The following is a 144,179-nucleotide window of genomic DNA, read 5'->3' on the forward strand; positions in this document are numbered from 1 at the left end:
CTAGTGTGAAGGTTGATGATGATCTTGTATGGCTTAAAACAGGCTCTAAGACAATGGTATCTAAAATTTGATAGGTTTATGTCTTAACAAGGTTATACTAGATGTCACTCTGATCATTGTGCTTATCTTGAAAGGAAAAATGATGGTAGCTATATTATATTGTTATTGTATGTAGATGATATGCTTTTTGTAGAGTCTAACATTTAAGAAATAAATGTGCTCAAAATAAAATTGGAAAATTCATTTGCAATGAAAGATTTGGGTGATGCAAAACAAATCCTTGGTATGAGAATAACTAGAGACGGGAAAATTGCAAACTAACATTACTACACCTTTGGCTAGCCATTTCAAACTAAGGAGATGTGTCCCAAGACTCAGGAAGAGATGGATTATATGTCTAAATTTCCATATGCATCAGTAGTTGGAAGCTTAATGAATGCAATGATCTGCACAAGGCTTGATATTTCACATGGAGTGGGAGTTGTAAACAGGTACATGAACAATCCAGGAAAAGAACATTGGATGGCAGTGAAGTGGATTCTTAGGTATTTGAGAGATACCTCATATCAAGAATATGCTTTGGTGGTTCAAACATTACTCTACAGGGATATGTTGATGCAGATATGGCAGGTGATAAAGAAAATAGGAGGAGCACCACAGGGTATGTGTTTATTGTAGGTGGAAAAACTGTCAATTGGGTTTCAAAAATGCAAAGTGTTGCTACACTCTCAATGGCATAATAAGAGTATGTTGCTGCTATAGAGGCTGGTAAAGAAATGATTTGGTTACGAAGGTTTCTAGATGAATTGGGTAAGAAGTAGGAGTTGGGCAGGTTATACAGTGACATCCAAAGTGCCATTTATCTTGAAAAGAACTACGCATTTCATTCCAAGACTAAACATATACAGCTCAAGTACCATTTCATACAGTTAGTGTTGGAAGATGGAAAGTTGAAGGTGGAAAAGATACACGCTAGCCAGAATCTTGGAGATATGTTAATAAAATTTGTAACCAGGGAGAAACTGAGATTCTGCTTGGTTTCGATTGGTCTTCAAGTATGATGATGAAGATGAAAAACAACCAGGTCCAAAGTGGAGTCATTGTGCAACAAATAAAACAACAATGGAGTTGCTATAATTAGTCTCTAAGTGGGAGATTGTTGGGTGTGGAGCCTCATTATCTTGTTTTTTTAGAGGTATTGCCACATTGGACCCCAGTTCATAATGAAGTGGAAACACTACGAGGGGGGTCCATGGGGGAGACAATAATTTTTATGATCCCCTTGCCCCTGAAGCTAAAAATAGATGTAAAATTTCCTTGTAAAATATTGTAATTTCGTAGTCAGTCTGAGTTGTTCATTAGGAGGATTATCTGATGCTATAATTTATGTTTAATTTAAGGTTTTTCTCCTTAGAAGGCAACCCCTCGCTATATATGAGGGAATTGTATTGCAGCTATGCATATGGGTATTTTGAGCAAGAAAGAGAGAGGAGATTGTGTGAGAGAAAAGAGGAAATTATAGTGGATTTGTTGTAGGTTGTATCACTTCATTTTTCTCAATAATATAAAGGAAGGACTGGTTGTTTCTCTGTGGACATAGCCCAAATTGGGTGAACCACGTATATTTGTGTCTCTCTTGTTTTATATGTTTTCTATTTTTATGTTTCTGCAATATTTTATGTGTTCCATTACTCTGTAATATATAATTTTCTAACAATGGCTATGGGTCTGCTGCAGACCTCAGAAAAATGTCATTTAGGGTCAAAACTGCTATGGATGTTCAAGACCAAAAAACAATAGTAAATGCTACTATAAACAAGGAAACTGATGAAACCGACTAGAGGTCCAGGTGGAATAGGTGGGTGGCCACCAATATCCACCTAGATCAAAACTGGAAGGTATGCATGTGTATTGGATTACTATGTAGAATTTCAGTGTAGATTCACAAGCTCATGCAATGTATTAAAGCAAAAGACAAGAATCTACTTCTACTTTCAACCAATGGAAGCCAATAGATCGATGAAAACAATATGAACAAGAAGAAGATAAATCAATGGCACATAACACAATAAGTTTCTCTGGGGAAAGCCACCACTCAAAACCCTGACTATGTGTATTGCATTAATTAGAAATATGAGTGAATCTACAAATATTGTTCTCAAAAGAACAAGTCCAATCAAGTATGCTCAACTCTCTGTCTCACAAGCCCACTCTTAGAAAATTTCCACTACCTACCAAACCCCTTTTTCCTTTCACAATTCCTAGGATGAATAGCCCGTATTTAAAGGGAAGTCATGCTTCCAAAACTACTCAATCCTAATTAGGTCATTTTCCTAATTGCATGCATGATATTTACAACTTAGTAAATCATACAACTGATAGTACACTATCCCTGTACTCTTGTCTCAACTGGGTCTTTCTCAAAACTGGCATGCATGAGTTTCTCATGAGGGAATATTCAGTTAATTGGAGTAACACTTGTGGATGCAACAATGCACCAACTTATTGTTAATCCTCTACTAGTTCCACAAACAGTTAAAACTAGTTTTAAATGTCCATAACTTAGTCAAACTGAGTCATCTAATTACAACTCAAATAAACTGATCCTAGACCCCTAAAACTTAGAGAGAACATATACATGACTACAAAAAGACTTCCAACTTTAAATTCCTTAGCTAATTAAGTTAATTAAACTTAATTAACTATTTACAAGTTGTTATGATAATAGATTTCGATTTTAATTCTCAGTTTGATTCAAGGACAAATTAAACCTGAATTTATTTTTTCATTTTGGTTTCTATTTCTACATTTTTTATGTTTATGAGACCATGTTTTTTTTTATATGATTAGATCTTGTTTATAATTTAACTTTTCTTCTTATAAGGGCAAAGCATATATTATTTGTTTGGTTGTACATGTGTCCATGTTTTGAGACCAAGGAGTTGTAGTAGGATATCTGATTGGGAGAAAAGCTTCGAACTACCAAAGCAAGTTTGTTATGTTCCTTATCAAGTGTGGATCTAAAAGTGTTTCTTTACTCCAACCATTTCCTTCCATGAAAAGGATAGGTTTCTATAAGATCTAGGAATCATTTGTATTCATCTTCTCCATTATTTGATACATCCTAACGTGGAATTTGTGGGAAAATAGCCCCTCTATTCCTTGGAAAAATTAGACAAATAAAATTGGTGACTCCACTGGGGAGAAATCCCTAGTGTTTTAATTCTTCCCCCTTTTTCCATATCTATTGTTTTCATTTGTTTTTTAGTTTTTTTTACTAATTATGATCTCCTCTAGGTTTGTTTCAACCTATATCCATATCCTAAGGCTCATATCTTAGCCTTACTCCTCTTAAATATTCAATCTCAACACTTGGTCACTCCCAGTGAGTGGGTTGTAGGGTGAATTTAACCTATGGTCTCTCTCTTTCAGTGTCCTTGGGGACGACCAATATACACCCTTCCTTCTTTATGGGGGTGATGGAGCCTGTAGGGCACACAAAAAAGTGTTGCAAAGTGCAAAAAAACACTAATTTTTTGTGAAAATTTTTCTTGCCTTTTTCTTGTGAACCCTAGGGAGTCCATTCCTTGTAAAGAGACACTTAGGAACTTCTTTTTTGATGGAATTTTTCAATATTATTTTCATGTTATAAAGAAGAAAAAGGAAAAACTACATTTTGTGATGATTACTATTGGAGACCTCTTTCAGTGAGATCTGATCTAATTTTTTCTAGTTTAAGCTTGGTCCTTACTTGGGCATGCAAGGGTTAGATATATTTGAGATGAAACCTTTTCTATCAAGAGATATAATTTCATCTTGTACTTGGTCGTAGTTTCTGTGATATGTTTTACATTGATTAGCTTGTTTGATGGTATATATCTTGATCATTTTTCTAACATTTTGAGCCTGATACGATCTGTCTAGGAAGTATTTGTGTCCTTCTTATCTAAAGTATCATAAAGAACATTAAGTTTGTGGTATGTTAGGTCTTTCTCCCTTGTCTAGGGTTTGGGATTATTTTCTCTTGTCAAACATTGTAGGTTTAGTTTGTTTCCTGGCTACATTGAGTTACAGATTGGAACTTTCTTTGTGTTGTGTGTGAGCTTGTTGTTTATCTATTTTGATAGGACATCTGTCACATCTCTTTCATTCAAAGCCATATTTTGGTTCTTTTTAGTTATTTTTTAGTGATCTTGAATTTTTATATTAGAGTGATTGACTTGTTTGGTGAGTTGTTTTTTGAATTGGTTTCTTGTGAGAATTTTGTGTATATAGATATATTATTGAGAGAGGTTGTGATTTTTTTTTTTGTCAATTGTAGAAAGAAAAATATCTTTACCCATATCTAGTTATTTTTCATCGTATTGAAAAAGAGATTGCATTATTCATATATTTGGCATATTGGATTTGTTTTAAGTCTCACATACACCATCTTAGTTGTATGTGTACCCTTGATTAAACAACAACTGTAAAATAAAGCACTATAAAATCAATTTAGACTTTTTGGTTATAGCATGTAACACCCTCCTCCCTCATCTACCCAAGTAACTGACCAACTGGGGTAAACATGTGTCAAGAGGCTACTATGGTTTGATTTGACCTCCTATGTAACCTTAAGGAAATGGAATCGATGGAAACACAACACACAAACCTTCTGCATCAGCTACAAGACCCTTGAGAACCATGCCAACACTTTAGGCAACTTGCCCTTGGGTCCCATTGAAACTTCTAATCACTTACCCTCTGGAAGCTCTCACTCTATGGGCATGCCGACATCTAGGGACCTTTGGATGCTCTCATAGACCTGCATGCCAGTGATCAGGGACCAATTTTTCCAGTTTTGCGCCAGCATCCCATGATTTGAGCCACTTATTTCGGTGCAAAGCCTATGTCACTACCCAAAATGGAATGATATCTTAAGAGAAGTAAAATAACAGGGAAACAATGTGGTAGAAGCAATTAGCTAAACAAGTCCTTAACCAGAACCCTACTAGCCATGACAACCATTTCGTCAAACATATCGCAAACATGTGACCTACATGTGTAAACAACATAATTAAGCATAGGTATCTCATACTTATTTGAGAGTAGCTAAGAACCATTTTTCCATCATGTCATTTGCTGCATTATCATCTATTAGGTCATAGATACATTTTCTATTCATTTACAAGTAAAAACATAGTCAGAGCCATACATAGCTACTATCATAAAACATACATGTAACCAACATAGTAAAAACATAAATACCATAAATATATCAGCCAAAAATCCACATATAAACCAATACATTTACACATGAAAACCAAGGGAATGAATTTCTCATTAATGAATGCAAAAACCAACCGGAGATGGGACTACCACATTCCACCCAACCATAGATTGGTTGAGCCAAGTCTCTCTTTAGCCAATCACCCTCGTGCCATATTCCAAGCATGAATGTGGGACTCAAACCAAAAGAACCAACCATGGAATACCGAGGCTAAACCACCTCACCCTCATCAATAGAAACCAGGCATTATCGTAATCCATGCTAGATCACTAGGCCAACACAATAAAAATATCATAACAGGATTTACCGTGATCTCCAACCAATCACTCCGCTAAACAAGCATGGATGCCACCGGATTTTGCCACCTACACCATGAGGAAATCTCCACTTAGTATTTACCGCAATCCAAACCTGGATCACTAGGCCATAAACCGAGACCCACTCTCCATGCTTTACCGCATATCCAAAAACCGAGATTACTAGGCCGAATGGAGAGAGAACCACCTCTTTGCTTTACCATATATTCTACCATTCACTTGCAAGAATTCCTAGGCCCACCGAGGCAACACAATCATGGCATTGCAATAACCCACAGTCTAGCTTAGGGTCCACTAACTCAGTGGATTTACTGTGATCCACAGTTCGGTTCAAGGACCACTAGGCTATGTGCTCTGTCATTTAGAGATCCGCCTCAATTAGCTTCGAATCCATTCGACAATCCAACTCAACCAAAACATGAGAACCCCATCACACCATGGATATCTGAAAATGGAAATGTTAGGCTCAAAACATTGTTACACATAGAAAAACCCATGCCATAACAACAAAAGAACCACATGCATGCCAAATCTAGCAAGGAATATACGTATGAAAATCGATATCTACAAAGAATCTTGTTGTAGATGCTTGATCCTTCCTTTCCCTTCCTTATCTTTGCATCATCTTGCCTTCTTTTCCCTTCTTACTTCAATGCCAAAGTGCTCCAAGAAAACTCTAAGTGTCCAAGAGAGAGAGAGGGAGAGAGAGAATAATGAGATATCTCCAAAACTATACTGACAAAATGTTTCCAACTGATCCTCATAAGCCTTTTTATCAATGAGGCCTTTATTTTATTCATTTTCCATTATTTTCCTTCATTTTACTCCTCACGTGCAACCTATAACCTTTGACCTTCCTTTTCTCCTAATTTCATTTATTGTCATAAATAATATGCCAATTAATGCCTCATGCCTTTCAAAGCCTTTTCCATAGCATTTGTAAATTTCATTAGCCATAATAAACTGAATCAACACCCATACTAGGATGCCTTGCCCACCATTTAGCTTGGAATACATGTCCCATCAGTGTGGTCTACTAGTCTTATATATTTTTGCATGGAATTTTCACCAGGGTTGTTACAGAACCCTCCCCCTTGGGGGAACACTGCCCTCAGTGTTTGATGACACCTATAACCAGCAAGACTGTTGAAAACAAAACATACTACCCATGGAGCTTTATAATACATCTCATTGCAGTATTTACAATGACCACTGCTGAAGCATGACAATCATACAGTTTACTGAAACTTTATAACATAACTCATTCTGGTATTTACTATAACCACATATACACATACACATTTTCTTCAACCAGAAAATAACCATACTATCTATGGAGCTTTATAAATTCAGCTTAATAGTATTTACAATAATACACACATATACATAGTTTCTCAACTAACATATAAAATGATACAATGATTGTATCAATGAACAAGGGAATCCAAAGGCTCACACCTCCACCCTCAAAGAAATACCAGGATTCACCTCCTTCCCAGGAAGTCTAGAATCCACTATAAAGTCAAATCGACATCCAATGTCTAGTGCTATAATCCCGTTGCGCTTGTCCTCTTAGTGAATAGTTATCGGCTCATTATTCCAGGGCGCACTCCCAATGTGCATATGATTCCATCTGGAATTGCTTGTGACCAAAACAAATATACCTCCGACCTTCCCTTCTCTGCTACATAGTCCCTTAGGTAATCTGGTCACCCCTTTCATGCAGTCACTCACCTTCCAAGTTCCTCGACATCCTCTATCCTAGGCAATCCATCCCTTTGCAAGGTTTCCTCGCATTAGAAGGTCAAAAAACCAAGGAACATCCAAGCCTTAAAACCACCATACCGGTCATAGCACTCTCATGGAAATCAATGGGCACTATTGGGTACCAATGTCCCACAATGGACCTGCTCCTGAAGTGCTTTAGCAGCATATTATTGCCTGTTCCAATTCCTTTCATTTCTGCTACTAATTGTTGCAGTCGATTTCAACCACCCAACTAGGAATTTTCGTGCTTACTATACCAAGCACATACCTTCCATTAGATTTAAAATAAATTGAAGTAAATCCACATCATACCTCATTGGTATCTCATCAATAAGGTAAAGTTGCAATCATGTTTACTTCCTATCACAACAAGTCAAACTAGATTTTTTTACCAACTCATCATGTATAAAAATATCACATTAGGTTAGCTCAAAACACAACCATCATAGATCAAAATCATAAATCACATGTAACCATCATAAACCAGAATCAGAGATCACATGTAATCATCATAGACTAAAATCATAAATCATATGCATAATAAAACTAAAATAAAATATTGATACTTATCCTTTAATCAACCCTTAGCTTCTACCTTTGTTCTTATTCCGTACGCACACCAGATCAGTTGCCACACTAGAAAAACACCCAGTGTCATCTCCTAAACCATGTGCACATACACATAGTGTGCATCACACACATAGAACCACACATGACATACAACACCATGCATTAAATGCACCTACACCTGACATACGACACATACATCTACACCTAGTGTACAACGCAACACAATACATATGCCTACATTCGGTGCACAACACAACACAATACATACGCCTACACCCGGTGTACACCACAACAAAATAAATTAATACGGTGTACAACACAATACATATACATACATAAAGTACAACACAATGAATGCATATGTCATGATACCACGACTACATAATACACATACATAGTATCACATGCCCACAACACAACATGTATGACATGTGCACAATACCACATGTACATCAGTACCATAATTACAACATGTACATAATACCATCTGTACAAAGCAACACCTACACAATGTGTACACAACATCACATGTATACCCCCTGCACAATGTGTACACAACACCACATGTACATCGTACCACTTGTACAATGTGTACACAATACCATATGTACACATTACCACATGCATGACATGTACACGACACCACATGTACACAACATCACATGCACGACATGTACATGACACCACATGTACACAACATCACATGCATGACATGTACACAACACCACATGTACAACATGTACATGACACCACATGCTCACAACACCACTTGTACAATAATGCACACAACACCATATGTACAACATGCACACCATAGCATATGTACATAACACTGCATATACAACATGTACATAGCACCCTATGTACATAACACTGGGTATCCAACATGCACACAACATCGCATATCCATCATGCGCGTAGTACAATATGTACACAACAAAGCATATCCAACATGTACCTAGCACTGTCTATACCCAAGACCGCATGCAACATTCACACAACACTATCTGTACCACCTTATACATAATCATTTCATAAGCAACATGTACATACACTATATACACACAACATGACAGATGCCACATGTACACCATATTCACTGTCAGACCAGGAGGTAACTCCTCAATGTAATCATATTATTCATTCGAGTTGTTTATTATTATATACAAGAGGGAGTGATTGTTCAATTCATCTCCCTATGACTCTCCATTTCCTCTGTTATTTATTTACACTAATTACAGTTGTTCACCCAATGCCTATGATTAGGTGTCAACATTCCCCCCCCTTAATCTGAAGGGATGTTCGTGAGTCCAAGCATCATTCTGAATCTTTCAAGCTTTTCTCTTCCAAGCGATTTGGTGAAGATGTCTACAATCTGCTCATTAGTGGAACAATGGCGAAGATGGATTGTTTTGGCCTCAACATGATGTCGAATCAGATGATATTTTGTATTGATGTGCTTCGTTCGATCATGGAACTTTGGGTTCTTGGCCAACTTTATTGCTGAGTGTCACATGGAATAAGTCGATCTTGCAGACATGATAGACCTTCCTAGAATCTAAAAAAGGCCTAATGACAAGCAAACCAACCAGACACTATCTTTCTCTAAATACGCTTTTATAAACAAAGGAAAACAAGTGTTTTAGGGCCTACCTTAGGTCCAACGTGAGTTTGTGGAAGCCTTCGCTCCTTCGATCCAAATGAGCTCCTTTGTCATGAATCTGCAAACACAAACAAGCAAACAAATTAAATAGCACCTGAAAAGCCAATATCATAAAACATATTTAACATGAAAGTCAAGGAGTTCATGAAACAAATAACATGAGATACTTGTTGAGAAAAATGAGTTTGATTGTATTAATTCAAAAGAAGAAGAACTTTACAACCTGTGCCTTGACGCTGTACAAGCTCCTCCCAGGGTCCAGCAAGAAGTCTCCTCTACTTTGACAAGTTTCACTCTCTTCCCAATGAAGCCAAAAAGGTATGTGATCTCTCCTCTCAAGCTCAACTAGGAAGTATTAATTTCACCAGCATTTACCCTAAAAAATGTTCAGCTTCTAACCTCCTTAGCAACCAGCCCAATGCCTGAATTTATAGTGCAACGGAGGGAAGTTACTAGGTCCTCCTTCAAAGGGATAAAGCCCTCCTTCAAAGGGATAGCTCCTCTCATCAAGGGATTAGCTCCTTCTCTTTTGGGATGCATGAACCACCTAAGAGCGGAAAATCCACGTCAAAATTCCTTCTAGAATCATCTAGAATTAACCCAAAGTGAGTTTTTTAGAATAAACTTGCGTCGTTTTGACTTTCACAGGGGTCCGCACCCACACCTTTAGGGACAGAGCGGGCAAGTCCGCAGTTTTTGTAAACAGAGGGTGCGGGACCGCAGGTAACAGTGAGAGAAAGTGCGGAACCAGAGTTTTATTGATTTTCAATGTCTTTCTCTCATTTTCAAAGCTTGACTTGGAGAGCTGAGGTCTGAGACTTGCTTAGGAGGACAGTACAAGTGATGATAGACCCATACTGACTGCAAATAATCATGGTGACGATATTTTTGTGTAACAGATTTCCCCCTAAAGTGTGAAGTCTGTAGTAGATGAGGATTTCATTTATCATTTAGGAAGAGTGAAGTACTTTATCATTTCAAGGATCATCTTGTGGAGATCCTGGTTGGAACCTGTAAAAACATTCAATGCAAGATATATATATGAGATCATATCATCGTTGAGGTAGGCATTCCCATACTCAGATCAAAACTGACTTAGAAAACTAACTACTGCTCTGATACAGGAATGATCTTGTAATACATCACAAGTATGGACTCATGTGGACACAGTATGGACGCAGCCATCTGTTTATGAATAGTCCATTATATAATGAATACAAAATTCCTCGCAGCCTGGATTGTGGAAACTAGATCCAGGGTCTTCATTTCTACTTCTCGAAACAGTACGATTCCATCCATGTGAATAAATGTGTTGAAGTCGAACATGGTAGAAACCACTTGATTACCAGTCAATGATGTAAACTGTTAGCAAGTGTGAGAGAAACCACCAGTGATGTCAATGGCTCTCAAAGTACCCAGTACAATCCATGAGATGTGAATAAATGTGTTGATGTCGAACATGTCACGGAATCCTTTGATCAAAGGTCAATGATGCAACCTGTCGTCAAAGGCAAGAAACCTGCCATTGAGGCATGCAGATCCCAAGGTATTGACGATTTCTAGATAATGAGCTGAAGTCGATAGAAAGTGATCCGTCGTAGGCAAGCCCACAACACGAAATCATAGGTCAAGTTGAAGAAATTTAGTTGCAAGGACTGACTCAGGGATGGTCAAGATGGATGACAGATATTTTGCAGATGAATGGCTTATTGGCAGTGACCTCTTGAACACATAACGACATGATAGATGGCTTCGTGACAATTGACCCAAAGTTAATACCCAGAAACTGGCTGAAGACTTTCAATGTGGTTTGATCAACTGTTAGGCAAAGGATTTCCCAACCCAGGTGAATAAAAGTGTCGTGTTCAAGAGTGGTTACAAAGTATGACAAACAGGCTCATTTTTCTCTCTTTTCCCCCACCATTTCTGGCAAGTACCTCTTTATTTTTGACAAGCTTGAGGAGGATAACATTTGCTTGGTTATAAGCTCATCCTTCGGATTAGTCCAACTTAGTTTAAATTTGAACCTTAAGAAGGAGTGGTTTGTTCCTGTTTGTAATTGAACAGGTCCTTTACTGTGAAATTTTAACGAGTCCAGTATAGGAGAAACTCGGCGTTTTTCAATTTTAGAGAGTTTGAAAAAACTTAAGAAAACTCCAGGGTTGACCTTTTTCGTAAATTTGTGTCTCTCAAGCTCGAAAAAGTATAAAATAATACTTGAGAGAACCGCTTGATCTTTTACGACCAAGGAGTACTTTTTGTAATTAGTGCCCTTGATCTGAAAAAGTAAAAAAGCGATCAACGACACGTCGTTTTATAACCAATATCGAATTTGAAACGACAAAAATCTGGCAATCTTTTCATGTTTTTATGGTTAGAAAAGAGCTGTAAGTGGACTGTCTTTTAATTCCATTTTAACGAGTCTAAAAGAAAAACTCAACGATCTTTTCATGTTTTAGGAGTTAGAAAAGAGCTTAAAGATGACTCTAAATGTTTTTTCGTCGAAAATGATAGATTTCGCCTGAATAATCCGTTATCCTAAAAAAAAACGCAAACATTACTCATACATGTTTGAAATGGATAAAAATGTTGCAAAAATACCTTTCCAAAGTGAAACATAAACAAATTTGCAATTTATTTACTCAAAAAACTTATAAAAAGGGCCTTCATCAATTCATTTTTACCGCTTGAGTTTTGGGTGAGAAAATAGTGCTTTTGTCCAGAAAACTTCCCGTGATGATTGCGGAAAATCCAACTGTCGGAATCGAACGCCGTCTTCTTCAGGTAATCCACATCATCCTACTCTTCATTTTTAACTGTTTCATTTCTTTTTTTAGGCTTTCATTTCATTTTTTGGAGGGTTTTTAGGCTTAAAACCCGCGCGCGGGGGCCCGCAAGTGTACCACTGCTGACCCGCGGACCCTGACTTTTTCTCCATTGGGAAAAAGTCAGGGGTCCGCACCTTCCATGTAGACAAGGTGCGGTCCCACGCACTGTGTCTAGCCCGGAGGGTGCGGTCCCCGCCGCAAGGGTTTTTAACCCAAAATTTCTCAAAATTGGCCCAAACAAAATAATTTCTAACATTCTAATTTATCTTTTTACTTGATGCAAAGAGTACATCATGCTAGATTGGTGTGAACGAGAGCATGAGGACGTGGATGCTGCTGCATGGAATCATCAACATTCGCTTGATGCTTTGAAGGCGTGCGACCTGTACAAATTCTGCGCCATTCCTGGCATGAGGGCTCAGGTGGATTTCTTACAGTGGCTGGTTGACAGATGGAGCATACAGGACCAGTGCTTCTTCATTGGTGGCCACCAGCTCGAAATCAAGCCGGCGGACATATATTTCTTGACTGGTTTGCCTAAGAGAGGCGAAGACTTGACTCTATTCGGGGCTAGGCCAGGTGGCCAGTCTGTCGATAGCCTCCGGCTAGAGTTCTGCAACAGCCAGGCTAGAGACAAAGGGATAGACATAAAAACCATATCCCGTCCTGAACTCATGGTGATCGCGTTTACTATCACCAGACTTTGCGGGAGTGCTGCATTACATATTGCCACCGGATCCCAGATGCGTATGGCAGTTGATTGCTTTCAAGGCACCATCTTCAACTAGTGCGATGTTGTGTTGGCCAATGTGAAAGGCCAACTAACCAGGGCCAAGAACGGACAACTAAAGACCTTTGGTTATGGGGCTTTGGTTGTGAGTTTTGGTCTGGAGAGGGTTCCCATGTTGATCCCGTAGCACCTTACTGTTGGAGCTGGGCTTCCTCGAGAGCCCAAACTGATGCGATGGGTCGCAGTTAAGGCCCGTCATCCAGACGAGAGGACAGAGGTTGCTCGATTCAAACCTGAGTATTTCCAATGGTTGGAAAACCAGGTCTTTTCTATTCAGGACTTCCCTTACGCTGGGGTAGATTTTCGTGGTGACCCAGACATGGCTCTTCCACCAGGAGAGCAGTGGGATGACTCAGGTAAAATCATTTTCAACACTTTTCCTATTTTAATTTCTTTTTATTATTTTTCCATCGTCCCAAAACTGATAGCAAAAGTTTCAAATGTAGATGTGGGTCCACACCGACCAGCCGCTCTCTGGCCTTACGAGAGGAAACAACCAGTTGTAGCCACGCCAGCCCCACAGGACGAATCAACAAAGGTTTTGGCCGAGTTGGAGGGTCATCTCAAGCGCTTGATAGGAGATATTCCGAAGACCACCATAGATGACATTCCTCATCGACTTCAGTGCTATGTGATTGGGGTCCCAGGACCTTTTAGGAGGTTCCTTTGCAAGGTGGCCTGTGCAGTGGTTTCTTATCGAGATCATCACCAGTGATAGGATGATCGCCTATTGTGGGCCTATGTGACATTTTTGTTTTTTCTACTTATCATTTTTGCTGATCATAAGGTGTTTTTCAACCTATGATCAAGGACGATGTATTTTTTGACACACTCCTATATATATATATATATCATTATTACCGACTTATCTTGTAAATCATGTTATGGAATGGTTTTAAATTTACATTTATGATTATTGCAAATGTCTACTTAACATTCGAGAAGCAATTGCATCTGCTAATGTATTTAAAGATCTTGGAATATGTTGATATTCAATATAATCAAATTCACGTTCCAAGAGACGCACTCTCAAAAATAATCTTAATAACACTGGATTTCTAATGGCATACACTCTATTAAGCTGTGATACAACGAGTTCAGAATCTAACCTCACTATCAAACTCTGAATCCCAAATGAAATAGATTCAGATAATATCTCAATCACTGCACTATACTCGACAATGTTGTTCGTTGTTTGACCGAGGCTTACCCCATGCATAGATACTAACTCGTCAGAGGGCAAATAGATAACCCAAGCTGCGGAAGAAATGTTCCGTGTATTATGACAAGCACCATCAGCGAAACCAATGTATGTTTGGAGAGGCATCGACATCTGCAATATCAAGAGTAAAACCAAGATAAGCAAGAATAATGACAAAACAACACTCTCTAAGCTAAGCACACTGTTTAAACTAAAACACACCAGCTATAAAGAAAAGCTATCCTATCTAAAAATCTCCATACCCATTCTTTAAGCATAATACCTCTTCAAGTAAAGACCATTTCTGGGTTTACCTAAAGAGTCCCGATCAAAGTCTACCAATTTATAGGCCCCTTTTGCTAGCTTTCGCTTGACAACATAGGGACCATGCCACATGGGAACGAATTTTCCAGTGCCTAATTTATCATTAGCTTGATTGTAAACTAAGACTAGATCCCCTTCCGAAAAATTTCGAGGGGTCACATTTAGATCATACTGAGCTTTCATACGTTTTGCGTGAGTTTCGATCGCCAATGCAACATCACGTCGATTCTCATATAATTGCGCCAAGTATAACAAATGCTTTTCCTCTTCGGAAGTGGCTGGAAGTAACTCGATGGCCATTTGCAGTGACGGGATTTCGCATTCAATGGGTAACACAACTTCCAGACCATAGACTAGTTGAAAAGGAGTGAACCCTGTTGATGTTTTTACTGAAGTTCGGTACGCCCAAAGCGCTGAAAATAGCATGTTATGCCAATTCAACCGATGAATCCCAATGATTCATTGGATCATGATGACTAAAACTTTGTTGATGGATTCAACCAGACCATTAGCTTATGGATAATAAGGGGTTGAACTATGGTGACGCAAACCAAGCTGGCCTGTAAGTTCGGTCATCATAACGTTTCGAAAATGACGACCATGATCAGTGATTATCGCTTGTGGGACACCAAACCTAGCAATTATATGATTGAACATGAAAATTGCAGCTGTCTTACCGTCTGCCTCAAATGTAGGCATCGCCTCGGCCCACTTGGTAAAATAATCTACCGCAAGGATGATATACGCATGCCCCCCGACCGAGTGAGGGTTACATGTAATAAAATCGATACCCCATTTGGCAAAAGGACCAACGGAAATTATAGGGTGGAGAGGAGCAGGTGGAGTGCGCATCTTTCGATCAAAAATTTGGCAGTTGTGGCATTTTCGGACCGCAGTAATACAATCTTTAAACAAAGACGGTCAGAAGTAGCCAGCGCGCAATATCTTTTGGGCTATGGCATACCCAGACATATGACCGCCACACGCTCTAGAGTGATAGTCATTTAGAACCCTTTCAGCTTCTTCGTGAGTTAAGCAACATTGAAAAACAGAGTCTGCCCCACGGCGATAAAGAGTATCTCCAATAATCCTGAATTGTTGGGACTAGAATCGTATTTTCCGACGTTCTGACCTTGAAATTTATGGCTGAAAGGATTGGGTCTGGAGATAAACGATGATATCCCCATACCATGGATCTAAAGTGCTGATTAGAAACAAGGATTCATCCGCAATGGGCTCCTCCGCCACAGTTTCCATGTCAGCACGCGGGAAATCACACATTAATTCCACAAAAACTAAATATTTCTTAGACTTAGATTTCTCAAATTCCAAGTCGAACTCCTGCAGGATGACAATCCATTTAGAGTACTTGCCCCCTAGCAATTGCTTGGTCAAAATGTAGATCATAGGGTTGCAATCCGAAATCACTGTAGTTTTACGTAGTAAAATGTAGTGACGAAAACGTTGGACAGCTTGAACAGCTGCGAATGCAAATTTCTCCACATGTGAGTATTTTAACTCAGTTGGATTTAAAGTTCGACTAAGGTAATATATCACATGTTCAGTTCCGAATTCATCTTGCTGAACTAAGACCATTCCAATGGTGGAATGAGAGGTGGCGAGATACAAGAAGTAATCCTGGTTGTAGTTGGGAGGATGCAATAACGGTGGATGGGTCAACGCGTGTTTAAGTGCATCAAAAGATTTATGAGCTATCTCATCCCAATAGAATGGAGTATTCTATTTCAACAACCGGGTAAAACCCTTTGTAACGTCAGTGTAGTTACGAATTAATCGTCGTAAAAAATTTGCTTTCCCTTGCAAACTTTGGAGTTGGTGAAGACTCGAAGGAGGAGGCAATTTGACAATAGCTTCAACCTTCGAGGGATCAACACGAATGCCGGCTTTCGAAACTACAAACCCCAGCAATCGACCCGTTTCTATACAGAAGATACATTTGTGTGGGTTCAACCGAATCCGATAATGCCTACACCTCATAAAGATTGCTCGTAAATGGACGAGGTGATCTGCTCGCTGTAATGAATGAGTAGGCAAGTCATCGAGATAGGGTTGCACAATGTGCTTGATGTCATGAAACGCATAAGACATGGCCCTTTGAAAAGTTGCTCCGACATTCTTGAGCCCAAAAGGTAACTTGCAGTAAGAAAATGTCCCCCATGGACAAATGAAAGCCGTTTTTGGTTGATCGGCAGGTAGAATATTGATTTGATTGTATTCGGAAAAACCATCCATGAAGGAGAATGTTTCACTGCCGGCACAATCATCAGTGATTTGATCGATATAGGGAGTTGGGTAATTGTCCTTTGGACAGGCTCGATTGATGTCCCTATAATTGATACATATTCTTATTGTTCCCTGCTTTTTGTTAACTGGAACAATATTCGATACCCAATCCGTTAACGGGATCAGATAAATGAAACCTGCTTTGAGTAATTTTTCAACTTCTGCTTTAATTGCAGTAGCTTTTCTTGGGTGAATCTGACGCAAACGTTGCCGAACGGGTTTAGCGTCCGGGTAAGTCTTGATCTCATGAACAACAATCGCGGGATCAATTCCTGGCATTTCCTCATAGGACCAGGCAAACACGTCGCGGAATTCTTGAAATAGGGCCTTATATATTTGAATTTCTTCATCTCTACACGAGGCACCTATATGAATGTTCTCAACAATTCCAGGCTTAACTGGAATGTCAATAGGAATAGTTCGAGAGATGTTCCCCAAATTTAACTCGGAATCAGGATGTTTCATTGGATTCTGAGGTTCCTTGACATATTCAGTCGTAAAAATTGATGAAAAATCATTTTCGAAACAATCATTCTCGGGTAAAAACGAAGATCTGTGATGGAGATCTTCCCATGGTAAATCATATACACATAGGATTTCACGAATTTTCTCATCAGAGTGAACAAGTTCAGAAAATGCGATCGAATCTGAGCTTGATGTGAAAAGTGATTCTTCACAGACCACATTCATTAGGTCAATTTCGGTTGAAAATGGGTCGGTAAACGATTGCACGGCCTCATACACAATTTCATATGGACTCAAAGGCATGACATCACCAAATGAGTCTATCTCAGATTCAGAAGGAATGATCCAAGGACCATCATAAACAATGGTGTCTGACGTAATCATATGAATGGTTGCAAATGAAGACGATGCGTTGATCGGACGAAAAGGAAAAGTTCCCAGTAAACCGGCATCTTTAACTATTCCTACTCCAACATCCTTATACGGGATAGTCGTTTTACCGACATGCTGAATACTTTCAGAAGAGGCTGGGTTGGATGAAAAGTAAGCCAGCTGGTCTATTGTTACAATCTTTCCATTATGAGGAAACTTTATAACCCGAAAGACCAATGAAACGACCGTGTCATAGCGTAAGACGAACTTCGACCCAAGAGAAGGTTGTAATCTAGAGGGGCATCAACCACCTCCACATCTAGATTAACGGTTTTTCCTTCAACCCCTATAGGCAAATCCTGTAGAATGCCAAAAGGATGAAACCCACGGCCATCAAAGGCCTTTAGAATCATTGGGGATTGATTTAGCGAAGGAGAACCAAGTGATCTCCAACACTGTATCGACATAATACACGTTGAGGCTCCCTCATCAATCACAGTCCGATGAATAGGCCTGTTTTTGACTATCACTGGGATTTGGAAAGCCATTTGATGAGGCAAACGCGGTGTACTATTTTCTAGATCGAAAATTACTAGGTTCAAGTCCTAAACGTCAATAGCTCCTATAGCTGACAAAAGTAATTTACGCTGTGCTGGACATGATTGCAGCACCTCCAAAGCCGACATTGCTGAGGTTGAAACAGCTAAATCCTCAACAATGTTATAGTTCTGAGCCACTCTCGCATGTGGATTGAAAGCTGACTTTCGAAGTATACCCTTGGCGGGCGGTTTGATTACCAAGTCTGGATTAGGTTTCTCGATCTGTAGTGGATCGGAACCGGGAGCTGAGGTTGATCGATTAGAATGAGAAGATTCTGCTTCTTTACCATCAACAGGACTTTTACTACCATAATCTTGCGATCGAGTTGCAATCCTAACATGGGACATCATCAGTATGGGTTCTTCATTGGCACTCGAGGAAGAACCTATCATCTTACTGTCTTGAGCTGGAAAAGGATCCTTCAAAACAGCAGGCGTTTGGGAACCTTTGACAATCTTCGCAACCTCTACACGATGAGGGCAGTCTCTTGTAAAATGTTCATCGTCACAAATGAGACAAGGATAACGAGGTTTGCATTTTTCATCATTGGATTCCGATTTTTCAGGTTTCTCCTTTGAATTTTTGTCCGTTTTATTCTTCTTCTTTCCTTTCTTCTTCCCACCGGATTTTGATTTGGCTGCAGATGACTCTACAACGTGAATATCGGCAGAAATCTCTGCAGAAGAATCTCCTGTCGGGGAATCAGGCAAGGTTATGATAGGAGAAGAATTCTTGGAAGACTTCTTCTTACTTTTAGTGTTAACCATACCAATCATAGCATCGGCGGCATGAGATCCCGAAGGAGCTGCAGCGATTTGATTTTGGTTGGGAAGATCGGGGATTTTCTCGTGTAATGTACTTGACTGAGTATAGACCAAGTGAAGGTACTGTGCTTGAGAAATTACTTGCTCCTCAGTAGCAACTCCGGCTTTAGCTACATCTTCAGTGATCTTTGGCAACAAAGATTTTACAAACCATTCAGCCAAGATTTGATCTGGAATAAAAACCTTCACTAAACGCCGTCAACGTCTCCACTCATGAATATGATCTGAAATGTAAGTGGATGTCGATTGTTTTAATGAAGTTAACAATTCCGTGCCATTGTCATATTTGACTGGCAACTGGAAATGAGTTAAAAACGAGGTAGCTAACTGACTAAAATTATAAAAAGTGCCTCGCGGTAACTCAATGTACCACTTGGCCGCAAGACCAATTAGAGTGCGTTGGAAAAGTCTTAGATGGATTGAATCATCTGAAATGGAGTTAGACGCACACCAGAGGTGGTAAGTCATCACATGGTTCGACGGGTCCTCTCCTGATTTACCTTCGAACTTAGGAATGTCACTAGGCAACTTATTCGGCATTGGCGGCCAAAACGGAAGATAATTAATGGGATCGTTCGTTAGGCGCGACAAGTCAGGCAAGTCCAAAGTTGCGATAAACGATAACTGACGATTAGTGTCCCTAAAACTCTGGGTCATGAGACCAGCCCCAGGAGGAGGATATCCGGGATAACTAGGAATAGGAATTGCATTTGGGATATTGTATCCTCCCGGAAAACCAGGATTAACTGGACCGTACTGGGGTTGCTGAGGTTGTTGATAAGTGTACCCAGGGTACGGTTGATACTGATAGACTGGCTGCTGCATAGCAGGACCAAATTGGTACTGTCCCTGGTACGGTTGATAAGTAAATTGTGGTTGACTTGTGACAACCGTACTTGAACCAGGTTGTCCTACAGGCATCTGAACCGAAGTTTGAATCGTAGATCTAGACGGTGGTAAAGATGTATGAGGAATAGATACAGGAACAGTAGAAACTGGAGCTATCGATACTCCAGAAGTAGGTGGGGTAGATTGAATAGATGTTGCGGCAGTTGCAGCAGTCGTTTGAGGCGGAGTACAAGGCGTACTAGGCCCAGGCTGAGAAACTACCGAAGGTACATAAGTTTGAATGTTAGACTGGACTGGTTGGTGGGGTGTACCAAAAGCTACGGGTTGTCCAGTTTGAGATGACAACTGTACATTTGGCTGCAACACCTGTTGAGTTTGCGATGGATCCCACACTATATTCATTCCGGGGTACAGACCCATAACAGGTTGAGAATATTGAGGACCATAACCGGGTTGAGGGTAGGATTGATAATTCAAAGGTATATTTCCCGTTCCTTGAACATATGATTGACCGGAGGGTGGTTGGAAACCTTGGTTCAAGTATTGACCTTGGGGTTGATACCCTTGAGGAACGTACTGATACTGGGGTTGACCTTGAGGTATAAATTGATACTGGGGTTGACCTTGGGGTACATATTGAGTCTGGGGTTGACCTTGAGGAACATACTATCCCTTAGGTATGTACTGTCCTTGAGGTTGCCCCCCAGATGCAAATTGGGTACCTTGAGGTTGCCCCCCAGGCGATAATTGAGGCTGCCCCCCAGGCGGTAACTGGCCACCTTGAGGTTGAGGATTGGGAATAGAACCTGACATCATGAGAATATCTTCTACGCTCAATGGCTTAGTACCATTGCTTCCAGTTAATAACCCTTGCTCAATGGATTGAGGAGATGCTCCCGAAAAAGTACCAGAAAGTGACTGATACCCAGAGGGAACAGAAGGACCACCGTACAAAAAGGATCTAGGCGATTGAGTAAACATGGACGACTGTCTTGACATATTTAACGGAGGATAATAACCTCTAGGCGTTGGGTGATAAGGAACACGAGGTGGTGAAAAACTTAACCCTGGGTTTTCTAAGAAATTAGTCAAAGAAAGATACCAAGTACTGTTCCTAGGTGGACTGTAAAAAATTGATTCACGCTCCCTTAGCTCAACAACAGGTTGATTTTCAGGGATAGGGATGCCTACTTCTTCCGGAGTAGCAAGTTCTTCAATAGCTATGAGTCCAAAAGGAAGATCTTGGGTGATTACTCTTTCTAACCTAGGTGAACCAGGACCAATAGAAACTGGAGAAGAAAACCCGATGTCAGAGTAGCAACAAATTCACTTTCAGGTTCAGATATTTCAGGTTCCTCACCTGTATCACTAGTAGATGAGAAGCTACCAGTAACTTCGGAAACAGACACTGACTGCGGATTATAATATGCTACTAACGCTTGAAAATCAGGATGTACCACCAAAGAAGACTCTCCTTCTTCAGGTGACCCAACTCTACTGTCTCTAGGAGTTACGAGGACTTTCAAGCCTTCAAGCTGGCTCGGTGAAAACTCAGGAGGTTGGCCTTGAAGTCTACGGGACTTCCTCGGTAATTCAGCCACAGTTAAAAACTTTTAACTACTTCACATGCAAACAAAGTAAAATCTCAATGAAAACCACCTAAAGCCTCTAAAGAACCAAACAAATTTGAATCACACACCTAAAGAATCTAGGAGATCAAACACACACATACAGTAACTTTCCGTATTGAAAACACTAGTTTGTGATGAAATCCAACGTCGCAGAGTTCAATACAAAAATGGCGGTTGGAACAGTTACCCCGGCAACCTGCTTAATGAATAGACTGGCAAAAGTTCCTCCACTTAACTGTCTTGAGTGAAGAGAACCCCTAAGAAAATCCAAGTGAGTCTAGCCGACGTCTGCTCCAGGTATAGTGGGATCTTCCCACCACTGTCACCTCAATAAGAATCCTAAAGAATATGGTCACTAAGGTTACCAACTGAAACAAATATACCTGGGGGAACAGTCTACGATCCGATACGCACGCAAGGGCAGAGTAGCAAGCTCAATCCCCTTGAAGGCTCCTTGACATAATCCAAGGTTTACCAACAAGTGACCCCAGGCTCCTCGACAATGGTTAATCCGAGGTTTACCGTTTTTAATACGTGAATATTTGGCGTCATTCCCAATGAGGAAGGATTGATTCCCACACTGGTTTGGACACGATCTCTTGCTTCTCCTTTAAGAGGAGCTTTCCCAGAGCATAAATGCAACAATTGGATTTCTTCCCTACCACAAGATATAGCTACTTGTTTGTTTTTACTGTCTTGGAGAGTTAATTACTCTCCTACTCCAAGACACTAGCCTAAGCTAAGTTGGTGTATCAGAGCCCTAGAAATAAAAATGTTGCTAGATGAATTTTACTTTAAGCATTATTTTTTATTGGTTTTTGTTTAAGTCAAAAGGTGCGGAGATGAAACTCGTTGTATGAAGACTCGACTCAAAATCACTAAAAATGCACCTAAGATGATTTAAACAATCTTTTCTCTTCGATGAACTTCTAGCTAAGAAAGAGTTTGAGAATGAAAATACTTTATAAACACAAATCCTTCTTAACAAACAAATTAAAAGAAGAGCTTTTGTACTTTCCAATGCATGCAAAACGAGACAACTAGTTATTTCACAAAAATTTCCCTTTTTCATTTCAAAGCACTCAACCACTACAAAAACAAACTTTTTTCCAAAAGAGATTTTATTTTTTATTTTTTATAAAACACTCAAAACTATGGAAATGATTAACTTTGAGATCTATAAATTATAAAAACCTATTTGAAGTCAAAGCCTACAAATTGTCTTTTTTAAGGATGTTTTACTTAGCTAGATGTAAGCTAAGGACCAATTTATGCAGAATCACAAATCAGTCAAGAACAACCAATTTTGTTTTCTTTTTAAAAATGAAAATCCAAACTTTTAAACACAATCTTTTCGAAGTTTTGTAAAGAGAAAACACAAAGCGGATTCCTCAACAAGGGGAGATTTCATAAATGGTCAGACTCATAAGAAGGTTGGTAGACACCAAGGTGATCTGAGGTCCCTACAGCTTCTAAGCTTAGAGCCACTACAAGACCAAAATGAAAAACAAGCCCAACAAGCAAAACTCCTAGGAATTTCACCTAAAACCCTAACACTAATGAAATCAACCTAAGGAAATCTTCTGATAAGTTATATGCAGGTCTGGGCAGTGGATAATAACTTCTAAACAAAAACTAAGCTGACTAACAGAGGAAATCTTAGGTTTTTCAAAATTTTGACAGGGTCCGCAGGCCCACAGTTAACACAGGTGCGGTCCCGCTCTGTGCTAAAAGCAAAAGTGCGGATAAGTACGCACTGTGTTAAAAGGCTAGGGTGCGGTCCTCTCCCAAAGCTATGAAAAACGAAAAATAACCCTGGATCTACAAACTCTACCCAATTTTACACACAACAAGCCAAAAACAGAAACAAAAACACAGTTTCTCAGGTCAAAGTAAAAACAAGGAAAAAATCAAGTCCCCAGTGGAGTCGCCATTTTGTCACACGGAATAAGTCGATCTTGCGAACAAGATAGACCTTCCTAGAATCTAAAGAAGACCTAATGACAAGCAAACCAACCAGACACTATCTTTCTCTAAATATGCTTTTATAAACAAAGGCAAACAAGTGTTTTAGGGCCTACCTTAGGTCCAACGCGAGTTTGTGGAAGCCTTCGCTCCTTCGATCCAAATGAGTTCCTTTGTCGTGAATCTGCAAACACAAACAAGCAAACAAATTAAATAGCACCTGAAAAGCCAATATCATAAAACATATTTAACATGAAAGTCAAGGAGTTCATGAAACAAATAACATGAGATACTTGTTGAGAAAAATGATTTTGATTGTATTAATTCAAAAGAAGAAGAACTTTACAATCTGTGCCTTGACGCTGTACAAGCTCCTGCCAGGGTCCAGCAAGAAGTCTCCTCTACTTTGACAAGTTTCACTCTCTTCCCAATGAAGCCAAAAAGGTATGTGATGTCTCCTCTCAAGCTCAACTAGGAAGTATTAATTTCACTAGCATTTACCCTCAAAAATGTTCAGCTTCTAACCTCCTTAGCAACCAGCCCAATGCCTAAATTTATAGTGCAATGGAGGGAAGTTACTAGGTCCTCCTTCAAAGGGATAAAGCCCTCGTTCAAAGGGATAGCTCCTCTCATCAAGGGATTAGCTCCTTCTCTTTTGGGATGCATGAACCACCTAAGAGCGGCAAATCCACGTCAAAATTCCTTCTAGAATCATCTAGAATTAACCCAAAGTGAGTTTTTTAGAATAAACTTGCGCCTTTCTGACTTTCACAGGGGTCTGCACCCACACCTTTAGGGACAGAGCAGGCAGGTCCACAGGTTTTGTAAACAGAGGGTGCGGGACCGCAGGTAACAGTGAGAGAAAGTGCGGAACCAGATTTTTATTGATTTTCAATGTCTTTCTCTCATTTCCAAAGCTTGACTTGAAGAGCTGAGGTCTGATACTTGCTTAGGAGGACAGTACAAGTGATGATAGACCCATACTGACTGCAAATAATCATGGTGACGATATTTTTGTGTAACACTGAGGTATTTTCAATCATGAGTGGAGTCAATTGTACTTGTTTTACCTACAAATCTTCAAGAATTTTCTTAAGCCACACAATTTCTTTTGTTGCCTCAGCTGCTGCAACATATTCGGCCTCTATTGTGGAATCTGCTAGAACTGATTGTTTACATGATCTCTAGGAGACAGCTCCTAATCCAAGACTCATATCATAACCCTAGTTTCTTTGTCTCCATCAAATTCTGAATCAGAGTATCCAATCAAGTTGAAGTCGCCCACTTGTGTATACTTGATTCCAAAGTCTTGAGTTCCCTTCAAGTACTTTAGAACTCTTTTGCAGCAAACCAATTTCCCTCACAAGGCTTTTTCATAAACCTGGAGAGGATTCCAACAGCAAACGAAATGTCTGGTTTGGTAGTGGTTAGGTAGTTGAGACTTCCTACAAGTTGTCCATACTTTGTTGCACCCTCAAATTCTTTTCCTTCAATGGATGTAAGCTTTAAGTTTTGTTCCATTAGAGTAGTCAGGTGATTGCATTCAGTCATGCCAAATATGTTCAACAGATCTCTAATGTGCTTATTTTGAGAAAGTAATATGGACTTTGGATGTTGAGTTACTTCAATACCAAAATAGTAATGAACATAGCCCAAATCAGTCATTTCAAAACATTTCCTCAATTCCTTCTTTATGATGCAATGTATCTCTTATTGTTCCCTGTCATCAAAAGATCATCTACATATACCAAGATATACCACTATTTTTCCAACCTTCTTAACAAACAAAGTTGCATCATCAAGATCATAATGTTTGAAATTGAGTTTCAGAAGATGCTCATTTAGTTTTTCATACCAGGCTCATGGTGCTTGTTTGAGGCCATTATTACAGGGATTTCACAAGTTTGCATACTTTATGTTCATGTCCTTTTACAGCAAATCCTTCACGATGGGACATAAAAACATTCTCTTTTAGATCTCCATTCAAGAAAGAATTTTTTACATCCATTTGATGGACTTTCCAACTGTTATAAGTTGCTAGGGTAAAGAGTGTTTAGATGGTAGCCCATTTTGCTGTGGGGGAAAAAGTCTCCTCATAATCAAACCCTTCCTTCTATGCAAAACCTTTTGCCACAAGCCTGGCTTTGTGCTTTTCATGTGAGCCATCAGCTTTACACTTGTTCTTGTAGACTCACTTGTAGCCAATTGGTTTGGTTCCCCATGGAGCATCAACCAGTTTCCAAGTGCCATTTTTTATCAAGGCATCATACTCCTTTTGCATTGCTTCTTTCCATTCATAATGAGAATCAACTTCTTTAAAGGAAGTTGGTTCAAAATATGTAGACAAATTCAATTGACAATCATAAGAAACATCCATATCAATAGGTGAATCAAAGTCATCTATATCACCTCCATTTTGTTGGGTTGAATTTCTAGTTCTTGTCTTTCCAACCTCATCAGGATGAACACTTTCAAGTGTCTTTTTCAACCACTTTGGGGGACCTTTCTGAGATGGTTCAGGCTGCTTCGTTGATTGAGTTGGGACTGAATCAAGATTGAGTCTCCCAATTCTATCAATCACATCACTCAAAGTATCATCCATTGTTGGAGTTTCATGTGGGGGAGAGAGTGCTTCAGAAGAATATTCCACAGGTTGATCTAGTATAGAAACCCCCCCTTCAAGATGTGGAATCCGATTATCAAATTCTTGAAATTATTTTGCATTTGCAAATCTATCCAAGCAATCAAGTTGCCACTCAATGACATTGTCAGTTTTGGATGATTCAAGAAAGATTACATCTCTAGGTACAACAAAATTTTTATTGACTTCATCATAGAGACAGTATACTTTGGAGGTGTTTGAATACTAGGAAGATACACTTATGACTTCTTGTGCCAAGTTTGTTTCTATGTACCTTTGGTATCAAGGCATAACATGTGGAACCAAAGACCCTGAGATGCTTTACCGAAGGAATGTGCCCATACCACATTACATAAGGAGTCTTGTTTCTAATAGCATTAGATGGACATCTACTCTTTACATATACAGCACATAGAACTGCATCATCCCAAAACATCAATTTTACATTTTTGAAAAACATCATGGAGCGCACCATATTTAAGATTGTCCTATTCATTCTTTCAGCTACTTTGTTCTATTGGGGATTATAAGGTACAATTATTTGATGTTTGATCCCATGTTGGCGAAGATAGTTTTCAAATTAATTTGAAGTGTATTCTTTTCCATTATCAGTGTGAATATAGCCAATATGAGATTGTGCATCATTTTCAATCCATGTATGAAAGTTCTTGAATGTTTGAAAAGCATCAGATTTGTTCTTCAATAAATAAACCCAACACATTCTGGTGTAGTCATCAATAAATGTCATGATATATTTATTTCCATTTGTAGAAGGAACAGGCATTGGATCGCATAAATCTGAATGAATGAGTTCAAGTTTTCTATGTGCTCTGGAATGTGAATCATGAAAATATTGTTTGCTATGCTTTCCTAGAATGCAAGCATCACATTGGTTAAGTTTCCTAGGAATTGTAGGCAAACCAATAACACCATTTTTCTTCAAAAAGTAGAGGTTGTCATATTTCAAGTGTCCAAATATAGCATGCCATAATAAACTTGATGGAAATGCACCTTCTTCATAATGAGAATTGTATGAGAAATTTTGTGCACGAGGAGAGGTACCCTGCAGCTTGAGAAGCCTTTCTTCTTCTATCCCCGTCATGACAAGTGAGTGGTCTGATGCTTTTCTCACCTCAATATTTCCATCAAACATATGAATGGAGTGTCCTTGCTGGTGGATGTGGACCAAGGACAACAAGTTTCTCCTCAGCTGTGGGAGATATAAAACATGATGTAGAAGAAAGTCTCGAAGACTAGGCAATTTAAGCCTGATTGTACCAAGCCCTGACAGATTGAGTTTTGATTTGTCTGCAAAGTATACTGCTCCATTAACATTGTCAGTAAATTCTTCAAAGAAATATCTTATAAAATTCATGTGGCAAGTTTCTCCTAAATCATGCAACCAATCATTTTTCCAAGAAGCAAGTGAAGCATTAAATAAGTCTTCATATACTCCAATATTATAGTGTGCCACAACATAGTGAGCGGATTCAGGTGCTTTACCTTTCTCTTTGTCATTAGTTTTACCTTTGGGTTGGTTTATTTCATGCTCAATTCTATCCCAAGGAAACTTCCATGTGGATGCATCATGTGATCCATCTCTTTTGCAGTGTATGCAATCCAAATCTGACTTTTCTCCTTGAGAGCGTCTGCCCCCCATGCCTCTAAAATATCTTCCTCTTCCTCTTGGACCACTTCTTCCTCTGGAAGGATCTTGAGCAAGATTCTTCTCTCTATGTGCAAGGAACATAGCCTCTTTGGAAGACTAAGGAGCTGTCTTATTCCTAGAAGCTTTCTCTCTTTCAGCGAATTTTTTCACAAGGAAGTCAAAGGTAATATCTTTGAGGTTTCCATTTGCTTGCAATGACTCAAGATAATTTGAGTAAGTGTGATAAAGTGCCTTGAGAAAAGCTATCAGAGGAATGTCCATTTCAACATTAGTGACTTTGATATCATGCATAATAGATTTAACTCCTGATGCAAGAGCAAGAGGATCATCATTTTGTAATTCAAGGGTGAACAATTTAATCATGAGTTGAACAACTACAAGTGCAAAGTGTGAGTCATAGAGTTCCTTCAGTTTTTGTAAGGCTTCGAAAGAATTTGAAAATGGCAAAATATGGTAACTCACATCTTCATTTACTGATGCCAATGCATAATCCTTGCTGTTCTTATTTTCCCAAATGGCGAATTCCTTGTCTGAGGTAGGTTGTTCTAGCTCTTTATCTCCATTTCCAACACACACTCCTTTCCACAGCTCATTAAAAATGAGAGTGTGTTTGATTTTCCAAGACCACTCAGGATAATTTTCCTTCCCATTGAGGACCACTCCCACAATAGATATTAATGAGTGATTTTTTTTTTTAAATATACTTCTGTTGCCAATAAGTTGTAAGAAATTGCACTTCTGCTTGTAAGAAAAAACTACAATTTTAATGTATATAATAGAGGTATGGACATGCTCACAAAACCCAACAGGTGAGTACAAATGTAAGGCTTCCACTTCAGAAGGTCCGATTTAGAGATGGTCCACACAAAAATTGAACCTCAATGTCTAACTATCAACAAAGCACACATGTCGGACTTGTATCTTTGATGAAAACAAGCCCATTTTTGACAAAATAAAATGTCTCTTTCAAAATTCACCAGTATAGCCCACTTAAAAACATCCTATACAGGACTCAAACAAAATTCCTCTTTCAAAATTCACGAGTACATCCCACTTAAAAATATATTAGAATAGATAATAAGGCATGTAATCTACAGGTTTCCTTCATAGTCAATCTGAGAGTCACAGTCTAAAACTCCGTGTCAAATCAAGTACCCATGATTTTTTTTTAGGGAAGGCGGAGGTCCAATACCATTGGATTAGTTAACTCACATAACCAGCTGAACATATGCAGCAGTTGCCAGAGAGGGGAAAACCTGCAGAACAGTTATCAAATTCTTGATAGAGGCACACATGTGGAGTGGTTGTAAGAGGTCAATTCTGCAAAATAGGTAAAACATAGGTAGAATAGGAAGGAGTTACAAAGAAGAGAGGGAAGCCAAAAATGGTGTTGGCTCTGATACCATGTCAAACCAGGAGGTATCTCCTCAAATGTAATTGTATTATTCATTCAGGTTGTTTATTATTATATACAAGAGGGAGTGACTATTTAGTTCATCTCCCGGTGACTCTCCATTTCCTTTATTATTTATTTACACTAATTACAGTTGTTCACCCAATCCCTATGATTAGGTGTCAACATGCACAATAGTAGTACAACATCCAAGACCACACTGTCTCTACCAAGTAACATTACTTCCAGTGTCTCTCTGCCATCCATGCTTACCCTAGCATGTCGTAAGCACATTGTTTTCATTCCATTGATGTATCCTTCAGTGTCACCTGTCATAAAATAAACATAGGCATAATACAAGCATATATTATCCATTCATATCCACATGATACTGACCTTGTATATTTTTCATGACTACTCTCCCCACTTTATTCTCCATAAGACTAGGAACCTCGTTATGCCATTCACCCGCATAAGCAGTCATTCCTCCATGATAATGATCCTTGGAAACTCTATCAGACAATGACATAAACACATACATACATACATATATACATATAAACATTAGCACAAAAACAATCATGATTCGTGATGACACTATCAGATAACAACGTACATACATACATACATATATAAACATCACCATAGTTATGATCACAACATAATTACCAGATAACATAAGTTCTAGGTTAAGAGAACTTCTTTATTTGTGAACAACATGCACAACATTGAGAACCATAGTTCTCAACTTATCCAAGGCTTCTGACACCTCAAATCCATTTACTCTACCTTTTATGGCTACCTTTCTCATGTCTATACTACCACCGTCCAGTTACCATGATGGACCCAACCAATCCAACCGACTATCATAGTCCTACCTTTTGTTATGCTTACTGACATTATCTGTCGGGTACCACACAACTCTCCCTAAGCTCCATCAACTTTCCTCTTTCCCAACCAATTCCCAAGAATCAAAACATAAAAAGAATGACAAGAAACAAACAAGAATAAAACCATGGAAAACCAACAACAATACGACACCAAAAACAAAGTGTTATGGGCATACACTATACATGAACAAGTATGCAAATCAAGCACAAACAAAGCATGAGGAATCAAAATCACAAGACTCTCAACATACACCATGACTCAACCTCCATGGTTATGTTGTGCTATGCAACAACTCCCCATTTATTTATGTATAAATATCTTAGGAAATTATTATATAAATAAATGGGGACCCTTTAAATTTAAAAAAAAAACATAGGAAAATAAAATAGTTTAGGGTTTTAAAAGGACAAATTTGAACTTTTTTTAATAAACAAATCCAAATTTCATTAGGCCCAAACAACTCGAATGAGCCTACCTTAAAGAAATCCTGACGTATCGCATTTCGCAAGTCTTAATGAACAACTCCCCATTTTATCCTTCCGAAATTTGCGATGCGATAAAGTATAGCCCCCGAGAACAAAACATGCTTTAAACTTAAAAGGCTTAGGTATTGTTAAAAATCTATTCTATATCGGAACTTGCCCGCATCGCAAATTTATAACAAACACAATATATAAAAACCTTGAGGACCATTCCGATTGTGATATGCGATAAACCATTTAGACCCGATATGAGGATTAATGCAACCGATATACATGTCACATCCGAATGAATCAAAAATTAGCAAAAGGTAGGCTGCTCCCTTCACTTCCAATCTTCCGATTGCGATAAAGCTATTTGTTAAAAGGTGCGACTTTAATAAAATCATAAGAATGAATAACTAAAAGGAAACTTCATTCTTATTAAATTATCAGTCGAGCCCGCTCTAATGCCACATCATTCCTCAAATTTCACAATCACAAAAGGCCTTTGGTTATATCCATTCCCCTCTACTCCAAAAACTCTGATTGCGATATTACGATCATCACATCACGGACTTCCCATACCCAAAGAACTGATATAATGATATCACTATCGCATATCAGGAAAACACATGGAAACAAGTTCTAAATACCATTTGAAAGGTTTATGTGATACGATCTATTAATGAGATAATAAATTATCATGCGAAGCTATGATTTCAGTTATTAAATACTTCTAATGGTATTTATGATTTAAAGCCCCAAGGTGATTTGATGGCCTGTATATAGATATTTCATATTTGTTCACATTTAAACTATGTTTTCCGTCATTTCAAGCCTTGTATGTTCAAACGCTCCCACATTTCAGACCTATTGCTCTTCATTCCTCTATGTTTCCAATTTGTAGGTTAAACCCAAGAAGAAGTAGTGTAACAAGATGACCAAAACAAAGAAAGGAAAGAAATTCATGGAGACTTCACAATCCGCACCTTCTGCTTCTGATGTAACAAAAATGACCCTGATTTTCTCAAACACTACATGCACGATAGACAGTGGAACATCCTCGTGGGAATCCATGTACCAATTGCTTGAAAGTGAAGGACCTAAGGTAATTCAAAGAGTGGCAATAGCAGATGCTACTTCATCTTCTAAAGCCTCCAACTATGAAGCCGCTAACTCTTTTCTTCACAAGATCATTGCTCGACCCAAGATCCTTCCTTATACCAATATGGTAAAATGGATAATTGAGAACATCAACATCATCAATAGGACATTCTTGACTTTAAGAAAAATAGTCATCAGGTCCTTTACAGCTGAAGATATGAAGAAAATGTACCATATACCTGACCCATAAAATGTGTATGACAAAGCTTTACTCGAACATTTTTCAAGCGAGAACGAGGTAGCATTAGATCCAATTAAACGATGGAGATCCTACTCGAGCAAACATAAGAATGATAAATCAGGTATGTACTCCATATCTTCTCTCGCCACTCCCTATTCTTATATTGAAACTATGATGTGTAGACTATCCGGGTACCCTAATACAAATAAGTTCTCAGTCGAATGGTTTCCTTGTATTGAGGTAGCAGTCGATTCTTCTACAATGGATCGGGGAACTATCCTTTCAAATAACATTGCCTCCCAAATCCGAGAATTTAGGCAACATCAGTATGTTACTACCAGATTAGTTCCACCATTCTTTATGAGTGCATATATCATGGATGCGGCCTATTTCTTTTTCAAATATCCTAAAAATGGGATGGAAATGGACCATTCAAGATCCCACTCCCATCCATATATATAATAAAATATTGTGGGAATCTAATTTCCATGCCCATTTCTATAAAATTTTCCAAGGAGTTATGTTACCAATTCCTCAATCCATTTTTGACAAAAGACCCCCAAGATTGTCTGAAGAGGCCAAAATCAATTTCATACCAATAGGCAAGTGGTTCAGAGAACAACTATTTACCTATGTTAGAGTCTATGGAAGTCTTGCACCTCCTCACATTCTCCCATTATATGTCCTTGATAAACTACTGGCTAGGGATATTACCTATCAAACTCTAGGGGATGGACTAACAAGGACCCAAAGGAAGCCAAGAAATCTCTTTGGCCTTCATTCCCTATCCAGTGTGGTGTATATTCTCTACATGATTTTAGGCATGTTGCACTTGAAGTTGATAATATTACATGTCTGAATCTTGCTAACATTCTTGGTAGATAGTTTGATCCTAACAAAGTTGCACATAATTTGTTATGCAACCAGCTCACAAAATAGAATAAAAGAGAGATCAACGCCTTCAAAATTAGCCTCTTTGAGGGGGAAACCTCCTTTATATTACACAAATGAACAGTTCTTGGATGATACAAATGAATAAATCTACTTTTTATATATATGAGTCTAAGGGTTCACAATAATAATCAAAGCTGACATAACAATAATAATATAAGGGCATAAAAATAACAATAGTGGGCTTCTATGGGGCATACTAATAACAATATGGGGACAATAGGGGCACAATAACAACAATAAGGGATACAATGACAATAGTAATGGGGGAGTCACTAGTATTATAGGGACCTAACATGCCCCTCTCCTTCAAAAACGTGTTGTCCTCGACGCTTGAGTAGTTCTGGATGATTCTATATAAAATTCTCATCCTCTCATGAGGAATATTCAGTGGGTAAGTTCTTCCACTTGAGGAGAAACTTTGAAATTGATTGATTTCATAACTGTCGAGTTCTTATTTCTATGACTGCTTCAGGTTCCAATATGATTTTTCCTTCCTCGTCAAGTTCTGGCAATATTATTTGAACTGGGAACTTGTCACCTATAACCTTCTTTAAACATGAAACATGGAAAACTGGATGCACTCGGGAAGCTGGGGGAAGCTCCAATTTGTATGCTATAGTACCAATCTTTTGTAACACCTTGTATGGACCATTATACTTTGGTGATAATTTATTATCCTTCTTAGCTTTCTTGAGGGACATTTGTTTATATGGTTGTAGCCGTAGGAATACCCAGTCACCTACATCAAAACTTCTTTCACTACGATGTTGATCTTCCTGTTGTTTCATTCCATTTTGCACCAAAGTGAGGTTATCCTTTAAGAGTTGGAGAACTTGTTGTTGATGCTCCATATGATCTTCCACTACTTGAACCTTATAATTTTCTCTTAAATATGATGTGATGGATGGATGATATCCATAAAGTGCCATAAATGGAGTCATTTTTGCTCAAGTATGGAAGGAAGTGTTATACCACCATTTAGCCAGGGGCAACCATTTGACCCATTGTGTATGTTTATCAAATACAAAGCAACAAAGATATCCTTCCAAACATTTGTTTACTATCTAATTTTTCCCATCAGATTGATGATGATAAGATGAGATTTGATCTAACAGAGTACTGAGACAAGAAAATAATTCTGTCCAAAAATTTGCAGTGAAAATGGTATGTCTATCGCTTACAATAATCTTTGGGTTTCCATGTAGCTTTTGAATTGTTTCCATAAATGCAGTAGAAACTATACAGGCTTTAAATGGATGAGATAATGCAAAAAAGTGTGCATACTTGGTAAGGTTGTCAACTAACACCATGATGACACTCTTTCCTTCGGACTTAGGTAAACTTGTGATAAAATCCATTGAAACATCCTCCCAATGTTGGCTTGGAATGGATAAATGTTGTAATAGACTTGGGGTCTTAATTGTTTCAACTTTATTTTGTGGGAAAACCAAACTTTCTACCACAAACTTTTGAATATCTAATTTAAGGCCATCCCAAAAAGAATCCTTCTTAACCCTGTGGTAAGTTTTTAAAAATACCGTGTGTCCTCCTAAGGGAGAAATGTGCAATTCCATAAGCATCTTTTGTTTGAGTTTCGAATTCTTACATAGGTATAAGCGATCTTTGTACCATAGAATCATTTTTCCAGCTAAATGTATCATATGTACTGAGATCTTGTTGTAACTTTTGAATGAGTTCCCACACTTCTTTGTCATTCTTCCATTCATCCCTTGCTTCGTTTATCCAATCTGGTTGGATAATAGAAATGGTGCAAAGCAATGCTTCCACATCCTCATCCTTTCTTGAGAGTGCATCTGCCACAACATTTTGCTCTCCTTTTTTGTAGATGAATTCAAAGTCATAACCCAACATCTTTGTGACCCATTTTTGATACTCTTCTGAAGATAATATTTGTTCTAAAAATTATTTAAGACTATCATGATCCGTTTTTACCTTGAAGTTACTTCCCATTAGGTAGGGTTTTCATTTCTTAAGTGCATGTAGTATTGCCAACATTTCTTTCTCATAAATAGATTTGTGTAAATACTTTCCTTTGATTGGATGACTTTCGAAAGTAATGGGTCTTTATTCTTGCATTAAAACATCACCAATTCCATTTCCTCAGGCATCACATTCCACAATAAAGGTTTTTGTGAATTCCGGTGTAGCTAAGACAGGTGCTTGGCACATTTCCTCTTTAAGATGTTCAAAGGCCTTTGTTGCTTTTGGAGTCCATGAAAATGCATATTTCTTCAATAATGTTGTTAGAGGTGCCACTATTCTCCCATAATTCTTAACAAACTTGCGATAATACCCTATCAACTCCAGAAATACCTGTAGATGCTTAATGGATGTGGGGATTTTCCATTCCTTAATGTATTTAATTTTGCTAGGGTCTACCTTAACACCTTCATGAGATACAATATGACCCAATTCCACTTCTTGTACTCCAAAGAAACATTTGGAGTTTTTTGCATATAACTATTTCTCCTCCAATAGTCTGAGCACCGTATCAACATGTTGAATGTGATCCTTCCAAGACTTGCTATAGATTAGGATATCATCAAAAAATAATAACAAAATTTTTCTAAGGAAGGGTTTGAAAATGGAATTCATCAAACCTTGAAATGTAGAAGGTGCATTGTTAAGGACAAAAGGCATGACCAAAAATTCATAATGACCCTCATGAGTTCCAAATCTTGTTTTTGGAATGTCTTCAGTCTTCATTTTGAATTGAAGATATCTTGAACGAAGATCCAACTTGGTGAAGTAAATTAATCCATGCAATTCATTCAATAATTCATCAAGGACGAGAATGGGAAATTTATCTTTAAATGTGAGCTTGTTGATCTCCCTATAATCCGGACACATGCACCATGATCCATCCTTCTTGTGCACCAATACTACTAGAGTAGAGAAAGAACATTGACTAGGTTGAATTATACCAGCCTCTAGCATTTCTACAAGCATACGTTCAATTTCACTCTTTTGGGGATAGGGATATATGTAAGGCCTGGTGTTTGGAGGAACACTTCCTCGAATCAAATGAATAGCATGATCATGATCACGAATAAGTGTAAGGCCTTTGGGAGTCTCAAATACCTTGGAATGATTGTCCAAGACTATTTGGAGATCTGGAGAAATGGATGATTTCAATGTGGGAACCTCTAGCAAACATAATTGTGCAATTATGCCTTGTTGTTCTTTATTTATAAGTTTTTTCATTCTGTTAGAGTTGATTATCTTTCCCGGTTTCCCTACAATACCCCTTACTTAAAATTCCTTTCCTTCCAAACAAAATTTCATGAAAATTTCTTGAAAGTTAAAAGCCATTGTACCCAAGGATTGTAGCCATTGGACTCCTAGTACAACATCAGCACCACCCATTGGAATGGAAAGCATTGGACTATTCAATACATATTCTCCCATGGATAGCTTGATAATATGGCACTTTCTAGAGAAATTTATGGTTCCTCCACTTGAAACCATCACTTGACACTCTCGTGCTGGATATAGGAAGCAATTCAATTCCTTCGCTATCTTACAATGAATAAAATTATGGGTACTTCCCGAATCAATCAACACTATTACCTTTTTCTTCTTGATATGTCCTTCTATCTTGATAGTTTGAGGAGTGGTAATTCTAGCCAATGCATTAAAAGATATGGTCAGATTCATTTCTTCTTTCTCTAGGGTTTGTTCCTCTTCATAATCTATTTAAAATAATTTCTTCTCAGAACACTTATGACCTTTAGTGTATTTTCTATCACAACTGTAACAAAGCCATTTTGCTATTTTTTCTTCCAATTGTTGTGGTGTCAACCTTGTAGGTTGTGGAAGGCTAGGGACAACAACACTTCCATATTTATAGTTGTGAGTGGTAGGCTTCCTTGTTGACATAATTTTACTTCCCATTTTTCTTGCCAACTTGAATGCCTTCTCCAATGAATCAAGTTCCCAAAGGTGAACCTCATGTTGGATGTTATCCTTTAAATTCCCTATGAACATATCAATCCTATTCTCTTCTGGAATATCTTTTACCCTTAGATTCAATTTTTGGAAGTCCTCAATGTGCTCCATCATTGAACCCTTTTGTTTGAGATTTATCAATTACCTAAAAAATATGTTTCTTTTTATATCCTCATAATGTGCCATCATTTCTTCCGTAAAAATTGCCCAGGTGATAATTTGTTTACGAGACAAAATCCATCGATACCATACAAACTGATTTGGTTCCAAATATAAAGTTTCAATGCGTACCATTTGTCTGTTTTTCACATTATGGAGATCGAAATATTGCTCCATCTATAGTATCCATGTTACAAGATCCTTTCCATCAAACTTCCTCATATCAATCTTTGGAACATGGTGGGTCTTCAATCCAATGTTAGAGTCTATGAAGTCATGATTAATATTTATTTCGTTCTCATCATGAGTTTCTTTTACTACCCTTTCACCATTAGTAAACATTTCTTGTAGCAACTTTGTCAAATTTGTCTTCAAATCTTCCATTTTGCCTTCCACATCATTCATATTAGCTTCCACCCCTTTCTTTAAACCATCCATCTTAGCTTCTATGCCTTTCTTTAAGCCATCCATCTTATCTTCCATGCATCCATATTATCTTCCATTCCTTTCTTTAAACCATCCATCTTAGCTTATGTTACTTTTTGTGAGAGTGAATTTTGTTGCACTTGGTCTTGTAATTTTGATATATCATGTTGCATTTCTTCCTCTTCTTCATGAGTCATGCTATAGATTTTAGGTTGCTTACTAGGTGTTTCCATTTTCTTTCTTCAAGGCATCAATTAATGATAATATGCTTCACTATGCCCTTTGAATTCCTTCAAATGAATTTTTCAAACCAAACTTTTGCAAAATTTAAAAAAAAAACAACACACTTTTTTTCCATTTGTAGGAGCTCAATATTAAATCTAATGTATCTCTGAAATTTCAGATCTCCAAGGTCTGAAATTGCTAACTATGGTAGACCGCTGAGTCCTCTTTCCAATGCCACCAGTCTAATGACAATTGTATTCTCCAAGAAAGGGTTATGCCCAATCTCCCACGATCACTTGCTTATACTCTTTTTCAATAGAGAAAACTTGTACAAAGTGCCACATGTCACTATTTCAACCTTCGGACTTGAAACTGATGAACATAAAGCTACAATGTGTCTTATTTCTATAACTTCTTATGAAATTTCAATCTGATACTCAGAGAGAAAGTTATGATGCTTTTCCCAAGGTCACATGTTTGGGATGTAATTCAGGAGCCTACAAAAACCATAACTTCCTTAGATCATATCTCCAAAAATATAGTGAGAAAAAATCTACAATTCAGACCCAAGGATTATCAAGATTTCAGATCAAATGGGGATTTTTTAGCTTCTAAAACGTCGCAGAAAAAAAGTTATAGTGAAAATTCCATGATGACATGTTTGGAGCAGCGAAACCCTAGAATCCAAAACTCTGATACCAAATGTTATGTAACCAACTCACAAAATAGAAGAAAAGAAAGATCAATGCCTTCAAAATCAGCCTCTTCGAGAGGGAAAACTCCTTTATATTACAAAAATGAACAATTCTTGGATGATACAAATGACTAAACCCCCTTTCTATATATAAAAGTCTAAGGGGTCATAATATAATCAAAGCCAACATAACAATAATAATATAAGGGCATAACAATAATAATAGTGGGCTTCTATGGGGCACACTATTAACAATATGGGGACAAAAGGGGCACAATAATAACACTAAGGGCTACAATGAAAATATTAATGGGGGAATCACTAGTATTATAGGGACCTAACATAATTTTACTGCCCAAGTAAAAATTAGGCAATTCAATCATGAGGATGATTACTATGATGACCTATTTGAATCCGCTGAGGTATTTTCACAATTGCAGCATCTGGCTACATTGAAACTGAATCCATAAAGGGTAGCACAATTCTAAGAACACAAAGAAATAAGACTACAAAATGTCCCTTTATATCCATTGAGGATTCCTCAACCGATTGCCCAAGAAGAACAAGATTCAGAGCAGAATTCAAAAAAGAATTCAAAAAAGAGTTCAGAACAGAACTTGGAATAGGACCCAGAACATGTTTCTAAGGATATTAAAGTGGAATATAAATCCAAAAAAGTGTATATTGATAAAACACCCTTCAATAATCATTTGGATCAAGCCTGATCAACAACTTGAAAAACAGCAAGGGGCTGAAAATATTGAAATGGAGAAAACATTTAGCACACCCCATAACACTAGAAAAAGCTCATTTACTCATAGGGATCCTGTTAAATCTATAACTACAAGGAAATTGAAATCATCCCATCATTCCATTCATCTGAAATTATCCTTAAAGTTGAAGACATCCCTCCTCTTGACATCTTTTACAATCCCAAGCATCAGGCCGTGGTTAAAAGATAAAGAAAAAGGAGAAGAACAAAACCATCATTAGCAGTCATTCCTTGTGATATACCAATGGACATAGTATGGAAGGATACACAAGCTGATCCTCTAGATAATTTGAAAATTTTGTCAGAGTTCACAAGTGCTTATGCATCTGCTACGATTGACAAAGTAGTAGAAGTTTGACAACTGGTAAGGGAAAACGAAGAGAGAATTCAACAACTGGAGTAGAAGTTGGCAAAAGAAAGAAAAATTATTGGCCATCAAGTAAAGACACAATTGTCTAAACTCTAGTAGAGATTTGATCAATTAAAGCTTCGATATTAGGCAGAGACCAGTACTAAGGATGCCCAAATCCAACAACTCCAGTTTTCACTTGTTCATTTGAAGGACAATCCTAAAGTGGAGGACTTTATAAAGGAAGAATTGGAGCTAAACACTCTATTATCAAAGCAACAAGAAATGTTATGTCAAAATTTATCTATCATCAATACATTATGTGTTAAAAGTGATTCACTGAGGGATCAATCATCTGATCTGAGGGTGACTTTCAATGACATTGATGATCAAATCTCAGGATTTATAACATGGCGGGATACACCAGAAGGTATAGAAATAGTCCTTCCCAGAATAAAGGAATCTCACAAGGAAATCCTCTTTACTGATTGGGACATTCAATTGAAACAAGGAGAAAGGGAAATCTCCAGGGAAACCGATGCTACCAATAACATCATTGAAACTATCAATGATAACATTGTTATAGATATTTTTGGGCACTGCAACCCCAATCATAAATGTCCATAAAACAAGGGCTTTTAAGTCCCTAAAAGTGTTGTTCCAAACTCTAAAAGAACAAGGTCAACTGATTACATCTTCTCCCAGAAGTTCTCCATGAAAAACTGCTCAGAACTGGTCAAAATTGGACCATCTCACCTGCGCCATGGTCAAAGTGCGCTGCATCCCACCTAAATACACACGGGAGGTGTGATGCATCTTGAAAAGACCTTCTATGGGGTGCGATGGGCGAGAGTGGAAAAATGGCAGGGTCAATCTGCAAGGTGGAGGAGCATGGAATCTTCCAGAAACTTCTCCTGTGACACTTGCCTCTCTGCATTCGCCCAGGGATGAGTAAGAGATCATCAATATCCAAGTGGAATCAAGAACTATCAGAGAGAGAACACTAATCAAATCTTAAAAGCTGACTCACCCCCCTTGCAAACATCTATATATGGATCCCTCATCCCAGAGATCCAGAGGCTGGAATTTTGTATCTTGTAAGGAAGTGTTGCTGGTTTCTTGGTGCAACATCATAGTGTTGGGTGATCTAGGCTTTTCATGAGGTGAAGAAGGGCTTTCTTGCTGAGAGGATAATGCTAGGTCAAAACAATTGGTTGTAATCCTCTTTGCTATTCTTGATTATTAATAAAGCTATTCAAGTTTTCCTCCACATTCTTGTATGATTGATGATATATGCATTTGTGTGGTCAATATATATCTGGTCCTATATTGTTTATGATAATAGATCTATGTTCATAAAAAGTGTTATGCTGCTTTGATTCTATAGGTGCTCTTTGAAGCTGGGTAGACGAGGAAGCGAGTGGCAAAGATCTATCAGAAGGGAGAGGAATCAAGCAAGGAACCAAGCGCAAGACAAAGGTTGGTCTCCTTTATTCCCCTCTTATCTATTTCTCATAAATGAAAACGAAAGTAGTTTTAGTTTGTTTGTTTCTAAGGTAGCTACCAGCCTTAGTAGGACTAGCAGCTCTGCATAGACACTAGATTTCCCGATAACAAAATGGCGACTCCGCTGGGGAGCGAATAGATTGTTTGTTTATCTACATTTGTTTACTTTATAAACTTACAGACGGAGCCTGAAGTCAATCAAGCTAGCCTTCGAACTGCATTTGCTATGCAAGTGCAAAGTAGATCAATGCTGCTTCAGTCTATCTCCAGGTTTTGTTTATGAACTGAACAATCGATCTACAAGCTTTCTAATTGCCCTTGTGGTGGCTCTAGTAACCTCCTTAGATCTACCCCTGTGATTGATTTACTGATTACTACTTTCTCGGCCTAAATCCCTGAACTGAGCTGCAAACTGTGACCTGGAACCCAGTTGAAGTCTCATCCCTGGACCATCGCACTATCTCTTCTTTGGATTCTAGATGCATAGCACTTCCCGAGTGTAGTAGGTGCGTTTCATCTCTTTTTCCCTGTGTTACAGGTGCGCTGATCAGACAAGGCCTCTTCTGCTCTTAGATTTTGGTTTCTGTGTTCACTCTTTTTAGCTCTATTCAGGAGTTTTGCTGCCTGTAGTTAGTATACCTCTGTTGAAACCCCCTTCCTTGCCATTATTCTGCCTCCATTGTGCAAAGAACTGTAAATGGTTTTATGTATTTTGAGCCATTTTTAGTTCTCTTTTACAAAGAAGTAGCGTAATTGAACTGTCGTTTCTTGATTTGAAAGTGTCGCAAGTGTCGTTTTCAGTCATAGAAGAGAATCTGATTGTTCTTGATAGTCGATTACACTGTTACTCTTGTATTTGATTTGAATTAGTAGTTTTTCAAGTGTCGAAAGCAAGTTTTCAATTCCAAATCGCAAAGTGTCGTCATTGTCTTCATTTTGCCTTGAAAAGAAACTTGTTAGTAATTTCGCTTTGAAAAATAATTCAGATTTGCGCTTGGCTTTCTTTTTATCATTCACACATTAAGAAGGCTGAAAACAAATACATGCATGTGCATTTTCATTTAGACTATTTTTTGGTTTGATTTAGGATAGTGCATATAGTGTGTGCTCTCTGCTCTATGTTGAAAGAATATCATCTCTCTTTCCTTAGTAGCTAGGATTTTCATTGCAAAAAGAAGATTAAACGATTGTTTATCATCTTAGATTGCATTTTAGGAATTGTACATCTACATCACGCCGTGAACCTGAAAGGAAAATTTCTTAATCAAGATCAACTGTAAAATAAATTTAATGAATCTAAAAACGCTTTGGAACCTAAGGCACAACATTTAGAAGTCTAGGATAGAGACGTATTCCGGCGTCGTAAAGCCTGGTAACTGTTGTTTTCATTGATGGTTGGGTGATTCCTCCACTTTGAGACAATAAGTGCCAGTACGGACTTGTGCTCCCACGTACCGTCGAGTATATATTGGGAGACCACAATAGGCTTTATCCTTTATCCATAGGAAGCCGTGTTTGCCGCCCTATCGATCGCAATGCACTGAACACAGCATTCGCGAAGATTGACTACCGTACTGTAAAAAGTATTCTACAGTTTTGCGATTGGTTTGGTAATCCCTCTATCTATATTTCCAGAGCAGTCTCTTCCGATCCTTTTCAGACTCCTTAAAGGAAAAGGTCCATCTGAGCACTTGTCACTTCAAGCTCATTAAAAGTCTAAGGCAACTAGAGTCATCTTTTGTTTTTTCTCGACTCTTAAAATTTGAAAAAGCAAGTTGTGTCAAAGCATCTAAAATTTATTTTAATTGGAATAAATATCACCTTTCCTATGTTGGTCTTAGGTTGAGAAAAATGGATTCCACCAACCAAGGAGTTCCCCTTGGGGGAAATCCTAGTCCTTTCTCCTCTTGGGGAGATGTTGACGCACCCCATATGGCCACATTGTCGCTTCCAGGATTGACAATCGGCTTGCCCATATGGCTCTTCTCAACTTCTATCGTTCAAAACACCGTGATTCCTGAACAATCAAGTCAGCAACTAAACGATAGCAGAGTTACCCCCCAACCCTCTACTTCGTCCAATTCTTCCTCTCCTCCTTCCTCTTTGCTTGATGAAGCTGGTAAAGCCAAAAATCAAGTAACTGTGAAGAAGAAGGAGAAGAAGAAGAAAGAGAAGAAGAAGAAGAAAGAGAAGAAGAAGAAGGAGCCAAAGGTGAAAAGGGGCGACCAAGCATCATCTAGCGAAAATCCACACATTGCACCATCCAGGCCTAAATTGCCATGTGTCATTTGCAAAGGAGACCACTATCATCGAGATTGTCCTTGCTGTAGAAATTTTGAATAATATGACACATATTCACAGATATTATCCTGATTATACACTTATAAGAGGAACATGCATAATACATAACCTCCTCTACGTTGATCATCAATTTACAGAAGCAAAAACATTCACAGGCGTACATAGAAGCATCAATCACACTCATAAACACAGTATGTTTCTTGGGGAAAGCATCTCGCTAAAAACCCCAACTATCTGTATATTATAGTGATTGAATCATGTAACAATACAAAGTACAATGCTTATCACAAGCAATCCAGTACCAGCTCCACCTATTACACACAATACAGCTCAGATCTGATCTCCAAATCTCCCCTGCTGCTTGCCTGCCTCCACTGCTCAATACCTGCTCAAGAACTGATGAGAATGGCTCACCAAACTCGTATTTCACCTCAAAATAATCACTCACACTTTGTTGGATGTGATCAAAGGCTACAATACTGGGAAAATACGTGAGAAAAATCATTGGCATCCTCAATCCCTTGATTGTGCAAGATCTGGTGCACAACTATAGTCACAATTGATAGCAATCTGATTCTCTACCACTTGTCCCTGTTGAACTGAACATGCACTGACATGCAACTGAGTTAACTGATGTATTCTATAGTTGCAATATGAGTTAATAAGTTGTGAATTAATTAATAACTAATTCACCCAACTCATCTCTAGTCTATTGATCAGTTAGACTAAATACAACTAGTTTAACAAAGCTAAACTGAACACAACTCTGTCAACTCCACAATCAACTCCACCAAACTCAACTGATTGAGTTCTAACTGAAGTCATGCATGCAACAACTCAACTGACTCATAAGAAAAGCATATTTCCTTCTGACAGCTACATGTGCCACCTCTGTAGCTCAAACTGAAGTGCTCCAAGAGAATAAGATCAAGTTTATAGTCCAAATATTATTATGAGACAATAATATTTGACTTTTCTATTTTTGACAACCAGTCTAAAAATAGACTTTGATCACTCACACAGTGATCACTCACACTTTGATCAAAAATAGAAGTCCATCTATTTTTCCCAACTTGACCAATCATCCATAAACAGCAACCTGCAATCCATAGACAGGATCCATATGTCTAAAAATAGACTTGCGCCAAAAATAGCCGGCGGGCCCACTTAGTGAAGGCGACTCTTTTCACTAAGCTCCATCATCTTGTTGCACTCTCAACAAGCATTTCTTGTTGCACACTTTTCAACACTCCCTCTCAACAAGAAAGGCTTCCTCTCAAACCCAATCCTGTAACTCTGGAATGTTCTCCATGCAACACATCTGGCCGGTCCACTTGCTCTGTCATCAAAGTCTCTGACTGCTATTGCCTCTGTCGACTGAAACTCTGCATCTTTGTGCTCTTCAGTATCTGACTGCTCTAGCCTCTGTCACTTTGATCTCTGACTGCATCCGTGCTGCTGTTGGTTCTATCTCCCAGCATTGCATCCGCACTGCACCTCCCAACTGACCTCCCTGTTGGGATAGAAACATCCTCTGATGCTGAAGCTCTACCTGCTGCTGACAAGTGCTCCCTCTCTGACATTTGCGCTATTGCAACATCTCCATGCATCTCGCACCATTGCACACCTCTCTGTGCCACCTAGCACTGTGCAAAACACTTGTGCCTCTCACATTGCTACAGCTTGCTAGCTATGCGTTGTCCTGGGATTCCCTGCACTGTCGCTCTCTCTGCCGCTCCATCCGCATCTGTCTCTACCCAATAAGTCAGTTCCTACTACTACACATCGGGGCTCCCGTAGCAAGGTCTCATCCAAGAGGTTGGGTACCTCAAGGATCCTGCCCCTCCTCCTTGGGACAATCAATCCACATCACCCCACCTCCTACCTGGAGGTATGGCTGCATGCGATCCCTCAGCCCACCTGGCTCGAAGTTTCCCCCTACTGGAGGTCTCTGGATGAGTAGATGACTCTACTCGATCTCCTCTCAGCTTCCCTTGTTGTGGCTGCTCCACAACCTCCTGAAGCTGCTGAACCAATCTTGGCTCCTCCACAATCGTCTGAGACTTCTTCTGGCTTTGCATGTTGAGAGGTAATATACGCTCCCTCTCAACCACCAAGTCTCCATCAGTTGCCTCGCTGCTCAAGGCTTTGCATGCATCTTGAACCTCAAGAGCATACAGGTTCTTGACCCGTGAACCAATCTGCTTCACCTGTCTAGTGATGATGTGTCTAAGGAAAACCTTTCCCTTACTAAAGACCACATCATAGCCTCTGTCTTCCAACATCGCGATCGACACCAAGTTTCTCTTCAGTCCTGGTACATACTTGACATTGGTCAAGGTAAGGCGAGCTCCATGCTCCCTCTGAAAAATAACCGTGCCTACACCTGAGACACTATACTTCTCATCATTACCCATCCCTATGAGTATCTGGAGATCTTTCTCCTCCAAAGTACTGAACAAACTTTTGTCACCGGTCATGTGGAAAGAAGCTCCACTGTCAAGAAACCAACCACTTCCCACCATGGATGAAACCATGCATGCGAAGAGTGTGAAGTCCAACTCAAACTGTGAAGCAAGTGAGGCTGCCTCACCTTTAGATCCTTCCCCGGATCCCTTCTTGGACTTCTTCTTTGGGAAATTAGTAGCATAATCACCCAACTCATGACAACGAAAGCATCTCACCTTTGCCTTGTCAACCTTCTTCCCATCAGTGGAAGAACTGGATTCGAAAAGAGAAACCTTCCCCTTCCCCTTCTTCGCCTTACTCGCTAAGGCACAGTTCTCGTCATCTTGCATGGATGAAGAACCGTCTCTGATGCTCCGTCTAATCTCCTCCTGCACAAGATCCAACCAAAGTCTCTCCCATCCTGGTAGTTTCTCCCTTTCATTCACCGAGTCCTGGTAGCTATGCCAACTATTAGGAAGGTCAAGGAGTGCTAGACTCACCATCCTCATCCGACAGTCACCCCCACACTTCCCAGCTCATCCCGGCATTGGATGAACTTCATGAGTTACCTGGGCATACTGTCTCCATTCTCACACTTAATGTTTCTGAGTTTATCTCTTACGTTGGAATTAAATTCGAATTCCACCAGCTCAAAACTCAACCGCTTCCGATCTAGAATTCGTGAGAACAAAGTATTTCTTGTACAGAGATCGACTGTATGGGCATTCACCAGATATCTCACCTTCCAAAAGAAGGATGAATCCAGAGGCTACTTGGCCCGATCACAGACTCTGCCTGAAGAAATAAAATGTAAACACTTTCTCAATAATAGATCCGATGATCGATCCTCGCTTGATATCCTGTAAAAATCTCTTCTACAAATCAAGCAGCTCCGATACCATGTAGAAATTTTGAATAATATGACACATATTCACAGAGATTATCCTGATTATACACTTATAAGTGGAACATGCATAATACATAACCTCCACTACGTTGATCATCAATTTACAGAAGCAAATACATTCACAGGCGTACATAGAAGAATTAATCACACTCATAAACACAGTATGTATCCCGGGGAAAGCATCTCGCTAAAAACCCCAACTATCTGTATATTACAGTGATTGAATCATGTAAAAATACAAAGTACAATGCTTATCACAAGCAATCCAGTACCAGCTCCACCTGTTACACATAATACAGCTCAGATCTGATCTCCAAATCTCCCCCGCTGCTTGCCTGCCTCCACTGCTCAATACCTGCTCAAGAACTGATGAGAAAAGGCTACAATACTAGGCAAATACGTGAGCAAACTCATTGGCATCCTCAATCCCTTGATTGTGCAAGATCTGGTGCACAACTATAGTCACAACTGATAGCAATCTAATTCTCTACCACTTGTCCCTGTTGAACTGAACATGCACTGACATGAAACTGAGTTAACTGATGTATTCTATAGTTGCAATATGAGTTAATAAGTTGTGAATTAATTAATAACTAATTCACCCAACTCATCTCTAGTCTATTGATCAGTTAGACTAAATACAACTAGTTTAACAAAGCTAAACTGAACACAACTCCATCAACTCCACAATCAACTCCACCAAACTCAACTGATTGAGTTCTAATTGAAGTCATGCATGCAACAACTCAACTGACTCATAAGAAAAGCGTATTTCCTTCTGACAGCTGCATGTGCCACTTCTGTAGCTCAAACTGAAGTGCTCCAAGAGAATAAGATCAAGTTTATAGTCCAAATATTATTGTGAGACAATAATATTTGACTTTTCTATTTTTGACAACTAGTCTAAAAATAGACTTTGATCACTCACACTGTGATCACTCACACTTTGATCAAAAATAGAAGTCCATCTATTTTTCCCAACTTGACCAGTCATCCATAAACAACAACCTGCAATCCATAGACATGATCCATATGTCTAAAAATAGACATAGTCTAAAAATAGACTTGCGCCAAAAATAGCCTGCGGGCCCACTTAGTGAAGGCGACTCTTTTCACTAAGCTCCATCATCTTGTTGCACTCTCAACAAGCATTTCTTGTTGCACACTTTTCAACACTTGCATCCCTCAGATCTTAAGGGACTGGTCTCCTCGTTTGCACAATCAAGTGTCATCAACCTCTGATGATCATGTTGAAAGTACACCGTCAACTAGTGAAAGTGACACCCCTCGACAAAAAGGAAGATGTAAATTTCCTTGTAAACTGTGTGAAGGCGATCACGCCGTCCACCATTGTCCCTTCTTAGATGAGGCTAAAAGAGTTTTGGATGACCGTCCGGTTTCACCGTTACAGCTTCCTCCTGGATATAAGAAGCTCTTGCCGAGTCCATCACTAGTTGAAAATCTGGCTGACACGCCCTTGTGGTCGGCCGAAGCGTCTATCATTGAAGATAAACCATCTGAATCCACACCAGACGAAAGTCAAAAGGTCGAGGCGGCAGTTGACCCGATCTTGCCTTCAGAGGATCCATCTTCAGATGATACAGTCACCGAAGAGAACAAGAACGACACCGTTCAAATTCTCTTCGTAAGCACAGACTCCGATGAACATGGGGGCAGTCTACCCGTTCCTTTACCGCAGGAAGGAAGTTCGTCAGAGTCATATCCGACCATCTATTCGATCCCACCTCCAAGCAACCTAGTTGTTTCCTTCGATTGGAATCTACTAGGCAGACCCCGCTTACTGCTAGTGTACCATTTCAAATCATTGCTCAAATATACAGAATGGTCATGGCTGGTACCATCGTAGATGAAGGGGCTTCTGTGAGTATCCTTTCCTCAACTGCTTGGAAAGCGCTTGGTTCGCCATCGCTTTTTCTTGAGAAGAGAAATCTAATAGGCTTTGAAAAAGGAACCAATCGACCTTTAGGGATCCTTCCCAATGTGCCAATAACATTGAGAAGGAAAACCTTTCACATGAACGTAATGGTAGTCCAAGGACCCTTGGATTATAATCTACTCCTTGGACGTGACTATATTTATTGCATGGGAGCCATTGTCTCCTCACTCTTTAGAGTAATGTGTTTTCCGCATGAAGGAAGAGTGGTCAAGCTCATAGACCAGCTTTCATTCCCCGGTTCACACATAGCAAATAGTCATATACCATCCCTGAATGGTCTTTTCACGCAAGGAATGTCTCATCAATCCCCAGTCTGTCCTCCTGATGAGAACGAGTTATTCGGAGGATATGACTGAAACCCAGGAGGCATGCACCTTGGCCTGTTTCGACAGGAAAACCTTAGGTATAGGGTAGGCTTCCATGAAGGATATATGACTGGTTGACACACCCGTCCATTTAGGAAAATGGGGTTAGACCGGAATAAGATACCTCTGTTAGAAGGTAGACCTTTCCCGATAAAACAAATGTTTTGTCTGCAAATTGATGGGTAACCTGGAAAAGGTAGGCCTTTCGCGATAAAACAAATGTTTTGTCTGCAAATTGAGGGGTAACCTGGAAACTCTACTTCACTATACCTGGGGGCATGCAAACCTTTTGGCATGCAAGCGAAGAGCGACCATTTATTTTTTTAAATTTGTAGGTCCTCTAACCCTTTAAACTCGTAGGATTGGTCGTTTCCTAACTTGCATAAAGAAAGGATGTGGGGCAAAGCTTTGAAAAGATTCCGTTTTTATATGAGATATCCTTATTATACGACTGGATCGAGCAGTTTTAACATGGAATTCAAGCTCGTTAAAAAATAAACATAAGCAACGAGTAATGTTACCGCAGGGTTCAAGCTCGTTAAAAAACAAACCTGCATCGAGCAGTTTTAACGCGGAATTCAAGCTCATTAAAAAATAAACATAAGCAATGAGCAAATGTTCCCCCAAAGTTTAAGCTCATTAAAAAATGAACCATTTTCTAGTAAATAACCTTCGTGAATGTATTATCATCAGCCTTTGAAGCCTTGGTCGTGTTCTCATCATCACCTCCACTCTGTATTGGCCGATCATTCGCCTCCATTTGATTATTTACCCTTTTTGAGGAACAGCTGCGAAGAGTGATCCTGTTAGCCATCCTTGTGACACTGTCGTGATTGGAAAATTCCAAACCTTACCTGGAATTAGCTGCTACCCGAATGTATCACTCGTTCCTCAAAAAACGAGTCTCCTTTAAGCTCTTTTCAACTGACTCGTAAAATATGAAAACATTGTCAAGAAATTGGCCTCTCCAGCTCATTAAAGGGACCGGAAGTGCTATCCCTCCTTTAGATTTTAATCTTTTTGGACTTGAGGGACCATTACACAAAAAGATAGAGCGCTTGTTTTGTTTGACTCGTTAAAAGTACCGAAAATTCATCCCTTTTGTATTGTTTTATACTTTTTCGGACTCAAGGGATTATATGACGAAAAAGGATTATTGGAGTTTTCTTTACGTCCCTTTTTCAGACTCTCTAAAATTGAAAAGGACCGAGTTATCCTTGTCATTAAACTCGTTAAAACCGAATAGTGACAAACTTGTCCATACAGACAAGAACGAGTTTCACTATCGCTAGGCTTGTTAAAACATAGCGATGGGTTTGCCCGAAGGGAAAATTATAGAACAAGCATATGTTATCCTCCTCAAGTTTGACAAAAATAAAGAGGTATTGGTCAGCAATGACTGGGGAAAAATTGGGAAGAAAACTTGAAGAAACTTTATTGGTAGCAAGTCGCTCTTGAACATGACACTTTCACTCCGCATCTGAGCCGGGTTGGGTTGTTCCGTTCACTGGTCATATCACCATGGGTCCATCACACCATCCATATTTGGGGTTAACACTACCAATCCATCATGTCAGTGTCGCCGATATGTTCAAGAGAAGTCGCTCAGAGAATTCACCTGTGTCTCACCCACTGCAATACATTTACGCTCCATTCGTTCATGACCGCCACCCTGAACCTTATATCACTAGATCGTTTTCACCTCCATTAAAATCATTTGCTCCGTTCCATGTCATTGATGTGGGATTCACTAAGGCCCTCCTATGACGGATCGCTTCTTGTCGACATCAGCTCATTATCCAAGAAGTCGATCTAGGAACAACCCTTTCAATACTTTGAAACTTGCATGCCTCAATGGCAAGTTTCTCACTTCCGGCGACAGGTTTACATCAATGGCCTTCGACCGAAAGATTTTGCGTGGTGTTCAACGCCAAGTCCCTTATTCACACCACATGAATTGTACTGTAGTACCTTGAGGGTCATCATCATTATCGGTGATTCCTCTCGCGCCTGTTAATAGCTCACATCATTGGCTGGTAATCAGGCGATGTCTTTCCATGTTTGACTCCAGGACATCTCTCACATGGATCGACTTGTACTTTGAGTGAAGATCGAATGAGATTGAAGACCCTAGATCTAGGTTCATCCATCCGGGCTGTGATATATATTCAAGAAAATAAAGACATCAAATGTACATCATTACTGCACAGATAATCATCCAACCTAAGGGAGGGATGATGGCTCTACCAGAATCATCAGTCTACACTCAGACGATTGTCTGTCTTATGTACATGAAAATGAATTTATAAAGCTGAGCATGGGAATGCCTGCCTCAGCTTGATCATGAAAATATTATGAAGATAATGTATTGTATTGTATCTTATTACAGGTCGCCTTCCAGCTCGAAAAAACTTCAGATCCTCATGATAAAGCATTTCACCTGACATCAACAGATTAACGACCTCATGCTTTAGGGGGCAACTTTTATAGACATTTTTGGGCACTGCAACCCAAATCATAAATGTCCATAAAACAAGGGCTTTTAAGTCCCTAAAAGTGTTGTTCCAACCTCTAAAAGAACAAGGTCAACTGATTACATCTTCTCCCAGAAGTTCTCCATGAAAAACTGCTCAGAACTGGTCAAAACTGGACCATCTCACTTGCTCCATGGTCAAAGTGCGCTACATCCCACCTAAATACACATGGGAGGTGCGATGCATCTTGAAAAGCCCTTCTATGGGGTGCTATGGGCGAGAGTGGACAAATGGTAGGGTCAATCTGTAAGGTGGAAGATCATGGAATCTTCCAGAAACTTCTCCTGTGACACTTGCCTCTCTGCATTCGCCCAGGGATGAGTAAGAGATCATCAATCTCCAAGTGGAATCAAGAACTATCAGAGAGAGAACACTAATCAAATCTCAAAAGCTGACTCATCCCCCTTGCAAACATCTATATATGGATCCCTCATCCCAGAGATCCAGAGGCTGGAATTTTGTATCTTGTAAGGAAGTGTTGTTGGTTTCTTGGTGCAACATCATAGTGTTGGGTGATCTAAGCTTTTCATGAGGTGAAGAAGGGCTTTATTGCTGAGAGGATGATGCTGGGTCAGAACAATTGGTTGTAATCCTCTTTGCTATTCTTGATTATTAATAAAGCTATTCAATTTTTCCTCCACATTCTTGTATGATTGATGATATATGCATTTGTGTGGTCAATATATATCTGGTCCTATATTGTTTATGATAATAGATCTATGTTCTTGGATAGTGTTATGCTACTTTGATTCTACAGGTGCTCTTTGAAGCTGGGTAGACGAGGAAGCGAGTGGCAAAGATCTATCAGAAGGGAGAGGAATCAAGCAAGGAACCAAGCGCAAGACAGAGTTTGGTCTCCTTTATTCCCCTCTTATCTATTTCTCATAAAGGAAAACGAAAGTAGTTTTAGTTTGTTTGTTTCTAAGGTAGCTACCAGCCTTAGTGGGACTAGCAGCTCTGCATAGACACTAGATTTCCCGATAACAAACATGCATAATGCCAACCTGATTCAAGAATTCCCACTTGGTAATCTTCCTGATATCAAAGTCCTGGAAAGGCTATGGCAAGAAAATTCAAAATTAAAGGAAGAAAAAATTAAAAATTTGACCAAACGCGACTAGGAATGTATTAGGAATATCTTGTGAAGCCACACAGTCAATGGCTAATTCTCCGCTGCCTTACTAACTCATCCACCCATATGCTTCCTACACTTTCAGATGCAGTGTACACGGGATAGCTATGCATGAGGATAGGTGTTAGGTCCCTATACTACTAGTGTAGCCCCTTATTGTTATTAGTGCAACCCCCTTATTATATTGTTGTGCCCATGTAGTCCCCATGTTGTTATTATTGTGCCCCATAGAAGCCCACTATTGTTATTGTTGTGCCCCTACAATATTATTGTTATGTAGGCTCTGATTGTATTGTGACCGCTTAGACTTCTATATATAGAAATGAGGTATTGTCATTTATATCATCCAAGAATTGTTCATTTATGTAATGTAAAGGAGGTTTCCCCCTCAAAGAGGTTGATTTTGAAGTCGTTGATATATCTTTTCTATCTTTTTGTGAGTTGGTTTCATAACAATAGGTCAGCCTCCTAAAGTTAAGCCAATGATGAATATTATGAGCTCAAGCAGCGAATGAAATAATAGACATAATTGCATTCATGAACTCATCATTTCAACAAATTCTATTTTTGTATTATTGTCACTTATTTTAAGGACAATTGTTTTAACCTCCTTTGAAATTTCATGTATTGTCTATTTTTGTAATTTGTTTTTGTTATATAAACCCTTTCATGTCTACAAATAAAAGGTCCCCAAATTTTATAAAGAAAAACTTTGGAAGCATGCACTACTGTGCTTTTGAAGTTTGTCTTAGTAGAACGACCGGATTAGGGTCCTAAAGTTTTGTAGAGAAGTCTTTGGAATCTTGCACTTTTGTACTTTCGAAACCATCTTAATGAGAAGGACTGGACTGGAACTATTTATTTCATGAGCAAAGTAATATATATCGGGTACTTTTATCATTGTATTTCTACTTTTTTTTTTATGAATTGATAGTCATTCCTCTTTATATTGTTTATTATATGTATCTTTTCTAATGCAATTCTATATTAAGTCACTTATGAACATGACAGAATTGTCATCCTTAATACATATATAAGAATGCTATTTGATTTCGATATGTGTTTTATGAATTATTTTGATTAACTATTTAATTAAAATAATTATCTTAAAATCTTTTCATTTTTGTAAGTGTTTGATCAATCTTTATTATCATACACTAAGGACAATTATTTTAGTGTTGATTTGGGGTAGCATCAGATATGCTCTAGCCACAAAATTTGGTGGACAAGTTGGGGCACATGAGATCTCCAATACCCATAAAGGGTTTGGGCAGATTCTAAACAGTTCAGGAGATATTAAAATAATTAATATTTTTAATGGATTCCCTAAGTCTAAACTTAGGGAAAATAAAATATTAATATGTATTAATATGAAACTGTGTTAGAATGGTCCAAAAGACATGGATCAAGCCAGATCTAATCTTAGCCGTTGATTTGTCAACAAGAAAATTATAAGAGGAGGCTTGAGGGTCACTTGGAGAATACATTGAGGGAGACCAGTCAGTTAAATTTCTAGAGTAGGGTTTGCTGAGAAATTGAACCAGTGGTCTAGATAGTAGTCAAGAGGTAGAAATTACGGAACAGAAAGACAGGAGATCAGCGCAGAGGAAGAAGAGGCAAACATAGGGACAAATGAAGCCATGTAGAGGTAGCAAAGACTACGTAGAGCCAGGAAGGGTTGCATCATCCATGCAGAGGCTGCAAGAGTGATGTAGAAGGCTAGAGAGGCTGCACAGAGCCTCAGTAGGCTGACGCAGAGGGTTTCAGGCTGACGCGAAGGGTTTTAGGCTAACACTAAGGGTTTAAGGTGGATACAGAGGTCAGTAGGCCCTACGCTAGGTTCAATAGAAGTGATGGAAATTTGTCTATCTGTGGGTAAGCCAGTTTGGCACCCTATTGTACTAGAAAATTCCTGAATAATAAAATCCTCCCTTGCTGCAATGTTTTTCCCACATTGGGTTTTTTCGGGGACATTAGTCCAAAATAACAGTGTCAATGTGTGCATATGTTTGTTTTTGTGTTACAGTGTGATATCTGTGGCAGTATTTATTTTAATGTTTGTTAAAGTAATTTCATGAATAACTTATGATAAAATAAGTAGGAAAATTAAATCAGTTGCTGCAGTGATAGAATTTTCACATGGTATCAGAGCGGAAGTAATCAGAGGTAGAAAGGGAAAATTAGTTATGGGGTGAGACCACGATGCAGAGGCAGCCACCTCACGAGACTCACACAGATTTTTAGAAGATTGCACAAGAGAGAGAGAGAATTCGATTTCTCTATGATGGCTTCTAGGTTGGAAGAAGAAGTGGCATGCATGACTAGTGTTGCATCATCAGAAGTATGGTATATAGAAAATGGAGCCTCATGGCATATGATGGGAATCAGCAAGTGTTTCTCAGAATATCGAAAAGAGAAGATGAACTTTCATCTCACCATGGGGAATAAGGCAAAGTGTACTCCAGTAGGAAAGGGTACCATAGTTTTTCAGACAGAATCGGAAGGGCAGTTCCGTGCCACAATTGTGCTGCATGTGCTAGGATTGGGGCTGAAATTACTTTTCGTGTCACAACTACAAGACAAGGGATATGACATCTACTTCATCAAGGAAAAGGTATACGTCAAACACCTGAGCTAGAAAAGGAAAGTGCAGATCGGGATCAAAAGTAATTGGTTGTATAGATTACAACTAGAATCTCCAATGGCACTAATAGGTAGTCATGGGGACAAGGACTTGAATAAAATATGGCACAGAAGGATGGGTCACTTGTACCATGGAGCTCTGAGAATTCTCAGGAGAACTGTAAGAGGAGTTCCAAATCTAATTACGGAATGAGATGGTGTATGTAGGGGATGCACTCTAGGAAGGTATGCCAAGGCGGCATTTCCTAGGAGCAAACATAGGGCCAAGAGTGTACTAGGATCGATACACTCAGATATTTGCGGACCTATGTCCGTCAAAGCTCTCAACAGCGTTGAGTATTTCCTTACCTTAGTTGATGACCACTCGAGGAAAACTTGGATTTATTTTCTGAAAAACAAGGATGAGGTTTTGTGTTGATTCAAGGAGTTCAAGGCTCTAGTGGAGAATCTAACTGGTAATAAAATAAAAGTCTTGGGCTCAGATATGGTGGACAGTATGCAGATAAGGACTTCACTGATTATTGTGCTAAGAGGGCACCAGAAGAGAGTGGAAAAATCCTTACAATCCGGAGCAGAATGAGGTGGCAGAATGGAAAAATGGGACTATTGTAGAAGCAACTAGGGCCATGCTGTATGATCAGGATATGCCAAAATTCCTATGGGCAGAAGCATGAAATACAGCTGTCTATGTTCAGTATAGGACTCCTCATCGAGCATTGGAAAAGATTACTCCAGATAAAATATTCACTAGGAACACGCTTGAAGTCAGTCATTTTAGGATATTTGGGAGTTTAGCATATTGTTGCATACCCGAAGAAAAGAGGAAGAAGCTAGATCAGACTACAAAAAAGGGCTATCTAGTGGGATATAGCAATAATGCTAAGGCATATAGAATCTATCATCTAAGGAGAAGGAAGGTAGTAGTACGACGAGATGTAAATTTCATGGAGGACAGAGCTTTTAGAAGATCTCACGAAATGCCTTCCGAGGAGCAGTCGAAAGAGGATCCATTGATCATGCCTCTTCAACCAACAGAAGTGAAGAATTCTTCATCAGATCAGGAAAATTCTCGGGATGAGGAGGAGGAGTGAAGAGAAGAACCTTCTAGCAGAGGAAGAACCAGTAGGGAGCTTCGTCAGATTCTGCGTGATGTAGAGAACTTCATCAGAGAGCCAAGGAACATTAAGAGGGAGTGAAAATAGCCAGAAAAGTATCAGGCATTAGTAGCTTAGGATGGGGATCCTACAAGTTTCAAGGAGGCAGCTTAGCATCAGGTCTGACTAGATGTGATGGTGGAGGAGTATAACTCCATAATGGTGAATGATGTCTGGGAGATGGTGTCAAGGCCTCAAGATAGATTTGTGGTAGGTTCAAGATGGATCTATAAGATAAAATATGTTGCGGACGACAGTGTTGAAAAATATAAGGCTAGGTTTGTGGCTAAGGGGTATGCTCAAAAGGAAGGGATTGACTATGAGGAAACCTTCACCCCAGTAGCCAGGCATACATCTATTAGGACTGTGATATCTCTTACAGCCCAGATGGGATGGTAGATCCATCAAATGGATGTCAAGATGACATTTTTGAACAGGGTAATAGAAGAAGAGGTATACATTGAACAACCAGAGGGCTTTGAAACTCATGAGATGAAGTCTCATGTATGCAGACTGAAGAAATCCTTATATAGGCTAAAGCAGGCACTTAGAGCATGGTTATATGGTCGAATAGATGGCTACTTGTAGAAGATGGGGTTTGTTAAGAGTGATGCAGATCTAAATCTCTACTATCCGGTCATAGAGAACAAGCCACTTATCTTAGTATTATATGTGGATTATCTCTTCCTGATAGGATCATCCAGACTCATTGAGGACTGTAAGAATAATCTAGCCATAGAGTTCGATATGAAGGATTTGGGACGAATGCACTACTTCCTAGGGTTGGAACTTTGACAACAGAAAGGAGAAATCTTCCTTGGACAAGGGAGGTATGTTACAGAAATCATAAAAAGGTTCAGGATGGCAGACTATAGACCTATGGCTAGGCCAATGATCACCAACTAGAAGAATATTGATGCATCAAAAGACAAGGATGTTGATCCCACCCTATATCGACAGCAAAGAAAAAATAAAGATCCTTGGGTGAAAACCTCTTTGAGGCTCCCAAGGCAGATGGTAGGGGTGAAAACCTCATTGAGGCGCCCCTACTATCTTTCAAAAAAAGAGAAAAAAGTATAAAAAAGACCCTTGAGTGAAAACCTTTCCGAGGCTCTTGAGGCAGATGGCAAGGGTGAAAACCTCATTGAGGCACCCCTGCTGTCTTTCAAAAAAAAAACAAAAAAAAAGAAAAGAAAAGAAAAGAAAAAAACAGGGACAGCAAGTTCACAATGTGGTAATGCATGCAGGTTGCAGGTTTATGAAGGAAGAAGAGGTCCCTCAACTTGAAGACAAGGGTCCATATCATGCTGCCAGGAGACCCTACCAGCACCTCCTCCGAGAACACTCATCTTCTCCAAGGTATGGGCACGATTTCATCACAGCTTAGTCTTCTACAGGAAGTTACAGACTTTCTACAGGAAGTTACATAGTTTCTACAGGAAGTTACAGACTTTCTACAGGAAGTTACATAGTTTCTACAGGAAGTTCTGTATTTCTACAGGAAACTTCCTGTAGAAGTTTTGGACGGCCCAGAACTAATTGTATGAGGAGATCTAACGACCAAGGTCTGGTATGGATGCATGCAAGCTACTATTTTCTCCCTCACACACTGCTGTCACCTCCTTCTACCACCCCTGTCGACATGCAATGAAGATACCTGCACAATCAAAGCAGATCAGTGAATTATCAAGAGGAAGCAATTCTGAAATGAAAGAAGACGCTGAGATGCCATGCAATACTCAACCCAGCTATCCAAGGGCCCTGCGAGCGTGATCGTTATGCCATTGTCTTCATCGTTCAGCATGCACCCAAGGAGGACAAACTGCTACAGGACATCCTACAGGAATCCCGTAGCAGTTTAGCCAACTAGAGTGTACACCATTCGATCGCCTGCAACATGCAATAACAAAGCGGGCGCATGCAACAGAGTCATACGCTTCATCATCAGCAGTAGCAAGAAAATCTGGACCTGTGCAAATAGCAGTAGCAGCAAGAAAATCTGGACCTGTGCAAATAGCAGTAGCAGCAAGAAAATCTGGACCTGTGCAAATAACAGCAGCAAGCAAATCTAGTCATCGTCGTCCTAAAGCCTGGAAAAGCATGTTGTGGCCGCACAGGTAAGTGCCTCGCCCTTTCTTTCGCCGAATTACATGAATATTACTTTGAAATGTTTGCAAGCATGAAATGAACGGGTTGAGCAGTTGCATGGCCATTCAACTGGCCACGTCGACCAGTCAGCTGGTCTAGTCAGATGTGTAGAATGGTGGCCGTGGAAAAAGAACGGGTAGTGGACACGTGAGAACCGTCCAGTCGGGGAGAAGCGCGTTTTAACAGAAATGGTGGCAGCGGATCTACGGAGAATGATGCAGCAGTCAGGGAATTTGCAGGGGAATGAGTAGATGACGTCATCCAACGGTCCGGCAGGGACAGCTCACCCCCGCGCCACGAATTCCGCCGGATTCAAATCTATCAGCTAGATCGCCACCCCACGCATTTATCATCAGCCGTTTGGAAGTCGAGTGAGCATCCGCATTCCTCTGAAGCTCGACACTCCAAGCCTTCAGCCGTTCGAACATCTGATAGCAGCACAGAAGGCGCAGACCCACTGCAGTATCCTCCAGAATTCGTGCGCTGCTTCTACAGGAAAGCTGCTTCTACAGGAAATTGGGTTCCTCACGTCAAAAGGTGGCGGATTAAAAAGGTAAGCCTGAACCTTCCATGCAATTGGTTTCGAGGGTGGCAGAGTCGACGTTCTACAGTCTGGTCGTAAAAAAAAATTGCAAGTATTGTCTGCCATTTGCATGAATTGTCGTCCTACAGGATGTGAGTTATAATTAAGCCGTGTTAAGGCTCATCGGGAGATAAGTTTTCGTGAATTGTATGCGTGGCAGAGGCGTAATTCTACGCTCTGTCCCAGTAGGCCAATTTTCTTCCACACTCGCCACCTCCAGCTAACGCAACAGTTTTTCACCATGCTGGGTGGGTTCATCAGAAGGGAACCAACCAACTCAATAAAGCTAAGAGAGAATCCTGAGGTGGTCGAGCTGTTCACGCAAGCGCAATGGATGACGTTCTGCGACAAATTGCAGGGCTATGACGATGAGGTGGCAGAGGAGTTCTTGCAAGCTCTGAAGCCGAAATCCAAAACATTGGCCACCGTCAATTTCAGGCGTTTGAGTCTCAGACTCACCCCACAATTCATCAGCCGAGTTACTGAGCTCCCAATGGGATTACCATGGGATAAAGAAGAGAGAAAATTGGGCCAGAAGGCTAAGAAGGAATTCTTCCCCCCAGAGGAGGAATTCTCAGAAGATAAAAATGAGGTTCGCAGGACTAGCTTACTGCCACTGTGGAGTGAAGTTAGCCTCCAGATTATAAAGTACATCACCTGCGAAGGTCGGTTTAGCATTGTATATGGGTACCATTTTCGGTTACTCACGGAATTAAGGCATCAGATGGACCTACCTCTAGAAAACAAACTAAGTATCCCCTACTTTCTACTACAGTCTATGATTGAATGTGCCACCAAGTTGAAAGAAGGCACACCTGACCAGGTAGCCCACCATGGACTCATTAAACTCCTCGTGGAGGATGCGCTCCACACATACAAGGTTCCTCTCTCATGGGAAGCCTTCAGAAATTTGACCAAGGATGGTGATATAAAGATGTTGACCGAAGAGCTCGGTTCATCCAGCAGTGAGGAGAAGGAGTCAGTGCCCGCAGGGAAGAAAGAAAAAGGGCAGAAGACCACGACCACGGAGCATAAGAAAGAGAAAAAGAAGAAACAAGAGAAAAAGGATGCCAAAGAGAAGGATGACACACCCATGTTGACGACCAGAGAGAAAAGATTACAAAGCAGAGTGGACAAGACTAAGCAGGTCCACATCAGCAAAGGCACCTCGACAGCAGCCTCGACCAAGTCAAAAACTAAAGCACCCTCAGCAAAGCAACCTAAAGTGGTGCCACCTGTCTCTACAGGAAAACCGAAACTAGCTTCTACAGGAAGCCAGAAATCAACTGAAAAAGGGTCTTCTACAGGAAGCCCTGAGAAAGCGAAACCCAAGGAGAAGAAAGCTGACATTCTTGCAAGGGAGGCAGCAGCCGTGCTGGCCGCCCTTAGTACACCTCCTAAGCCAAAGGAGAAGAGAAATAGGGAGACCCCTCTATATTTTAAAGCTAGGAGAAGTGTGAGAATAAAGATGGGCAAGCCACAGCCTCCGTCCAGCAGCCCAATCACTATAGATGATGCCCCTACCTCGCCCAAGGAGAGGTCCCCCTCGAAGATATCAGTCACCTATGAGAGGGGGAGCCCAAAAACAACCACTTGGAAAGAAAGGTTAGACCAATTGGCTTCAAAAGCCTGGGTACAGGATGTTGAAGCTGCTCTACAGGAAACCTTAGCCCGACTTAAGGAAACAGAGAGAATGGAAGGGGAAGCACCCTCATCACCACCGAGGGAGGGCGAAGTAGAGCCACCAAGAGAAGAAGAAAAAGAGCATATCCCGGAGCCTAGCCCTCAGCCAAGTCTGAGTTCATACTATAACTTCTTGGAAGCTGGCAAAATTATACCACTAAAATTCACTGTGCCACTGTTCTTTGCATTGGAGGAAGAGAGAGTACGTACACACACGTGGATGAAAATAGCCAAATCAAAAGGTGTGGCGGACATAGGTCCCTTGGAGGAGCAACTCAAGGAGGCCAGAAGTGAATTAGCCATGGCTAAACACGTGGCAAATTGCCAACGGGTGTTCCTACAGGAAGAAAATGAAAGGCTTAGACTGCAGCTATAGGAGCTGAGGACAGGAACAGGTACATCCTCCGGGGACATCACAGCAGAACAACAAGGCAAAAAGGAACTGCAAACCGGTCTTGGGGAGCCAACCTTGCATCTACAGGAAGCAGAACAACAAGCACAAATTGAGGTGCAAGCTCTCAGACAACAACTGCAGCAGAAAGAGGCACAATTGGCCTGCATGGCCAGTTGGGCCATGGATGCTATACAATGCAGACAGCCGGCCAAATCCTATGGCCTGTACCTGAAAGACCAATGGCTGCAATTTTAAATCAATACCTTGGCGCAAAGGGGTATCTCTCAGCTCCAAGACCCGCAGCAATTCACTGAATTATGCAGTACCAGCTCATCAGAGGATAAGGCCAAATTAGCGGAGTTCTACCTCCATAATTTGGCCCTGCCTAATGTAATTTCATGGGATCCCAATACGGCCTTAGGAGATATGCAATTAATGGCATTTGCCTCATGGTTGAACCATGAGGACAAAAGAGCAGCAGAAGCCAAAGCGGTCATGAACCGAGAGCTGAATGAGCCATTGCTAATTAGAGTAGAACTAGGGGATCCAGTTGCACTAATCTCGGCACACCAACACTTGTCCACCGACCCTCAAGCTTCATTGAGATATATGGATCAGCAGGCCCAGGCCATAGTGCATTTTGAGGACATGGAGAGACTGTTAGGAGACAACTCTGTCCAAGCTTGCACCCGCCGATGGAATACATTGGCCCACAGTCTGAAAATCAGAGAGTATCATACCCCAACTCGGATGAGGGAAGCTCTAGTACGGGTGGCCCTCTATAAGAAATCCATGCAAAACCTCCAGGCCAGCTGGATTGGCCTCAAGCTAAGCCCACCATTGCTGCTAGGATTGATGGAAGGCAGCACAAATAAAGATGATAGTGAACAGTGGGAAGAGGTGAACAGAAAGGCTGGGTTCCATATCAGCAAGGAGGACACTACTATAGATGCTTGGGATGTAAGGGTGGAAGTAAAGGCAATGAAGGATGAGGAGCTGGATTAGTTGCTCAAGGATGAGCAAATATTTTAGCTGGGGGGTGATGATGAGCCCCAAATTTGGTAACATTTTGGGCTCATTTGGCCTCACTACCCTTGCTCAACCCTTCATTTTTCATGACTTATATATCATTTTTTAGTATATTTATGTTATTTGTACAAATGAAGGGCAGTTAGTATTCCTAGGTGGCTAATACATGTTTATTTCAGGTTTTTTGACATTAAGTGGAGCAAAACCACGTAGATGAAGTCTAGGAGACAGCCAAGGTGGCATTGAGGTTTTGTAGGAAGGTTGTCCACGGCATTGAATGGCCTTCTTCGTGATCTCCACCCACAACTCCGTGCTCCAACATCTATCACCACCGAGCTAGAAGGCAGCCAACGGATTCTAAGGGAACAACAGTTTACTTTTAGTTGGTCAGCCAAGCCCCACTAATTTAGGAGGCCAACTTGGCCCTCATAATGTATAAATATTGAGGCTGTAGCCTTCGAAAAGAGACTTTTGAAACTTTGTTGCAGATTCTGAATTACGGGCTATAGCCCTGTTTTGCTCTTTGTAAGCCATTTTTGGCATGTTATCAGACTTTTAACTATTATCTTTTAATGAATAAGCAGGCAGATTTGAGGTAGTTCTGAGTTCTTAAAGGAGCTTAAGCTCTCAGGGTTGGGCCCAACCTGAGAGCCTAAGGCTTCCTTCCTTTGTATTGTTACCTTTCTTTCTTTCAGCATTATATTTCTTTTCCTTTACATGCACTTGGAAACACAGTTTGCTGATTCGAATTTCTTGGTGTGGTTACATAGGTTAGTGTTATGAACAAAGTTGCTTCAGTAGTTTAGATTAGAGTAGGGAGATTGAAGTTAATCTGAGTTCCAAAAAGGGTTGAATGCACACTCACTTTCACCTCTGTTTGGGGACTGGGAGTGCAGACCGTGCCAACTACCAAAAACACAGTTTTACATGTTCATGCAAGCTTTAACGTAATATTTCCGTTTGTAGAAGTGTCCATGCATTTAGATCTTGAGCAATAACTCTTTGTTTCAGCACCATGCACGATTTTCCCTTAAAAACGACATTGCTGTTCTTTGGTTTCTAATAAAACAGTTAGAGTAGGTTGATGACATTTCGGTTATACGCAAGACAAGGGTGATATGTTTCATTTACACTGCGCAGCACCACTCCATCGTTTCCTTATCCTTATAAGCCATGCCTAGGCCATCTACTTATCCCCCAATTAGATCATTTGCCTCCCAACTCTTCTATCATCCACGTTGTTTTATCTTTTCGGCCTTCCATTGCCTCTACCCTCCTCTAGACCAACCAGCTTTACACACCCCGTCTCCATCTCATCTCTCTATGCATAAGCCATCACAAGCTCCCCTCCTACCTCCCTATCCACCCATATAGATCATTCACTCATCCATCACCCAAAACTCCGATTGCAGAACATCCTGTAGAAATTACGGGACTTCCTGTAGAAATCCTGAACTTCCTGTAGAACCCCCTGCAGACATCCTGTAGAAGCTTGGAAACATGGTTGCCAGGCATATGAACTTTGTGAACTTCTGTGGAATGATGTTAGGGATCCCTTGGACCCTCTTAGAGTTCTCCTGACCTTTTCCAAGCCTTCCTCCCCTTGATCTACCCCTGCACAGTCAAGACCCAGTAAGAAGCATAGTCATAATAACTCCAACAACTGGAGCAAAAATACAAAAACATTTTCTCTTCAGATGAAAGTAGTTTAGACACATGCATCTCATCTCAATAGAAGTAATGGCATCACTTTTAGAAGTTGCATTCTCACCATTGCATCATAAGGATTAAGCTGGTCGAATTAGGGTTTACTAGGGTTTCCATGTTTTGTTGGCTTTCAGTTCATTCTTGCAAAGTAGGTTAATTTCCTTTAAGATAGCTTTCGTTCATCACTTAAAAAACTTCTTCTGAGAACATATAGAAGTTGGCTTGAGCCCTAGCGAACTTGTGCCAGCTGACCAAGTGACAGCTGCGACAAGAGCTAGTACTTGTGCATACAGCACCGTCGCTTCCAAGTTTGTTACGAACTACCGGGTTGATAAAATTAGAGAAGGAAGCTCCAGGAGTTGTAGCATTATTGCTACAATACTGGAGCCCACCATTAGGTCCCTATACTACTAGTGTAACCCCTTATTGTTATTAGTGCAACCCCCATATTATATTGTTGTGCCCATGTAGTCCCGATATTGTTATAATTGTGCCCCATAGAAGCCCACTACTATTATTGTTGTGCCCTTACATTATTATTGGTATGTCAACTCTGATTATATTATGACCCCTTAAAATCCTATATATAGAAAGGAGGTCTTGTCATTTGTATCATCCAAGACTTTTTCATTTGTGTAATTTAAAGGAGGTTGCCCCCTCGAAGAGGCTGATTTCTAAGGTGTTTATCTTTCTTTTCTATATTTTTGTGAGCTCGTTTCATAACATTGCACTAGTTTGTCTGGTTTGTTGCTATATCCTCTCATAGGACTAGAGAGATCGCTTATGTCTGCATAAGGGATTTATATTCACAACACCCACCGAAAACAACGAAAACCCCACCCACATCATTATACATGACACCATTTTATTGGGGCACATGTCTCCATGTTTGTACATCCCAAACCACATTTACATTATTTTAGAAAGTGTACAAATATTTTTTAGGAAAAGTATTCCCACTCATATTTTTGTGTCATTTACATCACAATAGTTCTTAGACTCGCTTGGTTGGAGCTCTCTTATACCACCACACCATTATAACATTCATCGATTATTTGCCACGATAGTCAGAACATGCACATACCCACCTTGAATGTCCTACATACTCCAAAGGCATTTACACAAGAAAAAATTATTTTGACTGCCACCACTCACATTACAGCTCCAACCTCGGGAAATTTTTAGTATCTACCCATATCGTCAACTCTTGTTATCATGCATCTATAACCCATGATGTCATAGCCATCTTAATTCCTTCATGACGATTCCTTGGATCAGTATTTTGGGCGATTGGTGCTTTTTTCCTATCGACTTAACCACCCATCCTGCAAGCTTGAAGAAATGGTTTCGCCCCCCTTTATGGGACGACCTCAGGTTTCATAGTGTGAATCACTATTTGCCATTGATGTCATTGTTCTCCTTGACATTTGAAAAAAAAAACTTTGTCATGTCAGGGTAATATCATATTTTGTGACCATTACAGTTGTTGGTGCACTAAGATGTCTTATTACAAGCAATCTTAATTCCTACATTAATCATCAACCTAGGGAGGGTCTTTTTATTTCAAGAGTGTCAACACTGTATATGTAGTGAATTCAAAGGTTAACTTATATTGGAATCGTTACAATTTCTAATGTCTATCTCTCCAAATTCAATCCAAGCAATTCTGAAAGGAATTCATAACACACTTTCAAATCTACCTAATCTATTCTGTCGAAAACTGAATTAAAATGCAAATATAAAGAATCACACTCGACAATCTAACTGGTATTGAAACTAACTCATTCAATCTCATGGAAAGCAATCAACTCTAGCTTTGAAATCTATGATAATGTTACTTAGAATGAATGGAAATCTAATGTTGGAATTAACATAACCAATTGAATAAAGAGCATCACGCATATATAACACATAGCTAAATCTAGAATCTCGACTAAACAATAAATGCAAATCAGAATCATTGATCGTCACAGTAATCAGAATGATACTAATTTTACAAACTAACAATAATAAACAGTTAAGAATAAATAGAAATGATTATAACACAATTGAAGCAATAGATCTTCTATTGATTGGGCCCAAAGTCTCCATAAGTCCTCACTGTTAGATACTCAAAATACGATTATGAATTAAACACAATCTTCTTCATTAAAATCAATAACAGAGTTACAACATCACCGTGATGAAATTCTTATATGTCCAAAAGAATAGTTACAGTCTACGAATTCCTAAACTCACTGTTCAGTTCACCTTATGGCTTTATATAAAATTTGGAAAAGTAAATAGATAGAAGCGAATCCTCGGGATCAAGGGATCCTGAGGATTTCACAACACTCAATTTGATTTCATCATAAAATAGCATTGGTCCTCCTGGTCTTCCACTATCTTCCATACTCAGGACGCTGTCTTTTTCCCTTTATGAGCTGCTGTTGTTCTATCGATTAAACAACAATTGTCCAATTCGCATCCCTGCCTATAAATATAGTGAAAGTCAGTTTTCCATCCTCAAACTTATATAATGTGTTACTAATCAATTTTACCCAGCTTCTGCTGTTGTTTCCTCTATTTTTATCCATGAAACGAAGATAAACATGTGAATTCAAATGCTTAATTAAGCTATTTATGAGGAGAAAACATACCTTTTTCTCGGCCCAACATACTCCCTTGCTTACCTTATTGCATGTCCTAATGCAATTAGATGGTTAAGGTGTAGTTGAGTTAAGGGATAAGCAGGATATACTTCCTCCTTATACAACCTAAACCCATTTTTATTTTTGAGCACTGTAAAATATTGGTTCACTTGATGGTCCGACAAGTTATAATCACTTTGGTACCCATCTGGAGGATACTAGATAATTGGAATTCTATATCGGCACCCTATCAACTTAGGGCCCATGCTCAGGACCATGTTGTTGTATTTATGTAAGTGAGTGGAGGCAACTTTGAAATTCCTGAATCCAAATGGCTCTCTATTCCTCATATTATTGTTGGAGGCTTCCCATATCTGTCTGGCTGTAGACAAAGCTTCTTCTTTGATTTCCTGGAAGTAATCCTTCCCTTCCTGTATGATGTCTGTGTGCAGTGGTCCTAATTGGCCCACAACACCCATTCGTTTCATGAACTGTTTGTGCTGGACAGAGAGGTGCAGGGGTTTTGTAGGTTCTCCCCTAACCCATAAGTCTATGTCATATTCTTGCTTTCAAAAAGTATTATGGGCTTTAGCCCATTTGATCTAGTTAGTGGCAAAGGAAAGAAAAGCTTGGAATTGGATATCCCCTATGAAGGGGCCAGGATTGCTGTCTAAGTCATCCTCTAAGAAGAAATTATGCATGTACAATTCACAAAGGAGGTGATGTACCTGTTCATTATGTTCTTTGAAACACTTGACAAAGTCTGGGGTGGTCTTAATTTCCACTGACTTGCCAGCTTTAACAACTTTGACCTTCAATAAGAGGTATCTTTCTAGTAGGAATAATGCATAGTTGGTGGCAGGAGCTCGGCATGACAAGGCATCTGAATAAAGAGAGAAAACAATCTCCATTTTCTCCTTAGCTTTATGTAACTTGACCTATTATTTTTTGAATTTATTCTGTTCATCATTGTAATTAGTGAAAGTCTCATCCTCTATGACCATGAGTGCCTCAAATTTATTTCGTAATTCCTGGTGTACTCACAGGGGCACTACTTCCTCTTTATGCCGAGTCAATTCCTGCTGAGTCTTGACTAGTTCATTCTGCAATTTCCTAATGATTGCTTCCCTTACCAGGGAAATGTAGGTAGGCATCTCCTATGTCTAGACCTCATCGTCATATGTTTCAATTGGGTTAGTATGAACATCAGCCTCGACCGCTTCTCGCATCATGCAAAAATCAACGTGGATGTTTTCTTCAACATTACTTTGAATGACAACATCAGTAGTAGGGAAGTCCGTTTGGGTTTCCTGTGGGCAAACACAAGGATCTTCTGTTTGCATTTCACTGTCTTCTAAAAGACATGGCTCTGTTTGGGTTTCCTTTGAATAAACCAAAAGGGTCTCAGTCTGGGTTTCAACATCTTCCCTAGAGCAATGTTCTATTTGGGTCCCTGTGGTCTCTAATTCTGCTTTCAATTTCTTGACCTTGACTGCTTCCTTCAACCACTCTCTTAGCTACTTAATTGTTTTCTTTTGCTTCCTGTACTTTTTAAGTATCTTCCTGAGTCTATCCTTGTATTATTTCTTTGTCTTGAGGCTTCTGATTGTGCTATAGGGATTAATGCATGGGTGTTTTGTTATAGACATTTTTGTGCCTTGCATCACTGAGCATGAAATGTCAATAATTAAGGGATCCAAAGTCCCTAAACATGTTGTTCCTACCCCTAGAGGAACAAGGCCAGCAAACCACAACAATTCACAAAAGTTCTCCACCTGAAAACACTCAAAACAGGCCAATTCTGGATCATGTCAACTGCTCCACTGAGCATCTGCGCTGAATGTCAACTGCTCCACTGTCTACCTGCGTTGAATGTCAACTGCAAAGAAGGCTACCTGCGCTGAGCATAACTGGACAAGTGGCAGACTCATTTCTCAAGGTGTCAATGCCCAGGAAGCTTCCAAAATGACACTTGGGTCAGGGAATTCGACTGGTGATGAGTAAGAGGTTCCAAATCTCCAAGTGGAAGCAAGAACCTCCAAGTGGACTCAAGAACTGAAGTGGGAGAGGACACTAGTCAGTTTCATACCAGCCTCAAGCTGACTCATCCTCTCTCCAAAACTCCTTTATATAGATCTCTCTCCATGAGGTCAAGGGAGGCTGGAATATTGTGATTGCAAAGAATTGTTGTTGGATTGTGGTTAGATCATTGGGTGTTTATGCTTTGAAAGGGGCTGAAGAAGGAATTCCATTCTGCTGGGAAGGAGATGCTGGGTTGGAACCCTATGGGTTGTATCTCTTCCTGAACCTTGTTTATCAATCAATAAAGCTTCTTGGTTCTTTCCTATATGCTGGTGTTTATTGTATGATTTGCATTAGTGTATTTGATTTACTTCTAATCCTGAATCATTTATGAATATGTATATTTGCCTTTGTGTTGTGTCCTTCTCTCGTTGCAAGTAGCTGTTCTCTTGTCACAGGTAGCTGTTCTCTTGTGATCTCGTAAGGAGGCGAGTAGCTGTGGACACCCAAAGAGGAGAGGATCTAGATCGAGGGACAACCGGAAGATAACGGTAAGTCTACCAATCTCCTCTCTTTCATATTTCATAAAGGAAGAAACCGAAGTAGCTGTATTCGTTTGTTGCTAAGGTAATGTCACACCTTAGGTGGATAGGATCGTCCTGCATAGGCATTTTTCCCCACAACATGTTTGCTGAGGTAGAAACCCTCAAGGATCTTCCCGGGATCCTTGGTAGACAATCAGATTAGCTGCATCTGTCACAAAGATGCATGCATGTCTATGATTATCAAATGAATATCAAAGCAGGAAGAATGACTTATTACCTCAACTCTCACTGTGGTGTTGCTAGAGAGCGTGTTGTAGCTAGGTGGAAGACCCCTGAGCCAGATCCAGATCAAAACCTGCACATAGATAAGACACGTGTAATATCACAACATAAAACCTTGATAAATAATGCATGAACATATAAATATATCTAGTTTCATATATCTAAGCCACTCATAATAACGACATTTCATAAGCATATAAACAATTTATACTACCAACATCGCAGACTAGACAACACAATTGCAGTTCTATATTGATGTAGAAAAGAGTGATTACAACCATCGGTTGTATTAGCCTTCTCTTACCCCTCCAACTCCTCTCTCTCTCTCTCCCTTCTTAACCTCTTCTAATGCCTTAGTCCGAGACAATTCTCGACAGTCAAATAGGCAATCCTTTCAAATGGTTCGACCCCTTCCACAATGGCCCTAGCCTTGCATATATAGCATGTGACGATAGGGTTAACAAGTCCTTCATGAGTTACATTAGGCAAAAGCAGTGATGTTTCCATGCCTTTGTGTTATTTCCCATTTGTAGACTCCATTAGGAATTAGTAATTCCTCAAAATAGGTCGAGTTATGATGTTTCCCTGCTTTTATGAGCTGACATAGGAGAGAATCTCGGGATATTTCACAGTCAACTTGTTCCCTTGACCCATAGAAACTCATTTAGGTTCAATAACACTCTTCTCGAGGTAACAGATAGAGTTACCCTAGGCACTAACGCACCCTTAGCCTTTCTAGGAAGCTTTATAAAGAAAGTTTCTAGTGCCTAGACAATGTTAGCTTGACAACTGGGCCTGTGAAATTGGTCAGTCCTCCAGTCATCATGGATTTCTCCTCTGAGCTGGTGAGGAGGTCATTTTCCTACATAATAGATACCCCCTAAAGTGTGAGATCAGAGGCTACGATGATGGCCAAAATAATTTATGTTTAACTGTCCTTTTCTTTTTGGAAAAAGGAGAGAGAGGATCAAAGCTTCGGTTGGTACGAGAAACCTGATACAACACATATATATAAAACAACTAAAATCATGTCCTGAGTTGGGCATTCCCACTCTCAGTAGCTATGTCAGAGTGATTTTCTCAATAAAGAGATATGACAATGTTGGCTGCCGATAAGAACAATGTGGAACTTGTGCCATAATAGGATCATTTTGATGAGCTGCCTCCAAAAAACAATAAACACAACTTGGGAGAGGAAACAAGGTTGAGTGATGTAAGCCTCTACCCAAGGTCTTGATTTCCGCTTAATCGCAACAACATAGATCAATACATGTGAATAAAGGTGTTGGGGTCGAGCATGCACTAAATCGTCTGATTACCAGTCAATAATGGAGACCATTAATAGATGTGAGGATGGCCACTGATAATGGTGATGGTCTCCAAGATGCACAGTAAAATCTAGTGAGTGTGAATAATGTTTTTGTCAACGAACACTCGTAGAATCATTCAACCATGAGTCAATAATGAAAACCCCTGACCAAACACAAGGTGACCTGCCATTGATGTCTACAAGTACCAAGGCACTGAAGTGTTTCTGGGCCTTCTTCCTAGATAGAGTGTTGAAGTCGATAGGAAGAGACCTGTCGAAAGGTAGGTAATAAGGTGTCCTACATCAGTTGACATGAAACAGGATAAGAATGATTGTTTTTTGAGGAATATTTTGAACATTGGGTCAAAGTGATAGAGGGCATGGTGATAGGATATGCTTGATGGTTTGATGGAGGAAACATAAGATAAATGTTTTCCTTTAAACAATAGAAGGCATGACAATGGTTTTAACCATGTAGCACTAGACTCATGAACACTAAAGAGTTTTAGGATACATAGATGCAAGAACATTGGGGTATATAGGCTAAACGCATAAGATGGTAAGGTTCATATTGAGAGGCCATCACAAGGGAAGGTTTATTTGAGGGAGTGCCATGTTCAAGGGAGCGACTGCTCCCAAAAAAATCTTTTCAAAATATTGAACACAAAGCAACTGTTTTTTTCACTTTCCCCATCTGATTAGTTTAGTGAGTCTAGATGGGTAAACTCACCAATCATTTCATATTTTAAGAGTCTAAAAAGGATTGTAAAAGAGTGACTCTATGCCCTATCTGATTAATTTAATGAGTCCAAATAAGCAAACTCATTGGTCTTTTCATGTTTCAAGAGTCTGAAAAGATTGTAAAGAGTGACTCCATTCCTCATTTGTTTAATTTAATGAGTCCAGGCGAGACAACTCGGTGGTCTTTTCATATTTTGAGAGTCTAAAAGGATAGTAAAGAACGAATCCAGGGTGGTCCCTTTGTCATAGTTGTTAACTGGGTGCGACAAACGTTTAATAGTATACCCAAAAAAGTTCATTTTGCGTAAGCTAATCTACTGAGTCCGAATAAAGAGAAACCTATGCTCAATAGATGTTTGACTCATTTTGTTACGAGTACGAGGAGATGGAGTAAACTTGATATTCATCGTGAAATTTTAATGAGTCACGCAACGACAAATTCAATATACCTTCATCGAATTTTCATGAGTCAAATGAAGAAAACTCAAGGTATCTTTTTCAGTTTAATGAGCGAGGAAAAAGAGGTAAAAGAATTTCTCATTCCTTCTTCGTAGATTTAACGAGCTCGAAGAAGGGAAAAACTCAGGGATTTTTCAATTTAAGAGTAAGAAAGAGTCCCAAAAAATAAAGCACTCATATCATCGTCGTAAGTGTTTAACGAGCCTGATGATGAAAACTCCAGGGTTTTTCAATTTAATGAGCAAGAAAAGTTCCTGAAAAGAATGTCCGGAGCTTCTTCATAAGTTTTTAATGAGCCTGAAGAAGAAACTCATGGTTTTTTCAATTTTATGAGTGAGAAAAAAGTCCCAAAAAATAATGCTCAGTCTATCTTTTTTAGTTTAACGAGCTAAAAAAAGAGAGAAAAAGAGTTGCTCAGATTGTCGTTGTAGGTGTTTAACGAGCTTGATGACGAAAAAATTGGGGATTTTTTAGTTTAGGAGCAATAAAACATCCCATAAAATAAATCTCTCATTGAGAATAGAACATGGTCATTTCTGCCATTCAACCCTAAAAGTTCTTTCATCAAAACCTGAGCGATTTTTGCCAATATGGGGTCATGGCCCTTGATAAATATCATAGGAAATGGACTACTTCTACTTTAATGACTTCAATTAAGATAATTAATGTCTCCAAAGTGACTATAAGGGAGTTCTTGAGCCTCCACTTTCACCATCTGCATCATTTGAGAGCTATGAGAGTGTTTTGGAGCTAAAGAGGAGAAGATTTTGCATGATGATTGTGGGTGATCCAGGCAACCATTCGACTTGCCGTTAGTCCCAGGTAGATGCCAAAACCATTATCTCACATTATTCAAACTTTTTTAGCTACTTTTGGGGTGGATTTTTAGATATCTGGGGAGCCCTAACTCATTTATTGTGCCTAATGCCCCCTTCCAGGCCTGTAGGGAGCGTTAAATGCCCTTTACGACCTTGGGGAGGGCGTTAATACTCCCTTTTTACCACAAGCGGGGGAATTAGTGCATGAGGACACACTCTAAAAACCTAGGCAGTGTTTTCATGAGATTTTTTGCCCCATTTGCACTGATTTTTGGGTTGATTTGTGTAGGTTTTGAGCCATTATGACTAATATATGGAGAGAATAGGCCCATGATCAACAGGAATTACTTATACGAAATGATACAGCTTGCATACTTTCATTACGTTGATGTGGTTTGATGAAGTATGCATAGTTGGACTTGATGAAAGGTCAGGAGGACCTTTTGATCTGGATTATTCAGCGCTGGGATGAACATGAACAGATGTTCAGGATCGGGGACCATGAGCTTGTTATTGACCGAGATGACATATATTTCTTAACATGTTTGTCATGTAGAGGAGCATGGAAAAACTTGACCGATGGTAGGCCCGATGCCCGATCCACTTTAGATTTGGTCTGAGCTTATTTTATCCCTGAGAGCGGACTTATCAGCAACAGAGTTCCTATAGAGAGGATCAGATCCAGGTCTATGAGGGCCATTTTATGGATGATTGTGTGCTTGGCGGGGTCTAAAAGTTCCCATGTCGTGACAAAGGCCCAAATGTTGCTTGCAATTGAGTGTTTCCAGTTGTAGATCTTCAACTGGTGTGAGGCGATGCTTCATTAGTTGAAGGCAGAGTTGACTACATGTAAGACCCAAACCCAATAGAATTTTGGGTACGACACTCTCATTGTATCCTTCATACTTGAGAGGGTGCCACTTATGCGACCACGGATGAGCTTAGGTCCCCTCAATCTGAGGGAGCCTAGGCAGAGGCGATGGGCATCGCTTGATCCTCGCACATGAGGAGGAGGATTTCTTCGAATGGCTCAGTGATCAGATTGCGATGTTAGATGACTATGCCTACAAGGGCATGAACTTCATAGGTGATCCTGAATTGATTTTGCTGCTTGGTACAAATTGGGTGCCTTAAGGTAAGAAGGTTTATTTGAGAGTAATTACAGTATTTTTAAGCTTTTGAATTTTTAGGTTATGTTTTTTTTTATTTTATGGGTGAAAAAGTACTGACATGAAGCTTTTTTCTTGACACAAATGTGACACTGGTGCGACCTGCAGGCTCGCCTCACTAAGTGAGGCGAGGTGAAAAAACTACCTGAAGGGAGGGGTGATACTGAGAGTCTTCGCAAGGTTCTGAAGAACCTGGAGGGCATGAGCATGGGTGTGTCCCCCCTTCTTATGAGGGAGATCCTTGCTCACATGCAGTGACACACAGTTGGTGTGCCTGAGCGATTTTTGGTTCCTCTTCGGAGGATAGCTAGAGCTGTATTGTCTTTTCATGAGTAGTAGGCTCTATTAGCAGGCACATGGTATAGCCAACAGGTGTTTATGGCTAGGCTTAGTAGCCATTTTGTACTTAAACACCCAAGTTTTGGGAAATTTTCTGATGTAAAAGACTAACCTGTGGATCATGGTTTTTAAAATTCCATTGGCGGCTTCTACTTGGCCATTAGCTTGGGGGTAGTAGGAGGATGATTGATCCTGGTGAAAAATGAGCAACAATGTTAAGTCAGATATCATGTGATTCTAAAAATGAGACCCATTGTCTGTAACTATCATGCGAGGTACACCGAAGTGACAGATGACTTGATTGAATAGGAATAGTGCCATAGTTTCTCCATCAGCCCCGAAAGTGGGAAGGGCTTCGACCCATTTCATGAAATAGTTCATAGCTACTATAATGTAGTTGTGTCTGGAAGAGGAAGTGGGGTTACAAGTTATGAAGTCTATCCCCCATTTGGCAAAGGGGCCAACGAAGATAACCAAGTGTAGTAGAGCCGAAGGAGCGCACATTTACTTTGTAAATTCTTGACAAGGGTGGCATTGCCAGATAGCCTTGATAAAATCTTTGAACAAGGTTGGCCAGTAGTAGCCTGTCGTAAAATTTTCTGAGTAGTAGGTATGCCAAAAAGATGACTACCACATGCACCAGCATGGCAGTCATTTAAAACGTGTTCCGCCTCTTCATGAGTGAGGTAATGTTGAAGAACTGTATCAGCACCACGACGATATAAAGTATTATTGAGCACTAAATAGTGCCGCATTTGATGGCAGATGCGACGAGGGTCACTTGACGATAGTTTAAGGCGGAAACGTTGCACTTGGAGGTAGACAATAATGTTACCATACCAAGGGTTAGTAGAGTCAATCAGATAGAAAACTTCATCCAAAAGAGGATCATGGGCTATCTCATTGGGATCGACAATGGGAAGATCCAGCAAAAGTTCGATGAAGACTAAGAAATTTTTTTCCTTGGCAACGGTGGAAACCAAACCAAATTGTTGGAGGATCACTACCCATTTGGAATATTTCCCTCCAATGACTTGATGAGACAAAATGTGTCTCATGGGATTCTCCAAGGCAATGACGATAGTTTGTCGTAGCAGTATGTAATTTCAGAAGTGGTTTATAGCAAAGACAACTGCCAACCAGGCCTTTCAATAGATAATATATCACATGGTCACTTAGGTCATCGTGAGTTTGGACCAAGACCATTCCTAGAGAGGATGGCGAGGCTTCCAGGTATAGAAGAAAGTCATCCCCATAGTTGGGAGCACTAAGGAGTGGGGCTGATATAAGTGCCTTTTTGAAGGCATCAAATGATCGTTGAGCTTGATCATCCCACAAGTACGACACTCCCTTCTTAAGCAGGTGCATAAATCCTTTCGTCAACAAAGCATAATCTACGCTAAACCATCGTAAGAAGTTTGCTTTCCCATGCAAATGTTGGAGCTGCAAAATGGATTGCGGTTCAGGCAATTGAGTAATTTCCTTTACCTTATTGTGATCATCCCTAATCCCGTACTTGGAGACAATGAAACCAAGCATCCAAACTCGACAAAGAAAAGGAATTTATGTGGATTTAGACGTATGTTATAGAACCTGCATCGAAGAAAGATAGCTCGTAAGTGATCTAGGTGTTGAGCTCATTTCTTGGAATGGGATGGAAGATCATCCAAGTAAGCTTGAATGATATGTCTGATATTGTGAAATGCGTAGTCCATGGCCCTTTGAAATTTTGCTCCAACATTATTTAAACCGAATGGGAGTTTCGATAGGAAAATATTCCCCAAGGGAAAATGAAGGAGGTTTTGTGCTGGTCTACTAGTTTTATGTAAATTTGGTTGTAACCTAAGAAACCATCCATGAATGAGAATGATTCACAACTGGCATAGTTGTTGATGATTTGGTCGATAAACGGTGTCGGATAATTATCCTTTAGACACACGACGTTCAAGTCCCAATAGTTGACACATATGTGGATGGTACCTTGTTTCTTATCGACAAGAACCAAATTGGAAACCCATTCCATTAAGGGAATAGGGTAGACGAAACTAGCACATAACAATTTTTCCACCTCAATATTGATGGTTGTAGTTTTGTCAGGGTGGACTGGTCGAAGCCTTTGGTGGATGTGGAGCGATAAAAAGGTGTCTTTTTAACTCCTAATTACCTTCACATTAATTGTCAACCCAGGGACGACTTTTTATTCCAAGAGTGTACTCAGTCTGAGGCAGCTATTTACTCAAGAGTAATGTTATGAAAGATGTAGTACAGTGCTCAAAATACAAAAGTGAATGAATGCTTGAAAAGAAATCTAACTACAACAACATAAACTCAAATGCTCTGAAATTCAACTATTTGCTCGGCAAACATCAATCGAGGATATAGTAGCAATAACTCATTCCTCTAGAGATTGATACAATTGAAATCAAACTAGAACAAGACAATCAATATGAGAACAAGGAAGCAGTAACCAATGTTCTCTACAGTTGACAGCCCTACTACACACCAAAGCAATCAATAACGCAAATAACAGGAAATGGAACAGCAATTAAGAAATTGAACATCATTTACTTCTATAAATAGGATTGAACAGCAAAACTTTATCCTTGTTTAAATGATATAAATTAAATCAAGCATAAATAATATCCACAATCTGAGAACTTAGGCAACGATAGCCAATGTCCTTTACAGTTGTTGATCTCACACACAACACTAAATAACCAATTGGAAAGTGCAAAGAATTAAATCAATCGTATTACTACAGCGTAATGAAAATGAGACAATTGTGCTAACTAGAAGAATGCTGAAAGGCAAGCTTAAATAATTGCAGAAAGTAAATGAACAACAGTGCTAAGTATTAGAAATGAGCAGCCAAACTTATATAACTATAATGAACAGAAAACTGTTAAATTACTGGAGTGATCAGCGCAGCTTCGAAGATGAAATGAACAGCACAACAACATGCTTGCGAAAAGCAGTGATTTTTGTTAAGAAATAAATGAACAGCAACGCAATATAAATACAGTATATAAAACAGATCGATTCATTAAATCTAGCAATATGAAACAATGAAGTAATATGATTATGATAAATATAAATGAAACTAAACCATCACATGGCAGCAATTGTAAAGATATGATACACAACAGCAATTGTAAAGATATGATACAGCAGCAGCGTACTCCACTAGAGGCTGGGCCCTTAGCCGCCAGCAGATGCTGCTGGGCTACTTCAGATCAAGTGAATGAACAACAACTCCAAAATCAGGTATTAATCATTAAACTGTGAAATCATTGCAACAGTTGAAGCTCTAAGAATTACAACATGCAGCAATCCCTTCTTCCTCCTATCCTATCATGAATAATCCATCATCATTCTTGAATCTCTAATTCTGAATCCTCAATTCTTTCCCCTCAGTTTTTCATCATTTTTCCATCCTCATCTCTGATCTCTATTTTCATTAAATAGAGAGAGATCAGAGAGAAGTTACAATAAGGATAAGTACAACATGATTTTTATTACAAAATTGGTTTTCTTCTAACCAATTGATCAACAAGAGCAAGGCGAATTTGGCTTTGTAGCTAAGATTTGGAGGATGGCCGCAATAACAAATCTGAGAAAATCATGCTCAAAGAACCCTACATTTCTCTCAGTACAAGCTGAATTTTGGCAAACCGTTCTTTAAAAAAGTTAATTTGGTCCATTCTAGACAAAACCCATGTTCCAGATTTTCCAGATTCGTCTTTATTTGCCCAAAATCTCAACCGCAAAACTGTCACTTCTTATTCCAGCGAATTTCTGAGTTGGCACTTTTAATGATCAAATCTTCAATCTGGAAATTATCTTGGAGGCTAAAAATGGTGAATAATGTTACAACCAGTTTATTAATAAACTATCATTGATAAAATCATGCATAATCATCAATTTATTAGAAATAAAGAAGAAGAAATAATATTTTTACATAAGAGCATAAATCATCATAAAATAGAATTATATGATAAATTATGACAAATGACGTGATGAAGAATGGTAGAAATGGGTGGAATAAGCGTTCACAAGTGATAATAATAATGGCATATTAACGGCTCAACAGTGGAAAGGCTTGGAATTATCATATATCTTGATCTCATGCTCGACAATAGATGGATCTATGCCAGGCATTTGCTCGTAAGACCAAACAAATACATCGCAAAATTCCTTAAAAAGGCAGGTGAAGCTTGCAATTTCCTCAGGGGTACGATCGGCTCTAACGTGGATGTTTTCCACGATGTCTGTCTTGATAGAAATATCGATGAGCAATGTCTTTGAAATATTATCCATGTTTCCCTTTGAGTCCAAAGTTTGGATAGTCGTATAAGGTGAGGAAATGATTTCAGGTGCATCAAATGCCAGGATTTGAATAGGTATCTTGTCCGAATCAAATATTGAAACACGATGGTGAGAGTCCTTGCAAGGTCACTCTTCTAAACACATGATCTCTCTAATAGATTCGTCCCAAGGTAAGACTTGATTGAGGATATTGAAAGAAGGAGTAGTTATGGGAGGGGAGGTGGTACCATTGGTTGTGACCAAAGTGACTTGAGATTCAGATGCAAATTGAATGGTTTGGTACGTCAATTCAGTTGGTGACAATGACATTTGTTCTCCCTAAGTGTCAATGTCTGAAGGGCTGTGAGGATCCAAGGATTGGTTGGCTTGTGAGGAATGGATGAAACCATAGAGACTGTCTATGGAACCGCGGGTAGCTGAAGAGGGAAATAACCCATTATGGAAGAGCCCTTCAATAAACTGGTACCACACTGACGCAAGAGTCAGCTATACCACCCACTAATGGTACAAACCCACTAGGTAACAGGGAATATTCAAGGGTGAAAAAGGATATCTGGTCCACTGTGACTATCTTTCCATCCAGTGGAAATAGGATGATGCGAAAGACAATAGACACAATGGCAGTCATGGCATAAGTCCAACTACGACCCAATAGTAGATTATAGTTGAGCTTTCTATCTACGACTTCAATGTCCACCATTACCATTTTCCCACTTGAAGTGATGGGGTAGATAGCTATGTAATGATCTAAAATGATCATGTGTCAAACTAATGTAGAATTGATTATGCCAATAGTGAAATGAATGTTAACTTAAAGTGCTGAAAACCATGAGAACTGCTTGAGAAGAAAGACTTTACAATAGATGATAAACATAAGAAAGATGCAAAAAATAATTGAAAACAAAAAATACACAGCGATACCAGGCAACAAGATTGATTACGGAGTTCGTCCCTAATGGACTGCGTCTTTGGGTCCACTTTCAAGATGGGTGACCACTTGATTAGGTTTGATTTTGAAGAGGTTGATTATACAGAAATTTGACCAAACTAAATGTGCACACAGGCACTTCTAGTCATTGTCATAAGAAATCTCTCTGAATTAGGTTTCCAATGCCTGTCACAGTTCCCAATTTTGACTCCCGATGCTCCTATTACACTAAAAACAAAACTATCTATATCCTCCAGAATATGCACTCTAAAACTAAAAACCACTGTTCTGTCCTCTTCATGAACAAAACTGCCTTTATACCCCTCCAGATGCATTCGAACTCCCTCTTGCAGAGTTTAGGGTTGAACTAGCTGAAAATAGGGTTTGTAGTTATGACATAGGGACACCTAAGGATAACTTGCATGGTCATCGAATTAAATTTGCACCAAAAATACATTTCAAAACCCACATTCGACCATATATTAACAAAAAACCACTGGCGGTTTGACTAACGGCATGCTATTCAGGTGGTTTCCATGTGACCAGGCCGCATGCCTTGACAGTAAACTGGCTGATTGCCACCTACGTGGTTTCCTCCAGTAGTTCCAGTTGACAGTCTTGCATGTTCATATGGTTGTAGTTTTCATGTCGTGGTTAACTAACGATGCGGTGAATGTGTTCACATGCATCCATGGTATGTTCCACCGATGGTTAACCTCCCAACTTCTCACATGAACAAAGGTCCTCATGGTATTCGCCACGCGCGGTTTCATTGCGGTTAGGACTAATATATGACTCTATTTGTATTTGTAATGTTTATTAATGTATTGCAATATTTATAAAGGACGAGAGGGTTTATAGCTTAAAGTTATGTACTTTAATGGTTTTTTTACATAGGTTTGTTTATGTATCATGGCCCGAATGGGTCCTAGCTTTATGGTATTTTAATACATGGCCTTTAGGTTTTAGGTTAGGGTTCTAGGGTTTGGTTAAAATAATGTCTTATTTGTAGGGTTTTAGTCTTAACATTATTTTGTTAAAAAACCCAATTTACAACAAATTGTCACCAAGTGACATTTGCGACAAATGTCACATGATGACAACAACCAAACTCTAAAAGGTAGATGACCAACCCATGTTGACAACCATATCTTGGTAGAACTGATGACAACAAAATCCTGGTGGAACTGACGAAAACCACTTGTCAACAACCAGGTATCAAACCATATCACTATGAAAACCATATACATTACTAGACAACATGAACCATAAACATCACCATCGAAACTGACGACACCAGACCTGAATGCTGCCGATGAAACTGAACCTGTGTAATTGATCTGATGAGATCCTCCTGGATTAGGTAACCTTTTGGGATGAAAGTGTGGCCATCAAAAGATTTAAAGGAATTTGATGGCTGGGATAGGGTTGGAGAACCCAAAGTGAGCCAACATGAAGCCGACATGATGCAGGTTGAAGCACCTTCATCAATGAAAGTTCTATGTACTCCTCACCCTTTGGATAATATTTGCACCTGAAATGCAAGCTGGTGTGAAAGGGGAGGTTTACATTTATCCATGTATAAAATTGCAAGCATGGAATCCTGGGGGTCAACCCCACCTATTGCCAAAAGAAAATATTTCCTTTGTGCTGGATAGGTTTGTAAGACTTCGAGTGCCGACATAGCTGACAGTGCTTGCACAAAATATTCTACAATACTGTAGTTCTGGGCAGCACGTGCATATCTATTATGTGTTGTGCAATGAAGTGCCCCTTTTGGGGGGTGAATCACAAGATCAACAATCGACATTTTGATATGAAGATTGGTAGGCAATGGTGGGTTTTGACTCGATGAGGCTTCCTCTGCATTAGCGACTAGATCTCCATAAGTTTTGGCTTTGGTTTGTAGATCTACCGTTTCAAAGGTGTGAACAGTAGATGGTCCTTCACTAGCTAAAGGATGATGCGTACCGTCATTGCCCCCTTGCATGGGTTGGGGTTGGTTTGCAATAAAGTGCTTCTGCTACTGAGTAGGGAAAGGATTATTTAGGACCGCAGGGGTCTTGCTAGTGTCCCTTTTAGCAATGAAATCTATGCATTCTTGAAGACGTGGACAACAATATGTCATGTGGTCTTCCACACAGATTTTGCAAGGGAATTTGGTGGGTTTGTCCTTTCCATCATTAGAGGGCACAACAACCTTCTACTTTGGGTTGTACTGCTTTGTTGACTGCTCTTCAGAAGGAGCGTTCTTTTTCTTATTCTTCTTGTTCTTACCACCAGGTTTTTGTGTAGACTGCACAGAGTTTATCGTGGTGGTAGGAAGAGCAGTCGATTTGGTAGAGGGGTCAATTGAAAACTGGGCAATGTGACTGCTGAGTTGTTTTACAGTAGCCCTGGAGGTAGCACCGATAATACCATCGGCATGCGCTCTGAGTTGTTGAGTAGCGAGAGCATTGGAGTTATGAGGGGCATTGGGAATGACATCGTATAAAGTGCTAGACTACGAATATATCAAATCTAAGTGTTGGGCATGACGAATGGATTGGTCTTCCATGATCGCACCACCTAAGGCGACATATTTAGTGATTTTGGGGAGTAGAAACTTGCAGAACCAATCTACTAGTAGATAGTCTGGGAAGGGATATTTGACTAGCCTTTTCCTACGTCTCCATTCATGGATATGATCAGAGATGTGGGAGTCGGTATCTTGACGTAATTAAGTGAGGATTTCTGTCCCAGTTTCATAGCGGATGGGTAGCTAGAAGTGCTTTAAGAATTCCATCGCTAAAGCACCAAAGGTATTGACTGACGTGTGTGGTAACTCGATGTACAACTTGGCTGCATTTCCAGTAAGGGTGTGGGTAAAGATCCGTAACTAGATAATATCATCCACCGTGGAGTTAGAAACACACCATAAATGATAGGTGGTGATGTGCATACCTGGATCCTCCCCTTGTTTCCCTTCGAACTTTGGGATGTCTATTGGGATTTTATGCGGGATTGGTAGCCAAAGTAAGCTATGATAGATTGGGTCATTTGTGAGTTTGTACAAGTCAGGGATATCAAGCATTACCAAGAAAGGCAAGGTATTTGATGCCCCCAAATTAGACCAAGGCGATGACATATGAATTGAGGATCCTTGCGGTCCTCCCGTCGTGTTGTTCCCAATATTATACACAGGATGTGTGGAATAGTAATTTCCTTGGTGTATAGTCGTGTACTATGGGTTTGCATAGGGATTGTTAGATTGGGGGTTATAAGTGACCCCAGGATAAGGAATGCCTCTTGACTCATTTGAGGTTGAGAATGGGGTGCCCATATGGATTGATTTGGACCTTGTTGTGGGATCCCGCTTGCCACATAATTAACTATAGGTCCTTCACTGACATAAGGAGGGTTAATGTCAATCAATGATTGTCCCTAGTTTCTTGTAAACAGAGGGGGAACTGTAACGTTCCCGGCTGGTATGTGCATATTGGGAATAGTGCCCCCAGGCATCTAAACCTAGGGGTTGGAAATAATCAATGGATGCCAACCATAGGGGCTGTTCACAGGACCCTTACTAACCGTGCTATATTTGGCGTTATAAGGAGCACTATATGTAGCACTTGTTGAAGGTACAAGAGCTGACACAAAAGGGACGAAACTCGGTATATACTGGGTTCCACTCATGCTGGGTGTCATGATAGGGTTTGAACCTGGGACAAGTGGGATAACATGGTTTTCCATTAGAGGTGTGGTATTGACTGTCGACTAGGGAGGTGGCAGTGGACCAAAAGTGTCCACAAAAGCCCACAACCCATTAGTCATTGATGGGATGGGTTGTGCAGGTCCAAAAAAAGACATAGGAGGTACAAATGAAAATGGAATCAAGAGTAGTCCCAATGGATTCATGATCAGAGGATTGTATGGAGGAATAAAACCTTCAGTAAAGAAATCTTCTGGTAAGCTGGAATTGTGGGATGTACAAACTGATTCAGTGTTAGATCTCGGAGACTGATTTCCGGAAGATGGGTAATCCAGTTCACTAGGGCTCGACGGATCCTCCACAATGAGTGGGGGAAGACCTAACAACCGTCGAGATGTAGCCACGATGACCAATAAATTTTATCAATAAATTTTATAGTGATATTTATTAAATTCTCAGGGATAACAATCCGACACTTAAAAAATAAAAAATACACTAAGGAAATCAATCAACAAGCAGAGGGAAATGACCCTTTCTAATAACCACCGATCACTGGAGATGAAACCTAGTATCATAATAGATAATAGAGAGAGTTGGCCAAATGTATAGTTATGATTACTCCTGAGCTTCACCCGAACCTCAAATTAAGGGGCCAAGTACTCTCATGAAGATGAGCACCCTCCCAAAAATTGAAGACAGAGTATGTTCATCTGTGTTAGGTACCAGGGCAGCCCGCCCTAGTCACCTTGTGTTTGTCCCTAAAAGTATGGCCACTAAGGATACCTCAAATCACATACACCACCGGGGGGACATAGTCACAGATAGTATGCTGTGTGGGCAGCACACCTGAGTCCCTGACTCATCTCCGATATCCCCGATACACAAAATACCCAAAGGAGATCTAAGAGAAGGTGGGCTACCTTCATTTATAGTCCGATGTTGTCTCGTATTTAGCTCTGCTTTTACTGGAGTGGTCCTGGATAGTATGAGTGCATAAGGATTTCTCTTGTTAATGACATTAGTTTTGGTGTATGATCTTGGGCAGTTAACTCACACTGCCTATCCCAAGATCCTAGCCTAAAATAATGTGTGTTTACTCTAAAAAGAGTTGTTGATTGATTTTATTAGGTAGATTTTAAATGTACTTCGTTAGAGTCTTCGGTAGGGGTGTTGATGTATGAAGTTATATGGGACTCTGACTCAAATTATGCAAAAACAATGCTTGTAAATTTTCACTTTCGATGAATAAGATGCTTCTACAAAGGGAGAGTCATTCATACATCAATATATATACCATGCATCCTGTTCAGTAAAACACTAGCATAATTGACAAAACTACAATGCTCATTAACAAATTTTTAAACCAAATAATGCAGATCTAACCAACTAAGCAAAAAACAATAAAAAATTTGTATTTTTTTCTTTTATGAAAACAAAAACTTTAAGAAGTAAATATATTTTCTTAAAAAAAAAATGTTCAAAGCATAGATTAGTCAAACAAGCATAGCTGTAGATCCCTGATCAGTCTACAAGTAGATTTCTCAACCAATGAGGTCACAAAGTACTCTGTTTATGAAGAAATGGTTGGCTAATGCTCTATACTAAAGGCTACAGAGAGTCACTTGTAGCACTAACACACTGTTTGTGAGGCCACAATGCTTTATAAAGTACTGTTTACACTAGAAGACAATGTTAGTGAGGAAAAAGGCTCAAAAAATAGGCTGTGCGGATCATATCTAGGGATGAGCACTAAGAGAAGGGTTCTATATAGTCTTGAGTGGTCAAAAAGGGAATTAAGTATAGGAAGGTCTAGAAGAAAGAGAGATGTAGGAACTTTCTGGGAAAACCGGGAACTAAGTGTAGTCCCCAGTGGAGTCGCCAATTTTGCTATAGTGATTAATGCACGGGTGTTTGGTGATGTAGAAACTCTCAAGGATCTTCCTGGGATCCTTGGCAGACAGTCAGATTAGCTGCAGCTATCACAAAGATGCATGCATGTCTATGCTTAACAAATGAATATCAAAGCAGGAAGAAGGACTTATTACCTCAAGTCTCAGTGTGGTGTTGCTAGACAGCGTGATGTAGCTAGGTGGAAGACCCTTGAGCTAGCTCTAGATCAAAACCTGTAGATAGATAAGACAAGTGTAATACCACAACATAAAACCTTGATAAACAATGCATGAACATATAAAGTTATCTAGTTGCATATATCTAAGCCACTCATAATAACCACATTGCATAAACATATAAACAAGTTATACTACCAACATCACATAGTGGACAACACAATTGTTGTTCTATATTGATTCAGAAAAGATTGATTATAACCATCAGTTGTATCAACCTTCCCTTACCCCTCCAGCTCCTCTCTCTCTCTTCCTTATTAACCTCTTCTGATGCCTTAGTCTAAGACTATGCTCGACAGTCAAATAGGCAATCCTTTCAAATGGTTCAACCCATTCCACAATGGCCCTAGCCTTGCATATATAACATGTGAGGATAGGGTTTCCAAGTCCTTCATGAGTTCCATTAGGAAAAATAAGTGATGTTTCCATGCCTTTGTACTCTTTCTCGTTTGTAGACTCCATTAGGAATTAGTAATTCCTCCAAACAGGTTGAGTTCTCATGTTTCCCTGCTTTTGTGAGATGACATAGGAGAGAATCTCGGGATATTTCTCAGTCAAATTGTTCCCTTTTCCCATAGAATATCATTTAGGTTCACTACCGCTCTTCCCGAGGTAATAGACAGAGTTACCCTAGGCACTAACACACCCTTAACCTTTCTAGGAAGCTTTATAAAGTAGGTAGCTAGTGCCTAGACATCGCTATCTCTACAACTAGGCCTGTAAACTTGGTATATCCTTCATTCATCATGTTTTTATCTTCTGAGTTGGTGAGGAGGTCATTTTCCTGTATAAGAAATCGACGGTGGTACAGTTGTATTTACTTCAGCTTCATGTTTAGGTGGAATTGTGTCAACATCAGGATGGGGTTCTAATGGAACTGTGTCTCCTGATGGATTTTCACCTTCCAGGTCTCTATCTTCATGAGATTCCTTCTTAGGAGACCCCAATGGAATGGTGTCTCCTGAGCAATTATCATTTTCAGGGTCTTCTTCAAGACGAGCCTCGTCCTCTGGGGACTTCATAAGATTGGTGCCCCCTAGTTGATTTTCACCTCCGGAGTTTCTTCTGTAGGGTTTTCCTTAGCTGGGGGTTCCAGTGGACCAGTAGCTTCTGCTTGATTTCCTTCCCTAATGGTTTCCTCTGCATGCACTTATGCTTCAAGGGGATTTTCCATAGAAGGAACTGGTTCCCTCTATTCTTCCAAATTATCAGTAAACGACAGGGTTTCATCATGGCTCGGAGTACAAGCAGGGGCTGACTGGTTGGGGCCATAATTTTTCCCTATAGAATTCCCAGATTGCTCCCTTTCTTCAATGAATATCCCCATATTCTCCAGTACTCAGGCAACCTATTCCTCAAAGTCTTGCAGAGGAGCATCTTGTGGAATTAGAGGGGGTAAGTGAGATAGCCTTGCCTCGTCTATTTGAAATGGGGTGTGTCGTTGTGACTTTATCCTCATTGGGTGTCTCTGCTTTGCTGGGTTCGAGGCCAAAGATGGATTCTTCCTTTTCTATGTCCTTTTCGGACCTATCACTCTTGGCCCTTGTTGTTCAGTTGCTGGTTTTCTATAGGTGGGGCCAAGGTAGGATTCACAAGGTTATCCCAGGTTAGTTGTTGTTGGGCCAGTCCATGAGTGATGATTAATTTGATTAGCCCATGATGGCTGATGACTGTATGTGGGTCCTTTGCCTTTCTGACCCGACAAGCAACATCATGCAATACAAAATTTAAATAAAATGGCAAGTTAACTGTAATTTTCTATTTCAAAATAGCTAATAGTTTAAGTTGGCGAGGTTTTACCATGTCCTATCATCTGTCACACGTGATATACCTCTACACAATGGCTTCCAATTCCTGCCATGGCTGTCTTAAAGATGTAGGGTGAACCCATTTTATTTTTCGCATCGATTGCTCGTCTGGGTCTTGAAATACTGTGACTGCATCCTACAGAAGAACATGTTTGTCCATCCTTCCCGTCCTTTTGTTGGAAGTCCACTGACTTCAATTATGACTGCTTTGGAGACCATTATGTTCTTGCCTTTTACCATGGTGTGGCCATTCTATAAATTTTGCAAAAATTCAAGTGTCATCTCCTCATGAAATCCCTATAATTTGGTCAAGTATTGTAGCTAGTCGACGTACTCAAGAATCACATGAGCCTGGTTTGATACCCTGAGAATTATGGTTTAATTTCGAATGGATTTTCCTCCCATGGATGTTGTTTTTCTATGGCTGATTCACTTGCATGCACTTCTCTCACACTTTCACAGTTTGGAACAACAACAAAGAATGTTAAAGCTATTGACAGGAAAATGACGTTGTTTTGAGAATTAATATCATAGACAATTAAGTTATTTGTCTCGTCAACAATATTTGGTGCAAGATCATAATCAATTTGCATGCTATCCATAATGGTTGCCTTCTTTCCTCCAATCAGAAATGGTTTGATAATTATTACACACATGCAATCATCATGGAGTCCTTTAACCAGAAATTAGTTTAATAATCATTACAAAACTATCCATAAAGTGTCACACATGTTGTTCATATGCAAACCATCCCCCCTCCAATCAGAAAAGGGAGTCCACGTTTGCTAAGCATGGGAAAAAAAAGTAGAAAATGTCGGTAAATCATAAATGCAGGAAACCAATCAATAAAAGCGACGTAGTATACGAAAATGACAATTAAAGCAACACACATCAAAATATTTGAGATGCTCGTAAAAGAAAACAGAGATTTATACCATTACGTCAATAGATTTTTACCTTAGGTGGAAAAGTGGCAAACGGGTGACTGACGATAAATATTAATAACGATAAAGTGAAAATAATGATATAATGCATATAAGATATAGGTTACCATGCATGTTGGCTTTTAGGAATGTTGTTCAAAAGGGAAATTCCCCCCACAAATGAGCCAGAGTCGTCCTTTTAGTATTTAGATGATTCTCCATTTTATTTGCTATAAAGAGACCACTATGCTGGCATGGTAACTAGATAATCATAGTGCCATTCACCAGGATATAAAAAATTGATCAGGCTGGCTCGTGATGAGACCCCCTATCCTCCTGAAAATTTTAATTATCAAGAAGGTCATTACCTTGGTGTGGTGGCCATAATGGAATGTCACCTGTTACATCCTTATGATCATGGTAGGTTGGCTCATACTGAGACCCCCTATCCTCTTTAAGACAATGTTTGTTGCATTTCCACATTTTTATATTTTCATATTTTCATGTTTTCATATTTTCATATTTGATGCTTTGATTATAAAAAGAGGGAGCTTCATTTACTCCTTAAGAGTGAGGGATGGCGTAAGAAGTAAAAACAAATGCCAATGAAAGTTATGCTTTTACCCCCATATTATCATATCAAAGGGATTTATTCATTTGAAAGTGTAAAAGATAAACTAGCATGGTATTAAGATAATAAATCATTTTATGATGTGTCCAAAGGGAAGATATTCAGCTAGTCATTATAGAGATGCACCATGTCAGCGTTTGAATAAAGATAACCATCAAAAGGTTTCATAGGTCATATTGGTATTAACATTACTATTTTTATTTTTCTTAGGCACAAATCCAATCAGATGGTTTTTATTCAAAACATAGAAGAGAAATAAAATGGAAAAAAGAATGACCAACGATGAAACAACAAAAATAAATCACAGTTATTCATTCTATTGATTGAACAACAAACACACAGAAAGAAAAATTGGGGATGTTCAATTGATTGAACAACATACACTCAAAAAGTGCTCTTCAATTGATTGAACAACAATTGTTCAAATAATTGAACAACAAACACTCAAAAAGTGTTGTTCAATTGATTGAACAACAATCGTTCAAATGATTGAATAGCAAAAACTCAAAAAGTGTTGTTCAATTGATTGAACAATAATCATTCAAACGATTGAACAAAAAACACTAAAAAAGTGTCGTTCGATTAATTGAACAACAATTGTTCAAATGATTGAACAACAAAACATGAAAAAAATGTTGTTCAATTGATTGAACAATAATCATTCAATCAATTGAACTACAAAACACAGACAAACAAACAAGTGTTGTTCAATTGATTGAACAACAAAACACATGCAAACAAATAATTGATTGAATAGCAATCGTTGAATTGATTGAACGACAAAACATACGAAAACATGTAGTTCAATTGATTTAACAACAATATTTCAATCGATTAAACAACAAAACACAAAAAGTGATGTTCAATTGGTTGAACAACAATCATTCAAATGATTGAACAACAAAACACATAAAGATGCAAAAAGTGTTCTTCAATTGATTGAACAGTAATCGTTCAATCGATTGAACAACAATTGTTCAATTGATTGAACGACAAAACACGCAAAAGTAAGTGTTGTTCAATTGATTGAACAGTAATCGTTCAAACAATTGAACAACAAAACACAAAAAGTGTTGTTCAATTGATTGAACAACAATCGCTCAATCGATTGAACAACAACAAACACACAAAAATAAGTGTTGTTCAATTTATTGAACAACAATTGTTCAATCGATTGAACAACAAAGCACACACAAAAATAAGTGGTGTTCAATTGATTGAACAACAATCATTCAATCGATTGAACAACAATCGTTCAATCGATTGAACAACAATATACACACAAAAACAAGTGTTGTTCAATTGATTGAACATCGTTCAATTGATTAAAAAATAAAACACACACAAAAATAAGTTTTGTTCAATTGATTGAACAACACTTACTAAACACACCCAAAGACAAGATAAATCCTTATATTTACATGGTGATGCCTAACTAGATTGCAATCAAATGTAAAAGAATATGTACATTATTTATAGCTAAAGAAAGATACAATTTTACGAGAGCAAAGCTATCGGGTCATCACTCCTTGCAGCTAAAATTTGCATAGTGGGGTCATCACATACTTGTTGACAAAACTCCTCGGTGAGTAGTTTCTGATAAAGACGCACCCAATGCCCGTTCACCTTTAAAGAATGGACATACCCGTCAATGATAGTCAAAGTGAGAGTACCATTGTTATGTACTTCATGAGTTTCATAAGAGCCAAGCCACCTTGTATGTAACTTGCCCAGAAATTCTTTGAATTTGGAGTCATAGAGAAGTGCCCAATCTCCTTTTTGAAACATCTTCTTTTTAATAATACTATCGTGCCACTTTTCCCTTTGCTTCTGAATAATTGCAATGCATTGTAGAGAAAGTAGCCAAGCCTCATCCAATTCGTTTATTTGTTGAATTCGCTTGGTTTGGGCTTCTGTTAGATCCAATCCCACTTCCTGAGCTGTTCTTAGAGTCTTTATTTCAAATTCAATAGGAAAGATAGGTTCTTTGCCTAATACAAGTTGGTATGGAGAATATCAAGTAGTATTTTGCCAAGTTTTGTGATAGGCCCACAAGGCCTCAAGCAGTCTAACAGCTGAGTCCCATCGATGTGTTGAGATTGTCTTGGTCAGAATTTCTTTGATGACCTTATCGGTGCTTTCAACCTACCTGTTTGCCTGCGAGTGATATAGGGAAGTGACTCTATGTGTAATGTGGTGGTTCCTTAGAGTGGCTGTAATCTTGTGTCCTACAAATTTCCCTCCTCCATCCATTATCACTTCCTGAGGTAAACCATACTGCACAAATAGCCCAAAAATGAAATTAATTACAACTTCTTCTATGGCTCTTGGCAAATATATTGTTTCTTGTAGAAATTTAACCTGTAGATTAAATTGATAATGCAATGTTCTAAAGCAATATACTTAATCTACTTCTACAATCAAACTTGCAGAAGATTAATCGATTTTGAGCGAGATCAAATAGAACACATATAATAGAGAATGAGAAATCAATCACACATGAATACAGAAGAAAACTCTGGGGAAAGCCTCAGCTAAAAACCCCGATCTCTGTAATATCATACAAGTGGAAATATCTCCGGATTACTCAAAGCCTTAGCTCACAAGCTATCCAACTCCCAATACAATCCCTCAATACAGCTCACAGACTGAATAGACACAACATATCCCTTCCCTTAGCCTCCAAGCCTCCTATTTCCTTGTGCAGTTTCTCCTGGGTCCTCTGGCTACCACCTGGGTGAATTCACCTCTCACCTAACTCACACAACTCACCAAACTCAAAAGTAACTGCGCAATCTCCAAGGAATGAATTCCTTCTGCATGCAAGAGATATCCTCAATGGAATATTCCTGCAACTGATAGTACACTGTCCCATCATCTGATCTCAACTGGGTCTCTGACTGAACTAACATGCATGAGTTATTTATGAGAGAATATTTAGTTATCTGAAGTGCATTAGTTACATGCATGCATGCATTAACTAACTAAACTCACAATCAGTTCCACAAATTGTTGGAACTAATCTAACTAGACTTAACTAAGTTAATCTAAGCTAACTAATTACAACTCAAAGTACAACTCATCCTGATCACTTTAATCAAGGGATAACTTCCTCAATCAAAGGAAAAACTATTGCATGTCTTCACATAGACTTCATGTTTGATTTTCTCCAACTAATTAACTCAAGATGAATTAATTAATTATTTTACAAACAACTGCTAAGATCAAATTCAAATTTTAATTCTCAATTTTAGTTCAGGGACTAACTAAAATTGGAATGTATCCTGAAATGCTATTTATAGCAATGTTATTTTTAGCACTTCTATTTTTAGCATTTCTTGTTGCTATTTTCAACACTCCCTCTTAACAAGAAATGGATTATCTGTCACCCCAATCCTGTCTCTATGGAACTCGAAATTGCATTTAGACAATGCCTTAGTCAAAATATCTGCATCTTGCTCCTCAGTCGAAACATACAACAACGACATGATCCTCTTGACCACACAGTCTCGAAGATGATGATACTGGATATCAATGTGCTTGGACTTGTCATGAAATATTGGATTCTTATAGATTTTGATACAACTATGATTATCGCAATAGATCACAGTTGGATCCATTCTCTGACCAAACAATCCCACTCGAATCTTTCGCATCCAAATGGCCTCACATGCAGCCTGACTGGAAGCCATGTATTCAGCCTCTGCTGAGAAAAGTGCAACTGATCTATGTTTCGTGTTGTACCAAGAAACTGCAGTTGAACCAAGGTTGAAAATTCCTCTTGAAGTGATCTTCTGGTCTGATGGACTCCTTGCCCAATTTGCATCTGTGAACCCTAAAGCTTCACTCCCTATGTCCGTCTGTACCACAATCCATACTGAGATGTGCCTTTGAGGTATCTCAGCACATGCTTCCGTGCCTTCCAAAACAGCTTGGTAGGCTGAACCATAGCTTGACTCAGTTGGTTCACCGCAAAGCACAAATCTGGTCATGCGTTCACTAAATACATCAGTGAATCCACAAGCTGCTGCTAAAAAGTAGTTGCTATTACCTTACCTGAAGCAGCACCCTCCTTCTTCCAGTTACCTGCTAGAGGAGTCTGCATGGGCTTGCACTTCTCCATGTGGAATCTCCGAAGTATCTCATTGGCCTACTTGCCTTGAGACACAAACACTTCCCCATCCTTCTGCCACACTTCCATGCCTAGAATGTAGTGCATAAGACCCATGTCTTTCATCTCAAACTCTCTTGCAATTTCCTCCTTGCAAGACTTGATCAACTGATCATATCCTATCAATATCAGATCATCAACATAAAGAAAAATTACCAATGGCTTACCTTCTACCATGATGTGGTAAAGGTGCTGGGTGTGGAGCATGATTACTTAGAGGTCTTTATTTCAGCCGGATGTATACCCCAGGAAGTTTGTACACCCCTCCACGTGGGGGGGTACGGGGGGGACTTGTCCCCCCCCACAGGGGTTCGAGGGGGCCCATCCCCCCGGTTGGGGGGTTCAGGGGCCAACAGTCCCCTGGTGGGGGTTTCGGGGTCATCACCCTCGAAGCTAAAAACAAATGTAAAATTGCCTTGTAAAAGTATAGTAATTTCTCGTCAATCTGTCCATTCATTAGGCGGATGATCTGACGGTAGAATTTATGTTTAGTTTAGGGTTTTTTTCCCTAGAAGGCAACCCCTCTCTTTGTATGAGGCCATTGTATTGAGGTTGTGTAATAGATGTGTATTCTCTGAGCGAGAAATAGAGAGGTGAGACTGTGAGAGAAAATAGAGGATAATACAGTGGATTTGCTGTAGGTTGTGTCTCTTCATTTTGCTGGATAATAAAAAGGAAGGATTGGCTGTTCAGGGTGGACGTAGCCCAAACTGGGTGAACCACATATATCTGTCTCTCTGGTTTTATGCGTTTTTTCTGTGTTTATATTTATGCAATATTTTGTGTTCCATTGCTCTGTAATATATATTTGCTAACGACTGGTATCGGAGCCAAAGGTCTATTTGGCTAACAAACTCGCAGGAGAGAAGGGTTCCTCATTTGAGTGGGAGCAATGGCAGAAGATGGTAAGTTTACGGTCTAGAAATTTAACGGCCAAAACTTCTCGCTGTGGAAGATGCAAATGGAAGATTATCTGTATCAAAAAGATCTGTACCTACCATTGGGCAGAAAAACAAAGATGCCGACGGGTATGATAGATGAAGAATGGAACCTTGTCGATAGAAAGGCACTCGGAATAGTACGGTTGTGCCTCACAGCGTCAGTCGCCTTCAACATTTCGAAGTAAACAACGACAGAGGGTTTGATTAAAGCGTTGGTGAAACCATATGAAAAACCCTTGGCCTCAAACAAGGTATTTCTTATGAAACGGTTATTTAATATGAAGATGTCGGAAGGTGGATCTGTTGCAAACCATTTAAATGATTTTAATACTGTTACAAGTCAGTTAAGTTCTGTAGGGGTAAACTTTGATGATGAAGTTAGAGCTCTGTTATTCTTGCGCTCATTGCCAAAAAGTTGGAATGGTTTAGTAATGGCCATTAGTAACTCTGTTTCTGGATCTAGTACTTTAAAGTTTGATGATGTTGTCGGTGCTATCCTTAGTGAGGCAATGTGATGGAAAAGCTCCAGTGAGACATCGGGTGATGCTTTAAGTGCAGAATCTAGGGGAAGAAAAATGGAAAGAGGAAAGAGCTCAAGATATTGCAGTAAATCAAGGAAAGGTAGATCCAAGTCCAGATCGAGGATAATGTGTTGGAAATGCGGAAAGAAAGGACACCTTATGAAAGACTGTAGATCTCAGAAGGGAAAAGAAGGAGATGCACAACATGAAAACAATCATGAAGCAAATGTGACAGGTGAGGTGTTACAAGATGCTTTGATTCTTTCTTTTGAAAATATTACTAATTCCTGGGTGGTAGATTCAGGGGCCTCATTCCATGCCACACCTGATAAGAAATATTTTCATGACTATGTTCAAGGAGATTTTGGACAAGTCCGTTTGGGTGATGATAAACCCTGTAAAATTGTTGGAATGGGTAAGGTTCTTGTAAAATAGCAGAATGGAAACCAATGGCTACTAAAGGAGGTAAGGCATGTTCAAGATCTAAAGAAAAATATGATTTCAATAGGGTAGTTAGGTGGTGAAGGTTGTGTGACAACTTTCACAGATAAAGCCTGGAAGGTCACCAAAGGAGCCCTGGTAATAGCAAAAGTTGAAAAGGTTGGTACATTGTATTTATGCAATGGTATTTCTTACTCTGTTAATTCTTTAACTTCCAAAGGAGCAGATGCAACATTATGGCATCATAGGCTCGTACACATGAGTGAGAAGGGGATGAAGATTCTTCACTCAAGGAATTTGTTGCCGGGTTTGAATAATGTTGATTTGGACTTATGTGAGAATTGCATTTATGGAAAACAGAAGAGAGTCAGATTTCTTAGCGTTGGGAAAGAAAAGAAGAGCAAAAAATTAGAGCTTGTGCATACAGATGTATGGAGACCTGCTCAGGTATCATCTCTTGGTGGCTCTCGTTATTATGTTACTTTTATTGATGATGCAATTAGAAAAACTTGGATTTATTGTATTAAGAATAAATCTAATGTATTTGATATTTTCAAGAAATGGAAAGCTTTGGTTGAGATTGAGACAGGAAGGAAATTGAAGTGTCTCAGATCAGACAATGGAGGTGAATATTGCAGCAAAGAGTTTGATAGGTACTGTTCAGAGCATGGAATTCACAGAGAGAAGACAGTTCCAAGAACACCACAAGAAAATGGTGTGTCAAAAAGGATGAACGGAACAATCATGGAGCGTGCAAGGTGCATGAGATTGCATGCAGGATTGCCTTTACAATTTTGGGCAGATGCTGTAGATACTGTTGTTTATCTAATAAACAGATGGCCTTCAAGTTCCTTGGATGGTGGTGTTCCAGTGGAAGCATGGACAGGTAAAAAGGTAAACTACTCTTTTTTAAAGCCTTTTGGTTGTGAGGCCTTTGTCCATATTAATAAAGAAAATAGAACAAAGCTTGAGGAAAAATCAAAGAAATGTACCTTTATTGGATATTGTGTTAATGGTTTTGGTTATCTCTTATATGATTATGAAAATTACAAAATCATTAGGAGCAATGATGTAATATTCAATGAAAATGTCTTGTATAAGAATCAATTGCAGGAAAAGAAACAGGAAAAAGAAAACAAGGAATACACAGTTCTTGATGAGATCACTGAAAAAGTAAAGGTGCTTGAAAATAGTAATAATCAACAACAACAACCACCACAACAGCAACAAATACCCCAAACACCTGAAAGTGGTGTTAGAAGATCTACCAGGATAAGTATACCCTCTGAATGATACTCTCCTTCATTATATTATTTATTGTTGACTGATTTTGGTGAACCCGAATGTTATGAAGAAGCAATGCAGGTTGAAAGCAGGAAGAAGTGGGAGGTAGCCATGGACGAAGAGATGGACTCCTTAATGCATAACCAGACTTGGGACTTAGTCAGGTTTCTTGTAGAAAAAACTACATTGAAGAATAAATGGGTTTACAGGCTGAAGGAAGAAGATGGAGGAAAACAAAGGTACAAAGCTAGACTTGTGGTGAAGGGGTTTGCATAGAAGAAAGGTATTGATTTTGATGAAATATTTTCTCCTATTGTTAAAATGACTTCAATCAAAACTATTTTAAGTCTAGTAGTAGTTGAAGATTTGCATCTTGAGCAGTTAGATGTAAAGGCAACCCTTTTCCATGGGGATTTGGAGGAAGAGGTATATATGCAGCAGCCACAAGGATATGAGGTAAAAGGGAAGGAGAAACTAGTGTGTAGGTTAAAGAAGATCTTGTATGGCTTAAAACAAGCTCCAAGGCAGTGGTATCTAAAATTTGACAAGTTTATGTCTAAACAAGGCTATACTAGATGTCACTTTGATCATTGTGTTTATCTGAAAAAGCAAAAAGATGGCAGCTATATTATATTGTTATTGTATGTAGATGACATGCTTGTTGCAAGGTCTAACATGCAAGAAATAAATGTGTTCAAAAGAAAATTGGAAAATTCATTTGCAATGAAGGATTTGGGAGTTGCAAAACAAATCCTTGGTATGAGAATAAATAGAGACAGGAAAAATCACAAATTAACATTGTCTCAGAATGAGTACATACAAAAGGTGTTGAAAAGATTTAATATGCACAATGCAAAACCAGTTAGTACATCTTTTGCTAGCCATTTCAAACTTAGTAAGGAAATGTGCCCAAAGACCCAAGAAGACATGGATTATATGTCTAAAGTTCCATATGCATCAGCAGTTGGAAGCTTAATGTATGTAATGGTCTGCAGAAGGCCTGATATTGCACATGCAGTGGGAGTTGTAAGAAGGTACATGAACAATCCAGGAAAGGAACATTGGATGGTAGTGAAATGGATTCTCAGATATTTGAAAGGTACCACAAATCAAGCATTATGCTTTCGTGGTTCAAACATTTCTCTACAGGGATATGTTGATGCAGATATGGCAGGTGACAGAGATAACAGGAAGAGCACTACAGGATATGTATTTACTGTAGGTGGAACAACTGTCAGTTGGGTTTCAAAAATCCAAAGTGTTGTTGCACTTTCAACAACAGAAGCAGAGTATGTTGCTACTACAGAGGCTAGTAAAGAAATGATTTGGTTACAAAGGTTTATGGGTGAATTGGGTAAGAAGCATGATATGGGCACGTTATACAGTGATAGCCAAAGTGCATTCATCTTTCAAAGAACTCAACATTTCATTCCAAGACTAAACACATATAGCTCAAGTACCATTTCATATGATCAGTGTTGGAAGATGGAGAGTTGAAGCTGGAAAAGATACACACTAGCCAGAATCCTACAGATATGCTAACAAAAGTTGTAACCAGGGAGAAATTGAGAATATGCTCAGTTTCAATTGGTCTTCAAGGATGACGATAAAGATGAGAAACATCCAGATCTAAAGAGGATTCATTGTCTAGCAAATGAAGCAGTGGTGGAGTTGCTACAATCATTCTCCAAGTGGGAGATTTGTTGGGTGTGGAGCATGATTACTTAGAGGTCTTTGTTTCAGCCGGATGTATACCCCAGGAAGTTTGTACACCCCTCCATGCAAGGGGGTGCGGGGGGGACTTGTCCCCCTCGCGGGGGTTCGGGGGGGCCCATCCCCCCTAGTTGGGGGGTCCGAGGGCCAGCGGCCCCTCGGCAGGGGTTTTGTGGGCAGCACCCCCGAAGCTAAAAACAAATGTAAAATTGCCTTGTAAAAGTATAGTAATTTCTAGTCAATCTGTCCATTCATTAGGCAGATGATCTGACGGTAGAACTTATGTTTAGTTTAGGGTTTTTTTCCCTAGAAGGAAACCCCTCTCTTTGTATGAGGGCATTGTATTGAGGTTGTGTAATAGATGTGTATTCTCTGAGCGAGAAATAGAGAGGTGAGACTATGAGAGAAAACAGAGGATATTACAGCGGATCTGTTGTAGGTTGTGTCTCTTCATTTCGCTAGATAATAAAAAGGAAGGACTGGCTTTTCAAGGTGGATGTAGCCTAAACTGGGTGAATCATGTATATCTATGTCTCTTTGGTTTTATGCGCTTTTTCTATGTTTATATTTGTGCAATATTCTATGTGTTCCATTGCTCTGTAATATATATTTTCTAACAAAATGTTCGCATCTCCTTCACTCTTGGTGAAGCCCAACCTGGTGAAATAGCTGTCGATCTTGGTGTACCAAGCACGAGGTGCTTGCTTCAGCTTGTACAAATCTCTCTTGAGTCGACACACATGCGACTCACGATCGAAGGTCTCAAATCCTTCTGGCTGCTCAATGTACACCTCTTCCTCAATCTTTCCATTGAGGAACACAATCTTCACCTCCATCTGATGGATCTTCCAACCCATCTATGCTGATAATGCTAACATCGATATGATAGATGAGTACCTTGCTACAGGAGCAAAAGTCTCATCGAAGTCGATCCCCTCGACCTGTGAGACACTACTCACAACAAACCTTGCCTTATGTTTCTCAATACTCCCATCAGCTACTTGCTTTACCTTGTAAAGCCATTGGGAACTTACCACTGACTTGTCCTCCGATCTCGGGAAAACATCCCAAGCATAGTTCCAAATGATGGAGTTGTACTCCTCCACCATAGCATCAACCCAGACTGGTTGCTGCACTGCTTCCTCGAATGAAGAAGGTTCGGTCTCAACACACTCCCCAACAAGGGCCATGTAACCAATGTACCGCTCGGGTGACATTCTCTATCTACGCTGAGAAGATGGCTATCCCACATTCTCTCTCACATCCAACATCAATCTATCAGCTTCCCTTGAGTGTTTCCACCCATCTCTGGAAGACTCTGCATGAGTGGATGTATCCATTCCCGAATCCTCTGCATGCGGCTGCTCCGCATCAATCTATGGCTCCTCCTCCTTAGGAACTAAAAGTTCCTCCTCTGCATGCAACTTGAGCTCCCTCTCAAGTGATACTCACATGGCTCTCTGCTCGTCGAACTTCAAATCTTTGCATACTACTGTCCTCTAATTGGTAGGCAAGAACACCCAGTAGTTGTGGGGTGTATCAGTGTACCCCACAAGTATCCCCAACTTAGGTGTTGGATCTAGCTTCTTCCGGGCAATAAACTGATGATCCAAAGATCCTGAAGTGACTCACATATGGTCTCTTCACAGAAAAGGCTTCCATTGGTCTCTTCATTCCCAGTATTTAATGTGGCCTTCTGTTCTGCAAGTACATTGTTGTATTTCATGCCTCAACCCATAAATGAAGTGGTAGGCTTTGGTCATGCAACATCGTTCGAGCTGCTCCCACAATCAATATGTTCTTCCCTTCGGCCACCCATTCTGCTATGGGTTATGGGGTGCCGTCAACTCCCATTTAATTCCTTCTGCTGCACAGAAGTCCTTAAACTGTTGGGAGACATACTCTCCACCATTGTCGCTATGCAAGGCCCTTATTTTCTTTCTAGATTCTTTCTTTGCCAAGGCTTTAAACTCACAAAACCTTAAGAAGGTTTGATCCTTCTTCTGCGTAAAGTAGATCCAACATCTACAAGAAAAATCATCAATAAAAATAACATAGTACCTTTATTTAGCGGTGGAGGCTATAGAGAATGGTCCACACACATCTGTATGATCTCACTCCAGGATTGCTCCAACTCTATTGTCTCGATCCCGAAAGGAAGATTTCACATACTTACCCAAGGTACAACCTTTGCATGTATCCATTTGCTCTAGTTTTCCCTTGGGAAATATAGTAGAAATCTGCTGCATGATCTTCAAGGCCCCATGGTGCAAGTGGCCCAATATTCTATGCCATAGATCACCAACATCTTGGCTCTGCACCAACTTTGCTTTGGAACTCAATGCAACACAGTCGTCTACCTCCAGCTTGTAGAGATTCTTTACTCTAATCTGAATCCTCTTGGTCTGTCCAGTGCTGATATGCTTCAGGAATGCCTTTCCTTTACTAAAGACTACATCATAGCCTTTGTCTTCTAGCATAGTGATGGACACACAATTCTTCTTTAGACCTGGTATATACTTTACATCAATTAGGGTGAGAGGAGCTCCATGCTCCCTCTAAAACACAATCGTACCTTCACATGAAACACGGTACTTTCTAATGAGCCCCAGAAATGGGTAATTATATGGGCTCATTTTGCCTCTTAATTTGACTTAATCCACCATTCTCATTAGTTTATTGCATGTTTTTGAATATATTTATGCTAATAGAGTGAATTGGGTTAGTCATTTTTCCATGTAGTCTAATGTGTGTTTTATGCATATTTTTTGGTCAATTTTGGACAAAAGTCAAGGGATTTATGAGAAAATGGCAGCAAATACTCGAGGAAAGTAGGGAATAGAATTTTTAGGGGGTGTCTACTTCATTTATGATCCCTTTCCTCGAATCCTCCATCAGCACCTCGGAGCACAAAGGTCCACATTGATGCATCCAAGGGACAACTGAGCAAGTAAAGAAGGACTGTTGTTTATCTCCAGTTCTAGGAAGCTGAGTTCCTTGATTTTATAAGGACTATTGGGGGACTCCATTTGTATAAATAAGGGGGCTTAGAGCCTCAGTAGGTTAGCCAGTCATTAGTTGAATTTTCATACTTTTGTGCAGCACTTGTTCAATGCATTTTCAAGCTTCCTTTTTGAGAACTGTTTATGTAATGTGACTTTTACTTTTGATAATGGAGATGAAATAGTTTTTGAGCCAGCAGTGATCTCTTTCAGAGGGTTGAAGCTCTTGGGTTAGGGCCCAACCCAAGCTGCCCAACACCTCTTGCTTTGTACTTATATGTTTTTGCTTCAGTTCGTGAGTAAATTTCTGTTACGTAGATTCATTTTACTTTGTTAGATTAGGTTGATTTTGATGGTTTGCTTAGCTATTTTTGTTTCAGTTTCTCAAGTAGGTTACTACAGTGACAGAATAAGATCCAAAAAGGCCAAAAATAGGCACTGATCTCCTTTCTCCCTTTATGGGACTATGATCTGAGATCAAGGCACTACTGCTGCCACCAAAAACACATTTTTTCTGTTCCATGCAACTTCTAGTGTGATGACTTGGTTTAGAAAGATTGATATATTGATTCAGATTCAGTTTCCTAGATCATTTCTTGTTCTTTTACAATAGATCTCTCTGCATTCTTTTCTGTTCAAGGGTTACTGTTCAACATTTTTTGTTTGTAGGTCAGAAATTAGGTCAAGCTAGAGAAATTTATGTTTTCATGATATAGTTAGTCCTTTCTTTGATCAGGTTTTTGTAAGTAGATGTGCAGATCTCTTGCAAGACACCTCAGCTCACCATACATCCATAAAACAACCAACACTACCTCACTATTCACATAGTCCCCAAGTCATTTGCAACATTTCGCGAATCTGCCCTAATTTCTGTGTTTTTCTCCATTAGCTGCCCTCTTGCCATTTGAACAAATCCAACCATCATGTTCTTTCTTGATCTTCCTTGACAAGCTCCAAACACCTCAACACCTTCATCTAGCCTTCAGTTACTCTTCCCCATCATTTTTCCACCTTCAAAACTCCAAAAATAGCTCTTGGCCTCCTCCTGTAGATCCTCTTGTAGATCCCCTACAACCTCTTGTAGAACTTCATGTAAGTGGTTTTTCAAATCCCATTGCAATAGAAGTCTTCAGAAGGGTACTAGGAGATTCTTAGGACCTCTCCACACCTTCCTACACCTCTCCAAAATCCAACTCCATCTTCCTTCACCACCAAACCTCTGCAGAGTCACAACCAGATAAATCACAAGCATAATAATCTCACATAAAAACACTCAAAAGCACAAAATGATGTTTTCTTCTCATTTCTTTTCAAAAGTAGCTTGAATAAATGAAATTTACCTTTTCAGTAGTCAATGGCACTCATTTCATCAGTTTTCATTTCTTTTCCTGCAAAAGTAGGGTTAGTGGGTAAATTAGGGTTTTCTTTTACATTCCAGTCTTCTTTCTCTTTCTGCAAATAGAATAGCCTCTGTAGAGTTAGCTTTCTCTGATCACAGTTAAAAGCTTCTTATGAGAATTCATAGAAGTTGGCTTAACCTCCTAGTGATCTTGCACTTGTTGGACACCTAATCCTAATGGGTTAGCGTGGAAGTTGAATGGACAAAGTAGTCCAAGAGACCTTGGGATCTGAATCCCAAGAGTCACCTATTGTACTATAAATATGTATCTTATGTTAATAAAAAAATGCACTCACTGATTTATCTTTCCTATTGTTTGCTGTCCATGTGTGTTTAACATGGTATCAGAGCCATGATGTGTGGCCTGTGTAGTTTTGTGCAACTGGTCTGAGCACTGGCCTTTGTCATTCTGACTTGAGCATTGTCCTCAATGCCTCTGTCCTCTGAAGGATTAATTTGGTGAATGATTACTTGGTCCAGAGCGGAAGGCAGAAGAATGCCTCTGTTGAATCGACATACCACCGGTAACATAAATGTTTTTGATGCTCCCTGAAATACGTTTGCTGCTTTGAGTATTTGTAAAAATGAATGCAGTTTTTCAAATGTAATGGTATTGAATGCTGCCGTTTTTCAAATAAATGCTGCTCCCTCTGCCATATTTTTAGCTGCGCTCTCTGTCCATAATTTTAGCTGCGCTCTCTATCCATATTTTTAGCAGCGCTCTCTGTCCATAAGCGTTTCATGCTCTCACTGATTCATAAAACGTCTCTGTCCATCATTTTCTTCCTCGCACCTAACGCTGAAGCCGTTGTACCTGTGAGTTGAATTGCCTTGGTGTGTTGTGCATTTGAAGGACCCACAAATTACATTAAAATGATTTCTCTGCCCACATGAACGGATTCCTGTAGCTCACCTGCAATTAGTCTCATATTCTGAGCAAGAAAATGATGAGTTCTGGTCCTCCAGTGCCATCAGGATTCATCATGTAGAATGCCCCGGAATCACGCACCCATTGAAACAGCCGGCACCAGCTCAAATATCTTTTCGTCTGTCATAGAGCCGCTCCTGTTCATGGTACATGGTTTAGATAGGCTCTCCGGTAGAAAGCGGATGATCGACAACGTCTTGGGACGGACATGTGAAATCCCCTGGAGACACACAGAGATATCCACCCGCAGAAAATGTGAGAATGTGCCCAGTGCTCTCGACGCAGTAAAATAGAAGAACATAGCTCTCTGCCATTAGAAAGCGAACATAGCTCTCTGCCATTAGAAAGCCAGGCGGAAGCAAGAAATGGTCAAACAGGCTTTTAGAGATTAGTTACAAATGCTATATATGTTTATCTTGTCCTATCTTTAGGATAATACCGTTTGTTTGCTTAAATGAGGAGATTTCACTGTGGGTATAATTTCTGCTAGGGTTCACTGCGTGCCGCCATAGAAGCACAACCGGAACTTAATGAGCAGAGCAAGGCATCCAGGGACAATCCGGCACAGAATTTGCAGATAGTGCGATGGTCATTCCAGTGCAATTTTGGAATGTGCTTTGATCAAAATCCCGAGCTATAGAATCTGTTTTGAGTGTTAAAATTCTGGGGAAAGACCCTGTAATCGATTGCGTTACTCCTGTTTTGAGTTGAAGACTGTGGTATGGTGCAACGTAACATGGTGCGCCTTAGAGCTCGGAGGCTGCGTCGTCTGTAGAAACCCGTTGTGATGGAGGAGATACTTCTCAGGAGAGTTTGTAGTCCGCTGCTGTGTAGTCCATGTTCTTATTACAAGAATTTTGTCGCTCCTTGCGTTTCTCCCTAAACCTGCATTGAATCGATATATTGTAATTACAACGTCCACTGTTCGCTTGAAAGTGCTACCTCATCACGTCTCTGCTTCTGAATCACCTGCGGGACTCCAGATTGAGAAGTGATGTTTGGTTCAGATTGAAAATCATTGAGAGCAGCGACTGTGCTATCAGTGTGAGCAAAAGAGAAGAAATTAATTTTGAATCTGTCAAGATAGGCCTACATTTCTGGTGTCATTGTTGGCCGTGGAGGCATCATATTGCATGGCATAATGCCTGTACAAGCTGAAAGAGCAATGTTGCTATTACCCGCAGATGGTGCAACAGCATTGTTGCCAGTAGTCGACACATCCACAAATACTTGATTCTCTGAGGCATTGTTGTTTGGTTGTACTCCTACTGTGGGTGAATTATACATTGGATTCACAAATTTGACATAATATTCTGTTCTAGACTCCAATGGCAAGCCGGCATCGAGTTTCTTGGGTTCTACCACTTTCGAAGGCAAAGTTTGTGGGGGTAATGGTAATACACTAACTATTCCCCATTTGATGTAATACACTAACTATTCCCCATTTGATGTAATCTTCAGTAGCATTTGATGTGTATGCACTTTTTCTAGGAGGTGTTTTTTTTGGCAGAGGCTTTTGTGTGGCTGAAGTGAAGCCGAGAGCACTCTTGCACAAGGAGCATAGTATGCTATATTTTACAGGCTATTGAATTCATTTCTGGCAGCCAGAATAAAAATGCAGTAAGGCCCATCGTCAACATTGTCAAGCAACACTTGTCCTTCTTTCTTTGCAAGATCATTCCAGAGACTCACTACCACTGTCTTCTTGCTTTCATCTGCAATTGTAATATCACGCTTGGGGATTTCTTCATTGTTGCTTAGAACTGGTGATACACTCCCAAAGTTGTGCTTATATTCTGGAATATGGGTTCCTTCCTCAACTGCTTCTTCAACTTCTGAATTTGCATGCAAATTCATCTCATAATCATTTGCTACTGTCTTGAATTGTTTGTAGAAACTTGAAATATATGTTATAGATTTGCAATCAATGATTGCAATTATGCATACAATGATGATGAAGATTGAAGTTGTAATATCAAGTCTATGGTGACTGAAATGGAATGAAATTCTTTATGTTCTTGACTTCAAGCTTTGAGCAGACCCAAAGCAATTCACACTGGTCTTCCTATTTGAAGGGGTTTTGAAATTCAAGTTTGGTGGCTGAAATACATAGATATTCAAGTTACAAGACAAGTGTTATGACTTCTGCAAATGTTTGGGTTGTCGTATGTTGATCTAGATTTTTGAAGAACCAGGTTCTCTACTTCCCAGCTACTTCTTTATTACAATTTGTTGGCTAAGATGTTTTTTCTGTGTAATTTTGCACAGAATATGTTCATGGTATGAAATTGCATTGTATATGAAAGTATATTGAGAAGCTACATACTTGAAGATTTTTTGAAGACAAAGTGGTACACCAATCAATTTTTTGCAGTGATATTATTGTGAAATGGATAGAATGGGTGTTGTATTAGAATTGCTGAACACTCTAATACACTCTACCACGGACAATACAATTATGATTGATAAAGCCATTGTCGCAAACATTCAAATCTGTTTGAAAAATGTACAAGAAAATATTGAATTTTTGCAACTGGAAACAAAGCTACAGCAGTGGAGTCATCATTCTGAACCTGTTTTTGTTCAGAACAATGAAGCAGACTCCCATAAACAACAAGTCAATATTGTTCAAGTTCATTCAGATTCAGTACCCAATAAAGCAGCAAGTGTACATGCAGATGCAGAAACTCAATCTGCACTTCCCAAGCCCATCATCAGACCTTGGGAACAGCTTGTCCACAACAAGCACAGAACTGGTCTTGGATATGACAAGGACTTGTCCTTTCATATTCTAGACTATGCCAAGCCCATTCAGTTTCAAAGTGCTGGATTTATTCATGACAGTTCACGTGCTCCTCATGACAGTTCAGCTTCAGCTGTTCCAGATTCCGCCCCTCTTCCACAGCAACAACAACAACAGATCGTGAAATGCCAACACTGTGACCGAGTTGGCCATCTGAAAGATCACTGTTTTGATCTTCATCCATGTAAGCACTGCCATAAAACCAGTCATTCTTCACACAGATGCTTCAGAAATAAACGTCCTGCAAGAACAAAGATTCATCTTGGATGGATCGCTTCTTGGCAATGGGCATCAACAGCCAAGAAGATATTCCAAACACATGTCAGAACTTGTTCCAGAATATTGAACAGTCTTGCAGTTGAGTTTTCTCCATCTTCTCACCTTGTACCTGACAGGGGGGGAAATGATGGTCATCTACAAGCTTCAAAGTCACATCAAGCGAGCCTGAGCCACAACCTGCCACACCAGTTTCAGAGTTGTAGCCAGAGACAAAGATGCCTGAACATGCCTTCAGTTGGCAATCTGGGACACTTCCTCTAGCAGAAGACTTCAGCTTCTTGCCAGTTTTGGAAGAGTTCCAGGTATTACAGAGTTGTTGGTCATCCTTAAACCATCACAGATTAAGAACACTTCCTCTAGCAGAAGACACCAGCTTCTTGCCAGCTTTGGAAGAGTTCCAGGAATTGCATTAAGCATTCCAGAGTTGTTGGTCATCCTTAAACCATCACAGATTGAGAACACTTCCTCTAGCAGAAAACTTCAGTTTCTTGCCAGTTTTGGAAGAGTTCCGGGAACTGCACTAAGCGTTCCAGTGTTGGTGGTCACCCTTAAACCACCACCCTTTATACCAACATTTCATAGAGCACATTCAGCCTAGTGCTGCCATGCATCTTTTGCACATTTTGTATTACAGCTCTCTTCTTGGACTCATACATCACCCTTCGGATTAAGGGGGGGAATGTTGGACACCTAATCCTAATGGGTTAGCGTGGAAGTTGAATGGACAAAGCAGTCCAAGAGACCTTGGGATCTGAATCCCAAGAGTCACCTATTGTACTATAAATATGTATCTTATGTTAATAAAAAAATGCACTCACTGATTTATCTTTCCTATTGTTTGTTGTCCATGTGTGTTTAACAGCACCAGCTAACCAAGTGACAACTTGCAGTAAGAGCTAGTACTTGTGCATACAGCACCGTCGCTTCCAAGTTTGTTACAAACTACCAGGTTGATAAAAGTAAAGAGGAAGCCCCAGGAGTCATAGAATTATTGTTGCAATACTGGTGCTCACCACTTTTTAGCGCCGCTTCCGGGGAAGCGTCAGAGTATTTTGTGATTACTGCTTTTCTTCTATTTTCTACTGCAACATTCTGCTAAGTAGTTTATTTCAGCAAAAGTAGAGTAGTTGTTTCATTTCAATTCTACAATTTCAATTCTGCAAAAGTAGATTAGGCATTTCCTGCTTTCATTTCAATTCTGCAATTTCCATTTCAGCAAAAATAGATTAGTCATTTCTTGCTTTCATTTCAATTCTGCAATTTCCATTTCAGCAAAAATAGATTAGTCATTTCCTGCTTTCATTTCAATTCTGCAATTTCCATTCTAGCAAAGTAGATTAGTCATTTCCTTTCTTTCATTTCAATTCTGCAATTTCATTTCAGTAAGTTCATTTTAGCTAGTTGCAATTTGTTATGCAATCCATTTCAGTTTTGCTGGTGCAAGCAGAAAAAAAAAAAAACAAAAAAACAAAAATCACCCAAAAAGAGATTTCTTTTCATGCCTCGTAGAAATAGAGATAATAAAGGAAAATTCTTACCCAACACCCCCACCACATCACAAAGTCACCCTTCTCTCTTCTTCGGTGGTAGTGATCCAGAAGAACCTATAGTTGAACCACCAGAGATATACGAAGATCCTATAGCAGAAGAGGAGCAAGAAACCATTACTCCTGAGACCATGGCTGAAAACAAAAACATTAGAGGGAATGGGGAAAGAGTAGAGGGTACCTTTCCCATCCGAGAATCTAATGGGGACACTAAAATGAAAAACATAAGTCCTTTAGCCTTACCTCACTTCCATTGGTTGACTACCAAAGATCCTGATACCTTTTTGTTTGAATTTGCTGTTATCTGTTGAACCTATGACTATGCAGAAGATGAGCAGAAGTTGAAACTGTTTCCTTCTACCCTCAAGCATGCAGTACTGTGCTGGTTCATGGGGTTAGGATGCATCAAAACTTGGGCTTAGATGCAGCAAGCCTTTAACAACAAATACCGGGACTACTATAGGTCAAAGGATACCAAGGAAGAAATCTTCCGAATGATCATGGGAAGCGATGAATCCTTGGAAAATTATGAAGAGAGGTTTCAGCTCAGTTATAAAAGGGCCAGGTGCACACTTGACCCCGAATCTCTGAAGTTGGTCTTGCTCAAAGGAGTCCCGGAAGACCTTTTAGATACCCTCTACTTGTTAGTTGGGGGGGACATCTACCAGCTACCTTATGAAGACATAAAGACTTTGTTTAGAAACCATTCTAGCTAGAAAGAGAGGTAGGGGAAGTCAACCCTTAGCCAGTACATCCTCATCCAGTTCATCCCTTAGAGGTGAATTTGAAAATCTGCTGGAAGATTTCAAGAGCGAGATGAGGCAGACTCTTGCCATGCAAATGGATACCCTGTATATCAAAAGAAAACAAGAGGAAGTAGAGAGGGCTTTGGCCATTTTTTGTCTTAGATGCACCAGAAGGCATCCTAGAAATGAATTTCCATTGAACTCTATAGAAGTGTGTTCAGTCTGTGAAGAATACCATTCTACGAATCAGTGCCCTTCCTTGCTCGGACTTAAAGCTGCATACCAGGGGGCTGAAGGAGTCACTGAATCACTCTATTTTATGAACCAAAAGAGGCCACATGTGCCTAGACCTTACTAGCAGGGAATGCAAGGGACATCCTAGACAACCCCTCCTTGGTCATATCCATCTCAATACCATGCTCAACTAGATGCTCATTCATTTCACTCTTATGCTCAGCCACAGCCTCAGTGGAATGCATCTCATTAGGGGTGGAGGCCCCAGTACAACTCTCTTCCCGCTCTTTTTCCTCCACCACCTACTCAACCACAACCATTACCTCTTTCTCCACCAATGCAACCACAAATACCTGCTCAACCGAACCCAAACCCGAATAGCAGACAGGCCCAACAGATATATAGTGGGGAAACATCATGCCCGACCTATGCTGTGGAGATTCAGGAGATTAACCTACGAACTGGGAAGGTTCTCCCAGATAACCAACCTCCCCCTAAGTAGGATGAGGAAGAAAAAGAGGAAAGTGAACTAAAAGCCACTCCACCCTTTCTTGAGAGATTATCATGAACAACGCAACCTATCCTAGAAGAAACTGAACTTCTGGGAGAACTGAAAAAATTGTGTGTAAAGATACCACTTCTCCAAGCCATAAAGGATGTGCCTATATACAACAAGATGATCAAGGAGAAGTGCTTCAAGCACCCAGGCAGGTGCAGGAGAGATGCTCTAACTATCAATGTCATAGGACAATTGTCTGACTTGATGTTGGGGCATGTAATCTGTCTGAAATATCTAGACCATGGAAGTCCTGTAGTCGATGTCCACATCAATGGCACCATAATCCCCCATACCCTAATTGATATAGGGGCTGCCATTAATGTGATGACCAAGGACACTATGCTTAATCTCAACCTTTATGGCTCCCTGCGAAAGACCACAACAATACTACAGTTAGCAAACCACTACACCGTGACCCCCGAAGGGATTATGGAAGATGTAATGGTCTCCATCGATTCTTGGGAGTACCCTGTTGATTTCCTGGTTCTCTAGCCAAAGGAAAAGCTCACTAGGTATCCTCTCATCCTGGGAAGACCCTAATTGGCTACTACAGATGCCTACGTCAGTTGTCGAGCTGGGAACATGAAAATCAAGAATGGGCATATGTCCAAGCAGCTAGTTCTATATCCTCCTGCCCAACCTTTGTTAGAACATGATTTACCTCTCTGGTTGGAGGAGGAAGATGAGGATGAAGTCTATTCCACACCACTGTGTGCAGTGGAATCTACCATGGGGGGGACCACAAACCGAGGATGATCTTATTGAAAACTTAATCCTAAATCCACCCCCCAGTGTGTTGCCATTAGAAGAGCTTGTGGAAGAAACCCAAGCCAATACTTTAGTTGATCTCTGTGTGGCTAAGACAACCTCTCTCCAAGTTAAGAATATGGAATTCGACCCAGAAAGAACCTTGAAAATCAACTCATCCCTATCCACCTCTCAACAGAAATAACTGTGTAGCTTATTAAGAAACCACTTGGATGCTTTTGCTTGGAGCTATAAGGAGATGAAGGGAGTGCACCTTTTAGTCTGTACTCATCACATTTACATTAAGGAAGATTGCAAACCAATTAGGTAGCCTCAAAGGAGGATGAATCCAGCCCTTAAGGACATTGTCAAAGAAGAATTGCAAAAGTTACTGCATGCAGGATTCATCTACTCTATCTTTGACAGTGAATGGGTCTCTCCTTTGGCGCTAGTGCCAAAGAAAAATGGGAAGTGGAGAATCTATTTCGATTATCAGGAACTAAACAAGGCCACCAAGAAAGACCATTTTCCTTTGCCTTTCATAGATCAATTATTAGATGGCTTGGTAGGGAAGAAGTTTTTCTCCTTCCTATATGGGTTTAGCGGGTACAACCAGATCCAAATCAGCCGAAAGACCAAGATGAGACCACTTTCACTTGTCCTTGGGGTACCTTTGCATATCGGGTCCTTCCTTTTGGATTGTGCAATGTTCCCTCCACTTCCCAGAGAGTAGTATTGAGTATATCTGCTGAACTGGTTCATGATGCAGAGGAAAAATATATGGATGACTTTACCCCTTATGGTTCTAACTTCCAGGAAGCTTTGTCTAACCTAGGAAAAGTTTTGGACAAGTGTATTGAAATGAACCTGTCCCTCAGTCCTAAAAAATATGAATTCCTGATGACTAAAGGGACCATACTAGGTCATGCAATCTCTCAACAAGGATTACAAGTGGACCCCAACAAAATTTCCATCATCCAAAGGGTCCCACCTCCTCAAAAGGTAAGAGATGTTCAAAGTTTCTTAGGTTTAGCAGGGTATTATAGAAGATTCATTAAGGATTTTAGTAAGCTGGCCTTTCCATTGTTTGGTCTTTTGGGAAAAGATGTTGAGTTTATATGGACTGACAACTGTCAAGAGGCTCTGGATACCTTGAAAAGTAAACTTGTGACTGCCCCAATTTTGAGAGGCCCAAACTGGGCCCTACTTTTTCACATTCATACAGATGCCTCGAACAAAGCAATAGGAGCAACCTTAGGGAAAATTGATGAGAATCTGCCTTATGCCATATATTTTGTAAGTAAAAACTTGTCAAAGGTAGAACTAAACTACACTGTAACTAAAAAGGAGCTCCTAGCTGTAGTCCATTCCCTAAATAAGTTCAGACACTACATCACCGGCTATAAAACATTTGTACACACTGATCATGTTGCAATTAGGTATTTAATGAACAAACCAGATGTAAATGCTTGCATTATTAGATGGTTGCTTTTATTGCAGCAATTTGATTTAACCATTGTTGATAAGCCGGGTAAGGAAAATGTTGTTGCTGATTTTTTGTCTAGAATAGATCTGCCTGCAAGTGAAGAAGGAATGGTGGATGATCAAATGCTAAATGAACACCTATTTTCTATCTCAGTACTTTCTCCATGGTTTTCTAATATAGCAAATTACTTGGTTTCCACATAGTTTCCGCCACACCTGTCCTCAAAAGAGAAGAGCAAGATCACGAGGAAAAGTGCTTCTTTCACCTGGATTGGGGGCAATCTCTTCAAACTTGGCCTAGATTAGGTTTTGAGGAGATGTGTCAGGGAGGAGGAAGTTTTTGACATTCTCCTAACCTATCATAATGGGCCCTGTGGGGGCTATTTTGCAACAAAGAGCACTGCCTTCAAAATCCTACAAGCAGGTTACTATTGTCCCACTCTTCATTAAGATGTAAGGAGATATATCAGCTAATGTGACCGATATCAAAGGATGGGTAAACCTACTCCAAGGGATGAGATGCCCCTGCAACCTCAAGTGACTTTTGAGCCATTTGAGAAGTGGGGCATGGACTTTGTGGGTCCTGTCAACCCTCCTTCAAAGCAGAAATCTTACATCATCATGTGCACTGATTATCTGACAAAATGGGTAGAAACAAAGGCGATCAAGGTAGCAACAAAAGAAAAAGTAGTTGAGTTTTTGAGAGAGAATATATTCTACAAGTTTTGATATTCAAGATAATTATTCATAGATTAAGGGAGTTAGTTTACCTCCAATCTGATTGAATACCTGCTCACACATCACAAAATTAAGCACAGAACTTCCGCCCCTTATCATCCGCAAGAAAATGGACAGGTGGAAGTCACTGACAGAGCTTTGGAAGGGATTTTGACCAAGGTAGTGGGCAGCAACAGAAAAGATTGGGCAGATCGATTGGTTGAGGCCACCTGGGCCAATAACACCACCTGGAAAACCACCACAAGGTTCACACCCTATGAGCTGGTCTATGGGAGGAAGGCTTTGTTGTCAATAGAATTTGAATATAACACACTAAGGATGGCAACTCAGCTGGACCTAGATCTCAGCCATGCACAAAAGGAAAGGTTACTTCAGCTAAATGGATTAGATGAACAAAGATTGCAGGCCCTTCTCCACTCAGAGGTAGTCTAGCTTCAAAGGAAAATAAGGCATGATAGACACCTCAAAGAGAAACAATTCCAAGAAGGAGATTGGGCACTGCTATATGATTCAAGGTATAAAGATTGAAAGGGCAAACTGAGGAAAAGATGGTTGGGACCGTACACAGTAGAAAGGTGCAATAACAATGGTTCAGTTCTGATCTGGACCATCAATGAAGAAGCTATCTCCATGCTTGTCAATGGGCATAGGTTGAAAATCTACAGGAAGCCCCTCTCCAAGCAAGAATTCATTGAGAATCTAAGTAAAACAGTGTTGGTAGTGGATCAGGTCTCTGCCTCCACTCCACCCACACCCTAAAAAAAAAAAAAAACAGAAAATAAAAATGAGGAGAATAAAAGATCCTTGGGTGAAAACCTCCCCTTGGAGGCGCCCAAGGCAGGCAGTGAGGGTGAAAACCTTCTAGAGGCGCCTCAACTGTCTCAAAAAAAAAAGGAAGAGAAAAATTAACTTCTTTTGATTGCATTGTAGATTGCAGGAGGGCCACAGGAGAAAAAGGGACATGGCCAAGTTGAATACACCTCTGATAGACCATTTCTCCATCGCTATTGTCTTTTCCTAGTCCCTGGTCTCACCTGTTCTGGAAATTATGCATCCTACAGGAGGCTCTGTGCATTCTACAGGAGGCTCCTGTAGAAACCACAGAAAGCTCAAAATCAAGTCAAGAAAAGGATCAAAGGGCTAGAAACTTGTCCAGAAGACCTGTAGACCCCCCTACCACCATTCATCCTCCTAAATCTCCATTCCATACCTGCACCACTGCATTTCCACTCGCTTCTTTCTTCCCTACACAGAAAACACAGAAATCCTATTTCTTTTGTTAAAAAAAATATAAAAAATGAAGAATAAACAAGCTGCACCCTTAACGTAACTCTTACCTAGTGCATCTCAGCTTCTTTTCCTCAACTGAAAGAACCTTCCTCAGCTATCTCTCCAGTCCCTGCTCAAGCCTCAACCAAAAGTCTTAGAGGGAGAAGCAGTTACAGGAAATCCTGCAGGATTCCTGTAACAGCTGATCCCTTAAAAATCGATCTCCAGACGCAAGGTCAGTGCAGCCACAAATGATAAAATGCGTAAGGAACCAGTCCTGATTAAATATCACCAGCACGAGGTAGCCGAGCCACCAATTCAGAAACCACAGGTGCCAACAACAGTAATCCATGAGTAGAACGCCAAAGTCTGAGCATGCAACAACACGGTAGCGACTAACGGGTAAGTGACTAAACTCATTCCATTGTTTGAAGAGTATAATTTAGAAACTGCATGGACAATTGAGATGGTTGTGATTAAATGAGATCAGTGGCTAGCTAACTGGCCACCCTCGTCCAGTTCAAACAGCCACCCTCGTCTAGTTCAAACAACGCTCAATGGGTGCAATCGGCACGTGTGTTCAGTCAACTCGGGAAAAACTCAAAACAGGTAGTGGCGGCGTCCAAACATGAATGATGGGAATGATTGTGGGTAGGCGGCATGAAGTTTCATAATGGCACTGAAGTAGGGACCAACGGTTCGGATGAGGGTAATGTACCCTTCTTGCCACCTCATCTCATCACCGCAACTCTCTCTTGTAAGCTTAAGTACATTGTAGTCGATGCCTTCATCACCTTTGTTTTCATTTGTATCATCGTGCTCTCGACTGCAATGAACTACCTACCACCTCCAGAGTCTCAAAACAGTCGCTCTCTGCCAGTTTCAGAACCCTTCCACTTATCGGACTCTACAGGAGCAGAAACACAGTCCTATAGGAGCATTTCTACAGGAAGGCCAATGAGTAGCACCGTAGAGGAAAACTCAGGATTTCATGACAAATTCAGGCTAAAAAAGAGATGATGAAACTCTAGAAAATTAAGCCTGTTAAAAAATTGAACTTGCATTGGGTGGTCTGCTCATTTTGTGAAAGAAAAAAAACATTGCCCTGTATGCTCTCTATTTTTTGAGATAGTGTTTCCCTCAGACAGACCAAGAAGTAATGCAAGTTTAAGAACAAAGTCTGGGAGGAAGGAAAGTTGCAATTTATTTTTGTTAAAAAGGAAGAACACGAAAAAATCTCTCTTTGGTTCCAGAAAGAAAACCTCAGCTATTCCTCTGTTTTCGGGTTTGAAATTTGCTTCCTTCCTCCTCACCTAAGACATTCCAATAGTCTCTGAACATTATGACAAGGGGTTTTATGAGGAAGGAGCCTCTGAATTCAACTAAGCTGTATGAACATCCAAAAGTGGTAGCCCTCTTTACCAGGGAAAATTGGATGCCTTTCTTTGAGAAGTTTCATGGGTATGATGAGGAAGTCACAGAGGAAGTTTTATTGTCTTTAAAACCTCACTCAAAAAACCCATGCCACCATTAGTTTCAGGGGTCTAACCATAGAACTTACACCGGAGTTCATTAGTAGGATTACAAGTCTCCTACTTGGACTCCCCTGGAGTAAGGAAGAAAAACCACTGTGCCAAGTTACTAAGAAGACCTTTTTCCAGCCTAATGAACATCATGTGGAGGATAAGAATGGCATCAGGAGGACAAGTATACCTTATCCATGGGGTGAGGTCAGTTATCATATCATGAAATACATCTCCTGCGAAGGTAGATACAACATAATATATGGGTTTCATTTCAAACTGTTACATGAACTAAGATATGGCATGGACCTTCCTGCATCTAGAAAACTCAGTATTCCATATTTTCTCCTCCAATCCTTAATAGAATCTAGCACCAAATTAAAGGCAGGGGTTCCAAACCAATTGGCTCACCATGGGCTAATTAAATTGCTGGTGGAGGATGCCCTCCACACTTACACAATCCCCATAGCCTGGGAGATTTTCAGGAACATGATTAAAGAGGATGATATAAAAACTCTCACTAATGACCTTAGTCCATCTGGAAGTGAAGAGGAGGAACAAAAAGGGGAAGCTGAGAAGGAAATCCATGAAGAAGAGGAACCCCACACAGAAGAAGGAGGAAACCAGATAGGAGAGGAGAAACATGACACCACCACAGATGAGCCTAAAGTAGAGAAGAAGAAAGAATCAAAAGCAGAAAAGGGTAAAACCACAACAGAGAAAAAGAAGAGGACAAGAACTGAAAAGAAGAAGCCTAAGATAGTTCAGAAAAAGGCTGCCACAGGAAAGGCAGAAACTAAACAAGCAGAGGAGAAAACAAAATCAGAGACAACAAACACAAAACCAACAGAAACAGGAAAAACAACAGATGAAGAAGAAGCACAACAAGAAGAAGTGTCTCCTGAGACACTAGTAGCTATTCTTGCTCCACTTAGTACTCCAGCCAAGCCCAAAGGAAAAAGGAAGAGACAACCATCTATGTACTTCAAGGCTCAAAAGAGCACCGGAATAAATATGGGGAAGCCTCAGCCACCTTCAAAGGAGCCCATCATCATTGAGGATGTCCCTACTGCAAAAAAGGAGGAATCTCCCTCCAAAACCCCCATCACTTACGAAAGAGGAAGTCCTAAGACCTCTACTTGGAAAGAAAGGATCAAACTAACGGACTTTAAAACAGTCCTACAAGAGGTGCAAACCTCTCTACAGGAGACATTGGCAAAGCTCCAAGAGACTAAAAAACTTGAAAAGAAGGCAGAAGAACAGACCAAGGAGGAAGACAAGGCAAAAGAGATACCAGAGCCTGGACCTTAGCCTAACTTAGGCTCCTACTACAACCTTCTGGAAGGGGGAAAAATCATCCCACAAAAGTTTGTAGTCCCTCTTTTCTTCGAGTTGGAAAAGGAAAGATTCAGGACCCATACATGGATGCAGATTGCAAAATCAAAAGGGGTGGAAGACATTGGGCACATGGAAAACAAATTGAGGGAAATGGGCAAAGAATTGAGCATGGTCAGGCATACAGAAAGCATCAGAAGAGCTCAATTAGAGGTAGAAAATGAAATGCTAAAGAAGCAGCTACAAGAAAGGGAACCTCAAGGAGGAAATGAGCTGTCAATCTTAAAAAGACAGCAACAGGAAGAGGAACCCTAGGCAGATAGTGAGACATTAATAAAATAGCAACAGGAAGGGGAATCCCAGGCAGAAGATGAGGTGTTGATCTTGAGAAGGTAGCTACAGGAAAAGGAAGTCCAATTAGCCTGCATGGCCAGCTGGGCTATGGAGGCATTACAATGCAGATAGCCAACCAAATCATATGCAGTGTACCTCAAGGATCAGTGGCTCCAATTTTAGATCAAGACACTGGCCTAGAGGGGCACAATACCTTTTCAGGATTATGGCCAATTCATGCATCTATGTGATCACAATTCAGCTGAGGACAAAGCGAAGCTAGCAGAGTTTTACTTGCACAACATGGCACTTACTAACATGAACTTATGGGATCCAAATGCTGCGTTGGGAGACTTGCAGCTGATGGCCATGGCATCTTGGATGAGCCATGAAGAGAAAAGGGCAGCAGAAATCCAGAAAATGATGGCAAAAGAGCTGAATGAACCCCTGATGATTAGAGCAGAACCAGCAGAACCCATGGCTCTCATCTATGCCCACCAACACCTCGCAGCTAATCCTCAAGTTGTCCCAGACTATGTGGATAAGCAGGCCCAGGATATTGCTCATTTCAAGGACATGGAGAGATTGTTTGGAGATGAATGCATTCATGCCTACATGAGAAGGTGGAACACATTACCACACAACCTACAGATTAGGGAGTATCACTCCCCAAACAGGATGAGGGAAGCCATGAGGAGAGTGCCACTGTATAAACACTTTATGCAAAGTTTGAAGGCCAATTGGATTGGCCTCAAATTCAGTCCTCCACTGTTGCTAGGACTGCTGGAAGGAGTAAAAGAGGAGGAAGAACAGAAACAGTGGGAAGAGGTGGATAGAAAAGTAGGATTCCATGATAAAGAGGAAGATATCACATCAAAAGCATGGGATATCAGGAAATCTGTCAGAGCCATCAAGGATGAAGACTTAGACTAGTTGCTCAGAGGATGAGCAACCCATTCAGTAGGGGGGTGATGATGAGCCCCATAAATGGGTAATTATATGGGCTCATTTTTCCTCTTAAATCCACTTAATCCACCATTCTCATTAGTTTATTGCATGCTTTTGAATATATTTATGCTAATAGAGTGAATTGGGTTAGTCATTTTGCCATGTAGTCTAATGTGTGCTTTATGCAAATTTTTTGGTCAATTTTGGAAATACGTCAAGGGATTTATGAGCAAATGGCAGCAAATACTCGAGGAAAATAGGGAGGAGGATTTTTAGGAGGGTGTCCTTCATTTATGACCCCTTTCCTCGAATCCTCCATTAGCAACTCAGAGCATAAAGGTCCACATTGATGCATCCAAGGGACAACCGAGCAAGTAAAGAAGGACTGTTGTTTATCTCTAGTTCTGGGAAGCCGCATTCCTTGATTTTAGGAGGAATGTTGGGGGATTCCATTTGTGTAAATAAGGCTGCTTAAAGCCTCAGTAGGTTAGCCAGTCATTAGTAGAATTTTCACACTTTTGTGCAGCACTTGTTCAGCTCATTTTCGAGCTTCCTTTTTGAGAATAGTTTATGTAATGTGACTTTTACTTTTGATAATGGAGATGAAACATTTTTTGAGCTAGCACTGATCTCTTTCAGAGGGCTGAAGCTCTTGGGTTAGGGCCCAACCCAAGCTGCCTAGCACCTCTTTCTTTGTACTTATATGTTTTTGCTTCAGTTCATGAGTAAATATTTGTTACATAGATTCATTTTACTTTGTTAGATTAGGTTGCTTTTGATGGTTTGCTTAGCTGTTTCAGTTACTCAAGTTGGTAACTACAGTGACATAATAAGATCCAAAAAGGCCAACAGTAGGCCCTGATCTGCTTTCTCCCTTTTTGGGACTATGATCTAGGATCAAGGCACTACTGTTGCCACCAAAAACACAGTTTTGCTCTTCCATGCAACTTCTAGTGTGATGACTTGGTTCAGAAAGATTGATATATTGATTCAGATTCAGTTTCCTAGATCATTTCCTGTTCTTTTACAATAGATCTCTCTGCATTCTTTTCTATTCAAGGGTTACTGTTCAACATTTTCTATTTATAGGTCAGAAATTAGGTCAAGCTAGAGAAATTTTTGTTTTCATGGTATAGTTAGTCCTTTCTTTGATCAGGTTTTCGTAAGTAGATGTGCAGATCTCTTGCAGGACACCTCATCTCAGCATACATCCATAAAATATCCATCACCAGCTCACTATTCACAGATTCCCCGAGTCATTCACAACATTTTGCGAATCTGCCCTAATTTCTGCGTTTTTCTCCATAAGCTGCCCTCTTGCCATTTGAACAAATCCAATCATCATGTTCTTTCTTGATCTTCCTTGACAAGCTCCAGACACCTCAACACCTTCATCTAGCCTTCAGTTACTCTTCCCCATCATTTTTCCACCTTCAAATCTCCAAAAATAGCTCTCGACCTCCTCCTGTAGATCCTCCTGTGGATCCCCTCCAGCCTCCTGTAGAACTCCCTGTAAGTGGTTCTTCGAAATCTGATTGCAATGGAAGTCTTCAAAAGGGTACTAGGGGCTACTTAGGACCTATCCACACCTTCCTCCACCTCTCCAAAAGCCAACTCCATCTTCCTTCACCACCAAACCTCTACACAGTCACAACCAGATAAATCACAAGAATAATAATCTCACATAAAAACACTCAAAAGCACAAAAGATGTTTTCTTTTCATTTCTTTTCAGAAGTAGCTTGAATAAATGCAATTTACCTTTTCAATAGTCATTGGAACTCATTTCATCAGTTTTCATCTCTTTTCCTGCAAAAGTAGGGTTAGTGGGTAAATTAGGGTTTTCTAGGGTTTGCTTTTACATTCCAGTTTTCTTTTTCTTTCTGCAAATAGAATAGCCTCTGTACAGTTAGCTTTCTTTCATCACAGTTAAAAGCTTCTTCTGAGAATTCATAGAGGTTGTCTTAAGCTCCTAGTGATCTTGCGCCAGCTAACCAAGTGACAGCCTACAATAAGAGCTGGTAGTTGTGCATACAGCACTGTCGCTTCCAAGTTTGTTACGAACTACCGGGTTGATAAAAGTAAAGTAGGAAGCCCTAAGAGTCGCAGTGTTATTGTTGCAATACTGGTGCTCACCACTTTCCATCATCACCCATCTCGGTCCACATCTAGAGATCCTTCTCCTCCAAGGTACTGAAAAGATTCTTGTCACCGATCATGTGGAATGAAGCTCCACTATCCGGCTACCAAACACACCCTACCATCTTGAAACCATACATGTGATGAGGGTGAAATCCAATTCGAACTTTGAGGCCAGTGCCTCACCATCTGATCCCTTCGATGATCCCTTCTTGGATTTCTTCTGTGGACAATTTGTAGCATAATGGTCCACCTCATGACAATGAAAGCATCACACTTTCAATTTGTCAATATTCTTCCCACCATGGGAAGAACTCAACGTGGAATGGGAAGCCTTCCCTTTCCCCTTCTTAGTCTTACTGACTAATGCAAGATTTTCTTCATCATCTTGCTTTGATGAAGATCCATCTCTGGTGCTTCTTCTTATCTCCTCCTACATCAGATCCGATGAAAGTCGTTCCCAATCTGGCAGTTTCTCTCTTCCATTTACTCAGTCTTGGTAGCTATGCCAACTCTTAGAAAGACCTAGGAGAGCAAGACTCACCATGTCATCATCGGCTGTCATGATCCCTACACTTCCAAGCCCATCCCAGCAGGTGGTGAGCTTGTTAAGATATGTAGAGATTGTGTTGCCCTTTTCACACTTGATTTTCAGAAGCTTGTCTTTTAGCGCCAGCTTCCTCTGATCACTGTTGTTCTGATATAGATCCTCAATGTTTTCCACATTGAAAATGGTGTCTCCTTCCCATGGAGACTCGATACTATGTGGTCTCGAACTCCCTCCAGAAGAATCCTCCTCGCTCTAGCCACACATTTCTTCCATTCTGCCAATTTTGTAGCATTAGCTGCTGCTGACTTGGGGACTTCTTGATCAATGAAGTCCTTCAAACTATTGTCCTCTAAGACTACTTCCATGTGATCCTTCTAGGCTATATAATTCAAGCTTCCATCGTGGGCATACTCGAGTCTTAAACCGTTGAATGCCATTGGTGAAATTTGAGATGTGATAAGAATTTGAATTCTATAATTAGGAAATTCAAACTTCGAACTTCTCCCTTCACAGTATATTGTTCTCTCCTTTGATCACCTTTGCTCCGATACCATGTAGAAATTTAACCTGTAGATTAAACTGATAATGCAATGTTCTAAAGAAATATACTTAATCTACTTCTACAATCAAACTTGTGGAAGCTTAATCGATTTTGAGCAAGATCAAATAGAACACATATAACAGAGAATGAGAAATTAATCACACATGAACACAGAAGAAAACACTGGGGAAAGCCTCAGCTAAAAACCCTGATCTCTGTAATATCATACAAGTGGAAGTATCTTCGGATTACACAAAGCTTTAGCTCACAAGCTATCCAACTCTCAGTACAATCCCTCAATACATCACATAGATTGAATAGACACAACATATACCTTCCCTCAACCCTCCAAGCCTCCTATTTCCTTGTTTAGTTTCTCCTGGGTCCTTTGGCCACCACCTGTGTGAATTCACCTCTCACTTAACTCACACAACTCACCAGACTCAGAAGAAACTGCGCAATGTCCAAGGAATTAATTCATTCTGCATGCTAGAGATATCCTCAATGGAATATTCCTGTAATTGATAGTACACTATCCCATCATCTGATCTCAACTAGGTCTCTGACTGAACTAACATGCATGATTTATTTATGAGAGAATATTCAGTTATATATAGTGCAGCAGTTACATGCATGCATGCATTAACTAACTGAACTCACAATCAGTTCCACAAAATGTTGGAACTAATCTAACTGGACTTAACTCAGTTAATCTGAGCTAACTAATTACAACTCAAAGTACAACTCATCCTGATCACTTTAATCAAGGGATAACTTCCTTAATCAAAGGGAAAACTGTTGCATGTCTTCACATAGACTTCATGTTTTATTTTCTCCAACTAATTAACTCAAGATGAATTAATTAATTATTTTACAAACCACTGCTAAGATCAAATTTGAATTTTAATTCTCAATTTTAGTTCAGGGACTAACTAAAATTGGAATGTATCCCAAAATTCTATTTATAGTAGTGTTATTTTTAGCACTTCTATTTTTAGCATTTCTTTTTTCTATTTTCAACATTTCTACCCACTTCGTACATAATCTGTGGCAACCAGTATGTAGGCATTTTGGTTTTATGGTGGATGAAATGGACCAAAAAAATCCAATGTCCATTGTTCAAAAGGTTCTATTACCAGTTGGGGTTGCAATGGAATTTCATCAGATTGACCAAGTCGGCCCATCCTTTGGCAACTATCACAAGCCTAGGCATATTTCGTAGCATCTTTAAAAATAGTGGGCCAATAATAGCCGATCTGTAGTACCTTATGCCCTATTGTTCGATTTGCAAAGTTTCCTCTGTAGGGCTCATCATGGAAAGCCTTCAAGATTTCATAAATCTCATCCTCACAAATGCATCTGCGTATCCACATATCAGACCTTGTGTGAGAAAGGTATCCGCTAATTCAAGAAAACTGGGTGATGCACTGGACAATCTATTTCCTTTCCCTTGCTGTCAAGTACCTGGGAAAATTTCCTACTGCCAGATAGTTTGCGACATTTGCATACCATGGTGCTTTGACTACTATAGTAAACAAATGTTCATCTAGAAATTGGATGTCCATTGCCAAAGGATCATTTATCTTTGGAACCCAAGACAGAAAATCAATGACTGGGTTTTCCTTCCCCGGACAATCTTTGATGGTGATATCAAACTCCCGCAAAAGCAACAACCAATGAGTCACTTGACCGCTTGTAATAGGTTTTTTAGCTAAGTACCTAATGGTGGAATGATCAATATAAAAAAAAAACTTGATAGCCAGTTATATAATGTTTGAATTTGTTTATGGCATAAATGACAACCAAGAATTCCTTTTCTGTTACTGTATAATTAAGCTCAGCGATAGTAAGATTTTTGATCATATAGTATGTAGAATAAGGTTTTATGTCCTCCTCTTGGTCGAGGACAACACCTATTGCTGCTGTTAGTGCCTAGATTTACCTCAGGCTGAAAAGGTAAGATCCAGGGCCAACATCAAACCACGCTCAGCCTCGTAGCTAGCCCTACGAGGACAAGAGAGGGCTCTCTCCAGGTCAATCTCAGCAAAAGATAATCGATGGGGCTTGAGATGACTAAAATAAAAACTGATTTTAGGCTAGGTATGAAGTACAAGGATTTGATGTGATTTTTTTTGTGGGTTTAGTTGGAATAAAGGGAAAAGCAGATTTTGGGGTGCGAGGATTGAGGCTCAATTCTGCAGAGACCTTGATGGGGCAAGGTAGGCAATTGTTTTGGCACTTAAATTTCAGTGAGATGGAGGGAAAAGATAGGTGAGGTGTTGAAGAGGGAAAAGGCAATCAAGAATCCTCCCCAAATAGCTGAAAACATCGAACAATTAAAGCAAACTTCAAGTAGAGCATTGCACTTTCAATGAATTCTACTTACACTCTTGTTTGTTTAGTTCAGAAGAAATAAGGTAGATGATGGAATACATAAACAAAATTCACAATTACAAAGAGAAGCACTGTACCAATACAAATTGCCACATGAATCCCAAAGAGTGCTACAAATCCTGGTCTCAATTCCTTAGCCAAAACACTGAAAGTGAATGTACAATGAAGCTCAAGGCTTTCACAAGAGTCCAACCATGCTAATGACTGGAAAACCATAAGATATAGGCAAACAAAAAATCATCCTAGCCTCTAGGGGTCGAGCTCATGAGTTTAGGAGCTGATCCAACTGATTCTAAACTAAGAACTAGAAACTACGCAACATAACAGCATGCCTCTAGAAACAAGGGAACTGATTCATTCAGTTTCAAACAACATCTGAACTGATGAATCTACCTCTACAAGTGAAAATATAACATATTTACATCATGATCCATCAATATACATCAAATTACACCACAGTTTTTCCATTCTAAAAGTAAAAAAGTCAAACTAGGCAAATTTGGGTGAAAAACAAAGCAAAACTTGGTCAAACTGGCAATTTTTCCTCTATGTGCCGCACCTGATTCTATATGTGTCATGCCTATTTGGAGTCAATTTTTAAGGCCTTCCTGATGTCCAAATGAGCTCTAGGTGTGCTTTCTGGAAAGGTCTGCCTGTCTACTTTCCAACCCAAGTGGAATTTTTTAATTTGGCCTCCATTTACCCCTCCAAAAGTCCATTCTCCCAACACTGCTTCCTGTGTGTAAAAATAGGGGCAGTAAGGTCATTTGTTTAGTGTTTTTGACCTTTTCCAGGGCTCAAAACCTATCAAAATTTCTTGGCCATTGGTAGGCAAGCATATTTTTCCAAGAAAAATCCAAAGATGCTGAGTTTTTGTCATTTGGAGGCTTCCATCAAAAGCGAGCGCCAGGTGGCGTGACGCAATGGGCAGAAAAGCCTGTTTTTGCTCAAAAGTTTCTAGCTCCGCACTTTCTCTCAATGTTTCCTGCAGTCCCGCACCTAATGGTCATGTGTCCAGCGGACCTGACCACACCTTTTCTTTGTTAAAGGTGTAGACCACTGAATGCGCCGCGCCACTACCCAGGTGCACTGTGCCTTTTTGCAGGAGACTTTTGGAGGCCTTCCTGGTGTCCAAATTCAGCGTAGGATAGCTCTTTGGAAATATTATTGAGTCTACTTTCCAAACCAACATTAATTTTTCAATTTGGAGTTCATTTTCCCTATCAAAAGTCAAATATCCCAAGACTGGTCAAAATGTGCAAAATGAGGTTGCCTCAAGGCAGAGTGATGTTGCAGTCAACTTTTGAAGGTATTCCTCAACTCCAAATTGAGCTCATGATAGCTCATTGGAAAGATATTTGTGTCTAGTTATCATTTGACTCATCAAGAAAGTCATTTGGCCAATGAATCTAGGGGAAAACTTGATTTTCCCAAGGTCACTTTAGAGGTGCATAAATTCTCCTGAGGCAACTGTATTTTTGACATTTCTCTAAAACCATGACACCTGTGTAAAACGTGAAGGAGGTTTTTCTTAATTGTCCTATTTTGGATAAAAATCTCTCTCATTTTTCCAAAATTCATATTTCTTGCTCAAAAACATCGTTTGAGTAAAACCTACCCCGATGTGTGGAACAGGGGATTTTTTGAAATGAAGCGAAATGAAGGGGATAAGTGGCTTCTAAATTCTTGAGAAAATTTTGGGAAGTAGGGAGGGATGTTAGGAAGTAGGGGAAAGTGGAATTTCAAAGATTGAATGAGGGGAAGGGGTCCAAAAGGGCTAAACACAGGCCCAACCTAGATGAGATTACATGATTTCCTACAGGCTGCTCATTTGAAGATATACTATGCAATTTTCCCTTCAAAAACTGAAATGATTCAAAACAGAAAGGTACGGAATCATCTTGCATCATCTTATCATATGTGCCAGCTTCCAAGTCCTCATCTGCAACTTGACAATCAATGGCCTTCTGGGGCTGCAAATCTGGATATGAGAAGTCTTGAATAAGGTTTTCATTGCCCTCAAGATGGTCCAAATCAAGACTTGTCGACAGTTGATTTCTGATTGCTTGAAAGTTGTCTCTGATGAAATGAAATGAATCAAAACAAAAAGGCAAAGATCCTTCACTTACTTCAAAATTTGCTGCACTTTCCTCGTCATTTCCATAGCTGATATGTGATGGCTGAACATTGTATTCGAGCTGCTGAAAGTGAACTTCCTCCTCCCACAAACTAGCTGTTGGTTTGTCTGCAAGATTAGATTCTGTTTGGAGAACATAATCATTGTCATACTGATAAAACTGAGGCAAATCATCAGTATAAAACACATTATCAATCATACATGTCATATAAATAGATATCTCTTCTCCAAGATGATCTATAAAACAATCATTATCAGATCTATGACAACTGGGGTAAGAAAGAAGATGTTTTGGATCAACAACTTGTTCTTCTTCAATCAGCGAGCCATGGGTTTGAATATTATACTCATTCCTTGTGGTGATCCTTTACATCATCTCTTCCATCGCACTTACCAAAATGTCAAGCCTTACCTCTAGAGATGTCGATTCCTCTGGATCTATGTTTTTCATATCTTCTTCCTTCAACTTTTCCCTTCGGATCAGCAAATGAGCCTCTACATCTACTGCACTGTTTTGCATCTCTTCAAATGTTGCAAGATTCTTTTCTCTCATCTGAAACTCCATTTCCAGATCAAAGGCACCTGGGTAGTGCAAAAGAGCGGATCCAGGAGGAGGTCTTATGTTAACAGGCATCGAATAATAAACTTGGTTAAATCTAGTTGAAAACTATTGTACTATCTCCCCTGGAAATCTTTTCAGCTGGTTATACTCTTTTATAATCAAGAAAGGGTTCTATCTTACCACCCACCTGTCGAGGAAAACTTTGACAAACTGCTGGAAATCTGAGATGCTCGCATCAGGCAGGGTTTTGAACCAACTCTTGACTTTGCCTTGCAAAGAAAGAGCAAAAAGGCTAATTTTGACATCCTCTTCATCAACTTCAAAAAGATCAAGAAAAGACTCAAAATTCAATACATGTCTCTCAGCAGTGATGTTGTCGCGTTCACCGTTAAATCTTGGTCTCTTAAGGCTCATCAGTTTGAAGACGGTCATCACAAGATTTAGAAAAAGGGTCTTGATCAAGCTCAAAGGCGTGCAAATCTTTGGTATTCACAATCTTCAAAGAGGAGGAATCAAATGCAGGTAGAGAATCTTTTCTCAAATACAATATACTTTGCAAAGCCTTCATGAAATTCTCGGGAAAAGAGAAAAAACAATTTAGAACAAAGAACAAAATGTCTTGGATGCAATTCCAACTTGAATACCTGATCTTTCCATATTGTCCTTTCATGTTTCTGCTGGTTAGGTTCGTCCTCTAGTGGAGTCTTTAGATTTGATCTCGAAAATGATTTGGAATCGCCAGGTGAATGATTTCAACCTTTCTAGTGTCTGATCATTGTCCACCATCAACAATCAGATCTAAACTTGATACATGTTACTGAGGCAATTTTCAAGTCAGATGTTCAGCTTATAAGACTAGACCAGAGATTGACTGAAGTAGCTTTTATCTACTTTCGCTAATGCAAAGCAAAAGCGTTTTGAAGGCTACCTGGCTAAGCTTTAGACTCCATCTGTAGTTTATGAAGCAAGAATACTAACAAACAAATAAGCTTTTCTTCCCCAGTATGGTTGCCACTATGTTAATGCCTAGATTTACCTCAGGCTGAAAAGGTAGGATCCAGGGCCAACATCAAACCACGCTCAACCTCGTAGCTAGCCCTACGAGGACAGGAGAGGGCTCTCTCCAGGTCAATCTCAGCAAAAGATAATCGATGGGGCTTGAGATGACTGAAATAAAAACTGATTTTAGGCTAGGTATGAAGTACAAGGATTTGATGTGATTTTTTGGGGGTTTAGTTGGAATCAAGGGAAAAGCAGATTTTGGGGTGCGGGGATTGAGGCTCAGTTCTATAGAGATCTCGATGGGGCAAGGTAGGCAATCGTTTTGGCACTTAAATTTTAGTGAGATGGAGGGAAAAGACAGGTGAGGTGTTGAAGAGGGCAAGGGCAATCAAGAATCCTCCCCAAACAACTAAAAACATCGAACAACTAAAGAAAACTTCAAGTAGAGCATTGCACTTTCAATGAATTCTACTTACACTCTTGTTTGTTTAGTTCAGAAGAAATAAGATAGATGATGGCATACATAAAAAAAATTCACAATTACAAAGAGAAGCACTGTACCAATACAAATTGCCACATGAATCCCAAAGAGTGCTGCAAATCCTGGTCTCAATTCCTTAGCCAAAATACTGAAAGTGAATGTACAATGAAGCTCAAGGCTTTCACAAGAGTCCAACCATGCTAATGACTGAAAAACATAAGATATAGGCAAAAAAAAACTCATCCTAGCCTCTAGGGGTCGAGCTCATGAGTTTAGGAGCTGATCCAACTAATTCTAAACTAAGAACTAGAAACTAGGCAACATAACAGCATGCCTCTAAAAACAAGGGAACTGATTCATTCAGTTTCAAAAAACCTATAAACTGATGAATCTACCTCTACAAGTGAAAATATAACATATTTACATCATGATCCATCAATATACATCAAATTACACCACAATTTTTCCATTAGAAAAGTAAAAAAGTCAAACTAGGCAAAGCTGGGCGAAAAACAGAGCAAAACTTGGTCAAACTGGCAAATTTTCCTCTATGCGCCGCGCCTGATTCTCTATGTGTCGTGCCTATTTGGAGTCACTTTTGAAGGCCTTCCCGATGTCCAAATGAGCTCCAGGTGTGCTTTCTAGAAAGGTCTTCCTGTCTACTTTCCAACTCAAGTGGAATTTTTTAATTTGGCCTCCATTTGCCCCTCCAAAAGTCCATTCTTCCAACACTGCTTCCTGTGTGTCAAAATAGGGGCAGTAAGGTCATTTTTTTTTAGTGTTTTTGACCTTTTCGAGGGCTCAAAACCTGTCAAAATTTCTTTTCCATTGGTAGGAAAGCATATTTTTCCAAGAAAAATCCAAAGATGCTGAGTTCTTGTCATTTGGAGGCTTCCATCAAAAGCGAGCACCAGGTGGCGCGGCGCATTGGGCAGAAAAGCCTGTTTTTGCTCAAAAATTTCTAGCTCTGCACTTTCTCTCAGTGTTTCTTGCAGTCCCGAACCTAATGGTCATGTATCTAGTGGACCTGACCGCACCTTTTCTTTGTTAAAGGTGCAGACCACTGAATGCGCCGCGCCACTACCCAGGTGCACTGCACATTTTTGCAGGAGACTTTGGGAGGTCTTCCTGGTGTAAAAATTGGGCATGGGATAGCTCTTTGGAAATATTATTGATTATACTTTCCAACCCAACTTGAATTTTTCAATTTGGAGTTCATTTGCCCTATCAAAAGTCAAATCTCCCAAGACTGATCAAAATGTGCAAAATGAGGCTCCCTCAAGGCAGAGTGATGTTGTAGTCAACTTTTAAAGGTCTTCCGCAACTCCAAATTGAGCTCATGATAGCTCATTGGAAATATATTTGTGTATAGTTATCATTTGAATCATCAAGCAAGTCATTTGGCCAACCAAATGGGGAGAAAAAGTGATTTTCCCAAGGTCACTTCAGAGGTGCATCAATTATCCCGAGGAAACTGTATTTTTGACATTTATCTAAAACAATGACACCTGTGTAAAAAGTGGAGGGTTTTCTTCCTTGGCCTATTGTGGACAAAAAAATCTCTCAGTTTTCCCAAATTCATATTTTCTTGCTCAAAAACATAGTTTGAGTAAAACCTACCCTGATGTGTGGAACATGGGATTTGTTGAAATAAAGCGAAATGAAGGGGATAAGTGGCTTCTAAATTCTTGAGAAAATTTTTGGAAGTAGGGAGGGATGTTAGGAAGTAGGGGAAAGTGAAATTTCAAAGATTGAGTGAGGAGAAGGGGTCCAAAAGGGCTAAACACAGGCCTAACCTAGAAAATTGTCAAGTTGTAGCAAGAAACTAGGGTTTGTGGAAAAATGAGGAATTTGGGGGATCTCAGTGATGGAAAGTGTTTAATAAGGTACTTTAAGGATAGGGGAAGGTGTATGAATATCAGGGCACAAGTTTTGCTGATGATTTGACCATCCAAGAGAAATTACCTTCAAAACCCTAGGAGAGGGAAATGAACCTTACCTAGGTGCAACTGAAGCATGAACAAGGTGTAAAATGACCCAGTGGAACTTGACATGATGATGAAAACCCTCTGAATGATGGTGCACTCAGCTGAATGGTGACATGGACCGACATTTGGACAACTTTGAAAGGAGTAAAAGCAAACCCTAGGCCTAATACCTAGTGACTAAATTTTGCTTGAAGACTCACTGAAATGACAAAATTTGACCTTGACACCTTAAAATCACTTTGTAAGAGCATGTTTGATCACTAGAGGAAGGCTGCAAAGACTGAAACTAACAGCTGCATCTAATGCATCCGTGGAGATGTGAAAGGGAAGCTCCCAGTTAGGTACATGTAATACTGGTGTTGTCGAAACTAGTTTCCTTAAATCTATAAAAGCCGTGTCACATTTGTTAGACCATTTAAAGTCAACATTTCCAGTTAAATCATATAAAGGTGCAACAATTTGTGATTTTTTTTTGATAAACCTGCGATAATAACCCGCATATCCAAGGAAGCTACTTACCTTTGTCTGAGTATAGGGTGTAGGTAGTAAAAGAATTACATGTATCCTTGCTGCAGAAATGTAATGTCCGAGGATTACGCCTTCTATCATCATCATGTGACACTTGACATTGCTTAAACACAACCTGGTAGTGATGCATCGTTCCAAAGCCTTTTCTAATGTTTGTAGTGCTTGATCAAAGTCATCCCCATATGGTGTAAATTGATCCATGTAAACTTCAAGTCCTTCATTTATTAGATCATTAAAAATGCTGAGTATAGATCTTTGAAACGTAGCGGGGGCATTGCATAAGCCAAACAGAAACACTCTATAAGTGAATGTACCCCACGGAAAGGTAAAGGTTGTTTTGTCTTGGTATTCAGGGGTGATTTGAATCTGATTGTAGCCGCTAAAGTCGTCTAAAAAGGAAAAGAAATTCTTCCCTACCAGAGTATCAAGGACTTTATCAATAAATGGAAGAGGGAAGTGATATTTTTGTGTTGCCTTGTTCAATTCCTGATAATCCACACATATACGCCACTTCCCATTTTTCTTGGCAACAACTACCATTGGGGAGACCCATTTTCTATCCAAAATGGGATAAATGAAATTCACCTCCAGCAACTTCTGTAGGTCTTCTTTTACAATGTCGTTGAGATGCAGATTCAATCTCTGTTGAGGCTGTTGGATAGGACGAACATCCTTTTTGGTGTAGATATGATGTGTACATAACTATGGGTCTATACTCTTCATGTCAGGATAGTCCCAGGCAAAAGCCCCTTTATATTTTTGCAAGACCTGAAGGATTTTTTGGTGTCAGTCATTGTCCAGGCTATCGTTAATGTTTAAAACCTTGCCTGGTTCAATTTCAACAGGATTACTATTATGAACAATAGTTCTCTGGATATGCTGATCATTAGCATCTTTCAACAGGTCTTCCAAGGCTTCATTATCAAGAATTTCTCTTAACATTTGACATTTGACATTGTTCACATTAGCTGGCTGATTGATAAAGTTGTTGATAACATCATCTTTAGTTTGATCCTTGAATTCAAGTGCCTCTACTACTGTAAGTGGTTAACAAATGCTTTCTTCCAAGTATATGGGTGGTTGTTTATGTATTTTTACAATGGGCAGACTTGGTTTGGTAGGAGGATATAAACAAGATTTTTTACAACATCCCTTTTAGCAATGGTCATGCTGCCCTCTTGGCAACCTATGTAAGCATCGACTGTTGCCAGCTAAGGTCGTCCCAAAATAAGAAGGTGCCCATCCAATTGATTCTTTGGGTTATAGCGAGAAAATATACTTGATACTCCCATGAATCAAGAGAAACTATAATATCCTGTAAAGTTCCCTCTAGCCTTACCACTGAATGATAAACAAGTTCTAGCAGGGTGGTGGTTAGTTCCAGAGCTGTAATACCAAGTGTCTGACAGGTGTCTATTGTTAAGATGTTAATGGCTACACCCAGATCAACTAGTGTGTTTGGAAAGGAGCGGCGATATATTTGAACTGTAACTATGGGATTCCTAGGATATTCATACTTTACCAGAGTTTCTCCTCCCAAGAGAAAATCAAATAAGGTCTTGTTGACAGTGCTGGACCCGCCACCATGTCAAGGGGATCTCCTCGGTAAGAAGTCCCAATTAGATCTCAGGTCGTTTGGTGTAGAAGTCCCAATAGTGGGTCATAAGGTAATGCCTTGATCGCGGTGTCACATAAAGGCAAGTAGAAGAACTATGTCAGCAACAAGGGTGTGACTAATGTGGTGTGTCAAGGAAAGTGTATGAGAGGTTCCAACACTTTTGAAGGGGGAAGGAGGTGAATGTGAATTCTAGGTTAAAAGGGACCAGTTCGAACTCGGCTAGGAACACAGAACACAAAGGACATGCACAGCTTCCGACGGAGTAGCCCACTCGGATGCGACAGTAACATCATACAAGGTAAGATAACACGTACAACACTCGTGGATCAGTCTGAGACGAGTGTGACGGTTTTATAGCAAGGTTCAAGTGAAAGGTCTGTCTGTTGTTCGGTAGAGCAGTCGACATGGATGGTGACAACATTAACAACATATGCAACACATTAACAAAAAGATTCATATAATTGCATGTGAATCAATTCATACAAGTACGTAAATTAAACAACACATACCATTAAAGAAACTAGAGTAGTCCAACTACAATAACAACATATGCATGAAAATGTGTGGCTCTTATTATATAAATAAGTGTAAGTCACAATCATATAATACATCCATGTAAGCCTACTAGCCCCAACAATGGAATGTTACAACCACATAGGCCTGCTCCTCCAAAGAGATGTACTATCTCTGTGTAGTGGAGAAGCCAATGCGCATTATAATACTGTCCAAGCCTTCTTCAAATAGTCTTAATAGAAGCTTGGCTGACCAAAAGCCTATACAATGAGTTATGAGGGACTATTTATAGCAAAGGGTGGGGTGACCCTTGACATTCCCCCTTTGTGACAATTCAACTACCCTCATGACTCTTCACCTACTCTATGACTGTTAAATCCAACTGTTGACACTCGACTTACACTTGACATGACTCAACATTACAATGCACATGCACTCATGTGAGACAACATGGATTGAGCAAGCCTTGCAAGACATCACTGACACTCGGTCCACTATGGTGAGACCAAATATTTGACATGCTTGTGATGGTGAAGCTGGAGAGATGATGCCAAGCTTGGTCATCTGTGATGGTGTGCTTATACCTCATGGTGACATCTTGTTGAAGCAAACTCTTGCCTCCATTGCAACCTGTGTATTGGTTCGACCCCTTCATCCAACTCATCTGCTAACATGAAAATGGTATTCTTGGGTACGGTTGAACTAGAAACACATTGATGCATAGTTTCCATGCTGACCTTCAAGTGTGTGCTAGTGGTCATGCGCATCAATTTTCCGAAGTACCTGTTCAGCTCTAGTTAGCCTTGCTTCTTGTCTTCACCTTGGTGAGTGTGTTGAATGGGTTGGATTGCATGCGTGCGCAAAATGACATGCATGTCGCTGAATCCCTTGCATGTGATCAACCACATTGATAACCATGTCTTCTTAGTGTTAGCTGATGGGATGGATCTTTAACTTGTCCAAGCGCAGTTTCATTTGTGAGTGCACGTTGCGCCCACTGCTATTCTTGATCCTGCTACAACTCATTCATCTGTCTGTGCAGCTTCATGTTCTTCCTGAGTTTCTACTTCAACACATGCAACTCCTTCTTTGTTACATCTTCTACCTTCATGTGATCTTCATGTCACGGTGCTACTCCATATCCAAAGTCTCCAAAGTTGCTTTCATCATCAATGGACTTGTTTGAGCTTGCAACCTTGTTCTACCTCCATTTTGTCAACAACCCTCCTCTTGCATTCATTACATTTGGTATGCTGTCTTCAGCGGCTGTTCATGACGATACTCATTGTGATGCTGCCACTTGATGTCCTTGTCTACGAATAACTTGATGAACTCATGAGTAAGCAAGCTGATAGACACTTGATCGAGTGCATCCCCAAGCGTGCTCTGAATGTTGTCCTCATCTCTACTCTCCTGGAAACCATTGTACATATACTGCTGAGAGGCATATGAACACCTGTGATACCTGGAGACATGGTAACACTCATATCAAGAAATCTGTTAGTTGAAAACCAAAATGAACATGAGAACTGACTTGCAACATACCTAGGTGAATGATCATGAAGCTTGCGCAATTTCGGTTGGGAGGTCAGGAGACCGTTTGCCAAGTCTTCTTAAGGCATAGTCTGGGCTACTGGGAGACTGGCTGACTACTAGAACTATGCAATGCATAGTCCAGTTTGGCTACTGACTTCCAGGGTTGTGCAATGTGCAATTCCATATGGGAAGGACTACTGGCCTAGGGATAGATCTGTGCAATTTCTTGGGCCAAGCAGCCACTATCCTCTAGAAATGTGAAAAACAATCCTGGAGGCTAGTGCTGGGTAGGAATGCACAAATCTGGAGAGGAATGTGAGCCTTCCTTTCCCAGATTGTGAAATGCAGCCTTGGGGAAGGCAGAGCCCAGGCCAAGGTTGGTCCAACTCGCCGACAGGAAACAGAAAGCAAGTAAGTTAGTGAATGCATGGTGACACTAAGTGATAGCAGAAGTGATTGACAATGCATGCAAAATATGGATAAAATATTTAACAAATAGATCAACATGCATGTGGGTGAGGTAGTTCACTGGTTGGGCAAACGCCCATGCAAAACAGTTTCATGCATGTGACAATAGTGAGATAGCAATGAAAACTTAAACAAAGCTAGGACAAGCTAGTATATATGTAAATGACAAAAAGTGTTCAAAGAAATCAAGAAAACAATACTACTACAAGTAAAAACACAAAAAGTGACAGAAATGCAGCACAAGGCATGGGAAGTGAGCTTACCCCAAAACAACTGAGCTGAATGTGTCGACTATTCCTAGATGTGATGTGGGATGTCATAGCTGCAAGGTTGACATGAGGAATGAGCTCTGTACCATCTAGTTGATGAGTTTTGATAACATCGAGGTTGTGACGCGCATGCCACGAATCTAGGGGAAGCGACACTTGATGGGAGGTTTCAAAATTGCTCCTTGCATGTAACCTCCAACTGCTAAACATAGATCCCTAAAACAAGGGATGCCTTTGCATGCTATCCTGGGAGAAGCAACCCATGCATGCAAGTCTATTTTTCTCAATCTCGGAGGGAACTAGTCAACTCAACTACACATGCAAGAGACTGCTCTACTGCTGGAGAAAAATGCGCATTTATGGCTTGGAGTTGGGTTGGTTGCCCAGGATATTTGTGCAATTTTTGGGCAGAGTAGCTGATTGCTAGCCATATTTTCTCAAATCCTAGGCTGAACAACCTACTGCTGGGAAAATTTGCACAAATCATGCTGGGAGGGTTGGCTGGCATGATTGCGCAATCTTGGAGCCCAATGGGCTATCAGAGAGGATTGCGAAATTCCTGGAGGGAAGGCTGGTTTCCCTCCATAAATGCACAATTCCTAGAGGGAAGGCTAGTTTCCCTCCATAAATGCATAATTTTCAAGGGGATGCTACTCAGCCTGTAGTTGGCCCAAGTTTGGGTGAGCAGCTTATGAGGGGAGTGGATCAATTGTGATTGACAAGCTCCCTTTGTGCGAGGAAAACACTTTAAGCTTGAGTATTTGACAAAGCAAGACAAAGTGTTGTGTAAGGTTGGTAGGGAGGCTCCAAAATAGGCAAAGGAAAAATTTTGGAGGGTGGTTGTAGCCACTACAATAGGTACCTACAACATGAATGGTGGGTGAAGTTTTTGCTTTCCTCACAGGGTTCTTTACACATAACTCTTTAATTATTTTAGCATAAATAGGAATATCTTGGATGGCCTGGAGGAGAGGAATTTTAATACAAATATTTTTTAGTTCCCCTACAAGATCAAAATCTGGATAAATGATTGGTTTAGGTATTGTTAACCTTTCAGGGAATGGGGGAGAAGTGACTATGATTTTCTCAAGGTCTTTATGCTGATCTATATCTTCTCCTTGTTTTATTTTTGTGTCAATCACAGTTGATGGTATATGTACAGGTGGGTTTCTAACTTAATTGATGGATGGTATTTGTTTTTGTCAGGGGTGATGATGCGTCCTAACCTCAATCTAAGTTCATTACATTATTTTTTTTCAATCTCATAGTCTGAGCTTTCAACAATTTGAACCAGCTGAACCAATCTGTTATTGGGATTCAGATTTCGTTGAGATGGAAATTGAGGACACAAAAGGGGCTATGAATTTTTCTGTAATGGATATGGGGCTGATAATGTAGGTTGAGACTGAGGACTTGTCCCCATAGGTGTATTGGATATCCCCAAAGGTCGCTGCCAATTCAGAGACCAGTTCAGATTTTGAGAAGTAGAGGCAGGCCATTGGGATGGATATGGATTACCTTGCCAAATAGGAGTAAAAGGAGAATTTTGCGAGCCATTACTCGGAAAGGACTGAGTTGGCTAAGGTGTCATAGGGAATGGCTGGGATTGCCAATTCGAGTAAGGTGAATGGCCTTGCCATGCTGCCCTGGGGTTTTGTTGTTGATTAAATGGTGAAGAAGGAAAGAACTGGGATGTGTCTTGTGACATACCTGTGGGTTTGACCTACCACTGTCGACAATGGTTCATTAAGTATACTAGCTCTGTATCTTCTTCTGCTTCTTTGAAAACTGCTTTCAGCCCTGGAAGTGATGGACATTGTTCAATGGTGTAATCCTTGGTGCAAATGGTGCATGTATGAACCATGTCCAATGGACACTCCCGTTGGCTATGATTCTTTCGGCAGCGTGGGCAGAAAATGACCAAGTTCTATTATGCTAAGGCTTGTTTATGTTTATCCTGCAGGACATCCAACTACATTGTAAGGGTGCCCAGGATGTCCACCTTGAAGTCTTACAGGAGGTTAACGATTTCTATTCTTTTTATGCCTCCACTATGTGGTTTTCTTCCTCTTGTCATAGGATCTTGACTTCCTGACTCGGTGCGTGTGCTACCTCACGAACACCTGATACACAAGCGAACAATTTCATCATAATATTCCTGAGAAATATCTCCTTTCCCCATCAAATTTAGAGTTTCTATCCATTCTTGTTTCATTCCCTTAATTAAGATAGCTCTCAGGACTTCTTTTGGTAAAGTGGTGTGAGGGGATCTCTGCAAATTATAATGAAACCATTCGACATATTCTTCTAGAGTTTCACTATCCTTTGTAGCCATCTTAAAGATTTCATATTTTAATTCCCTTGGCTTGCAAAAGTCCTAGTATCTTGTGAGGAAAGAAGTTTTCATGTCATCCCAAGAGTTAATAGTACGTTTGCCTAGACCCATGAACCATCTCAAAGCTTCTCCTTTTAGAGTAGAAGGGAAAAATTTTAGTTTTTGAGGGTCGGTGATATAATCATATCCTCTGCAGAGGACATCAAAATCAAATAAGAAGGCATCCAGATCCTCTATGATCATCCCATGAAAAGTTGGGATGCTTTGCAATGGAATAGATTTCATTGAGGCATTGGCCACTTGGTCGACTATGGGGTATTCCAATGTCGAGGTCTGACCTTGAGGTGGTAGATTCACCATTTGGTAAAAAATGTGGCAATATCCTTCAGGGATTTCAAGGGGTGCTATTTGAGTAAGTGGAGGATTCACAATCTGAGTTGGTTTTGCAACACTGGCTAGACCTGAGATCACAAGAGATCCTTGTTTAGATAGCTGATGTCCCGCCTTAGCAGTTCCACTAGTTTCTCCCTCTCCTTCTCTTAATTTGCACGATTTTCCCTCTTGTAGAGGATCAAAATGTAAATTTGCTGTAACTTGAAAACTCTATTTAGATCCTCCAACTTGGCTATGAATCTCAACATAGGCTGCAAATGGTGAGCTTGCTGCTTGAGGGATTACAGTAGGGATTTTTCCAGAGACAGTCCAGAATCCTACTGATGCTTGAGACTATGATTTTCTTACGATTTCGTCTATAAAATTGGTTCTCCCAAGGCTCACCGATCCCTTGGTTTTGTGGATTTAGGTGGGGGGTTCTGATCTTTTTCTATCTTTTTATTCCTAGTCATTCATAAAAAATCTATTCCTATTTAACCTCTATGCATTTGCTGCAAAGCGAATTGGTGAGCAAGAACTTTACTTGCTGGTTATGCAGGTTCTTACCTCTTTTTTTTAAAACCCAATTCTTTTACAACAAGATAAAATGAAATCACTTTGAAACACTCTCCCTGGCAATGACACCAAAATGTTGGTGCACTAAGATGTCTTATTACAAGCAATCTTAATTCCTACATTAATCATCAACCCAGGGAAAGTAATTTTATTTCAAGAGTGTCAGCACTGTATATGTAGTGATTTCAGAGGTTAAATTATACTGGAATTAATTGCTAATGTCTATTTCTCTAAATTCAATCCAAACAATTGTGAAAGGAATTCATAACACACTTTCAAATCTACTTAATCTATTATGTCAAAAACTGAATCAGAATGCAAATAGAAAGAATCACACTCGGAAATATAACTGGTATTGAAACTAACTCATTTAACATGAAAGAAAGCTATAACAATTGAACAACAAATAACCATATAAACATCTCATGGAAAGCAATCAACTCTAGCTTTGAAATCTATGATAGTGTTACTTAGAATGAACAAAAATCTAATGATGGAATTAACATAACCAATTGAATAAAGAGCATCACGCATATGTAACATAGCTAAATCTAGAATCTTGATTGAACAACAAATGCAAATCAGAATCATCAATCCTCACAGTAATCATAATGATACTAATTTTACAAACTAACAATAATAAACAGTTAAGAATAAACATAAATTATTATAACACAATTGAAGCAATAGATCTTCTATTTAGTGGGCCCAAAGTCTCTAGAAGTCTCCGCTGTTAGATACTCAGAATACGATTATGAATTAAACATAGTCTTCTTCATTAAAATAAATAACAAAGTTACAACATCATTGTGATGAAAGTCTTATATGTCCAAAAGAATAGTTACAATCTGCAAATTCCTAAACTAGTTGTTCAGTTCGCCTTACGACTTTATATAGCATTTGGAAAAGTAAATAGATAGAAGCGAATCCTCAGGATCAGGGGATCCTGAGGATTTCACAACACTTGATCTGATTTCATCATAAAATAGCATTGGTCCTCCTGGTCTTCTGCTGTCTTCCATGCTCAGGATGTTGTCTTTTTCCCTTTACTGGCTACTGCCGTTTTGTTGATTGAACAACAATCGTCCAATCCGCGTCCCTGCCTATAAAGATAGTGAAAGTTAGTTTTCCATGCCCAAACTTATCTAATTTGTTACTAATCAATTTTACCCAGATTCCGCTGTTGTTTCCTCTATTTTTATCCATGAAATGATGATAAACATGTGAAGATAAATGCTTAATTAAGCTATTTATGAGGATAAAACATACCTTTTTCTCGGCCCAACAACAGTCCTCTCATTTAGTTGAAGACCCATGCATCCCTTAGCACCTCATTCAATAGTTCTTATATTTTGATGCATGGTAGGTACCCAGAGTCGAAGACCCATGCATACCTGAGCACCTCATTCAATAATGCTTCACTTTTGGTGCATGGGGGCACCTAGTTCAGTCTATTTGACAGAAGTGCCCCTGAGGGCATAAGAAGTTATCATCCATTAGGGGAATTTTGAGGTATAAAATGGTCCTCCTAAAGAAATTATAAAATAATAGTGGAAATAATAAGAAAATATTAGATTACATCATCAAATTTTAGAAGGAAAAGAGAAAAAACTATTTTTTCAACTCGCATTTTCAACTTATCTCCCCATGAGTTTAGTCAAATTTCAAGCAACAATGCTTGTTTGATGAAAAAATTGATTCCTCATCTAAGGAGTACCCATGTTGCATACTTTTGATGGACAATACTACACGAAAAATGAGAAATACATGAAAAATGTGATTGCAACCACATTTTTTCATGTATTTCTCATTTTTCATGTAGCGAGGTCCATCGAAAGTATGCAATATGGGTACTCCTTGGATGAGGAATTACATTTTTCATACAACGAGTACTCTCTCTTGAAATTTGAGTAAAACCTTAGGGAGATAAGTTGAAAATACGAGTTGAAAAGTAGTTTTATTATTTTATTATTTTTTAATAATTTTACTTTTTTATTTCAAAAATGGTGAATCATCCCCCATGGTAGACATCATCATCTTGAATCCTAGTAGTTATTATAAAGTTTAATTTTCTTGTACATTTTTCTTAGGAGGCCCATTTTAGACCTCAAAATTCCCCTAATGATTAGCCACCAGTATGCTAGCCACATCAACATTGACTTGACAGGATCATTTCCTGTGTGATTGTAATACTTAGTGATAGCCATCATAATGAGCCTGGGATATGCCTGCCCCATAAAGAAACTTTTGTATCAATATCTCTCCAGAGCATGGTTCTCTTTGGTTCTTAGTCAAGTATTTTCCCTACTCATCTCCACAGTAAGTTACTTTATTTCTCAAGAAGTTGGTAAGACTCTCTGTCAGGTCAGCAAAACGTGATGTATTTTAGTTATACCCTTGCTCCTAACCTCATACATCAGCTAGAAATTGTTATCATGTGAAAATCATACACTCATTTGTACGCATTAAAATACACTCAAAGTTAGTGATCAACACATACATAGGTGAAATTTTCAGCTAGAAACACCATGAAGAAGAAAAATCAAAAGCTTTCATAAGGCTCAAGTTAAAAAATTAAACTGCATGAGTGCACCATTACTGGAAATTAACGGTTGTGCGACTATTTCTTCGATAGTCGTGGGGTCATGAAAAATACAGTCAGCACTCGGGCCACAAACTTTCTTGAGCAACACTCCAAATCTTGACATGATGGGCTAACAAATTCAATCCTTGAGCCCCAAGAAGCCTTAAAGGCAAGGAATTGGTAGCTCTCATATCATTTATGAGGTGAACCACCACAGTGATGAGCCAAGGGGAGGAGGAGTGTCTAAGAAACTCTATAAATAAAAGTTCAAGGAGAGATAAAAAAAACAAGAAGAAGAAAAGCATTGTTAATTTGCCAAAACAGCTCCCTAGCAATCAAGTATTTCATTGAGAAAAGGATTTCATCATTTTGAGAGTCGTCATACTTCTTTGAGAGAGAGAGGAAGCTTGCAAGGAGATTGAGGAAAGGAACTTCCTTGTTGAGGATTTTTTAGCACCAATGCTCAAACAATTCTCTCCAAGTACCTTTTATTCATCTACTATATCTCTTCTACATTCAACAGTCAATAAAGGGAACCCTTTTCCATTACGTTTTCATGTGTTTGCTTCACTAAAGAATTGTTTGTTTATGTATGCATTGTTTCCATTACTTATAGTGCTTTGTTTATCCATATTTGTCCACTAACAACAAGCAATTGCTTATGTTTTCCTTGTAGGTAACAACCAACTCCAAGGAAGGTCTATTTGGTACCCATAACAACAAAAACACTATTACAATACCCAACAAATGGAACTGTGGTGCCCATAACAATAAATTTGGTTATAGGTGTACAATTCTCAAGTTGATCAATGGTAACAATATTAGATATCATTTTTTGGGATTCAACTGCGTTAATTAAGTCATTCATCTATGACTATTTCCATGAGAGAGAGTCGTAACTAATTAATTTCTCATGATTTTTGAATAGTCCACTTAGCACTGATTACATTAGGTGATGCTCAAATGGGTGAAGAAGTGGGATTGGAACTAGTGAAATGAATCACATAGCATCAATTATCACTTTCGGGACTTGCACCTAGTAACCAAGACTTCTCGGGAGGTCACCCATCCTAGATCGACTCTGGCTGAAGTGCGCTTAACTATGGAGTTTTCCCCACATTCAAGCTCACTTAGCTTGCTACCCCATTTACAAAACCTTAGCAAGTATTGTGTCTCATGAACCATTCAAGTAGAGTTCCCTTCACTCTTTTGAATTTAAGTATTGAGAGTAACAATATGTCCTTTGTGGGGAAAGAAAATAACATAAAATATGGATGAAAAATCAATAATAATAGTATAGAACTAGCCACATCAAAGGAGAATATTATACTCCAAAGTGGCATCAACAACGTCTACATCAACGAAAATGGTTTTGGCCCATAGGTCAATGGAAAATTCGATAAGAACACCTTAAGATAAAAAGGTGTGGTCATCAAAGGATTTAAGGGTATTACTTGAGTAAATAAGTGTTGGAGAACTAAGAGCTTTCCAACATGATGATGCCATGATACAAGTGGAGGATATTTCATTCACCAGAGTGCAACACACAACTTTTCTATAAATATGTATTGAAATATGAAAAGTGACATCATGGGTGATCCAAAATGGATTATTATATTGTTTTCCAACCATCTCAATGTTTTTAGAGTGGAAAAAGAGGAGGAATCAACTCATAGGACCAATTTTACTAGTAGGGCCTAGTTTGGCAAATTTGAGTTTGAAACCTTGTAGATGCGTTTTGAGGAATCATATGACACTTTTTGGGGGTAAAAATTTGTTTATTTAGTGTAACACATTTTTTTTCTATTATACACACAAAGAAATTTCTAACAAAGTAATAATTACCTCAATCAGAGTCTGTATGTAAAAGTTATGCCACTCATAAGTTAACCTTCTTGTTTTAGCCACCATAATTTCGAAGAATGGCACATCATCACTCATTACTCATGTAAAATGGGCTATACCCATGATCATGATGAAGAATACTCTAGAAGATTCCATTTTGTAACTTTAGTTAAGAGTCAAAGGATTCATAGCTAACCAGTAATAGGATATCGAGTTGGGTTATAATCGGGCCAGTAGGAGGAAAAGGGGTTTCATTCTTTTCGAGTGCATTTGTTCTATAGATGAGAAGTTAGCCAAAAGGAATAGGGAGAGACCACATAGAGAGAATTTATGCATTTTAATAGCCCACAAACCATAGGCCTTACTTCTTTTTACTCTCATCCATTTTATATTTAGAGAAAGAGAGCATAACAACCTCACCTTCCAGCTGGGTTTTCTACCAAAAGGGTTTCCTAGGTTATATATTATTTCAATCATGGTTTGGGAAATTTTATTCCACTATTATCTATTTTATGCATAATTATTATTTTTGTTCATATGCCATAAATAATAATTTACATATCTATAAATCTAAAGATAAATAATCGCTCATAGTGTATATTTTCGAAAATTTAAGTATAATTTCATTGGATCTATTGTGAAGAATCATCTAGTGGAATATCCACAACAATTTACAAATCAATGGGATAACCTAAAACAACTTGCATCAATGTTAAACATGATAAAATTCTACTCTAAGGGATCAACCCCTCCAATAGTAGTAAAAAATTATTTTTGTTGCATCAGATAGCTTTACAAAACCTCCAAAGCAAACATGGCACAAGGTTCTTGGGATAGATCCTTGACAATACTATATTGTTGAGAAGCATTAGCATTGATGTTGTGTGTCTACTTACAGAGAGAACCTTTACGTAGGTGAAACACTGGCTACAAAGGCTTATCTAGCATGAAAGGTCCAGTAGATAAAGTTGGGATGATCATGTCCTTAGATGAAGAACTAGACTCAAGAGTCTCATAAGTTATCCCTATCATAAATGTGTTCACTTTCTCATTATACATAAGGATATGTAAGAATTTGTCTGCAAGAGTGAAAACTTATATGCGAGAAGTCGATGAATGTCATCCTTTTGTGGGCACTTATGAGTAAGGTGGTCACCCTGATAAATCTTGCAAGGAAACTTGACTTTATGTCATCCCTCATCCATGTCTCCACCCATGTTGGGATAGTTTTGTTATGTTTATTGAGTAGTTTTGGAAATTTTCTTTTGAATGTTTTTATTCTTTTTACTACCATGTTGTTAATAATATCCATTTGTGTGGATTGAGTCGTGTGAATCTCAGAGGTTTTCTTAGGGGATGCTACTTGTTAAGAACTGGGCATAATTTCAAGGGCTTGTGATGTAACAATTAGTTTCCCTAGTTGAGCAAACAACTAGCTCACAACATTAGTTAAGACATAATCAATCACACAATTAGAATGTGGTCTCGATTCAGGCCATTATGAATCATTCAATGGTTGAGGAGCATTAGGGATAATGTCACACAAAGTACCTAACTGTGAGTAAATCAAGTTAAGATGTTTGGCACGTAAGATGGCCTACATTAAAGTTTCCTTGACCATGATGACATACACCTTGGAAATAAGGGTAGCAAGGATCATTTGAACCAATATTTTAGCAATTGGTCAGGAATTTTGGTCCTAATCAATCACTTACGTAGCATTCACTGATGGATATGGTTAGATATGTGGCTAGACTAGGTGTCCTCCTTTAAAGTAGACAGGACATCTATGTTGAACTTTTGTTTCAAAGGTAATTTGAAGTGATTCAAGAATATTTACACCAAATAAGCATAATCATTATAGGATTCCT

Source organism: Pinus tabuliformis, chromosome 8 (assembly GCF_031772625.1).
Source record: "Pinus tabuliformis cultivar Carrire ecotype Pingquan chromosome 8, CPIR1, whole genome shotgun sequence".
Taxonomy (NCBI): domain Eukaryota; kingdom Viridiplantae; phylum Streptophyta; class Pinopsida; order Pinales; family Pinaceae; genus Pinus; species Pinus tabuliformis.